Source organism: Oncorhynchus mykiss, chromosome 15, assembly GCF_013265735.2.
Source record: "Oncorhynchus mykiss isolate Arlee chromosome 15, USDA_OmykA_1.1, whole genome shotgun sequence".
In the NCBI taxonomy this organism is placed as follows: domain Eukaryota; kingdom Metazoa; phylum Chordata; class Actinopteri; order Salmoniformes; family Salmonidae; genus Oncorhynchus; species Oncorhynchus mykiss.
Genome location: NC_048579.1, coordinates 62,040,588 through 62,180,856, shown reverse-complemented (window position 1 = coordinate 62,180,856; position 140,269 = coordinate 62,040,588). Strand labels below are relative to the sequence as shown.

General features: G+C 43.3%; 10 protein-coding genes and 4 long non-coding RNA genes across 36 annotated transcripts in view; 5 read left to right on the top strand and 9 right to left on the bottom strand.

The window, feature by feature from the left end:
- LOC110490566 (UHRF1-binding protein 1-like) overlaps window positions 1-9,170 on the bottom strand; it is a 51,280-nt gene extending 42,110 nt beyond the window's left edge. Inside the window, exon 1 of one of the 3 annotated variants that reach the window (XM_036944927.1) lies at window positions 8,730-9,170. In XM_036944927.1, coding sequence (XP_036800822.1) covers window positions 8,730-8,773 — 44 coding nt within the window. In that variant the 5' untranslated portion in view covers window positions 8,774-9,170. The remainder of the gene's footprint in view (window positions 1-8,729) is intronic. The other 2 variants (XM_036944928.1, XM_036944929.1) reach the window with 2 other exon arrangements.
- Window positions 9,171-11,521: 2,351 nt separating this feature from the next.
- On the top strand, window positions 11,522-15,137 carry LOC110490564 (cytoskeleton-associated protein 4). The gene is made up of 2 exons (XM_021563988.2): window positions 11,522-11,989; window positions 13,615-15,137. The coding sequence occupies exons 1-2, from the start codon at window positions 11,681-11,683 to the stop codon at window positions 14,827-14,829; spliced, it is 1,524 nt and encodes a 507-aa protein (XP_021419663.2). The 5' UTR covers window positions 11,522-11,680; the 3' UTR covers window positions 14,830-15,137.
- A 1,232-nt stretch (window positions 15,138-16,369) lies between these two features.
- LOC110490565 (inhibitor of nuclear factor kappa-B kinase-interacting protein) lies at window positions 16,370-22,559 on the bottom strand. Of its 3 annotated transcripts, none has more exons than XM_021563989.2 (4): window positions 21,958-22,559; window positions 21,671-21,788; window positions 19,383-19,604; window positions 16,370-18,876 (listed from the first exon to the last, which is right to left on the bottom strand). In XM_021563989.2, the coding sequence occupies exons 1-4, from the start codon at window positions 22,176-22,178 to the stop codon at window positions 18,256-18,258; spliced, it is 1,182 nt and encodes a 393-aa protein (XP_021419664.2). In that variant the 5' UTR covers window positions 22,179-22,559; the 3' UTR covers window positions 16,370-18,255. The 3 variants fall into 3 exon arrangements, 2 of the variants coding, with proteins under 2 accessions (XP_021419664.2, XP_021419666.1); XR_002468723.2 differs by lacking the exon at window positions 16,370-18,876 and adding an exon at window positions 20,024-21,274 and having other exon boundaries at window positions 19,468-19,604; XM_021563991.2 differs by lacking the exons at window positions 16,370-18,876; window positions 19,383-19,604 and adding an exon at window positions 19,917-21,274.
- A 2,872-nt stretch (window positions 22,560-25,431) lies between these two features.
- Window positions 25,432-40,943, bottom strand: LOC110490562 (ADP-ribosylation factor GTPase-activating protein 3). Of its 2 annotated transcripts, none has more exons than XM_021563986.2 (16): window positions 40,751-40,943; window positions 39,735-39,853; window positions 39,476-39,548; window positions 39,049-39,180; window positions 38,791-38,871; window positions 38,564-38,681; window positions 38,411-38,467; window positions 38,212-38,258; window positions 37,850-38,001; window positions 37,585-37,716; window positions 36,679-36,816; window positions 32,043-32,207; window positions 31,732-31,855; window positions 29,724-29,811; window positions 28,145-28,269; window positions 25,432-27,756 (listed from the first exon to the last, which is right to left on the bottom strand). In XM_021563986.2, the coding sequence occupies exons 1-16, from the start codon at window positions 40,817-40,819 to the stop codon at window positions 27,739-27,741; spliced, it is 1,638 nt and encodes a 545-aa protein (XP_021419661.1). In that variant the 5' UTR covers window positions 40,820-40,943; the 3' UTR covers window positions 25,432-27,738. The 2 variants fall into 2 exon arrangements, with proteins under 2 accessions (XP_021419661.1, XP_036800806.1); XM_036944911.1 differs by lacking the exon at window positions 40,751-40,943 and adding an exon at window positions 40,456-40,676.
- Window positions 40,944-41,090: 147 nt separating this feature from the next.
- pacsin2 (protein kinase C and casein kinase substrate in neurons 2) lies at window positions 41,091-86,770 on the bottom strand. 6 transcript variants are annotated; one of them, XM_036944912.1, is made up of 12 exons: window positions 86,635-86,770; window positions 66,755-66,845; window positions 66,418-66,574; window positions 66,005-66,240; window positions 62,721-62,876; window positions 62,305-62,480; window positions 61,881-62,001; window positions 58,850-58,894; window positions 54,313-54,437; window positions 45,455-45,613; window positions 43,837-44,027; window positions 41,091-43,528 (listed from the first exon to the last, which is right to left on the bottom strand). In XM_036944912.1, the coding sequence occupies exons 2-12, from the start codon at window positions 66,809-66,811 to the stop codon at window positions 43,416-43,418; spliced, it is 1,536 nt and encodes a 511-aa protein (XP_036800807.1). In that variant the 5' UTR covers window positions 66,812-66,845; window positions 86,635-86,770; the 3' UTR covers window positions 41,091-43,415. The 6 variants fall into 6 exon arrangements, with proteins under 6 accessions (XP_036800807.1, XP_036800809.1, XP_036800808.1 ...); XM_036944914.1 differs by having other exon boundaries at window positions 45,455-45,595; XM_036944913.1 differs by having other exon boundaries at window positions 86,727-86,748.
- LOC118938820 lies at window positions 50,392-54,319 on the top strand. Of its 3 annotated transcripts, none has more exons than XR_005036164.1 (3): window positions 50,392-50,635; window positions 52,236-52,360; window positions 52,930-54,319. It is a non-coding gene; the product is annotated as an uncharacterized LOC118938820 (long non-coding RNA). The 3 variants fall into 3 exon arrangements; XR_005036162.1 differs by having other exon boundaries at window positions 52,236-52,497; XR_005036163.1 differs by lacking the exon at window positions 50,392-50,635 and adding an exon at window positions 51,114-51,152 and having other exon boundaries at window positions 52,236-52,497.
- Window positions 51,192-51,381, top strand: LOC118938821. The gene is made up of 2 exons (XR_005036166.1): window positions 51,192-51,222; window positions 51,279-51,381. It is a non-coding gene; the product is annotated as an uncharacterized LOC118938821 (long non-coding RNA).
- Window positions 86,771-87,030: 260 nt separating the features above from the next.
- On the bottom strand, window positions 87,031-96,994 carry ttll1 (tubulin tyrosine ligase-like family, member 1). Of its 9 annotated transcripts, none has more exons than XM_036944925.1 (11): window positions 96,872-96,994; window positions 96,680-96,763; window positions 96,243-96,363; window positions 95,585-95,793; window positions 95,143-95,323; window positions 93,113-93,250; window positions 92,220-92,328; window positions 91,943-92,086; window positions 91,695-91,781; window positions 90,336-90,499; window positions 87,031-88,810 (listed from the first exon to the last, which is right to left on the bottom strand). In XM_036944925.1, exons 3-11 carry the CDS (start codon window positions 96,353-96,355, stop codon window positions 88,678-88,680), a joined length of 1,278 nt encoding a protein of 425 aa, XP_036800820.1. In that variant the 5' UTR covers window positions 96,356-96,363; window positions 96,680-96,763; window positions 96,872-96,994; the 3' UTR covers window positions 87,031-88,677. The 9 variants fall into 9 exon arrangements, with proteins under 9 accessions (XP_036800820.1, XP_036800814.1, XP_036800819.1 ...); XM_036944919.1 differs by having other exon boundaries at window positions 96,243-96,380; window positions 96,872-96,993; XM_036944924.1 differs by having other exon boundaries at window positions 96,243-96,376; window positions 96,872-96,993.
- Window positions 96,995-97,044: 50 nt separating this feature from the next.
- LOC110490561 lies at window positions 97,045-99,886 on the top strand. Its single transcript, XR_002468722.2, has 7 exons — window positions 97,045-97,218; window positions 97,312-97,340; window positions 97,998-98,032; window positions 98,480-98,582; window positions 98,921-99,079; window positions 99,212-99,302; window positions 99,428-99,886. It is a non-coding gene; the product is annotated as an uncharacterized LOC110490561 (long non-coding RNA).
- A 17-nt stretch (window positions 99,887-99,903) lies between these two features.
- On the bottom strand, window positions 99,904-102,881 carry LOC110490560 (malonyl-CoA-acyl carrier protein transacylase, mitochondrial-like). Its single transcript, XM_036944926.1, has 5 exons — window positions 101,685-102,881; window positions 101,377-101,464; window positions 101,066-101,281; window positions 100,718-100,857; window positions 99,904-100,420 (listed from the first exon to the last, which is right to left on the bottom strand). Exons 1-5 carry the CDS (start codon window positions 102,171-102,173, stop codon window positions 100,148-100,150), a joined length of 1,206 nt encoding a protein of 401 aa, XP_036800821.1. The 5' UTR covers window positions 102,174-102,881; the 3' UTR covers window positions 99,904-100,147.
- Window positions 102,882-103,531: 650 nt separating this feature from the next.
- Window positions 103,532-119,258, bottom strand: LOC110490557 (differentially expressed in FDCP 6). The gene is made up of 12 exons (XM_021563979.2): window positions 119,069-119,258; window positions 117,382-117,522; window positions 115,819-116,007; window positions 114,899-115,129; window positions 114,597-114,743; window positions 106,844-106,952; window positions 106,342-106,553; window positions 106,120-106,227; window positions 105,744-105,910; window positions 105,267-105,468; window positions 104,878-104,968; window positions 103,532-104,716 (listed from the first exon to the last, which is right to left on the bottom strand). The coding sequence occupies exons 1-12, from the start codon at window positions 119,162-119,164 to the stop codon at window positions 104,496-104,498; spliced, it is 1,914 nt and encodes a 637-aa protein (XP_021419654.2). The 5' UTR covers window positions 119,165-119,258; the 3' UTR covers window positions 103,532-104,495.
- LOC110490558 lies at window positions 118,334-122,247 on the top strand. The gene is made up of 3 exons (XR_002468721.2): window positions 118,334-118,546; window positions 119,622-119,701; window positions 120,519-122,247. It is a non-coding gene; the product is annotated as an uncharacterized LOC110490558 (long non-coding RNA).
- Window positions 122,248-124,864: 2,617 nt separating this feature from the next.
- LOC110490554 (angiopoietin-4) lies at window positions 124,865-127,637 on the bottom strand. Of its 2 annotated transcripts, none has more exons than XM_021563976.2 (7): window positions 127,578-127,637; window positions 127,088-127,167; window positions 126,966-126,993; window positions 126,751-126,842; window positions 126,440-126,557; window positions 126,037-126,225; window positions 124,865-125,816 (listed from the first exon to the last, which is right to left on the bottom strand). In XM_021563976.2, exons 2-7 carry the CDS (start codon window positions 127,151-127,153, stop codon window positions 125,491-125,493), a joined length of 819 nt encoding a protein of 272 aa, XP_021419651.2. In that variant the 5' UTR covers window positions 127,154-127,167; window positions 127,578-127,637; the 3' UTR covers window positions 124,865-125,490. The 2 variants fall into 2 exon arrangements, with proteins under 2 accessions (XP_021419651.2, XP_036800805.1); XM_036944910.1 differs by having other exon boundaries at window positions 127,088-127,169; window positions 127,587-127,605.
- A 9,641-nt stretch (window positions 127,638-137,278) lies between these two features.
- Window positions 137,279-140,191, bottom strand: LOC110490555 (angiopoietin-4). Of its 2 annotated transcripts, none has more exons than XM_021563978.2 (7): window positions 140,008-140,191; window positions 139,297-139,496; window positions 139,175-139,202; window positions 138,994-139,085; window positions 138,699-138,816; window positions 138,311-138,499; window positions 137,279-138,091 (listed from the first exon to the last, which is right to left on the bottom strand). In XM_021563978.2, exons 2-7 carry the CDS (start codon window positions 139,360-139,362, stop codon window positions 137,790-137,792), a joined length of 795 nt encoding a protein of 264 aa, XP_021419653.1. In that variant the 5' UTR covers window positions 139,363-139,496; window positions 140,008-140,191; the 3' UTR covers window positions 137,279-137,789. The 2 variants fall into 2 exon arrangements, with proteins under 2 accessions (XP_021419653.1, XP_021419652.1); XM_021563977.2 differs by having other exon boundaries at window positions 139,297-139,375.
- Between the last annotated feature and the right edge of the window lie 78 nt (window positions 140,192-140,269).

The window sequence follows — 140,269 nt, the reverse complement described above, 5'->3', positions numbered from 1 at the left end:
TGCTTAGGCAAGAGGCCCGCGGGCATACATATACCCGTAGTATATTCACTGTCTAGGCACACTAGGAAAGACCTGGGCGGACCATCCCCCGTATTTTGGTTAGCGCACCAGGTGGTGTTAAGTAAGTAGTGGGTAGGTAGGTAAGGTAGGAGGGGACTTTGATATTTACTTTTGTTCAGTCCAGCCCCTTTTCCCCAAAATTACTGTGACAGAATAAATTCCTTGTAAATGGTACAATTCTCTGCCTTTTGTCATCCTTACTACTTACACCTACAGTCCATACCGCTTTCACTTCACGGAGAGTGAGCAGGGTGTTGCGTTCCCTCTTCATAGAGGCGTGCGTAACGTGTGGCAAAGGACATGGTTAAATTGCAGTTGATTCAGACCAAAGTAGCACGTATCGCACTTAGATGTACACGGAGGGTGAATGTCAGTAGCATGCATGTCAATCTCTCCTGCCTCAGAGTTGAGGATAGATTGACTGCACCACTATTGGTCCTTGTGCGAGGTATTGATGTGTTGAAGGTACCGAACTGTCCATGCAGTTGGCACACAGTTCGGACACTCATCGGTACAAGACATGCAATCAGAGGTCTCTTCACAGTCCCCAGGTCCAGAACAGAGGCTGGGAAACAGTGTTAAATCGTCATGACTACATGGAACTCTGCCACCCCAGGTAACTCAAGCTAGGATTAAAACCAGATAAAATAATGCCTTACTGCACAAAGAAAACTGTGGAGAGAGACAACCATTTTATATACATCCCTTCTATTGTAAGTATTAGACGTAGATATTCTGTATGTACTGATATGTATGATGTTTTTAAATGTATTTCAGTCCTTGACTAATAATGTTCTGTACTAGGTAATGTTTCATGTGGACCCCAGGAAGAGTAGCTGATGCTTTTGCAGCGGCTAATGAGGATCCTAATAAATACCAGTACCGAGGAGAGACCAGATAGTGAAACAGAGGTAGGCCTATAGGCCTGTTATGGAACATTATAGAGTTCTGCTGAAAGTCATATTACAGACTTGGAAAAGAGGGAGACAGTGACATGTCTGCTGCCTCTTAAAACCGTACTCAAGGGTGTGTGTGAACTTTAGTGTCACACTGTCTCAACTGTAAGGGTTTCCCAACTCGTATCTTTCATCAGGAGGTAGCACAGCCAATGGGTTTGTGTGTCCTGGGTGCGCATGGGTGGGTTCCATCGCTAGGCCCCGCTCAAAGCTCCAACACACACTGTGCCCATGACCTTGTGCCATAGTCCCTAGACTCCCAAACAGTTTGTGGTTAGTAGTTAGCCAAACACCCACATACCAGGCAAAAGGTCATTGTCCTAATTACTGTTTACAGATAAAGAATTCCCAGTAACTCACAGCCGGATTTAATCAATCCACATTCTACACAACAACCTGTGTGTGTTTGTACACCACAAGTGTGTGTGTCCATATACAGCCTGTTAGACTACGTTAACTCATTTTATCGATCTACATTACACCACAACCTAAGCACGACAACACACGGTCAACACACACAAATGTTAATGAAGCAGACTGCCACGGTTTGACTGCTGTAATCTTATTATGCAGTGCAGTGAACTCTGATACTTCGGTCAGTTGTGTTGCCGACTGTGGCCATAAGGAAGTAGCAAGATCCGATCAGCTTCTCTGGCCTATCACACTCACACAGAATGACTGGAAACAGCTCATTAAACTTCCCCTGTACCTACCTCATTCCTGATCAAGCTTTTGTTTAGGTAGTTCCCTTATATGGGCTAACCTTTCTAGGATATATCTTTTTGAGCTTTTTAAAATGTGGGCTACCTTTCTGCCAACTGGGTTTTAGTAGAGTGGCATGACTAAATTGTGTGCTGATCTTTGTTGGCTGTTTTGCTCAGTCTCAAATGGGGAAAAAAATGATTAGAAGAGAGTAAAAATTAGAGGTCGACAGATTGTGATTTTTCAACGCCTATACCGATGCCAATTATTGGAGGACAAAAAAAAGCCGATACCGATTAAAATCGGCCGATTTTTTTTAAAAATGTATTTGTAATCATGACAATTACAACAATACTGAATGAACACTTATTTTAACTTAATATAATATATCAATAAAATAAATGTATCCTCAAATAATGAAGCATGTTCAATTTGGTTAAAATAATGCAAAAACAAAGTGTTGCTCAGAACATGAGAACATATGAAAGCTGGTGGTTCCTTTTAACGTGAGTCTTCAATATTCCAAGGTAAGACACTAGGTTGTAGTTATTATAGGACTATTTCTCTCTATACCATTTGTATTTCATATACCTTTGACTATTGGATGTTCTTATAGGCACTTTAGTATTGCCAGTGTAACAGTATACCTTCTGTCCCTCTCCTTGCTCCTACCTGGGCTCGAACCAGGAACACAACGACAACAGCCACCCTCGAAGCAGCGTTACCCACATGCAGAGCAAGGGGAACAACTACAACAAGTCTCAGAGCGAGTGACATTTGAAACGCTATTAGCTCGCACCCCGCTAACTAGCTAGCCATTTCACATCGGTTACACCAGCCTAATCTCGGGAGTTGATAGGCTTGAAGTCATAAACAGCGCTGTGCTTGCGAAGAGCTGCTGGCAAAACGTATGAAAGTGCTGTTTGAATGAATGCTTATGAGCCTGCTGGTGCCTACCATTGCTCAGTCAGACTGCTCTTTCAAATGATAGACTTAATTCGCGTAACAGGTGGGCTCCTCGTGAGGCAGGTGGTTAGAGCGTTGGACTAGTTAACCGTAAGGTTGCAAGATTGAATCCCTGAGCTGACAAGGTAAAAATCTGTCGTTCTGCCCCTGAACAAGGCAGTTAACCCACTGTTCCTAGGCCGTCATTGAAAACAAGAATGTGTTAACTGACTTGCCTAGTTAAATAAAGATTAGTGTAATTTTTTTCCTTCTTTTTATAAAAGATACAAATCGTCAAAATCGGGCATCCAAAATGACCGATTTCCGATTTATGAAAACTTGAAAACGGCCCTAATTAAAATCGTCCATTCCGATTAATCCATCGACCTCTAGTAAAAATACCCTAAAACATTGTTAGAATCTGCCCTAGAGTAGAGGTATTAAATCAATTATTTTACAACAGAAGTTGAAGGAGACTAACTGGCTTGAGGTGGATGATTAGGTGGCTGAGGTATTAGGCGAGGCCAGGTTAAATTAAGCCAAGGCACCATGATTCACCCCCTCTTCACCGTCATAGATGGTGTTGGTGTGTGTCTGTCTGTATTACACACACAACTTTTGGCCATGGTCTCCACAGGTTTTGTAATTGGGGCCTGTAAGGCTCACCTTCTCCCTGCCTCCATCAGAGCCATAAATATTACAATGCTCCGGGCCCCTGTGTGTGTGCCATTCGGATGGCCACACGATTCGTTGTTGATGTGTTTATTGTAGTCGGGCCCACAGGAGATCCCCCAACCTTGACTGACTCAATCTAAACAAGGGACGACAAGGTCAATTTGTCTGGAGCAACCTTCCTCAGGATACACAGACACACATTTGGGTTATTCTTTGAGGGATAAACTAGTCGCCTGGCAGAACGTATTCAATTCAGTAGTCTCTGCAAAGATAGAAAGTGTGTGTACATGTGCGTCCATTCTTCAGATTAAATTAGAGAATCAACTTGATTAGATGAACCGTTTCTGTTCTCACAACTCACTGGAAACAGGCCAATGAAACCTGCCCTGGTGCTGGAGTAATGGCCTTTATTTTATGAGGTCTAAGTACAACGCTTGTGTCCAATCTGACAACACAGTCTTCATTGAGTTGGCGTGTGTGTGCTCCAAACAGTGTGTTTATTCTATTAAACGTGTCCATTATCACAACACTGCCTTCTGTTTGTGTCCATTTTGAAAACACTGTCTTTAAGTTTTCTAGTTAATGTCCTTATATCATGTGTTCCAATTGGTTTCTTCTTCACTAACAAGTACATTAGCATCCATTTTGGATACACTATTTTCTATGAGTTATTGTGTAGAAAATAGGCCTCATTTCTTTATTGCAAATGATGCCCAAGTATTTAAGCTAGTAAAGTATACCCTTTTCCCTTCGAGAAGCAACTGATTTCATTGTTTACTTCTGTTTCCTGTGTTGCTTTTGACTGAGCCAGCAAATATGGTTAGCACAAGCAGGTTTGAATGAATAAGGAAATAACTGAACTCCAAAACTTTTTCCCAAAGCATGTTCCTCACTGTCATTTTTGGAATGTTCTTAGATTAAAACTATTCTTAGCCAGCCCCTTTCCCCTCTCAGTCTTCTCTCGCTGACCCTGTGGTTATTTTGTATTTAGCGGCTGTGTGTATCGGTAATCCCTCCATCTATCATCCGCCCATCAGTCCAGTCACATTCCTGCGCACATCATCAAGCCGTGCCACAGAGACCACTAGTTGAATCAAATGTGTTAGTGCTGCGCTGGAACAAAAATGTTCACCAACAGTTAGGGTCCCCTAGGAATGAAATGTTGAGGAGTAAACTGACATAGCCTGCTAGACAGAGGAGAAGGTAAGATGTAGAGAGAAAGAGATGGGCAGATGCATAGAGAGAAAGACAGACAGGGGACTGGAGCTGAGCATGTGACTAAAACAATGTTGACACCTGATCACAGTGAGCCTCAGTAGAATGAATATTTAACACAGCACAGGGCTCCCAGACGCACTCAATAATGACTGGACCACACACACAGGCCCAACATCAGTGTGTGTTGTTTATGAGTGCACATTTAAGAGTCTCTGCGTGTGTGTGTGTAACCCCAGACCCTGCGGTGTCTGGCCCTGGTCCAGGGCCATGTCGGTACCTGATTCTCTTGGTTTAATGGGGAGAGGGACATCTTTATCAATTCACCCTTGGGACCACCTGAGAGCAGCAGCACACTGTTGGTGGAAACACCTCGCACCACACTCGCATTTGTGTGTGTGTGTTCCCAAAGGCCAATGTTTTGACATACAACAAGGCCTCGAAGGCAAGAGTCAGACTTTCTCTCCTGCCTTCAGGAGGTCGTTGCAGATAGAAACACTGCTAGTATATCACAGACATGATGTTATCCTACTCTACATGACAGAAGCATGGCTGTCCTACATTATATATTTCTATCTGAACATTGATATGTTGCACCTCATTGAGTGGAACCCTGGTGAATATGCCCCAAGCATTGACATTGCTTGACATCACTATAATGAGCAGTGGGTTTGGCTTCTTCCAAGCAGGTCTGCTTCGAATGCATGACCAATCACGTAACGACCCTAGGAACTGATAATGACATAATTCCCCCGGTCCTGCTGACGCTAACAGTAATGCACACACACACAGTCCAATGTTGTAGGACACTAAAGCTTTGTTCACATTGCCAGTTTGAAGTGATTCAAATCCTATCTTGTTGAATATCCGATCCAAATCTGTTCTGCTAAAAGCACATGAAATTGGTTATTTCAGGCCACATTTCAAACCACCTTCATAGGCGGTTTGAAATCAGATACAAATCTGATTCCTGGCCATGTGACTTGTGTCTGAATGGTCAAATCCAATTTGTTGGCCTTCAAGTGGTTCAGACTTATTAGGCATATCTTGTTCCTAGATGGCTACTATGTTGACAGTAAAAAAAAAAGTGGTAGATAACTAGCTTGTTAATTGTTTACAAACAAATGAATGAACATGCTAGCTAGCTAGCTAGCTGTGGCTAGCTAGCTGACTGCTGTGGCTAGCCAAAAATGACTCATTTTTCAAGTTGGATCATCTCATCCCTTGAGGCTTCTTCCACTATGATTTTAAACATTCAAATCAACTGGGACACATCCATGGCATTAGCTTGATACATAACGTCTAACTGATAGGAAGCATGAGCACCACCACCAGTCAGTCTCCACCACTGCACAGACCCGTCATTACTATGAATACTAGCTTACCCATGTCAGCAAATGTCTTGTCTGAACACACACATCAGATTTGGTCCTTTTTAACTTTCAGTTTGGACAGTCAGTATCCAAAACGGATTTGAAAAACAAAACTGACTTGAGCATTAAGGCCTACAGTGTGAACAAGGCTTAAAGGGAAATGACAGTCATAGGCTGTGTATGTAAAACTTGGCAGTGGCAATTGTTTGTGGGACCATGAAGGGCACAGCAACCACTAGCCATCAAAGCCTCTGCCTTGCCGCATAAATACCAAGGGCTCCACTGGCAATACTGAAAGTCAAGGGCTTTTGTTCACAATGCATTGCTGGCAGGAAGCAATGCATTAAAAAGCCCAATGCACATTCCTCTTTCTAAAGCTACAACACTTGTTTAACTGCATTGTGTGTGACTATAACAGAGCTTACTGTTCTAGGTCAATCCAAAACAGTTTGCAAGTCATCCCTTCTTATCCAGCCGGTAACATGGGAGATTCAACCTACATCTAAAAGTTAAGGTTTTATCTAAGCTTTTAGTTTTATAGGCGTTATGTTGTTTAAATCCAGTTTTCTAGGAGCTACAGGTGTAAGGACGTGAATGCTCTTGGACCATTATCAGTCAGTTGAAGGTAGGTTCAACTGAATGTGATGGGGCAATTTATGTTATTACAGGGAAGTTACCCATTATCTTCTAAATGGAGAAGGATTTCAATGAACTTCCCTCAGGGCACCAACCTGGAACAATAAATAATGCATGTGCCTAGCTGAAAGCTGTTGATAACAATGGGTAGGACAACTGATTACTGTGTTGCAAACATAGGGACTATTTTGTGTAGACTCAGTCTCAGGTGTAGTCTTTTCATTCCATGACCCATGAAAAATATTTTACACTTCACTAGCTGATTAAATGTGTCTATTAATCCTTTATCAAATACTTGTGAGAGGAAAAAGGTTGCACAAAACTTTGCCTACTACAACAACCAAGGCCTCTATCTTCCCTGCTCAGTCTCCATGGTACTGGCAAACAAACAAGGCATGTGTGTATGATGTGTACAGGTGCTTAGTCATCTCTATGCTGTGGAAGGTGCATTATTATCCCAAGCTGCTAATGCAAGCAAGAGTGGACATACATACAGCCCCGGTGCAAGTAAATACAGTAGAGCAGGGGTGTCAAACTCATTCCATGGAGGGCTGAGTGTCTGCTGATTTTTGATAAAGACCTAGACAACCAGATGAGGGGAGTTCCTTACTAATCAGTGATCTTAATTAATCAATCAAGTACAAGAGAGAAGCAAAAACCTGCTGACACTCACCCCGCCCGTTGAATGAGTTTGGCAAATGTGCAATAGAGCAGAGTTCCCCAATCTCGGTCCTGGGGCCTCTCTGGGTGCACATTTAGTTTTTTGCCCTAGCACTACACTGCTGATTAAAATAATCAACTCATCATCAAGCATTGATTAGTACCGAGTTTGGGAAACCCTGCAGTAGAGAGCAAAATTGGTGTATTCCACTCAGAATGGCTCCCGAGTGGCGTCATTACAGACACCCTGGTTCTAATCCAGGCTGTATCACAACTGGCCGTGATTAGGAGTCCCATAGGGCTACGCACAATTGGCCCAGCGTCATCCAGGTTTGGCTGGTGTAGGCTGTCATTGTAAATAAGAATTTGTTCTTAACTGACTTGCCTAGTTAAACAAAGGTTAAATGTAAAAAATTAAATGGCCCAAAATGACTCAACTTTCCCCGATGTGGCAACCTGGTCTCAGAGCAGTTCGTATTATTCTGCACGGAAACCCGAGACACTACATTTAGTATGATATGTAACCATACCAAATGTAACATAAGACAGATGGTTACTTAAGGCAAAAACTAAAAAGTGGGGTGGTTGGTTGGTCCGGGTGGGCATATAGCGACCCAAAAGGTTATGAGTTTGAATATCATCATGAACATCTTTTGCATTTTACCAACTTTAACTACTTACTACTTTTTAGCTACTTAGCGTGTTAGCTAACCCTTCCCCTGACCTTAACCCCTAGCCTAGTTAAGTTAGCGAGCTAGATAATGTTAGCCACCTAGCTAGAATGTGTAACATATACGTTTTGCAAATGTGTAACATATTGTGTTTTGGAAATACGTAACATATAATACGAATTGTAATTGAACATACAACATGGGTGAAGGACATCCAAAAAGTAATACATACCATACGAAACGTAACAACGTTACTAAATGAACAGAATAATTTGAAATGTTCTGGGACCTGGTTGGGTGTAGTACTAGCTGTCAGTACGTGGCGTGTTTGTCTCTGCCAGAAGCATATGCTGCTAGCTAGCTAACCAGTGTAGTTTACCTGGCTAACTAGCTAGCTAGATGGCTAGTGACAATCATTGGTGTAACCTAGCAAATAGAAAACTTGCTATATCTGGCTAAACAATGATTAACGGGACATAGCTAGCCAGCTAATGTTAACGTACTGGTGGAGCCTAGGCTAGGGAGATTAGTTGCGTTAACAATACGCAAGGTTAGCCATAAGCAGTTATCAAACAAGCCAGTTAGCTAGCTAACTAAACTCGACAGACACCGGTCTGTTTTTGGCAACCAACAACAACAAGCAAACTTGCTCGTAACTGGCTAGCTAGCTACGCTAACCAAGTTCAGCTGCGCAAGCATAGTGAGTGCCCCGTCAGTGGCCTCCCGCGCGCTAAGGTACAGCGCTGCTAACGCGCTAGCTTGGTTCCCAAATGAAACCCCTTTGGGAGTTAGTTGTATTTTGTCTCTCCGCCTGGTTCATATCGATTGACACTGACCTGGAGAGGTGTTTGAGGATCTGTTTCTTGATCAGCCCAGCCATGACCACATAAATGATTTATCCCAGCGATGCAGTTCAAATTCTCAATTCCGAGTCAGGGTGCATTTTTTGTGGTCTTTGTGAGGCTAGCCCAGTTCTCGCTCCCTCTCCGCGGAGATTTGACAGGGAAAAACAAACCTCCGAGACACAGCTAGCTAGCTTCAGAAGGCCAATAAGCCATTACAACTAGTACTAAAGTCCATCTTCACTGCAACAGCACCTGGAAACACGGCCTGTGCTGTCACAACGTCTGATGGGCGGGCCAGCGCCGACCAAAGTCAAAGAGCATGGATGACTCAGGCATTACGTCAGCATTGTCCCATGTATTGTTTTATTTTAGAAGTGAAACCGTAATTGCCTCTTTTTACTGTGGCAGAGTGCATCCGCACCGGGAGATATTTGGGGGTGGGGCTGCTGCGATTTTTTTCGCCGACGGGGGTACCATCTACCTGTGAGTTGCAGTTCCAGTCTCCTCTCGAAAGACTGCCAGTCAGTGACCTCTGGTGGACAAAGGCAGGGAGATGGGTCCAGCTGCAGCTGTCATCTATCAGGCCCACCACCTCTCAGGCCCCTCTCCAATGCCAGAACCATCACTTCCGGGTCTGACACATCAAGCAGAATATTTTTTTCTGTTTACCACAGAGAGGATAGCGTCCAAACGACCGACAATTCACTTTAGGTCGAAACTAATACACAATGTCCTTCGCCCCCACTTATATCTGCTATCCAATACATCAACAGATTACACACCAATTTCAAGATAAAACATTGCACAATGATTATACTACAATGATGGCATAGCCTAAATTAAAAACTCTGATAATACTTTTATTTCCCTTTTGACCCACATTTTTATTGTATAGACAGTCAGGGGAAATCCATTATATCAAAGTATCAGTTAAACACAAACATTAAGATCCCTGCAACAAAGTGTACAAGCTGTAATGATATGCTAACATTCATTCTGCCATTTTGGCAGTATAGTCATATCAGTGAGTACGTTTACATGCATGGCAATAATTAGATATTAAACTTACTGTTGCAGTAGGCAGATTCTGAAATAGTAATGTAAACACCTTACTCTGCTTACGGTATCTTAATTAATCAGCGTAAGGTCACAATTGAAGTATGCATATACTGATTGAAACGGTTTTCGGAGCAATCTTTCAAATTGTTAGGACATGTAAACAACTTAATCGACGTTCCAGTAGTGTATTTGATCTGTGCATGTGCTAGCACCAGCCGAGCAAGGCTCTCTCTATGGCGTGAGTGAAGTGAGTTCGGAACAACTGAATGTATGCGTCTTAGAAGTATTTTTCACATACAAACTTTATATGTCCGAACTAAGAATCATATACGCTTCTCAAAAATAACATGTCTCTGTGATTGCTGATTTCTGCATGTATCAGAGCTCCATCAGGTAGCCTGATTTCAGATGTGTCCATATACATAGGATTATTAGGGAAATTGTTACTCTTGCAAAGCATGTCAACGTTTTAATTGAACTATTATATTAATATGACTAGCCACAATAATCGCTTTATTGTGTGCATTTAACCGTACTCACTGAGGGGTCCTGGCGTTGGTGGGGAGCCTGAGATATTATGTCCCACCGGTACTCGTCCCACCAGTAGGTGGTAGTATACAGAGGGGCCTGAGAGTCTGCAGTTAGACTCAATTGGACAACGGCCAATGTGCTTGGAGTGTTCAAACATCAGATAACTAAATAATCCTGCAACTTTTATCAAACCTTTAAAAACACACGTGAAAACAATTATTTTGTGGCAGATTAATACAAAACAGAGCGTTTTGTTATCCATTTTGTGTAAAATATGCATTTTGTTTCTTAATTTGCATTGTGGTGCTTGCTAAATGTTATTGAAACTATTCAAATGTCCAACTCTACAGGTTTGCAGTTTGCAATCGGTGACAGCAATCCTATCATGATTTAGAGGGAACATAGCATAGGCTAGTGATTAGGTTACGCTGATTATGTAACAGTATGCCAATAGCCTAATGACTTCGGCACAATGGAAGAAATTGAAAATATGCCTATTTGTTAAAATGCATTGTTAATGGTAAAACAAATATATATTTATGTATATATATATATATATATATATATACATAAATAAATATATATTTGTTTTACCATTAACAATGCATTTTAACAAATAGGCATATTTTCAATTTATATATATATATATATATATATATATATATATATATATATATATATATATATATATATATATTAAATACATTAATAGTTGTTCGAAACACTTCCTGATCTGGTCTGGTATAGCAACATGCCTTGGATTGAGGGAACTCTAGGAAAGGATGTCGAGGCATACACGATGAGGCTACTCTAGTTGCCACGTATGAAGGGAGGAGCAAATGAGTGGGAAAAAACTATCCAACAACCCCTCCTCTTTACTGTTGGTACAGTATTGAAACAAATTACATCAGTTGATTTCTGAGATCATTATTTTTCTAGACATGTTTAGGCTATCCTATACCAGGATTTTGGCTTATATAAGCAGGGTTTGAAAGACATGAAACATCAATGGGCCTAATTCTATTATTCCAAATAAAGAGGCCTAGTTTTTTTCCTCAACTTTATCAGAACTAGTTACTGTGTTTCTGAATAACACTAGTTACTGTGTTTTCTACATAATTCCATAGCCATTGGAGACATAAGGCAAGTACAGCCACCAATTTTGCAGTCAGAAAGTCAGGTCCCACAATAAGAAAGACGCCCCTTTTTTGCATACCTCGACGCGAACGGAGTTCTAGGAAAGCCACATCGCGCTCACTGATACGCTAAATGTACAGTAAAGACAGTACACAGCATCTGTAGAGACCAGCCTCACACTTCCTCGAACCCTCTGGTAGAAAGCCACATCAGACATGACTGCGAGAAACAGAAACAAGAACAATTTAAGCGAAAAGACTGCTTCATCCACGCAAGATGACGTGGCGAAGAAAAGTCCGAAACCTAGTAGTAATGGTAGCCCCTCAATCCAGGGATCGGGGTCAGGGAGTTGGGTCAAAGTTATAGCTGCTTTATGTTATATCGCATTAGTAGCCGCTGCGGGCTTTGCTGCTATTTATCTACAACAAGTGTTGAAAGAAGTCCATCAAATCAGCAGCAGAAATGAAGAGACCGTACGGAAAAATGCAGAGGTTGCGCACAAAGTAGAGAATGTTCTTCAACAGGTAAGTAATGCAAACGATATAGGACTAGCCATTTAATGACAAGGTCACGAGATAAGGCAGGCCGTTGAAGACCGCACACCAAAAGTAGATAGGATGAACATATAGACTACAGAGAAGAAATGGCTAGAAGAGGGCCATCTCCCCCTCCTCCAAAAGATTGATGAGTTGGCACAAGAAAAGTACAGATGTAATCTATGCTATTCTTTCCTAGAGAGAGAGTACTGACATTGAAACAAAAACAAATCCAGGTTCTATAGAATTGAGGAATGCATTGATATAATGTATTAACATGCCACCCCATAAGTTATCTTTCATTATTATCCAGCTTATTATCCAGCTATCCAGTTCCTGTATGAATTAATTAGGTCAAACAGTTATTCCTTCATTCTTTCAATTCTTTTCAAGCCTTCATGTAACTTCACTTAACTTGTCATGCATAAATTGAGATCTCCCAGACCAGTTTGAACTAAACCAGTTTGAACTGGATGCTTACAGTTGTTTTTTAAAGCTGCATATGTAGATCTACCCCACAGGCTGAGAAATAGCTGAGTTATGTAATAAAGCAACGTAACCTACTCATGAGTTACTGTAACTAGGTAAACGTGGTAAAGAAACCCAGCAGGGAAAAACATTTTCTAAGAATACACATTCAACAAGTACATCCTGAAACATGCATTGCAGTCTCATATATGTAAACGTTCTATGTGAGGCTGTGTCAACTATTGTTGTATAAAGATACAGTATGGGATTAACTGTCTTTCACTGCAAGCTATAAAGTCTATTTCAATAACTACCAAGGCAAAAAGCTATTTTGTCAGGCAAATGACTGGTCAGGGATAGGCTCTTCCACCCTCTTCCAACTTTCTTGGAATGTATTGTACCTGTGTTTCCAGTACATCCAGTACATAGGTGTGACTAAACATGTGTTATACAATTTAATAGTAGTAATAGTGTTAGATAATATGGCTATTATATAATGTATTCATACATACAGTATTTATAGTAGGGATGTGACAGATGGTAAGTATTTGACAGATTAATAATAAAAGACTAATCGAATAATCATTAATCATCATCTGCATTGATGACTACACTGAGTGTACAAAACATTAAGAAAACCTTCCTAATATTCAGTTGCCCCCCCCAGTTGAGCATGAATAACCCAGCAGCGTTGCAGTTCGCCTGGCACCTACTACCACTACTACCCGTTCAAAGTGACACAATCCATGTCTCAGGGATTAAAAATCCTTCTTTAACCTGGCCCCTCCCCTTTATCTACACTGATTGAAGTGGATTTAACAAGTGATAAGGGCTCATTTATTTATTTTATTTTACCTTTATTTAACTAGGCTAGTTAAACTAGTTAAGAACAAATTCTTATTTTCAATGACGGCCTAGGAACAGTGGGTTAACTGCCTGTTCAGGGGCAGAACGACCTTGTCAGCTCGGGGGTTTGAACATGCAACCTTCCGGTTACTAGTCCAACGCTCTAACCACTAGGCTACCCTGCCGCCCCTCATAGCTTTCACCTGGATTCACCTGGTCAGTCTCTATGTCATGGAAAGAGCAGGTGTTCTTAATGTTTTGTACACTCAGTGTATGATTCGCTGTCTGTGGTTGTGTAGGTGGACAACGTGAGGCGTGCTGTAGACGGGTTGGAGTCGGCACTGGGCACCATGCGGGCAGAGCAGGAGGTGGGGAGCCGAGCGGTGAGGAAGGGCGAGGCGGAGACACGGCGGGTGGAGGAGGCTCTTCAGAGGCTCCAGAATGAACTGCTGGTTGACCTGTCAGAAGGCATCAAGGAGGTGAAGGAGGCCAGAGAGCGGGACTTCTCTTCCCTGGAGAAGACGGTGGAGGAGCGCCTGGCTGAGTTGAGTGCTTCCATCGCGGACAGCGTGACTGAGTTCACCGAGACCCAGGGTGAGACTCAAAGCCAGCTGGCTGACCTCAAAGCCCGTCTGGATGACATGGAGGACCCGGAGCTAATCAGGCAGGAACTGTCCGCCATTGTCGACACCGTCGCCGGGCTCAGCACCACTAAGCAGGCCACAGATGAGTCTGCCTATTCGCTGAGGGAGCAGATCGCCGCGGTGGGGTCGGAGCTCCAGACCCGTAACCAGGAAATAGCCTCGATGTCACAGGAAGTGGAGGCGGTGAGGTTGCTGGTGCAGGAGACGGCGGGGAGCCTGCGGCAGCAGGTGTCGGGGGCAGAGGCAGGCATCCAGGCGTTGACAGATCAGGACCAGAGCCTGCAGAGCAGCCTGGAGCTGGCCACCGAAGCTCTACACAGTCTGGAGAAAGAACTGCGGGGGGAATCGGCCAGGGCTGAGCAGAGGTCCGACGGTCTGGAGGTCAGACTAAAAGTGGCGGAGGAGGGCGGAGACTCCCTGGCCGCGTCGCTATCAGACCTGACTTCCAAGGTTGAGTCTCTTCTTGCCAAGTACGATTCCCACGAGAGCATGCTCGCCGCCCAGGGCACAGCAGCCGAGAAGGCCCGGGCCACTCTACAGGGAGAGCTAGAGGAGCTGAAGGGCAGCCTAGGGGAGCTCCAGTCCAACGTGGTCGCACTGAGTGACGCTCAGACCAATCTGGCTTCCAGGGTCTCTAACCTGGGGCTGCAGATAGAGGGGCTGGAGCAGAAGCTGGAAGCCTTGGGGGAAGTCTCCAAGTCAACCAGCCATCCCCCACCAGAGCTGGAGAAGCTGAAGAGCACCGTGGATGGCCTGGTGGGGAAAGCTGCCAAGCTGGAGAGCCATGAGAAGGCCATCGAAGCCCTACAGGGGTCACTACAGAAGACCATTAGCTCATTGGAAGCCTTGACCAAAGCCCCAGCCGAATAGCAAGAAGGTGTAAGGGGAGCATAGGAGAAGGAGGAGGAGGGGGTAGTGTTCAGGAGGGGTAGACTGGGTTAGGTCAATGAGAAATGGGGAACGTGGACTGCTGTGAATTTTAACACAACACTGCACTGTAGTTTTTTGTTTGTTTATTTGTATTTTTTCTCATTTGAGTTTTTCATTTAGTCAGATTCTGTTACGGGTGGTTTCACAAACCCAACTTGCAATATAAGCTCTTGTTCAGGAGCGTGTTATGGTTTACTGATTGTGTTTTGTTACAAAAATTAAATTGGGCCACCACATTTTTGTGTAGACAAGGCTTTGTATTGATTTACATGTATATTATAAAATCTTCATCGTACATTGTATGGGGCTAACTCACTCCAACCGTCTCCGTGGCAGATGCGAGGTAGCCATTTTGTACACCACCACACTTCATCAATCTCACTGGAGGTGAGTACTGAGGTGAAAGGTGAGAGTGGGTCGGTCTGTTTCTAGAAGATCATTGGATAAAGATCATAGAAAATCCTTCATAGGATACAGGCTACAAGGTTAAAGCACTCCCAGTTCATTTAAAGGCTCACTCTAGGTATGTGCTCCAAATGGCTCCCTATCCCCTATATAGTGCACTACTTTTGACCAGGGCCCATATGGCTCTAGTAAAACTAGTGTACTACATTGAGCTCCAAAAGTTTTGGGACAGTGAATTTTTTTGTTGCTTTGGCTTTGTACTCCTGCACTATGGATTTGAAATGATATAATGACTATGCGGTTGAAGTGCAGACTGTCAACTTTCATTTTTTATTTTCATCCATATTGAGTGAATTATTTGGAAATCACAGTACTGTTTGTACATAGTACCCGGTTTTTGTAATAGTGAGAGGTAGGGATTTTTGGGGAGTATGATATTTATGCCTCTAACTTTCTCACTCATTATTCACGATTCATTCAGGACTATCCGTAATCATGGTAGCATCCACAAAATAATCAAACAGAAAATGCATCCAACAAATATGTAGTCACATACTTGATCTAGTCCCCTAAAATGGGGGACTATGAACAAAAAGTGCTGTAATTTCTAAACGGTTCACCCAATATGGATGAAAATACCCTCAAATTAAAGCTGACAGTCTGCACTTTATACCATTTCAAATCCAAAGTGCAGGGGTACAGAGCCAAAACAACAATACCACTGTCCCAATACTAATGGAGCTCACTGTATATAGGGAATGGGATGCCATTTGACATATAACCTGGCACTTCAGACTGACTATATAAGTGGACTTAAGTCTGTGATGCCTATTGGAATATTTAATTAGGAAACACTGCTGGGACAGTCAAGTGAGAATTTATTGAAAGTAATTAATTTTCATCTGAAGAGAGGAGATTGCTTGAGGCTAATTCAATCATTTCCTGATAGGCCACTCATAACCTGATTTGAGCCCTCACACACACACACACAAACCTTCCATTCAACAGGTGCCATTGCATCAACATGTACAAGGAAATTAATAAACATGTATAGGGAATACAGAGTACACACAAACTTCAAATTGACATAATTTATTAAGCACAACCCTCTCACACGAAGAACAATATATCCAAGGCTTTAAAACACGATCTCTGCAGTGTCCTAACACCACTACAATGGGGTTGCGACAGTTTGAAGGAATGGCTACTGTAAATACATGTGGTGTGATCTGTACATGTAATTAGCTTTAGTTAAAACAGTGGTATGGTGTCCACACTCTTTACCCAAAGACCAGCTGCAATCTGCGTCCTAATGTCTGGTTTTCATTTGAGCGATTCCAGGTATGTGTAGGTTCAACTCTATCTTTAGAGATGACATGCCAATGTGCATGTTGTGATTGGCTCTCGGGTTGGAGATTGGCCTTTGGTGATTGGCAGCTCATTGTTCAGCTCCGATACATACTTCCTCCTTCAGACGTATATTTCCTGTAAAACACCTGGAGGCTTACTCAGCAGTTTAGCCCTAGAAATCAATAGATTAGCATGCTTCCCTATCCTACATGATCGTGATGTCTGTTCTACACAATATATTTCCATCAGAACATATGGTAACCCACTGAATAAGCCCATGGGTTGTTTTTTTTTTATCAGAGGAGTGCAACGTCAGCAATGTTGCAGATAAAAATGTTAAACAGAACAGAAACAACTCTCAGACATGAATCACAGCTCTATGCCACACATTTCTATCTGCATTGCTCTGCAGTCAGCCCCATTGAATAAACTCCTGGCAACAGATTGCTTACACCAGCAGCGTTCAGTATTCTATTTTAGGTCCCTATACCTTTAAACCACAGACTCATTTCGATTTGATTGATGGCAGAGAGATGCAAAAACTAGCAGAAATAGCTAGCCATGTGGAACCCCAGGGCATGTATTCAGCACTGTGAACTATTGAGAACATTGCAGGTAGAATGTATAGCGCTGACATCCTCATTCCGTATTGTACAGAATCATATTGTAGCAAAACATTCCTCCTGAACAGGCCCCTTAGCCTGAGAATACATACCCGTGTGCAGGTCACACAGGGGTCAAGCAGTGTTGTTACAACCCCACCACTGGCCAGACTGACAACTGATAAGGGGGAAACTGTTCAAGAGACTGCTCACATTCCAAAACTGTGGACCAGAAAGACCTCTCATTCACCATGATTGATGCCATTTTTCAAACAAAAATAAACAACATTCCAGTCTCCTAGGACACAGGTTGGCATTTACTGGGATGACTCATGTACTGGAGGCAGCTCTGCAGGGTAGTCACTAGCTGGCGCAGCCATAAAATCTGATTTTAAACCTAACCTAAACCACACTACTAACCTTATCCCTAAACCTAACCTAAACCACACTACTAACCTTATCCCTAAACCTAACCTTAAATTATGACCAACAAGCACATTTTTGTTTTCATGAATTTTGACTTTGCCACTGGCCCTTCTAGTGGAAATTGCTCAGCTCTGCCTCCAGGACAAGATTCATCGCAATAAACGGCAACCTACTTATGTGACAGGTTCATTCAAGGATACAATTTGTAAAGCAACATACGTCAGTCAGCATTCTGGACAAAAAGCCCAGTTAGTCTCAACTTAACCCCTAGGACTTACCTCTCGACCCCCTAAAGATTTGTATAGGTATACAGTCAATGGAAAGTATACTGGAATGTACATTATAGGGGGAGCAACCTGTTCTTCTGTGGTTTCCATTATATTGCTTCCATTAATCAAGATCTCTGGGGGGAATCCAGAAGTACCTGTTGTAAGGGCTAGGTGGGGTCGACCATGGCTGTAGAGAGATCAGCAAACTCTGAGATTTTCAAAACACGTGCAAGTTATTGTAAGGGAATGGTTGGTGACAAGCTGAAAGTTTGCCATTTACTCTGTAGATTTATAGCATATAGAAAAGCACTCATTCACAGCTCTCCTTCCAGTGTCTGAGGGAGGGCTTCGCTCACAATGACTTTCTGCAGAAGCATCTCTCCTCCCACTACGGGCATCTCAGGCTCAACTAACTGACTCAACTGCTGTGTCACAACTCCTAGGTCCTCCTCCACAGCGCTGAGGTTAGAGAACGTCTGCCGTAGCTCTGCGATGTCCTCCTCCCTCCTGGTCAGATCCTCGGCCAGACGGCCGATCCTCAGGGTCAGCTCATCCACCTGCGGAGCCAGCGCCCCGAAGTCCCGCTTGATGGCCGCCACCTTGGGCTTGAGGTCGCCGGCAAAAGTCACCGTGCGGACCAATCGGGCACGGCCACTTTCCAGCTCCCTCAGGCGCTCCGAGATCTGCTGGTCGTTGACGAACAGCTCAGGTAGGCGATGTTTGAGCTGCTCCAGGGCTTGGGCGTTGCGCTCCGTGGCGCCCTTGAGGCCCTGGATGCGGTCGATGCTGCCGGCCAGCAGGTCGCCGATACGTTTGACCATGCTGTGTTCGGCCTGGGCGGCCCGCTCCTCCAGCTCCCGTACCTTCTCCAGGAGAGACTCCACCTCCGACTGGAGCCCATCCATCCGACGCACGTCTGTCCGCACCGACGCCACCTAGGAGATGGAGGAAGAGGAGAGGAGGAAGATGATTCATGGGCAAATCTTTACATGAATGGCCTTTCTATTCTAATGCTACGGTTCTGTTCAACAAGTTGCCTCTGGTTTTGAGACTTCAACCTTTACGTACTTGGAATATAAATTTATTGGTATTATTACATGTAACTACATATTACATGCAACGACATATTACATGTAACTACATATGTCGTTACATGTAATATGTCGTTGCATGTAATATGTAGTTACATGTACTAATACCAAGAAATGTATATTCCAAGTACGTAAAGGTTGAAGTCTCAAAACCAGAGGCAACTTGTTGAACAGAACCGTAGCATTAGAATAGAAAGGCAGTGTAACTACTTTAAAACATACTATTTCCAGCTTATTACAATACAGTGATTGTTTCAGGAATCTTATCTGCAGTTCCTGTGTAATTGTTATTACATCCTGGTTACCAAAGTAGTAAGAGCATCTAGATGGCTTAAATCATCTTTTAAAACCTTAGTGTTGACATCCTTAGTGATAGCAGAGGTGCGTCCCTCGATTTGTCCCACAGCCTCGGTCAGTGCTGCCACGCTGTCCTGGAGCAGGCCGCGTTTCTCCGTTAGGCCGGACGCCCAGTCCTTCAGCTGGCTTACATCCCGCTCCAGGGCCTCCAAGTGGGGCAGGAGACCACCAGGCTGCCTCTCTAGATGCTCCAACAGGCTCTGGACACCCTCGCACTGCGCCAGGAAACAGGTGGAAAGACAGAGCAGGGCAGCCATTTTAGAAAAGAGCTTTACATAGGAAAAGACTGAGCAGCTAGATCATGCAGTCATAGACTGGTAGATAGGATGCATTGAAAAACATGCAGGGAGTCTATAAGTTACACAGAAAGCTGATGTTTGGTACAAATAAATAGAGCACATAAATGGGTAACACTAAGATATTTGAGACGGGTTTTAATTTACTAGAGATGCAAGATAGTAGAGAGAAGACATTTTTTTACAATAGATTTAACCAAATTTGAACATTTAAAAGATTCAGAGAAACACTGATAATATGGCACATTTATTAGAAATGCAATACTGCCATTACTGTTAAACTCATTGGAATATAAAATGTGTATAAAAAAATGTATACAAACTCAACATTTGAGTACCTGATGATATTGGAGTACCAGTCACAATTGTTCTCCTTTCAGACACTGACAAGGCAACAATAATATCCTTTACAGATTACAGGAGCAGTGTTTGGGTGCAAAAGCTACATTCAGTTGCTGACTTTCAGCAGCCAGTGCAGATAACATTGATTGGTTCCCATATGAGATAGTAGCATGTTTGTGAGACAAGAACTTAAAACCTATTGATGAAACGTATTGCTAAACTTTAGCAATAGCAAGTTAAAATGCACAAATCACACAATGTAGCAATGGTTTAACTATGTGAGGATTTAACAGCAGTTTTAAAACAAATGGAATGACAGGACCACTCCTTCCCATGGTTTAAAAATGACATCACACACTGAGATCATCATTATGTACCAGCTGGGGTGGCTCATCCTGCTCTGGGTCCTTGACCTTTCACCCCTCCCTCTCCCCTTCCCTATCCAGTGTTCCAGAATTAGCCTGGTTGTCCTGTTGCTCCTCCCCCCTGCTGAGCTGTCCCAGCGTCTCCTTGACAACAGCCAACTCATTCGTCATCTTGAGGATGCTGTTGTGGGCCTGGAGGGCGTCCAGAGCCTGCTTGATGTCCAGGATCTCCGTCAGGGCTTTAAGCATGTTGTCCTCTGTCCCAAACACCTGCAGGGTGAGCTCCTCCAGCCTTCGCTCTGCCGTCCCCAGGTCCCCCCCCAGCCTCAGAATGGATCGCACTGCCTCCTCCACAGCCGGGAGGTGAGCCTCGCACTGCTGGGCCCGGGGGATGTGCTCCTCTAGCTGGGCAACTAACTCGGTATCTACTCGGAGCAGGCTCCGGACTTGGTCCTCCAGTTTGTGGAGCTGCTTGGTGTTCCAGTCCAGCTGGTCCTGGGACCGCTTGGCATCCTCGTCCTCGGTGCGGCCAAGGGCGCGTGTGTTCCGCCGGGTGCTGTCCTCCAGCTCCTCCAGCCTCTCGTCCAGCGCCCGGGCCCTCTGCTCGGCCTCGTTCACCCGGTCTGTGGCGCCGGCGTGCGCCTCACGTGACTCCGTCTTCAGAGAGGCCAGGTCGGAGGTCACCGAGGCCAGGCCCGTCTGCCACGTCTCAGTCACGTTCAGGAAGCGGGCGTTGACTGTCTGGAGATCGCGAGAGGCGGAGTTCTCGTCATCCTGCATCGCCAGGACGACGGCATGGAGCGAGGACAGGTCACGTTCGAGGCGCGTCGCCAGGGAGAAGGTGGAGAGAGCCCCCTGCAGGTCATCCTCGGAGGCGGCGAGCTGCAGCCGCAACACAAAACAGGGAGGGCTGTTTCTGGGGAGGGCTCTGGGATCCTCAGTACTCTCAGTACAAATCCATGCAATTACATGCACACATTCAGTCAAAAGATGCATATAGCGATTCTAAGGAAGACAATGTGATTTGATCGCAGAATTCAATTCAACTGGATAGGCTATACAATCCAAGACGCAAGAATAACTGCAGCAATAAATACATTAATAATGCAGACATGTCTGCAGGGACTAATAATAAGGGGGAGGGGCCTACATTATGTGACAAGCAAGACAATGACAGTGTCAATACACACAATAACATAAACACACATAGCAAAGCATAGAAGTCTCTGCATAATGTTTTTGAGAGATGGATACAGTTCCAATAGAAACAAAACATACCTTCTTGGACACCTTGATGACTTCCTCCTCCATTTCAAGGAGACTTGCTGTCTTCCCAGACAGTAGTTTGTACTTTTCTTCCACGTCGAAGAATCTTGCATTCTGCTGCAATACCACCCTGTAATGTAAGGGGCGAAAATAGCGTCAAAACTCAAACATAAAATTATTAATTTCCTCTTGTTTGGCCGAGATGAAAGTAAATAGGAGTTATCCACAAACACACGGGCCTTTATAAGTAAATATTTGGCTTATGCCCTATGCAAATGAATATGCTTACTTTTACTTACCATGTAAGCACTATGCAAACTATCAGTGACAATAGACAAGTTATCGTTTTCACATCCAGGGAGAACGGCGAGGAGCTTTTAGGTTCAGCCAAGCTATTTCCTTCGGTAGCTTTAGCTTTTTTTGCTTCATCTTCGGAAGTGTACTTTGACGTTTCTACCGGTTCGTCATTTTGTTTCTGAGCCGTGGTCTTCTTCCTTTGCTTCACTTCATTACTTGGCATTTTTGTAGCCTGCAACAACGTTTCGGCTTGCAGCTTCCTTTTGCCTACTAGACCTACTTGAAAAGGAATTGATTCAAAGTAGCGGCTGCGACTGCAAGCGACAATGGCCCACAGCTCTAGAAGTTTCGTAGCAGACTAGCGCAAGAAACTCCATCCAAAATCAAGTTAAATGCATTAGTTAAAATGTGAATATAATTAAGAATATTTAGGTATTTCAGATAATCAAATAAACCTTAGATAAAAGTATTCTACTTGCCAACTCATAGAAACAAGTCTACATATCCCGTAAAGGAATCGACCACTTGATCGCTCATTGGAATTTGGGAAAAATAACAAAATGCGTCAGCCAGCCACGTAGACGGCTGACGCCTGAAAATATTACAACGTGCCGCCCGTTATATGACGAGTAGGCCTAGACCCTCTGATTTCAACGTTCCCCAATAGACCGTTTGAGGAAACATGAAAAACGGTGATATTTCAAGTTTGTAAAGGCTAATTAGTATTAATAAGAATAAATGAGGATGACACAGAAAAATCTCAAATAGAGTAGAACACAGTTATGAGCGCTCTTCCTTCATGCAAAGAAACAAAAAAATCAGTGGAGAAAAAAGTACTAAATTGTCATACTTGAGTAAAAGTAAAAGATACCATAATAGAAAATGACAAGCAAAAGTGAAAGTCACCCATTAAAATACGATTTGAGTAAAAGTCTAAAGGTATTTGGTTTTAAATATACGTAAGTATCGAAAGTAAATGTACTTGCTAAAATGTTAAAAGTAAAAGTATAAATCATTCTTATTCCTTATGTCAAGCCAACAAGACGGCATAATTCTCTTGTTTTTATTAGGGATGACCAGGGAAGTTACCTTGATAAGTGTGTGAATTGGACCATTTTCCTGTGCTGCTAAGCATTGAAAATGTAACGAGCACTTTTGGGTGTCAGGGAAAATGTATGGAGTAAAAAGTACACCGTTTTCTTTAGGAATGTAGTGAAGTAAAAGTGGTAAAAAATATAAATAGTAAAGTACAGATATTCAAAAAAACAACTTAAGTAGTATTTTAATGTATTTTTACTTAAGTACTTTACACCACTGCAAAAAATACACACAAAAAGGGAGGTAGCCTAACATTTAGTTTATTTGGCATTGAGCAAATTACATTTCACCAATTTACATACAGTGAATTCAGAAAGTATTCACACCCTTGACTTTCTGCACATTTTGTTGTGTTACAGCCTAAATTTTAAATTGATTGAACTAATATTTTTGTCACTGGCCTACACACAATACCCCATCATGTCAAAGTGGAATTATGTTTTTCGAAATGTTTAAAATTAATAAAAAGAGGAGTTAACATTTGCTTAACAAGTCACATAATAAGTTGCATTGACTCCCTCTGTGTGCAATAATAGTGTTTAATATTATTTTTGAATGACTGCCTCATCTCTGTACCCCACACATACAGTTAGTTATCTGTATGGTCCCTCAGTTGAGCAGTGAATGTCAAACACAGATTCAACCAAAGACCAGGGAGGTTTTCCAATGGCTCGCAAAGAAGGGCACCTATTGGTGGATGGGTAAATATTTTTTTAAAAGCAGACATTGAATATCCCTTTGATCATGGCCGTCATTGTAAGTAATAATTTGTTCTTCACTGACTTGCCTAGTTAAATAAAGGTTTGAAAAAAAAAAAAAATTATTGCACTTTTACGGTAGAGTATTTTGTTTAGATCGTTGACATTTAAATCAATTTTTACAAATGTGGAAAAAGTCAAGGGGTGCGAATACTTTCTGAAGGCACTGTAGTTTTAAAGTGACCAATATCAATAATTGATTATCAATAGCGTTTCTATATTTTCCGTACAATAATCCTGAATGGTGCAACAAAGAAATAGTCTACCCTTATGCAAGGTCATGTGGGAATTTTACACATAGCTAAGGGCCATGCAGGGGCGTTCTTAATGATGTGGAGGCCCCAGGCAGACACCAGTCTGAGGTCCCCTCCCATGTCTATTTAACACAATCATGCTGAAAGAAGAGCTGTTCGGAGCTGGCTCAATATTGACCAATACCAATATTTTTTTGTAATTGTATGGCCTTTTTAACATTCTAGTCATCATTTTCATGAAACGTTGCAGTTTTAAAGCTTATTTACTGCAATTCTACACATTTTCCAATAGGACGGAGAGAACTATTTGCATTTTTTAAGTTCATTTCATGCAATTTTACAAATTTTGCGATGGGCTGGAGGGAAAATGTTGCCGTTTTAAAACTAATTTCCTGCAATTCTACACATTTTGTTACGGGATGGAGAAACAACGTTGCAGTTTCAAAGCTAATTTCCTGCAATTCTAAACATTTTGCCATGACATGCTCATACGACATCTGGTAAGAGTGACCAACAAAATCAATGGGGGCACCCTGGTGGTCAGGGACCCTGAGCACGTGATCCGTGTGCTCGGTCAGAAATTCGTCCATGATTAGGTTAATTAAGATAGCTGGCTAGAATAACTTACCCAGTGACTCTCAGGCTGCGTTTAGGCAGACACCCCAATTCTGATATTTTTCCCCCCACTAATTGGTCTTTTGACCAATCACATCAGATATTTTTCAGCTGAAGTAGTGTAAAGATCAGAATTGGGCAAAAGATCAGAATTGGGCTGCCTGTGTAAATCCAGACACGACTGACAAAACTGATGATGCACTGCCACATTTTGAAATTGCACCTTGTGCATTCTACTATTCGAACTCATAACAGTAAGCTGAGACCCGACTGAGCAACTAAACTCTATATTTCTTGGGTGGGGGGGCTCCCTAACGGATAAGCGGCCGCTTATGTTGCTTATTGGTAGGGCCGGTCCTATAGTAGAACAGAGAAAAATGCAACCAAGTTCATATGTTCATAAGGCTAAGAAAATGTCAAATTACTTGCATCTAAGGTGAGTGAAATGCATCAGAAAGGTATTGGAAAGTTCGGTAGAACATCAGGGAAGATAATCAGGAAATAATTGTGTAGGATAAAATATCTGCATTGTTTTCAATTGCGGTTTTGTCACCGTACCTTCTAACGTGTCCTGCGCAGCTTGCGAGCGTTGTAGAGCGAAACAGAAGACAGGACACGTTCCTGAGAGCCTTGGCTTATAGCCCCAACTGTTCAAAAGCTGGAGCCAAATTCGCAGGATAAAAACTGAAAACGCTCAGTTTGTCACTACCGCTAAATTGCGCTAATCGGAGGTTTCTCACGAGCAGAAAGGCAAGATAACATAAATGTTTTATTAAACAGAATCATGACAAGTTTACAAGGCCCAGGCAACTGCCTGAGTTGCCTAATGGTAAGTCTGCCACTGAGGACATGCAAGTGCAGTATAATTTTTATTCTGAAGCAAAGTTTCTAATACACAGCAGCTAACAATGATACACACCTTGATTACACAAATTGAATGGCTCTCTAAAGAGCTCATGTCCATAGATGTATTTGTTGGTAAAACAGTCATTTGGAAACTAATGCAATGCTTCAGGTACTGTTCTATAGATGTACATTCAAGTAGCAATTTCTTTTACTTGCAGGTTCTAATACAAATACACAAAAACTCTCTCTTCCCATAATTGAAATTTTTAGGGCATGTGCACATGTATCCTAATTCTTTGGATTACAGTAGAAAGAGAATGAACAAAAGCCCTGGTCACTGAATTACACACTATACAAAACCCAGATTCAAATGGGTAACGTTGCATCTTAAATATATTTCACTTCAGTGTTAAATCTCAACTCAAGAGTTCGAATTAGTAAGGATCAAAATTAGAAAAATATGCATTAAATGAGAGTTCGGTAGGTGATACTAGGTAGCCAGAAATACTTCTGGCAACGTCCAGTTAAAGAGTTCTAGCCAATCCCCTCAAAATAACAAAACCACACTACACATAAACACCCAAAATATAACCCACATATACCCAGTGTGAAAATATACTCTAAACACCCTAAATAGTCTCTGCAAGGTACACAGTTCACAGAGGTAATATACAATGAATCTGCTCAGCAAAGGGTTAGAGGTTACCCTTCACTAAACACATAGTACAACTGTTGTTGAAATGAGTCAGGCTCTAGGGAGGGCAGCCAATGGGTCCTTGATCACAGAGGGCCACGTCCCATTTATTTTGCATGAGTTCCTTTCCTTATCTCTTTTCCTTCATAGCCACAGAACAGAACAATAATTGGATGGGTGTCCTGTGTTCCTCTCACAAACTAATGTGGTCACAGAAAATAGAATTGGTTATTTGCCTGCGTTTAGATAGGCAGCCCAATTCTGATTTTTTTTTTTTACACAGATCTTTTCACACCAGATCTTTTTAAAAAGCTGACTTGATTGGTCAAAAGACCTATTAGTGAGAAGAAAAAGATCAGAATTGTGCTGCCTGTCTAAACTCAGCCTTTGAGAGTACTGGGACAGAACATTAAGATGCTATCAGTTCAGATGAATGAAGGGAGTAGTCAATAGTAATATGGAGAATATGTTTGGCTGCTGAGAGGCAGACCAGATCATGCTACACTGTACAGGACCGTATCCGACTAGTGTGTCTACACACACACACATTACACAAAGAAATCAGGTTGAGTATTTGGTCCTTCAGTCAAGTGACATAAATGAGTGACAGACATAAGTACACTTCCAAGACTAAGGGCACTTTCAAACCAATGCTTCAAAAGCACAGCAAACACATTTCAGAGAGCAGTGTACAGGTGGATAGAAGTGAATGAAATGGCAGACTTACACTGTCCAACAGATGAGATGGGGACATTTAGTTGCACCCCATCCTGACTAGAGGTCTGTCAACCAATGTAAAATAATGTTTCTCCCACCTCGAATGTTCTCCACTTCACCATACCTCCAAACACACATTCAGTGAATCGGCACACGCACAACGCGTCGCAGGCATTTTGGTTTGAAGGCACCCTAAAATTTAAGACATGTATCCTACATGGCAACATCTCCCTGCATTTGACATGTAATTAAAACAATGCCCATCAGATTAATTAACTAAATTATTTACATACCACATGTAGAAAAACACATGTCTTCATTGCAAATAGCTACATAAAAACCAAGGTGACCAAGATGACATGATTCAATAACAATTGCACAGGGGAAAAGGAACCCAAAACCTAAGTCACCCTCAATTAGAACCATAATGGATGATACAATTTTATTTTGAATACCATTGATGTAAATATCAAAACCAAAGGCCTGGACAGATTAAATAAGAAGCTGTGTAAATAAGTGTTCTTCATACATCTACCTCATAGAGGATGTTGTTTCGACATAACTCCAATGTAGATAATTCATCCTTTATTCAAATAGCTGCTATATACACACACACATAGCTACAGCCTAATGTTCTGGCCTACACAATGTCGCTAATTCGCTCTCTCCGTCCATATCTCTCCCTCTCCTGTACGGCTGAACTTGTCCATTGCTCGTAAGGATGTTCATCGCCTCCAATACCCAGGGGACCTAACAGGTTGTGCGTGTGTGTGTGTCATAACACAGGTACACACACTGGACTCACGCACTGTAGTGGTCCTGAAACAAATGAGATACACAACAACGTAAGAACCTACTGCTTACACCGTGTACCAGTTGTCGGAGTGTTGACGCTGTAGAATTAGGTAACCTTAAAGTTGCACTTATACACAATGTGGTTTGGTAACTAGTATGTTGTATCTAGCATGCCTTTGACGAAATAGTCACTGATATTGTTGTTACTGTGCACTTACATAGTAATTAAATCAAGAAAATGGATTTCCAATTGGAATAATGATGATATAAAGAAGCTCAAGTTCTTATTGTGTTGAAATTGCCTTACGGCTTACAGTCCCCATAACACATTCACTTCAGTATGTGGCCCATGGGGGAGTCAATCTGCTGCTAGCACCAAGCTCCAACCAACAGGGCCATCTGAACCACAAACCTGAAGGGACGTGACTACTCCGCTGGCCATGACGGACAGCCTCCCGGCTGCAGAGCGGACCCCCAGCTTCAGCTGGGACATGTCTGGAGCACTGGGCAGCATGTTGGTCAGACGATATGAGCTGGCTGCATGGGGACCGGAGAGAGAGAGATGGTTAGTAACATCAGTGGTGGTGACAGTTGCTTTATAATAATCATTCTGATGTTTAAATTGTGGAGGCGTACACATGCAAGCCTGAAGAACACCATCCCAACCGTGAAGCACAGGGGTGGCAGGATCATGTTGTGGGGGGTGCTTTGCTGCAGGAGGGACTAGTGCACTTCACAAAATAGATGGCATCATGAAGATGGAAAATGGTGGATATATTGAAGCAACATCTCAAGACATCAGTCAGGAATTTACAGCTTGGTCACAAATGAGTCTTCCAAATGGATTATGACCCCTAGCAAACATCTAAAGTTGTGGCAAAATGGCTTAAGGACAACAAAGTCATGGTATTGGAGTGGCCATCACAAAGCCCTGACCTCAATCAAATAGAACATTTGTGGGCAGAACTGAAAAAGCGTGTGTGAGCAAAGAGGCCTACAAACCTGACTCAGTTACAAAATTCACCCAAATTATTGTGGGAAGCTTGTGGAAGTCTACCCAAAACGTTTGACAGCACTCCACCAATCAGGCCTTTATGGTAGTGGCCAGACGGAAGCCACCACTCAGTAAAAAAAAAGGTATATGACAGCCCGCTTGGAGTTCGACAACAGGCATCTACTCTCAGACAATGAGAAACAAGATTCTCTGGTCTGATGAAACCAATATTGAACTCTTTGGCCTGAATGCCAATCGTCACATCTGGAGGAAACCTGGCACCATCCCTACAGTGAAGCATGGTGGTTGCAGCATCGTGATGTTTTTCAGCAGCAGGGCCTGGGAGACTAGTCAGGATGAGGCAAAGATGAATGGCGCAAAGTACAGATGAAAACCTGCAACAGAGTGCTCAGGACTTCAGACTGGGGTAAAGGTTCACCTTCCAACAGGACAACGACCCTAAGCACACAGCCAAGACAACACAGGAGTGGCTTTGGGACAAGTCTCTGAACGTCCTTGAGTGGTCCAGCCAGAGCCCAGACTTGAACCCAATCTAACATCTCTGAAGACACTTGAAAAAGCTGTGCAGTGACGCTCCTCGTCCAACCTGACAGAGCTTGAGAGGATCTGCAAAGAAGAAAATGGGGAAAAACTCCCCAAATACAGGTGTGCCAAGCTTGTAGTGTCATACCCAAGAAGACTTGAGGCTGTAATCACTGCCAAAGGTGCTTCAACAAAGTACTGAATAAAGGGTCTGAATACTTATGTAAATGTGATGTCAATATTTAGATTAATACAATTTACAAACATTTCTAAAAACCTGTTTTTGCTTTGTCATTATAGGGTATTGTGCGTAGATTGACAAGGGGAAAAACTATTGAATCCCTTTTAGAATAAGGCTGTAACGTAACAAAATGTGGGAAAAGACAAGGGGTCTGACTACTTTCCCGAATGCCCTGTATGAAATGGTTAAGTATACACTAGTTGGCTTCCCTACCCATCTGTTTCTTTGGGTCATCAAACAGGTCAGCTGAGCTGATGGAGTTGCTTCCAGAGAACCTCTCCAGGCGAGTCTTCGCCTCATACTGCATTGAAACAACCATATTAATACTTTATACTTCAAATGACATACTTGATACTAAACAATGAGCATACTACACATAGGGGTATTACTGTAATAGGGATTTTCAGGTGGATAAAAAAAAAAAAAAAAGACAGCAGTTATAGATAATAATCAATCAAAAAGCAATGTTGCAACAGGGGGAAACAGCCAGAACAGAAGCATAGAAAATGTCTAACAGTCTTCTCTGAGAAAGACATATGAATTCCACAGCACCAAATTAACTGTATACACTAGCCTGAGAGGCTTGTAGGACATCACAGCCTAGCATAAAACTTTAACCAGAACAGTCAACACTGGCAGACATTTGATACTGGCAGTCAATTAGATCAAAAAGGTAGGAACATCAGTACAACATAATTATAGACCCAAATAATTTGTCATTACGAATCAATTTTTTAATCTATTCACTACTGGTCAATAGTTTTAGAACACCTACTCATTCAAGTTTTTTTTGTTTCTAGTAATTTTCTAGATTGTAGAATAGCAAAAACTAAGAAATAACACATACGGAATCATGTAGTAACCAAAAAAGTGTTAAATCAAAAGATACTTTATATGTTAGATTCTTCAAAGTCGCCACCCTTTGCCTTGATGACTGCTTTACACACTCTTGGCATTCTCTCAACCAGTTTCACCTGGAATGCTTTTCCAACAGTCTTGAAGGAGTTCCCACATATGCTGAGCACTTGTTGGCTGCATTTCCTTCACTCTGCGGTCCAACTCATCCCGAACCATCTCAGTTGGGTTGAGGTTGGGTGATTGTGGAGGCCAAGTAATCTGATGCAGCACTCCATCACTCTCTTTCTTGGTTAAATAGCCCTTACACAGCCTGGAGGTGTGCCGAGTCATTGTCCTTAGAAAAACAAATGACAGTCCCACCAAGCGCAAACCAGATGGGATGGCGTATCGCTGCAGAATGCTGTGGTAGCCATGCTGATTAAGTGTACCTTGAATTCTAAATAAAATCACAGACCGTGTCACCAGCAAAGCACCCCCACTCTTCACGGTGGGAACCACACATGCGGAGATCATCCGTTCACCTACTCACAAAGACACGGCGGTTGGAACAAAAAATCTCAAATTTGGACTCAGACTAAAATGATAGAATGCCACTTGTCTATTGTCCATTGTTTCTTTGCAGCAATTTGACCATGAAGGCCTGAACAGTTGACTTTGAGATGTGTGTTACTTGAACTCTGAAGTATTTATTTGGGCTGCAATCTGAGGCTGTTAACTCTTATAAATCTATCCTCTGCAGCAGAGTTAACTGGATATTCCTTTCCTATGGTGGTCCTCATGAGAGCCAGTTTCATCATAACGCTTGATGGTTTTTGAGACTGCACTTGAAGAAACTTTCAAAGTTCTTGAAATTTTCCACATTGACTGACCTTCATTTCTTAAAGTAATGTACTGTAGTTTCTCTTCACTCATTTGAGCTGTTCTTGTAATAATATGGACTTGGTCTTTTACCAAATAGGGCTATCTTCTGTATACCACCCCTACTTTGTCACAACACAACTGATTGGCTCAAACTCATTAAGGAAAGAAATTCCACAAATTACATTTTAACACGGCACACCTGTTAATTTAAATGCATTCCAGTTAACTACCTCATGAAGCTGGTTGAGAGAATGCCAAGCATGTGCGAAGCTGTCATCAAGGCAAAGGGTGGTTACCTTGAAGAACCTCAAATATAAAAAAGTTTTTTTTTTAACACTTGTGGTTACTACATGATTCCATATGTGTTATTTCATAGTTGAGGTCTTCACTATTATTCTACAATGTAGAACATTTTAAAAAAATAAAGAAAAACCCTGGAATGAGTAGATATGTCCAAACTTTTGACAGGTACTGTACGTGTGTCCCATGACAGTGTGCCTACCTCAGAGTCATCCTGCTTGCCAAAGTACATGTCAGAGGAGATGGCCTTGACGTCCCCAAACTTCTTGCGGGCATCGCCTGAGTCTGAGACAGGGACTGGGTCTGCTTTCCGCCGGGCTGCGGTCCTGTGTGTGAGAGAGGGAGGGTGTATTCAGGGACAACTGCAGTGAGAAACTTAAAATAGAAAAGACATTTAAAAAAATGTAAAAAAGAAAGTGTGGCTCAGGGGACTTATACGGCCAAAATAAAATGTTACTTTTTCACATGCATCTCTGTATTTTCATCCCTGGAAATCAAACAGTCATATAGTACCTGTCCTCCTGTGAGGAACTCTTAGTGCTCAGGTAGAAGTCTGGCTCTGGCTTCCTGCTCTCTTTCCTCCAGCCAGACTCCCCCGTCTCGCTCCAATTGGAGAAGAACTTGTCAGAGGATTCTGTCGGGTCATCAAACTTGGTCATTGAACTGGTCATCGACATCCTGATGGGTTTCATATGGAAAAGAGAGCTCAATTGTTGTTGTTGTTTTTTTACAATATATTAGCATTTCTTTTTACAATTTAACAATCAAAATGTGACACAATTAATCCCCCGTTATTCCTTCCAGCTACACAAAACACCATGCTACATGGGGGCACATTGTGCAAAACCCTTCCCAACACAGAAACACACCCCTCCCTCCCCCGGTATTAGCTTCACTGATTATCAACAAGAAAAAAGAAACAGAATGACCTTCACATTCCATGCTAGAAAATAAATTATCCAACACAAAAGCAATACATTAATGAAGAAAGTAGTAATGAGGCATGATCTCTAGAAACTTCTGAAAGTCCCCCAGACATCAGTAAATTCAAAGGATTTATTACATAAATGTTATTTTTTCTGATGGAATATAGGAAGATGTGGCTGAAAGAACTATCCGCTTGCTTGGTGGAGTGTCACTCTTCCATATAATAGCTGTGCATTTATTGGCTGCAATGACTGCCAATTTAATGAATCTGGTTTTGCTACAAATATTAACTGGTAGAAGAGAATCATCTCCAAAAAAGTATAAGGGAAGGCTCTAGTGGTACCGTCATATTAGTGACCTGTGATAAGACCTGAATGTCTTTCCAATAATTTCTTAGTTCAGGGCAGAACAAAAACATATGCATAAGTGCAACATTTGGAATACTTGGAATTGACCTTCTACAGTCTCACTGGTGTAAAGTAGACCCTACGTAAAATATTGAATTGCATCAACTTGTGCCTTGGGTTAAATGAAAGATGCTGAGCATCTAAAAAGAGCTTTCCCCATTTCTCATCCTCAATGAGACCAAGGTCATCATGCCACTTCATGCAAGCTTTCAGAGGTTCATCGTTCCCCAACAGAGCTTGAAGACCAGAGTACATGTAGTAAATTAAACATTTTACCCCTTTCCTCCCCAGCCACAGTTTATCAGTTATAGATTTACTCATGGGCTGAACCCTACCTCCCTGCTGAGTGGCAATGTAATGTCTAACCTGTAGGTACTTGAAGAAATGAGTTTGAGGTAACTGAAAATTTGATGGCAGTTGTTGAAAGGACAGTAGTTCACCTTCTCTATAGAGATCACCAAATGTTTTCATTCCTTTGTTGAACCAAGAAAATGTAATACCATCTCTCAGGGCTTTGGGTAAGATGGGGTTATTATAGAAAGGTGCTTGTTCATATATAGATCTAAGCCCTTCTGTTTGTTTTCAGACTTCAATCCATATACAGTGCCTTGCAAAAGTATTCGGCCCCCTTGAACTTTGCGACCTTTTTGCCACATTTCAGGCTTCAAACATAAAGATATAAAACTGTATTTTTTTGTGAAGAATCAACAACAAGTGGGACACAATCATGAAGTGGAACGACATTTATTGGATATTTCAAACTTTAACAAATCAAAAACTGAAAAATTGGGCGTGCAAAATTATTCAGCCCCCTTAAGTTAATACTTTGTAGCGCCACCTTTTGCTGCGATTACAGCTGTAAGTCGCTTGGGGTATGTCTCTATCAGTTTTGCACATCGAGAGACTGAAATGTTTTCCCATTCCTCCTTGCAAAACAGCTCGAGCTCAGTGAGGTTGGATGGAGAGCATTTGTGAACAGCAGTTTTCAGTTCTTTCCACAGATTCAGGTCTGGACTTTGACTTGGCCATTCTAAAACCTGGATATGTTTATTTTTGAACCATTCCATTGTAGATTTTGCTTTATGTTTTGGATCATTGTCTTGTTGGAAGACAAATCTCCGTCCCAGTCTCAGGTCTTTTGCAGACTCCATCAGGTTCTTCCAGAATGGTCCTGTATTTGACGCCATCCATCTTCCCATCAATTTTAACCATCTTCCCTGTCCCTGCTGAAGAAAAGCAGGCCCAAACCATGATGCTGCCACCACCATGTTTGACAGTGGGGATGGTGTGTTCAGGGTGATGAGCTGTGTTGCTTTTACGCCAAACATAACGTTTTGCATTGTTGCCAAAAAGTTCAATTTTGGTTTCATCTGAGCAGATCACCTTCCACATGTTTGGTGTGTCTCCCAGGTGGCTTGTAGCAAACTTTAAACAACACTTTTTATGGATATCTTTAAGAAAGGGCTTTCTTCTTGCCACTCTTCCATAAAGGCCAGATTTGTGCAATATACGACTGATTGTTGTCGTCCTATGGACAGAGTCTCCCACCTCAGCTGTAGATCTTTGCAGTTCATCCAGAGTGATCATGGGCCTCTTGGCTGCATCTCTGATCAGTCTTCTCCTTGTATGAGCTGAAAGTTTAGAGGGACGGCCAGGTCTTGGTAGATTTGCAGTGGTCTGATACTCCTTCCATTTCAATATTATCGCTTGCACAGTGCTCCTTGGGATGTTTAAAGCTTGGGAAATATTTTTGTATCCAAATCCGGCTTTAAACTTCTTCACAACAGTATCTCGGACCTGCCTGGTGTGTTCCTTGTTCTTCATGATGCTCTCTGCGCTTTTGACGGACCTCTGAGACTATCACAGTGCAGGTGCATTTATACGGAGACTTGATTACACACAGGTGGATTGTATTTATCATCATTAGTCATTTAGGTCAACATTGGATCATTCAGAGATCCTCACTGAACTTCTGGAGAGAGTTTGCTGCACTGAAAGTAAAGGGGCTGAATAATTTTGCACGCCCAATTTTTCAGTTTTTGATTTGTTAAAAAAGTTTGAAATATCCAATAAATGTCGTTCCACTTCATGATTGTGTCCCACTTGTTGTTGATTCTTCACAAAAAAATACAGTTTTATATCTTTATGTTTGAAGCCTGAAATGTTGCAAAAGGTCGCAAAGTTCAAGGGGGCCGAATACTTTCGCAAGGCACTGTATTAGGTGCCGACATCTTTAAAGAAAAGAAATAGGGAAAAGGAAGGAAACAAAAGTGTGTTAACAAAATACACAACGTGTACAAAATTAAATGAAAGTATAAAGTAGTAAACATCTTGTGAGCTAATACCCTGACCCTACCACAAACCCACCCATCCCCCTCCCCAACTGAGGGAGTTAAAGAAGCTAGATGTACCTGCTATGCATAGCATTGCTCGAATTAGGTTAATTCTAAATAATATGTATATGGAATTAGAAGTACATTGACTGTTCCTTGTAGCATGAAAATATTGTTAGTCAAGTAACAAAATACAATTTGATTACAACTAATGACCAGACTATTTAGCCCCACTTGAGGATGTCAACAAAAATATATAAAAATACAACTCTGGTGCGTTCAGTCACCAACAGAGCCTACCCGCACACCCAAGTGTCAACCAATCGGCACTCGCCAAAGCGCCCTGAAACCTGCGCCGCGCGGCGACAAAAGCGATGACCACAAATGCACCCCAGCAGGTCTGGAAAAAAGACGTATAAATGAAAACCTTTACTAGACGATAACTATCATCTCTCAAATATAAAATAGGGACTAGTAGTTAAACAATCACCATCCTCCTGAGTTCACCCTCACACACCACCCCCACCTTCACTGTATCCAAGTTCAAAAGACATTTCCTCGGGGTGTAGTAGACGTAAACAAGTCAGAAAGTTCTTTCCTCATGTATGTTTCAGCCATCTTCACTGAGTCAAACGTGAGCTCACCATTCTTGGTTTCGATCCAAAGTTGCTGGGTAGCGCAGGCAGCCACCTGGCCAGGTTGCGATGGGCCCTACGGGGAACCATTTCTGTAGATAGAAGATTGCGTCTCTTCAAGGCCTCCGGGAAATCTTGAAGTCTCAAATTCGAGCGCCCTTGGAAATTTTCGTAATTATTCAGATTTCTCCTCGAGTTTAGAGATGGAGTCTTCCAACTTCTTGTATTTTTGGTTCACTTCCTCATGGACATCCAGGATGGGAGCCTGGTGGTCAGCATGGTCTTTTTCTAACTTTTTCCACTCGTCCCTTTGTGACTTTCTGGTCTTCGTGGAGTTTATTGACCAGCACATCAATTTTATTGAGGCGTTCAGTAAGTGTCTCTTGGATTTTTGTTATTCCCTTGTCCATCTCCATTCTGAACCATGCTGGTGCTTCTTACGAGCTAGCATCCGCCGAGGCCGAACAAGGACTGTCAGAGGGGCAATTTTCCATGCCTCGTTTGAGGCTTTGAAATATTGGGCATATTTTGCTTCGGCGATACAATATTTTAACTTCCAACTCACTATTAACAAAAAGGTAAACCGTGTCAAAATGCCTTAAAATTGTTTGAAAGTTCGAGGACACTATGCAGACGCGTATTGTTAAAGCTTTGCCATTGCCGGAAGTCAGAGAGCTCAATTTTAATGGATTTCTTTCCCAGATCTTGATGTCTTTCCAACTCCCATTACAAGACAACAGAAAGAGATCTGAGACCAGCCTAGCCATGTCAGTGATTACTTCCAAGAAGGAATGACCCGTTGCTAAAGTATTGGAACGTTGCAGGAGTGTGTAGGTAGTGTGGTGACCTGGATGTAAAGGAGCCTTCGTCAGTCTCCTCTTCCTCCTTCTCTGTGTACCTCCGGCTCTTAGTGGGCTGCTTGGACCCCACTGGGCTCTCCTGCTGGATAGTGTGCATGTCTGACAGCACAGAGTGAGACACTCCACTAGAGAGAGATAGAGACGGGGGAGAGAATGGAGTCAAATAATCAAAGTATTTGTTACCACAATATCTCCAATGGTTACATGTTTCAGTCCCAACAATAATAGAATTATTTTAGATCAGGGTTTCCCTGATGTGTGCTAGGGTGGGGAAATCGCCCGATTTGAGCATCGGGTCACGAGAGGAGGGTCACGAGAGGTCACGAGAGGAAATTTTAACTTACATCAGTACCGTTTAAGCTACAAAATACTATGACCCCATCACTGAAAGATAACTCTCAGGAACACGTACTGTTTCCCTTTACTAGCCGTTAGAACAGAGTGGACAAGACCAGACACTAAATCAGACTGGGAGAAAAAGAACAATCAATTATGTTATTTTCTACACAGAAGACCATACAACATTATTGCCTGATGATCTTCTGAACTTCCCAATACCTTTGATGCATTTCAATCACTTCAAACCATAGCCGTCAAAATACTGTCTGACAGATTTCTAATAGACTGTCATAACCCAAATTAAATAAGTAAACATTGGCAGTTGATTACATACATTTTTTTTTTACATGGTGGGGTCACCAAAATGTTTTAATATCAAAATGGGATCGCACAGCAAAAAGTTAGCGAATCCCTGTTTTAGAAGATGAGTGACTTATCCCCTGCAATGTAAAGTACCCCTTTAAACTATTCTACATAGAACATCTGTAAAAAGTGTGTTAAGAAATAAACTAATCCTTTTATCACCACCACCACCATCAATTCAATCCCCCCACCTCCTGCTGCCAAAGCCCATGCCCAGTCTCTCAGCCTGCTCCTTCTTCTTCTCCCCCATCCCCTTCATCTTCTCTGTATTACTCCTCTGCTGCGCCTCCAGATCCTTATAGGCCAGTCTCATGGAGGCACCACTAGATAGAGGAAGCGAGAAAGAGGTGGAGAGAGAGAAATGGATAAGCAGAGTGAAGATTAGAGAATAATAGATAATGTGGATGAGAGAGCGAGAGGCCAATTAAAGCCCATTTAAATTGGAGAGAGACTCACATGGATTCCTCTGCTGGTTGGGGGCTGTTCTTGGTGGTGGGTGCTGTATCTCTCTCATTGAGTTTGTCTACCGCCTGTGCTTTCTTCTCCAGGTCACAGAAACTCTGTTTGCTCACCTTCTTACCCCCAAGACCACCTTTCTTAGCGCCCAACTGAGACAAAACACAGGACACAGACGTGAATACGTGTCTACTAATCTACTGACCCACAAGATCCATGAGCAATGTACACAGTCCCTTCACACTAAATCCTCTACCCACACACACAACCATCACTAAATTCACTCGTATTCATAAACACAACACACATAGGTGTGTGGGGAGGAACATTACCTCCTTAATCCACTAACATAGAGTACATACTGTTTTCTTGGCCCCAGCTGGTTTCTTCTTGAGAAGAGAGGAGGACTCTAAGGGAGAAGTGACAGTGGGCATTAGAATACAGTTGATAGAAGCTGCTAAGAGCTACTGTTCCAGGGTCAGATATTTAATGTACTCCTAATGCTTAAGGTTCAAGTTGAGTATCTTTAGTCTCTAGGGCATAATCTCTTGGTCCTCTTACCTAAGGCTTCTTTAGGAGACATACTTAGCACGTCAACACTGGGACCCTCTGTATTACCTGAAGACAGAAAGAGTTGAGGGCATAGACGACATGGACAAACAGATGCAAGTGTATGTGTGTTTCTGAAATGTAAATATTGAAGTAGAGGTGTACCGTTTTTGTCCCTCTCGGTTTCTTTTGTAGAGGGTTCCTCTACTGGGGTGGGGCTTAGATTCATCTGGGCGGAGCTTGTTATATTAGGCTGGGCAGAGCTACGATCATCAGGGAATGCCTACCAAAATATGCAAGGTATGTAAACAACATGACCATGTAAACAACATGCACACATCCATACTCTTCTACAATTTCAAACAAATAAGTACTAACAGTCACACACACACCTGCGCGTGCATACTGAAGAAATCCTCCTCCTTATTGACGGGAGATGTTGGAGAGAGGGGGGCCTGGCTGTCCAGCCACAACTGCAGGGAAACAAAACAGAGGATTCCTTGGCATCTATAAGGACCTAAGTATACACTCCTTTAAATCAGCCATGTTGATGCGACATGATTATGTTGTTAAAGACAGTATAACAAGTAACCAATGTTGACTAAATCCATTTTTGCCCAGTGGAATGTCTGGATGGATGTGTGTGGCACCTCAGTGCCGAAGCGCCTTGTGGCCTGCGTGGCCGAGGTCTTGATCTTCTCGCGGTAGAGCACAGCGGCTCGGCTGTTGTACTTGGTGTTTGCGGCGTTGGACGTACAGCCTTGCTGGGCAAAGAAGGCATTCTGAGAGACACAGGGGGAAAACAATGGTTTGAATTACACAGACTCTGTAATACAAAAAAGTATTGTTAATAGTTTTCAGAATATTGCATTATAATATTGCATACACAATACAGGTATTATACAGGGCCCTATTGTGACATCATGACAACATACAGTACCCTATACATTCTAGAAATAATGCCCACTCATGCAGTCAGAAACATAACTACTAGTACCACCCTCTCAGCGCTTAACACAGCAGGTTGGGACGTGGCTGCCCACCAGGTCAGTGCCCACCATGGATGGCTTTACTCACCGCGCTGGCATTGCCGCCCACCTGCATGCATCGCAGCTGGTACCAGGACCAGTTAGAGTCCAGCTCAGTAGACCTGAAACAAACAATACACAGTTCTGATTCTGAACACTCCATCGGGCCATAATGTGTCAAATTGTGTGTTGTGTGAAGCCAATGGTCCTGTCCAGAAACAACCTCTAGCCCCTACCCACTAGTGTAAATCTGAAAGAACAGGATGGGGTAAGCAAAAAAAATTGTTTTTTCATTCATTGTTCCTTACCTGATGAATGACAGGTGCACTCCTAATGACCTGTGTGTTCCTGAGCAGTCTATACAGAGAAACACTCCATAGGTGATACTGGCCCAACTAGGATTCTTAGCCGAACAGTCAAAGCACGCCTGTAATAGGAAAGAAGTTCAGCAGCTTTGGAAAACATGAGACTTGAATACAGACAAGGTGTTCGCTGTCTCTCTCCTTCATGCAGTGATAAGTCTATGGGGACACTGATAAGCAAGTAAATATGAGCGCATGCGAAATAGATAGCAAAACACTAACAGATAATGAAGCAACCCAGTAGCGTGGAGGTCTGAAGTACAAAATATTGACCTCATACTGTATATTCTATTTATATTTTCCTATTTGTTTCTAGTATAAACTTTATTGCCTCTACTTGTCCACACATTAAGAGAACGCCGAAATTTACCAAAATTAAATCTAAACCAGCTAGTTACAAGTGTTGCAATATAGTGGAAACAATGTTTCCAAAACAGCTTTCCGATGCTTGCGGTTGCAACATTGTCGCGTTCAATGTAGCCAGGCCTAAACAGCAGACGGAAACAGCTGGAATCGACAGTTTATGAGCCAAAAGGTATTGTTTATGTCTGTGTGACGTCTTTCATCTTTGTGGCGTCCATGAGTCAACATTTACCAGACATCTATAATTTACAATAAACACACTGACGCTAACGAAGTGGACTGTCCAACCAGTTTCTTAAAGTACCATCTTTGACCCAACTGTCATCATGCCACATGACAGCTGGCTCGAACGTGACTGTCCAGGATGTCCTATCGTTCCATTTAAACTGCTCATGCTAATTCTTTCTTCAACACTGCAAAAACATTTTGTCAGGAGGATGTGCAATGAGCATACGTGGTTCAAAGCTTTTCCATGTGCGTTTGTTACGACGCATCTACCCCTGCACAGCAAAACAGTGCGACGTGTCATTTTTTCCCCTCCGGAGCTAGCTAACATTAGCTACTTCCTCGTTAAAGACAGAAAGCTTATCAACACTCACCTTATTCGTAGAAAGGGAACGTAGTCGTTTGAAAATGGCAGCAATATCTTGCTTGCTGGGCTCTGACATCTTTCCACCTGTTGTTAATTTCACCTGATAGGTAAAGCGCAGCGTTGAGCAAATTTGTTTCTCTGTGAATCAAAAATACTTCCGTGCTGGTCTTGGGTAAAGGCACCCGTCAGAACGATAACATTTTGTGCCTGTACTCTGATTGGTCAGCAGTAACACATGGGCGTAATCATAACATGGAGGTCTGGGTAATAAAGTTACATTTCTTTCTATTATCCTTGATACTGTATGTTTAATTGAAAAAGAAAAAAAAAAGACAGTGAAACTTATTTTCGTTCAATTCATTTATAAATGTATGCTGTGGGACAACATTGGCAAACTGAGTTGTGCAAGCTGCTGCGGTGTTCTGTTAATGGCATGACCTGAAACCAATGATATACATCTCATGACCTGAAACGCACAGCATAACCTCTCACACTGACAGAAAACTAATATCAAACCGATCTCTCGCTATGCGGTTGTAGGCATAAAATGTAGGGGATATTTCCAGGAGCATCATGCTTAAACAGTGTTTGCTAAAGAATGTACTCACAACAATTTAAGAGCCAAAACGTCAACTTCCAATAGGAGAAACCTATACTAGAGACGGGAATTGGGATAGGTCCTATATAACAGATATAGTTTGCCAATACTGGTAATGCACATGTGGTGGTGTTAAGGGTGTGTGTGTCAATCATTAACTTTTAAAAGAAAATAAGAAATATAATCAGTTATTTGTCAATTACTAATCATAAGTAGGCTCTGGCCCCTCTGGAGATTTTACATTATATTTACAAATGCAACAAGACAGCAAATTCACGAGACATTCGCCATAAAACATACAATTATTGTACAAACGGATTTGTTTCCGAATCACAGCATTTCATCTGACAGAACAAAAGCACTTAAGGCATCTCATACATTAACAGTCTTTGATTTCCAAATAGAAATTTAAATCACAACTCCTGAATCTATAACTGCTTAATTTGTTCATAGGTTCCTCGCTATTTACATGCAAACATACTTTTATTAAATCGGACCCTCTAATTTGTGAAAAATAGTAAAAGCTGTGGTTTTTATTGCTGAACGTGCAACATTGTTTTCGCTGGCACAAAAATGGTATATTCTCCCAAAACTTTGAATTGGACATCCAGTGCAAGCTACAGCTAAAGCTCCTAGCTTCAAGTGACACACCTTATTGCCAAACATTCAGTGTGGAAAGACAAAACAACATCCACGATGTAAGAATCTACCAACAGAATGTGAAGTCAATTGTGTGAATAGAGGCTGTCACAAATGGCACCCTATGCCCTATATAGTGTACTACGTTTGGCCAGAGCCCTATGTGCCCTGGTGAATGTCCCTGATACTAGAATGACCAGCAAACGTGTACAATCAATAGGTGAGCCGATACAATGAAACAATTAAAGAATATACAATCAATTAAAGTTGAGGGGTAAAGGTTACAGGAGAACTTCTGAATGCGTCACTTATTGTTAAAATGTGGGTTGGCGCAACATGGTATCAGAGCATTTACAGAATAATATGAAATGCTCTGAGACCAGGCTGGTTGGTGACGGTGGAAGAACTGGATATAATTAATCATCTCGGTTTCTCTCATTCATCAACTATTCACTGAGCAAAACATAAATCAGATTTAAAATACAAAAAAAAGGCATAACAAGACTTGACAAATCTGAACTACAGGCATCAGATAAGACAGACAATTGTTCTGAACCGGCACTGCCATGAATTCCAAGCCCTTTTCTCAAAACATTTGAAAAGTCAAATAAGAAAACAGGGTTGTAGGTTCTGATATTTCAGACAAATGGCTTTCATGTGGGAAAAAAAATAAAACCTTGATTACTGTCAAAAGGATGGGGTGAAGGACGCTCAAAACAGAGCAAGAAATAACATGCAATTAGGAATTCCCCTTATTTCAAAATAAGACTACCAAATCAGATCCTGGACTACAAATTGGTGCTACAATAGAATCAGATCTATAGAACTAAAAGATTGTATCACCAATTGTCTATGGCAAAAATTAATTAAAAGATTAAACTAAGATTACTTTTAGGTCTCCAATCAGTTTCAAATCGAATGGGCTAGACCTCGTGAATGGGACACATGTATATCCTCTCCCATGTCTGTTCGGATCTTTTAAAATCGGTTAATTCTTTCAACGTCTTCATAACTTCAAGCTACAATTGGAAGGTAACATGTTTCAAATAGCTTTTTATATATTTTCTTCTGTAACAGTAATGGCTTTAAGTAACATTTGCTTTTGCAGCTGGCTTTAGACTCTGTACTGGGTGTCCCATCATAAAGGCTGACAATGAGGGCAGGCTGTAGTTGTAGGAAGATGTGTGCTTAACGACATGGGATCCAGGAAGATACAACAGAGAGAGCTATAACATCATCCTCTTCGATGGGCAAACCCCTTCCTTCTGCCAACCCTTTCACTCACACACACTGCGGCCAGCCTCTACCACGTAGGAGGAAGAGGGTGAGGGGCAAATGCGAGGCCTACCCACCCTCCTACCCCATCTCCTCCACTTTCTTTAGCCTCTTCACCCCATCCTCTCTCTCGTTTTCCTCCTCGTCCCTCGCTCGGTCATTACTGGATGTCTTCTACGTAGTTGGCGGGGTAGAGGCCCACCACGCCGTCTTTCAGGCGCCCTCTGCACCAGCCCTGGTCGTCCTCGTTTCCTATCTTGGTGAACTCCTCACCTTCAGGACAAAAAAGGAAAACAGGGAGGAATGGACAGATGATTATGTGGAAAGATGGTGGTAGATGAGCATGTCTTTCTGTTGAGCAGCTTCAAAAAGGATTTGTGACTCAACTCCGCCTCACTCACTTTTCTCTGTGTTTTAATTGTCATAGATAACTGATCTGACAGGACATGGCAAGTAAAAGAAGACTGGTGGAGACATCCAGTCCTTTCACTTAGCAGTGGTCATACAGGACAGCAGACTAGAGAATAGGGGGACAGGGCAGGGGTCTCTTCACTCACAGTCTTTAGTGTATTCACACACACCTGCTTTGAAGCTGAGTTCATCCTGCTCCTGTCCTTCGTAGTCGTAGAGGGCAAGCACAGCCACAGACACCCCCGAGGACGCCGGCTCCCCCTCAAACGGGTTCCCATCGCCGTTGGCATCCTCAATGGAAAACGGGTTCACCCCAGTCTCCTCATCCGACCACTCTTGCGACTTCTCCACACTGCTGGCGCTGAACAGACAGAGGCAGCAATCAACATAAGGGAAATTTGAAAATGTTACTTGTCAATCATGCCCTGATCACACACCGATTGGACAATCCAGCATGCCAGGCGAGAGAAGCGGGAACAAAAAGAGTTAATAGGGCCCGGGGGAGGGGGGCATAAAAACAACGACACCAATGTAGAGTACAGCACAACATGTAGAAGGCCCAGCAAATGCATCTCCGAATCCGCCCGGATACAAAGACTGAAAGACTATAGGTTCTCTCTCTCAAATCAGCCAATGGGGGGGGAAACATGCCTCTTTAGGAAACCAATGCTGTGAGGTTTTGTTGGTGAATGGATTTGTGAGTTTGCTTTGACACCACTTGGAATGGACACAGACAGAGTGCTGAGGTAAGGCAAGGCAACACAATGACACGAGTACAGTACAAAAGCATGGTTGGAGTTCACCCCATCCACCACTAGAGGGAGGTAGATGTACAGTACCAAGATGAACAAACACCCTTCTTCCCCAGTCAGAAAACCCATGAAACACACACACACACAAACACACACACACACACTCTCTGAAGCCAGGTTACAGTCAGCCTCTTGCAGTTGGTACACTCAGACACCAATGGCATCTCATAGTTCCTGCTTTATGCCAGAGAGACTGACACACACCGTTGACTTTATGAGTGCTAGTTTCTCTGTCCTGCCTTGAGTCAATATCAGCCCTAATGTAAAACAGGACCCAATATAGGTTCTCACCAAGTTGTAGACAGGCTTTTGTTTAATAGTCTAAATTCTATAGAAATTGTATTTTTGAGTTCCAACTTGCAACAGATCTGACTGTAAAGTAAACACAGACAGGAAAAATACACACAAACACACAGAAAGAATGCTCTGCAGGACTTGGCACTGTTAGGAGTGATGACTAATGTAGGTTTGGTGTGATCGCTCACTGAGAGCCCATGCACCATAACACAGCCTGCCGCTAGCCAGGGAGAGGGAAGGAGAAAGGGGAGAGGAGGGGAGCAGTAGAAAGAGAGAGAAAAAAAGTGGGGTGACAGAGGGAGAGAGGGAAAAGGGAGGAAAGGAAGGGGACAAGGATAGATGAGAGGAATAAAAGAGAAGTAATGGAAAAGAGAGGAAGAATAACAGGAAAGAGTGAAGGGAAAAATAAAGATGAGAGGACAGAAAGGGTGTGCCTCAATAGTGTGTTATTGAAGTGTTTCTCAGGGGTGCACATTTTTGTCTTAGCCCAGCACTAGCTCACCTGGTTCCACTACTCAACAAGCCCTGTGTGCTCGTGCTTGGCTGGAACAAATACGTGCAACCCTGAGAAACACGTGTGACACTAAAATACTAAATTCACCCAAAGACTGAGGGAGAGGAGAAAAAAGAAGAGGGAGAGAGAGAAGAAAAGGGGGGAGAGGGTCTCTCTTTCACCAACGTTTTCACTTCCTCCACTTTTTTGACATTGAGCGGACTGCTGTTGTTGTTGTTGACGACGACAGCAGGCTGTTCCTTCACGGTCCCCTGGAGATCCTCGTCGTCGTCTTCCTCGAAGGGGTTTGAACCCACCGGCTCTGTGCTAGTGGGCACAGTCAGGCTGACGACACGGAGACAGGCATTTGTGACACACACACACGTACACCCCAAAACACATACTCGTACACATACACACCTTGAATCCAGACAGCTTCGTGACATACCTAAAGCTGAATCGAAAACCTTCGGATGTGAGGGTTTAAGACATAATGGACACACAAGTGACACTTCCAACCATAACCAATCAAATAGACCATATGAGCAGTGTGAGAAAAAACACATGACCAGTCTGAGGACACTGACGAGGCAACGCTGGGTACGTATGGTTTTTAGACATCCATCATGACACTAGGACACAGTCACAAAATAAACATGTTCAGTTAACAAATAAGAAATGGTCAGTTTTCCATTCACACAACATGTATACACCTTCACCAATTCCTCTTCTACAATCTCACTGATGCTTTTACTAGCATTTTATCAGTGTTTTCCCCAGCGGATACGCTCTGGGGTTGAGAAAACGGTCACACTCTTCACTTCACCAGGAATTCATTCTGAATTCCAATTTGACCCATATAATAGCCAATTTCCCTAGACACTTCAGGTAGATCCGAGAGGGTCAGATTGGTTTAAGCAATAGCTCCATTTTTCCCTCTGATTGGTTAGGTCAAAGCATTACCAAATTAGTGACACCTATCTTTAAAAAATATATATTATCTAGAGAAGTACCTTGGGTTAGAGGCTGGGCTAGATTTGGAATTCCACACTATTCTGTTGTGAGACCGAATTATGATGAAGTCACCCTATTGATCTACGGTCAGTTTTGTATTCCCCCCTAACAGTTACGGTTCGGATTTGGGGAAGGTAAGCTGATCTTAGATCTGTGCATAGAGACAACTTCAACCAGGAACCCACTGTAGTGTTGTATGCACATCGTATGTTTACAGTGCAGTTGGACCATGGCACGTAGTAGCCATCTGTCCAATCACAACGTCACTGCACTGTAGACACCTTTATTGACAGTCACGGCGCCACGCTCTCTGAGATAACCAAATCTCTCTCAGAGGAGTTGAAACACCAAACAAACACTGAACAGTGGCAACAATGTAACTTTGGTTGGCAGAAGTCAGAAAAAAAAGATGTTCACACATTTTTAATGATGTTATATTAGGTCTCAGACCAATATCAGCCTGCTTTTTGGTGATGTCCACAACTGTTCTTTGTAGAGAGAGATATATATATCCATCTCTAGCGTAATACTCAATAGTTAGTTGCCCATAAACAACTTTTAAAGTGAGCAAATTATAAAATGCCCATATAGCAGTAAACTATCAATTTAAACTATCAATTCCCTTGAAGTGGTGGTATCTCTGATTTTGCTATAGCGCAGAAATGTGGACCAACTCTCAATGCGTGAACACGATAAGGAAGGAGTGAAGTTGTACCTCGGTCCAGACAAGAATTTCACTCTTACCCCCTTTTCCTTATATGGCCATTGTTTGTTCAGTCTATTGTTTGTGTTTTCGTGAGCTGTGAAAATGAATTTCCACTGTAAGTACAACTAATCTTGATCGACACACACTCACCTTCACCCCTGTAGACACAGATATAGCCTACAGTACAGTAGAAGTGATGTGACAGAGTATGTGTCTTATGCTGGTAGGGTGAGGCAGACCCATGTTTGGCAATATGCACATCTGATGGATACCAAAGGGTCAAATGCTTTGCGTGCCTCACATTCCTCTCATTAACTCCTCACACTCCCCCAGTACCCACCCTACACACACACACACTCCCCCAGTACCCACCCTACACACACACACACACTCCCCCAGTACCCACCCTACACACACACTCCCCCAGTACCCACCCTACACACACACACACTCCCCCAGTACCCACCCTACACACACACAGACTCCCCCAGTACCCACCCTACACACACACACACACACACACTCCCCCAGTACCCACCCTACACACACACACACTCCACCAGTACCCACCCTACACACACACACACTCCCCCAGTACCCACCCTTTACAGTCAGTGGGACACTTCTGTTTTCTCAGGGCTTGTTACAGGAATGTTTACTGTGACCATGGCAACAACTCAGTGGTGGCAGACATCATTCCAAAGGCTTTTCTCCGGAATGCTTTACCAGCGTTCCCGATCAGCGGCAGAGAGTCTAGTTGTGGAGGAACAGTAGCTATGATGTTTAGATGTGGAACGTGTGCAGAGAGTCTAGTTGTGGGGGAACAGTAACTATGATGTTTAGATGTGGAACGTGTGCAGAGAGTCTTGTTGTGGGGGAACAGTAACTATGATGTTTAGATGTGGAAGTGGTGTGTGGAACGTGTGAAGAGAGGCTTGTGTGGAGGAACAGTAACTATGATGTTTAGATGTGGAACGTGTGCAGAGAGTCTTGTTGTGGGGGAACGTTAACTATGATGTTTAGATGTGGAACGTGTGCAGAGAGTCTAGTTGTGGGGGAACAGTAACTATGATGTTTAGATGTGGAACGTGTGCAGAGAGTCTAGTTGTGGAGGAACAGTAACTATGATGTTTAGATGTGGAACGTGTGCAGAGAGTCTAGTTGTGGGGGAACAGTAACTATGATGTTTAGATGTGGAACGTGTGCAGAGAGTCTTGTTGTGGAGGAACAGTAACTATGATGTTTAGATGTGGAAGTGGTGTGTGGAACGTGTGCAGAGTCTTGTTGTGGGGGAACAGTAACTATGATGTTTAGATGTGGAACGTGTGCAGAGAGTCTAGTTGTGGGGGAACAGTAACTATGATGTTTAGATGTGGAACGTGTGCAGAGAGTCTTGTTGTGGAGGAACAGTAACTATGATGTTTAGATGTGGAAGTGGTGTGTGGAACGTGTGCAGAGTCTAGTTGTGGGGGAACAGTAGCTATGATGTTTAGATGTGGAACGTGTGCAGAGAGTCTTGTTGTGGAGGAACAGTAACTATGATGTTAAGGTGTGGAACGTGTGCAGAGAGTCTAGTTGTGGGGGAACAGTAACTATGATGTTTAGATGTGGAACGTGTGCAGAGAGTCTAGTTGTGGGGGAACAGTAACTATGATGTTTAGATGTGGAACGTGTGCAGAGAGTCTAGTTGTGGGGGAACAGTAACTATGATGTTTAGATGTGGAACGTGTGCAGAGAGTCTTGTTGTGGAGGAACAGTAACTATGATGTTTAGATGTGGAAGTGGTGTGTGGAACGTGTGCAGAGAGTCTTGTTGTGGGGGAACAGTAACTATGATGTTTAGATGTGGAAGTGGTGTGTGGAACGTGTGCAGAGAGTCTAGTTGTGGGGGAACAGTAACTATGATGTTTAGATGTGGAACGTGTGCAGAGTCTTGTTGTGGGGGAACAGTAACTATGATGTTTAGATGTGGAAGTGGTGTGTGGAACGTGTGAAGAGAGGCTTGTGTGGAGGAACAGTAACTATGATGTTTAGATGTGGAACGTGTGCAGAGAGTCTTGTTGTGGGGGAAGAGTAACTATGATGTTTAGATGTGGAAGTGGTGTGTGGAACGTGTGAAGAGAGGCTTGTGTGGAGGAACAGTAACTATGATGTTTAGATGTGGAACGTGTGCAGAGAGTCTTGTTGTGGGGGAACAGTAACTATGATGTTTAGATGTGGAAGTGGTGTGTGGAACGTGTGAAGAGAGGCTTGTGTGGAGGAACAGTAACTATGATGTTTAGATGTGGAAGTGGTGTGAAATGTGTGAAGAGAGCCTTGTTGTGGGGGAACAGTAACTATGATGTTTAGATGTGGAACGTGTGCAGAGAGTCTTGTTGTGGGGGAACAGTAACTATGATGTTTAGATGTGGAACGTGTGCAGAGAGTCTAGTTGTGGGGGAACAGTAACTATGATGTTTAGATGTGGAAGTGGTGTGTGGAACGTGTGAAGAGAGTCTAGTTGTGGAGGAACAGTAACTATGATGTTTAGATGTGGAACGTGTGAAGAGAGCCTTGTGTGTGGAGGAACAGTAACTATGATGTTTAGATGTGGAAGTGGTGTGTGGAACGTGTGAAGAGAGGCTTGTGTGTGGAGGAACAGTAACTATGATGTTTAGATGTGGAAGTGGTGTGTGGAACGTGTGCAGAGAGTCTTGTTGTGGGGGAACAGTAACTATGATGTTTAGGTGTGGAACGTGTGCAGAGAGTCTAGTTGTGGGGGAACAGTAACTATGATGTTTAGATGTGGAACGTGTGCAGAGAGTCTAGTTGTGGGGGAACAGTAACTATGATGTTTAGATGTGGAACGTGTGCAGAGAGTCTAGTTGTGGGGGAACAGTAACTATGATGTTTAGATGTGGAACGTGTGCAGAGAGTCTTGTTGTGGGGGAACGTTAACTATGATGTTTAGGTGTGGAACGTGTGCAGAGAGTCTAGTTGTGGGGGAACAGTAACTATGATGTTTAGATGTGGAATGTGTGAAGAGAGTCTAGTTGTGGGGGAACAGTAACTATGATGTTTAGATGTGGAAGTGGTGTGTGGAACGTGTGCAGAGAGTCTAGTTGTGGGGGAACAGTAACTATGATGTTTAGATGTGGAACGTGTGCAGAGAGTCTTGTTGTGGGGGAACAGTAACTATGATGTTTAGATGTGGAACGTGTGCAGAGAGTCTAGTTGTGGGGGAACAGTAACTATGATGTTTAGATGTGGAACGTGTGCAGAGAGTCTTGTTGTGGGGGAACGTTAACTATGATGTTTAGGTGTGGAACGTGTGCAGAGAGTCTAGTTGTGGGGGAACAGTAACTATGATGTTTAGATGTGGAACGTGTGCAGAGAGTCTTGTTGTGGGGGAACGTTAACTATGATGTTTAGGTGTGGAACGTGTGCAGAGAGTCTAGTTGTGGGGGAACAGTAACTATGATGTTTAGATGTGGAACGTGTGCAGAGAGTCTAGTTGTGGGGGAACAGTAACTATGATGTTTAGATGTGGAACGTGTGCAGAGAGTCTTGTTGTGGGGGAACAGTAACTATGATGTTTAGATGTGGAACGTGTGCAGAGAGTCTTGTTGTGGAGGAACAGTAACTATGATGTTTAGATGTGGAAGTGGTGTGTGGAACGTGTGCAGAGAGTCTAGTTGTGGGGGAACAGTAACTATGATGTTTAGATGTGGAACGTGTGCAGAGAGTCTTGTTGTGGAGGAACAGTAACTATGATGTTTAGATGTGGAACGTGTGCAGAGAGTCTTGTTGTGGGGGAACAGTAACTATGATGTTTAGATGTGGAACGTGTGCAGAGAGTCTAGTTGTGGGGGAACAGTAACTATGATGTTTAGATGTGGAACGTGTGCAGAGAGTCTTGTTGTGGGGGAACAGTAACTATGATGTTTAGATGTGGAACGTGTGCAGAGAGTCTAGTTGTGGGGGAACAGTAACTATGATGTTTAGATGTGGAACGTGTGCAGAGAGTCTTGTTGTGGGGGAACAGTAACTATGATGTTTAGATGTGGAACGTGTGCAGAGAGTCTTGTTGTGGGGGAACAGTAACTATGATGTTTAGATGTGGAACGTGTGCAGAGAGTCTTGTTGTGGGGGAACAGTAACTATGATGTTTAGATGTGGAAGTGGTGTGTGGAACATGTGAAGAGAGGCTTGTGTGTGGAGGAACAGTAACTATGATGTTTAGATGTGGAAGTGGTGTGTGGAACGTGTGCAGAGAGTCTAGTTGTGGGGGAACAGTAACTATGATGTTTAGATGTGGAACGTGTGCAGAGAGTCTTGTTGTGGAGGAACAGTAACTATGATGTTTAGATGTGGAAGTGGTGTGTGGAACGTGTGCAGAGAGTCTAGTTGTGGGGGAACAGTAACTATGATGTTTAGATGTGGAACGTGTGCAGAGAGTCTTGTTGTGGAGGAACAGTAACTATGATGTTTAGATGTGGAACGTGTGCAGAGAGTCTAGTTGTGGGGGAACAGTAACTATGATGTTTAGATGTGGAACGTGTGCAGAGAGTCTAGTTGTGGGGGAACAGTAACTATGATGTTTAGATGTGGAACGTGTGCAGAGAGTCTTGTTGTGGGGGAACAGTAACTATGATGTTTAGATGTGGAAGTGGTGTGGAATGTGTGAAGAGAGCCTTGTTGTGGAGGAACAGTAACTATGATGTTTAGATGTGGAACGTGTGCAGAGAGTCTTGTTGTGGGGGAACAGTAACTATGATGTTTAGATGTGGAACGTGTGCAGAGAGTCTAGTTGTGGGGGAACAGTAACTATGATGTTTAGATGTGGAACGTGTGCAGAGAGTCTTGTTGTGGGGGAACAGTAACTATGATGTTTAGATGTGGAAGTGGTGTGTGGAACGTGTGAAGAGAGGCTTGTGTGGAGGAACAGTAACTATGATGTTTAGATGTGGAAGTGGTGTGTGGAACGTGTGAAGAGAGGCTTGTGTGGGGGAACAGTAACTATGATGTTTAGATGTGGAACGTGTGCAGAGAGTCTTGTTGTGGGGGAACAGTAACTATGATGTTTAGATGTGGAACGTGTGAAGAGAGCCTTGTTGTGGAGGAACAGTAACTATGATGTTTAGATGTGGAAGTGGTGTGTGGAACGTGTGAAGAGAGTCTAGTTGTGGAGGAACAGTAACTATGATGTTTAGATGTGGAACGTGTGCAGAGAGTCTTGTTGTGGGGGAACAGTAACTATGATGTTAAGGTGTGGAACGTGTGCAGAGAGTCTAGTTGTGGAGGAACAGTAACTATGATGTTTAGATGTGGAATGTGTGAAGAGAGCCTTGTTGTGGAGGAACAGTAACTATGATGTTTAGATGTGGAAGTGGTGTGTGGAACGTGTGCAGAGAGTCTAGTTGTGGAGGAACAGTAACTATGATGTTTAGATGTGGAAGTGGTGTGTGGAACGTGTGAAGAGAGGCTTGTGTGGAGGAACAGTAACTATGATGTTTAGATGTGGAAGTGGTGTGTGGAACGTGTGCAGAGAGTCTAGTTGTGGAGGAACAGTAACTATAATGTTTAGATGTAGAAGCAGTGTGTGGAACGTGTGAAGAGAGTCTAGTTGTGGAGGAACAGTAACTATGATGTTTAGATGTGGAAGTGGTGTGTGGAACGTGTGCAGAGAGTCTAGTTGTGGAGGAACAGTAACTATGATGTTTAGATGTGGAACGTGTGAAGAGAGCCTTGTGTGTGGAGGAACAGTAACTATGATGTTTAGATGTGGAAGTGGTGTGTGGAACGTGTGCAGAGAGTCTTGTTGTGGAGGAACAGTAACTATGATGTTTAGATGTGGAACGTGTGCAGAGAGTCTAGTTGTGGGGGAACAGTAACTATGATGTTTAGATGTGGAACGTGTGCAGAGAGTCTTGTTGTGGGGGAACAGTAACTATGATGTTAAGGTGTGGAACGTGTGCAGAGAGTCTAGTTGTGGGGGAACAGTAACTATGATGTTTAGATGTGGAACGTGTGCAGAGAGTCTAGTTGTGGGGGAACAGTAACTATGATGTTTAGATGTGGAACGTGTGCAGAGAGTCTTGTTGTGGGGGAACAGTAACTATGATGTTAAGGTGTGGAACGTGTGCAGAGAGTCTAGTTGTGGGGGAACAGTAACTATGATGTTTAGATGTGGAACGTGTGCAGAGAGTCTAGTTGTGGAGGAACAGTAGCTATGATGTTTAGATGTGGAACGTGTGCAGAGAGTCTAGTTGTGGGGGAACAGTAACTATGATGTTTAGATGTGGAAGTGGTGTGTGGAACGTGTGCAGAGAGTCTAGTTGTGGAGGAACAGTAACTATGATGTTTAGATGTGGAACGTGTGAAGAGAGCCTTGTGTGTGGAGGAACAGTAACTATGATGTTTAGATGTGGAAGTGGTGTGTGGAACGTGTGCAGAGAGTCTTGTTGTGGAGGAACAGTAACTATGATGTTTAGATGTGGAACGTGTGCAGAGAGTCTAGTTGTGGGGGAACAGTAACTATGATGTTTAGATGTGGAACGTGTGCAGAGAGTCTTGTTGTGGGGGAACAGTAACTATGATGTTAAGGTGTGGAACGTGTGCAGAGAGTCTAGTTGTGGGGGAACAGTAACTATGATGTTTAGATGTGGAACGTGTGCAGAGAGTCTAGTTGTGGGGGAACAGTAACTATGATGTTTAGATGTGGAACGTGTGCAGAGAGTCTTGTTGTGGGGGAACAGTAACTATGATGTTAAGGTGTGGAACGTGTGCAGAGAGTCTAGTTGTGGGGGAACAGTAACTATGATGTTTAGATGTGGAACGTGTGCAGAGAGTCTAGTTGTGGAGGAACAGTAGCTATGATGTTTAGATGTGGAACGTGTGCAGAGAGTCTAGTTGTGGGGGAACAGTAACTATGATGTTTAGATGTGGAACGTGTGCAGAGAGTCTAGTTGTGGAGGAACAGTAGCTATGATGTTTAGATGTGGAACGTGTGCAGAGAGTCTAGTTGTGGGGGAACAGTAACTATGATGTTTAGATGTGGAAGTGGTGTGTGGAACGTGTGCAGAGTCTTGTTGTGGGGGAACAGTAACTATGATGTTTAGATGTGGAACGTGTGCAGAGAGTCTTGTTGTGGGGGAACAGTAACTATGATGTTTAGATGTGGAAGTGGTGTGTGGAACGTGTGCAGCAGTGGTAAGAGAGGATTGGAAGCTACATTCTTTCACTGGCCTTCTGACACGTTTATCTACTGCAACTTGAGAAATGTCCTCCCACTTCCTGACAGTGTGTGTGTGTGTGTGTGTGTGTGTGTGTGTGTGTGTGGTTACCTGCTGCTGCTCTTGGCTACCTGCTGCACTTCCATTTGGCTGATGCCCGTCAGGGTGACTCCATCGGAGGGCTTCTTCTTCGTCTCTCGCCGACTCAGTGTACGGTTCAAGTCTATGGACCAGTCCTGAAACACACACACACACACACACACACACTTAGAGTCACGCACCCTTGGACACAGAGGAACATGAGTCACATGCTCAGCTCAACAAATTCAGCATCAATGTTCAAACGTTAGTAACTAAAACTGCTCGTCTTAACAACAATACTACACTAAGGACAAGCATTGATATAATGCACACACTCACAGGAAGTTCCGATGCTCTAACTAGCACAATCACTAGGTAACGTTAGGCAAACGTTTCTCAGGCTGTGACTAAACACTGAAGACCAGGGCTGTGGAGTACTGAAACAGTGTGTGTGTGTGTGTGTGTGTGTGTGTGTAGTTAAGGTAAACACATCCATCACCATAAAGACAGACATAGCACTGAGCCATCACAAACCTCCACCAGAAGCTAAGGAATGGGCTTGAACAAAACATCATCCCAACCAACGCCAACAGAACCTCATCCCAACATTAGGAGAACCTTGTCCCAATGCAGGCCCATAGAGAGACACACACACTTTAACATAGTCCAATACTGCAACGCTATCCACAGAAGGACAGGGGCTGTGTTCAGGAGGGCCCTAGACTTACTACAGCTCTATGGAGGTTACATAGGGGCTGTGTTCAGGAGGGTCCTAGACTTACTACAGCTCTAGAGGTTACATAGGGGCTGTGTTCAGGAGGGCCCTAGACTTACTACAGCTCTAGAGGTTACATAGGGGCTGTGTTCAGGAGGGCCCTAGACTTACTACAGCTCTATGGAGGTTACATAGGGGCTGTGTTCAGGAGGGTCCTAGACTTACTACAGCTCTATGGAGGTTACATAGGGGCTGTGTTCAGGAGAGTCCTAGACTTACTACAGCTCTATGGAGGTTACATAGGGGCTGTGTTCAGGAGGGCCCTAGACTTACTACAGCTCTATGGAGGTTACATAGGGTCTGTGTTCAGGAGGGCCCTAGACTTACTACAGCTCTATGGAGGTTACATAGGGGCTGTGTTCAGGAGGGTCCTAGACTTACTACAGCTCTATGGAGGTTACATAGGGGCTGTGTTCATGAGGGTCCTAGACTTACTACAGCTCTATGGAGGTTACATAGGGGCTGTCTTCAGGAGGGTCCTAGACTTACTACAGCTCTATGGAGGTTACATAGGGGCTGTGTTCAGGAGGGCCCTAGACTTACTACAGCTCTATGGAGAACATAGGGGCTGTGTTCAGGAGGGTCCTAGACTTACTACAGCTCTATGGAGGTTACATAGGGGCTGTGTTCAGGAGGGTCCTAGACTTACTACAGCTCTATGGAGGTTACATAGGGGCTGTGTTCAGGAGGGCCCTAGACTTACTACAGCTCTATGGAGGTTACATAGGGGCTGTGTTCATGAGGGTCCTAGACTTACTACAGCTCTATGGAGGTTACATAGGGGCTGTCTTCAGGAGGGTCCTAGACTTACTACAGCTCTATGGAGGTTACATAGGGGCTGTGTTCAGGAGGGCCCTAGACTTACTACAGCTCTATGGAGAACATAGGGGCTGTGTTCAGGAGGGTCCTAGACTTACTACAGCTCTATGGAGGTTACATAGGGGCTGTGTTCAGGAGGGTCCTAGACTTACTACAGCTCTATGGAGGTTACATAGGGGCTGTGTTCAGGAGGGCCCTAGACTTACTACAGCTCTAGAGGTTACATAGGGGCTGTGTTCAGGAGGGCCCTAGACTTACTACAGCTCTAGAGGTTACATAGGGCTGTGTTCAGGAGGGCCCTAGACTTACTACAGCTCTAGAGGTTACATAGGGGCTGTGTTCAGGAGGGCCCTAGACTTACTACAGCTCTATGGAGGTTACATATGGGCTGTGTTCAGGAGGGCCCTAGACTTACTACAGCTCTAGAGGTTACATAGGGCTGTGTTCAGGAGGGCCCTAGACTTACTACAGCTCTATGGAGGTTACATAGGGCTGTGTTCAGGAGGGCCCTAGACTTACTACAGCTCTATGGAGGTTACATAGGGGCTGTGTTCAGGAGGGCCCTAGACTTACTACAGCTCTAGAGGTTACATAGGGCTGTGTTCAGGAGGGCCCTAGATTTACTACAGCTGTAGAGGTTACATAGGGCTGTGTTCAGGAGGGTCCTAGATTTACTACAGCTCTAGAGGTTACATAGGGCTGTGTTCAGGAGGGCCCTAGACTTACTACAGCTCTAGAGGTTACATAGGGGCTGTGTTCAGGAGGGCCCTAGACTTACTACAGCTCTAGAGGTTACATAGGGGCTGTGTTCAGGAGGGTCCTAGATTTACTACAGCTCTAGAGGTTACATAGGTGCTGTGTTCAGGAGGGCCCTAGACTTACTACAGCTCTATGGAGGTTACATAGGGCTGTGTTCAGGAGGGTCCTAGATTTACTACAGCTCTAGAGGTTACATAGGGCTGTGTTCAGGAGGGTCCTAGACTTACTACAGCTCTATGGAGGTTACATAGGGCTGTGTTCAGGAGGGTCCTAGATTTACTACAGCTCTAGAGGTTACATAGGGCTGTGTTCAGGAGGGTCCTAGATTTACTACAGCTCTAGAGGTTACATAGGGCTGTGTTCAGGAGGGTCCTAGATTTACTACAGCTCTAGAGGTTACATAGGGGCTGTGTTCAGGAGGGCCCTAGACTTACTACAGCTCTATGGAGGTTACATAGGGGCTGTGTTCAGGAGGGCCCTAGATTTACTACAGCTCTGGAGGTTACATAGGGCTGTGTTCAGGAGGGCCCTAGACTTACTACAGCTCTAGAGGTTACATAGTGGCTGTGTTCAGGAGGGTCCTAGATTTACTACAGCTCTAGAGGTTACATAGGGCTGTGTTCAGGAGGGTCCTAGATTTACTACAGCTCTAGAGGTTACATAGGAGCTGTGTTCAGGAGGGTCCTAGATTTACTACAGCTCTAGAGGTTACATAGGGCTGTGTTCAGGAGGGCCCTAGACTTACTACAGCTCTAGAGGTTACATAGGGGCTGTGTTCAGGAGGGCCCTAGACTTACTACAGCTCTATGGAGAACATAGGGGCTGTGTTCAGGAGGGCCCTAGACTTACTACAGCTCTATGGAGAACATAGGGGCTGTGTTCAGGAGGGCCCTAGATTTACTACAGCTCTAGAGGTTACATAGGGCTGTGTTCAGGAGGGCCCTAGATTTACTACAGCTCTAGAGGTTACATAGGGGCTGTGTTCAGGAGGGTCCTAGACTTACTACAGCTCTAGAGGTTACATAGGGGCTGTGTTCAGGAGGGCCCTAGACTTACTACAGCTCTAGAGGTTACATAGGGGCTGTGTTCAGGAGGGCCCTAGACTTACTACAGCTCTATGGAGGTTACATAGGGGCTGTGTTCAGGAGGGCCCTAGACTTACTACAGCTCTAGTGGTTACATAGGGCTGTGTTCAGGAGGGCCCTAGACTTACTACAGCTCTAGAGGTAACATAGGGGCTGTGTTCAGGAGGGCCCTAGACTTACTACAGCTCTAGAGGTTACATAGGGGCTGTGTTCAGGAGGGCCCTAGACTTACTACAGCTCTAGAGGTTACATAGGGCTGTGTTCAGGAGGGTCCTAGATTTACTACAGCTCTAGAGGTTACATAGGGCTGTGTTCAGGAGGGCCCTAGACTTACTACAGCTCTAGAGGTTACATAGGGGCTGTGTTCAGGAGGGCCCTAGACTTACTACAGCTCTATGGAGAACATAGGGGCTGTGTTCAGGAGGGCCCTAGATTTACTACAACTCTAGAGGTTACATAGGGCTGTGTTCAGGAGGGCCCTAGATTTACTACAGCTCTAGAGGTTACATTTCACTTATAGTTCTACGTTTTCCCAAGTCACTCCCTGTTCCCACAGATATAACAAGTGGGTTGTTCTCAAAGTTCAAAGGTCAGTCGGAGGGCCTGACTGGTGAACCCTTAAGGTCAAATTACGTCACACGACCTGGCAGGCATCATGTGATCCCCTGCAGGGTTCACAGGAGCTGACACGAGGTCAGAGGTCACCACAGGGTGAAAGGTTAAAGAGAGGAACTCTGAATGAGAGAAAGATGAGAGAAGGAGTCTTCTGGAATACAGACATCCAGGAAGACAAACACCTATAGGATGAGGCAGGGGGAGGAAGGGAGGGGTAGTCACGCACATCCCCACACGGGTCATACACAACAGACTTGGTGACGAGGCCATTCATCAGACAGACGTGTGTGTGTGTGTGTGTGTTTTTGTGTGTGTGTGTGTGTGTGTGTGTGCGCACTTCCTTGTGTGTTTTCACGTGCTACTCGTAACGCATTAGGAGGGCCAGAATAGGCACATAAACCAAACACACACAGGCACACAGAGAGAAAATGCAAACAGAGGAAGGAGAGCGAGTTAAATGACCATCCCCCCAGGAACCACGGTGATAGAATAGTCCTTCCCAGGCAGAACTCACTACAATGGACCTTCTGGACCTAGAGGAGCGGGACCAGTCCACATTCTGTCAAACGGAGGGGGGGCAGGGAGGGGTGTGGACAAGACAGAAGCATTACTTCCAAGTAAAGAACAGCCATTTAAAGAACAATGCTTTAACATCCAAAAGGAACACATCTAAGCACAGTATCAGTTAGTCTGTGATCATGAAGAGGTGTCTTGTGATAAACGTTGCTCTTCATTTAGTGTTATGTTGATGTGGAGTTTGTGTTATGGTCTTTTTAAATGCTCTTCTTCTAGCACTACGAACATCGATTTCTGAAGAGATTCTACCTCACTCAAAGGCTTGTTTTTAATTACTGAATGAACCTATGTAAAGTAACTCTGGATAAGGGCGTGTGCAAAATCAGTGTTCCTTAATCCATACCAGAAGGCACATATTTGCTCTAGCCCAGCACTAACACACCTGACTCAACACTTCAACTTCCCATTGGCGATAAATTAACAGAGTGTAGCACGGTACAGAGTAATATAGAAAGATATATGGAACGGACACAATTTCTTGCTTTTCTATCTTCTGTTTTGTAACATGGTTTGACACCAACTCCATGCCCTTATGTTGTGACAGCGCCATCAGTTCCTCTTGGATAGAGCTTGGTTACGATCTGCGCATTGAAGACAAGTCAGTATTCGCTATAACCTGACAGACAGGTTTGGTGTCTGTGTGTGTGTCCTATCAAATGACAGAAAAACGCTGGGAAGATTGCACTGTCACAATGGGCTTGTGTGTGGTACGACGCGTCACAGTATGTCCTTACTATAGCTTTAAGTACAACTCGACGAATGGCTTGACGAACTCAATGCACTTTAAAATGACTAAAACCAAATTGAAACAGTGTAGAAAATATAATGGATCTATATTTATAGTTTCTTGACGGGCCAGCTCGCTAATAATCACTAGACATTCAGGGAGCATAATTCTTTTATTTTTTTACGTATAGGGGATAGATGTAGATGTGGCTGTCATGAAATTTAATCAGCCGGTGATTGTCAAGCAAATAACTAATCAGTCTCACAGTAATTTACTGTTAATTAACAAACATGTTTAGCATCTCCTGGCTTCCACACACAGCCTCCAAGCCACTGATGCAGACCTTCAGAACATATACATTTTAAAAAGTCTAATAAACCTATGTAATATAGCCCTACACCATCACAATTAAACCAGTATTTATTTTAGACAGGTCTGAAGAAGCATGATATGAAGAACATTTTTAACAGAATAGCATACTCTGAGTTGTCCGTATGGTAGGTCCTGATCTGGCTATGCCAAATGGCTCTTGGCTATACTAGTTCATTTAGCAGACAAGAATTGCTTAGACATTCCATGGCATTATTTTATAGTATGAAGAATACAATTGAACAAAGCTGAATAAAATAGAAAGGATATTTTCTCCAAGCGATGAGGGAGTGTGCACATGTGGTTATTCTGTGTTGAGCTGTTAACAAAGAAACAGGTATTCCTATATGCTTCATTTAGAGTTATTATTCATGTAACTTTAGTTGTTCTACAAACGTTGGGCTATACGTTTTGATTTATAAATACATTGTAAGGTTGAGTGACGCGACTCATGAGGATTTGAAAATAACTCGCTCGAAAGGCATGAGTGCTGCTTCGTTTTTTGTGCAGGCTGTACACACTACATCAGCCACTCATTCACAATTTGACAAGCACTTGATAATGCATAGAATTTCATGGTGGCATCCCCTTTGTGTGGCCGTAATGCACTCCCCAAAAAATCCATGCCTTTTGCGTTGTGCCTTTCTCCCGGAGGGCTGCGCACTCCGTAATGTGATCAGTTCTTTCTCAGAGGCTACAAGTGAAGAAAGACACAAGGGGGACGCAAACAGTGTCATCCTTATTCAGTTCCGAGGTGCATATCGAAGATATTGGAACTGTCCACATTTACTTTTCGGCAGCCAACAAGATGAGTAGGCCTAACGAACAGCAAGAGCACTAGCCTATGTCAATCTACTATCCCCCATAGTACAAAAGTTGACCTATTCTATTCTGTGCGAGAAATAAATATTCCAAACATAGTCTGGGACAGTTGTGGGATGCGATAGTTCCCAAAATAATACAAACACTGGCATGAAAAAAAATGTTTTGGCGCAATGTGGCTGACAACAGATCAGAACGTTTAGCTTAAAATGTTGATTAACTATTAGCCATTTCTTCACATTATAAGTGCAAAAGATTTGCACATGGTAGTAAGCTATAAGCGCAAATGTTCCATTAGCAATGTGCTTAATGTTAGGAAAGTTTAAAAATAAATATAGTAAGCCTAGCCTATAGAAAGGTAAGTCTCCTCTTTTTAGTAGTGGCCATCACTGTTTTCTCACAATTGCAAAGCCTATTGAAATGTGGCGTAACATGAGCTCATGGGCTCTCAAGTGTTTGATTCGATTTGTTATTACATTTGCATTGATGTCAGAGTGATTAGAGGGAAAATAGAGCTGAATACCAGGCAGTTAGCAGGTTTGGTACGCTACAAATGCCATCCGCAGCATCAGAGCTTGGAGATCCTTATTACCGTGACTAAACGATCACGTGGAATTTGACTGCCTTCATGACTAATCGAGTCACCGCAACAGATCTAAATTGGGGACTATTTAAAAAAAAAAACTTTCTGACGACATGGAAATAGCATTTTCAGCGCGACCCTTCGGACCTCGAAGACAGAATGCAGCCCCCGAGGCAAAATGACTTAGACACCCCTGACCTGGAGGGAGAAATGGCAGAGTGGGAAGAGTAGTTCCAATGGAATCTTTCCACAGAGCCATAAATCTTGTTGAGTTATTAATTCCAATGTAATAACTTCTCTGCCTCACCATGTGCCTCAAACTCAGAACCGTTCACTGACACTGAGCCACTCTCTCTCTCCCATCTCTCATTTCCTCAATACATGTACCTCAAACTAGGGCCAGTTCATTGGAGCTAAACCCCTCTCTCTCTCCCATTCCTCTCCCATCCTTCTCACTCATCCCCGTACCTCAAACTGGGGCCAGTTCATGGGCATGCCAGGACCATGGTTGGAGCGGAACCACTTGAGGTCCTCCACAGCGTCAGCAGCAGAGATAGTGTCCTCCAGCGTGTGGTAGACTGTCTGGAATCTAGAGAGGGAGAGAAGAGGAAGACAGGAGAGCGAGAGAAAGGGAGCGAGAGGGTACATCAGCATTTCCCTAATGATGGATGGTGAACCATGTCCAATCATCAGCCTCAAATCCAAATGGACCCTTATCACCTACACCCTAACCACTTCTGTAGATATAAGAGGATTGAATAGCAGCCAATCAGAAGGAAAATAAAGCTATGAAGCTTAGGATGCAGAGGCTAGGGGTCCATTTGGAATTGATATGCAGAGGTGGAGGGGTCTTACTCATCATTGGTGGAGAGGTGGAGGTGTCATAGCCTACTTGTGATTGGTGGAGAGGTCGAGGTGATGCTTGACTTCCAGCAGAAGTGCTTTGAAGAAGGTGATACGTTTGTCCTCAAACTGCTGCCATTGTTCAAACACCTGCTCCATGTTCTCTATGTACTGGGGAGTCACCTTGTCCAGCTCCTCCAGAGACTTCTCATAGCGCTCCTTAGTCTGGGACCCAGAGGATCATACAGGGAAGCACACACACACGTAAGGAGACATACACACAGGGAAGCACACACAGGTAAGCACACACACACGGACAGACATACGGAGCTGAAACATTTGCTCCATATTGTCAGGATACTCAAATGGTCAGTCACATTCCAGCCATGACAAACAACATAGACATAAAACACATGTCCACGCAGAGATGATTTTACACCACTGTAACCCCACCCCCATCCCCACCTTCTCCATCTCCTGCTGGCACTTCTCCACCTTGTCCTGCAGTTTCTTCTGGGCCTCAGGGTTGCTGTTGTTCTCCAGCTTGCTGTTGTTCTCCCGGCTTGTGGCCAGCTTCTCTTCCTTACAGGCCCCGTGGTACGCCTTCTTCATCGTCTCCATCTGCCATGTGGCACAGAGAAGGTAAGGTACAGCGGTTAACATCATGCTTATGTAGCTAATGGATAACCAAGTTAGCATGGCGCAGTAGCTAAGTGACTATTCAATATGATTCCACCCTTACAGTGGCAGACACAAGCTTTGGAACAAGACCAGCTCTAGCCTTTTGGGGGCCATAAGCAAGATTTGCCTGGGGACCCCCCCACGTCGCAGGCAAAACATTTAGTGGCCCACCTCTTGGCGGAGGAGAGAAATGTGCAGTTTTTTTTGCCACTGAACACGCCGATTGGCTCGTGTTTTTCTGTTGCTCATTACAAAAACAAGATTTCAGTCTTGGAGGCATATTTCCTGACCGATTCTGTAATTGGTTAATGATGTTTGTCCCCCATGAGACACTTTAGACAAGGAAGCCTATTTCACGTCCTTAAAATCCCCAGAATGAATCTAAGACAACTCAAGAAATCTATAATTAATTTGGACGATTTTGCAGAGGATGTTTAAGTTGCGCAATAGTACATTAACGTGTTTGGGTAAGTATTTGTCAAGTAAAAGAGATATGCGACGTGTTGTCTCATGTAAACACAATCGGAGCCGCTGGGCAGGTGTGTCTCACTGTATGCTGTCACCGCAGCTGTTCACCCCATGTTAGTGTCCAAACGGACATGGTCAAATCAAAACCCAACTTTCATTTACTCGTTGTGACGTACGGATCTTCCAAACTTGGTTTTAGATTAGACTATTATCATATTTACACTTTGTAGTATTTACACTTTTTGACACTAGAATAGCTGTTTGACTCATATCGATGCCAAATTGAGACAGTTTTCAAATGGATGTGTTGACATTCTACACAGTTTGCCATGGGGCGGGAATAAAACCCCCAAAAAGCATCTGCTTATGTGGCTTATTGGCTGGGCTGACACTGCTAAGGAACAATGCTTTTTCAAAAGAATAAAGGTGAGAGGAATGGTGGTGGGGGTCTTTAAAAGGCAAGAGAATACCTTGATTAAGTCAAGGTAACAAAATCATACCATAATGATAGTCTTAAAGACTAAGCACCCAATTCAGACTCTGGTAAACAAAGAGGTGGAAACTAAAATAGACTTAGGAAAAACTCTGGCGATTGGCAAAACCTGTCCACCTGGGATTTGATTCAATCTACATCAAATGGAAAGCGGAAGCCTCTTCCTCCATTTAAAAAAAAAGTGGACAAGGCCATTAGTTCCTGTTGTTTGGGACAGGGCCAGAGTGGCAGCAATGTTCTTCTCCCACTTATAATGGGATCTCTGAAAAAGGCAACTTAGCCAAAGAACAGAGGGAACAGCCTGTCTGCCATTGGCTCTGATTATAGCCAGCCAGCCAGCCTGTCTGCCATTGGCTCTGATTATAGCCAGCCAGCCAGCCTGTCTGCCATTGGCTCTGATTATAGCCAGCCAGCCAGCCTGTCTGCCATTGGCTCTGATTATAGCCAGCCAGCCAGCCTGTCTGCCATTGGCTCTGATTATAGCCAGCCAGCCAGCCTGTCTGCCATTGGCTCTGATTATAGCCAGCCAGCCAGCCAGCCAGCCAGCCAGCCAGCCAGCCAGCCAGCCAGCCAGCCAGCCAGCCAGCCAGTTTCCTCCCAACCCCAGGCCTCTGGAGAGCAGCGCGCCCACACAGGCTTGGCTCACTGGGCCTGCTACTGTAAAGCTGCTCTCATCCCTCACCTCTAGGACCTGCCTCTTCCACGCAGATGCTTAGTGATACCCCCTGTGTGTGTGTGTGTGTGTGTGTGTGTGTGTGTGTGTGTGTGTGTGTGTGTGTGTGTGTGTGTGTGTGTGTGTACACAAGGCCATTCCACCCTCTCCTTTTAAGACAGTTAGCCCATTTCCATCTCCTCTCTCTCTCTCTCTCTCTCTCGATTGGCTCACTGTCTGGCCCTCAAATACATTAATTACCTCCTTGACACAACTCACACATACTGCACTAATCTGTCACCGATAATGACAACAGGAAGAGGCTTATTGTGACATAGCTCACACACATACACCAGCCAGGAAGACTCAGATTGTGAAACTGGTACACTACAAACTCTGCGACCAAAAAGGTTGCCTACAGCCCGGTAAACAGCTTACTACAATGACGACAGAAAAAAAACCAGGACTGTTCCAGAACTCCCAGGTCAGAGATGTCACGTCAGACATCATTTGAGTGTGTGTGTGTGTGTGTGTGTGTATGTATGTATATGTGTTGGTTTGTGCATGTAGGAGTATGTGTGTGTCTGTATTAGCAGCACATTAGCTGCAGTTAATCTGCACTACTACTAGCCAAAAGCACAGCAGAGCAGCCCAGTGTATTTCCCACACCATAACAAATCAAGGCGCCACAGAGAAACAGAGCCGGTTCGACACACAATGGCCTTCCCTTTCTTAGCAGCTGCCTGTGTGGCCAGTGTAAAGTTACACGCCACTGCTTCCTATGAATGGCCAACACTAATGAAATAGCCAGTTTATATAGAAAATAAAATGTTAATCTCAAAGAAAATGTGAGATAATGTCTAGATACTTTTTAAAGTGGAGATCTAGTTGATAAACTGCCTGGCTGGGCTGATGAGACAGTGGATTGCGCAGTCAGATGGAAAATAGTAAACAGGCATTCTAACATCATAGATTAGCCCGTGGTAACTTGTGGATTATAAACTGGGTGGTTCGAGCCCTGAATGCTGATTGGCTGAAAGCCATGGTGTATATCAGACCGTATACCATATGTATGACAAAACATGTGTTTTTACTGCTCTAATTACGTTGGTAATCAGTTTATAATAGCAATAAGGCTCCTCGGGGGTTTGTGATATATGGCCAATATGCCACGGCTAAGGGTCCATGCACTCCGTGTTGCTTTGTGTCAAAGAACAGCCCTTAGCCGTGGTATATTGGCCATATACCACACCTCTTCGGGCCTTATTGCTTAAATAGACACCGGCTGGAATGTGGTTTAAACGAATCAGCATTCAGGATTACACCCACCATTGTATAAATAGCACTAATGGCCTGTTTGTTGTACAACATAGCAGCTAGTACAGTACGTATTGCCTGCGCGTGCGCGTGTGCGTATTGTCTGCGCGTGCGCGTGTGTCTGTACGACTCCCCAACCTCTTTCAGTTTCTTGGCCCAGGGTTTCTGGGCCTTGCGGAAGCCGTCGTCAGCCTCCTTGGTCTCCTTGAAGCCTCCGATCATCTGTTTGTGGTAGTAGTCCCTCTGCCACACCTTGAGCTTCTCACAGTCCTCCCCCATCAGCACCGCCTTCACCTCCATGTGGAGCTCGCTCACCTTCTCCGCCTCCGTGCACAGGGCACCCCACGCCCGCTCCAGGGTCCCGTACTGAGGGCCTGGGGGTGCACATGATTAGATAATAACACACATGCATGCTTACGGTGATGGAGAGTGCGGAACTGAGAGTCCAGAGGGGTGACGGGAACGGAGGGGTGAAGGAGTGGAACACACACACCTGTCTTCAGTGCTTGGACCACTGAAGTGTGTGTGTGTGTGTGTGTGTGTGTGCCTACCCTTCTCTATAAGCTGTCTCCAGCGTTTGGACCACTCTGTGAGCTGCTGTGCGTAGGACTTCTCGATGCGCGCCCGCTCATGGAGACAGTTCATCAGGTCGTTACACAGGCGACTGCCATCGTCCACCCGCCTCACTGCCCGCTTGTAGTTCCCCACCTGGGAGAGAGAGAGGAAGGGAGAGAGAGAGGAAGGGAGAGAGAGAGAGGGAGGGAGAGAGAGAGAGACGGAGAGATACTTGGAGTTAGGGGGGGGCAGGTGAGAGGGTGTGTGCGTATCATATAATGACATATGTTTGTTAATTGTATGTGTTATACTGTATGTTGTCTACTGTCTCACCTCCCAGAAGCTGTCACTGGAGACGTCGACCATGGAGTCATCGTAGGAGCCGGACATGGCTGCTGCCCTCGGTACCCACAGTCCTCAGGGGCTGAAACACACAGTCAACAACACCATAACACACAGCAGACTGGCATTTATACAGACTGGCTGCAGGGGACAGGACAGCACTCAGTCTTCAAAAAAGTGCTATTTTTATTGCATTAAAAAAAAAAAGGTTTTACTTTCTACCCTAGCTGGGTCTTTCCTTAGGTCCTGTCTGTCTGTCCATTCTTTCCAAGGGCACTGGAATGTGCTGACACATACCACGTGTAGAGAGCCCTGTGTGGGGCAGACTTAATACTCTGACCCCCTGGCTTCAGCACGGCCTAATGGGGCTATTAGCCTACGTACCATATGAACGAACACACACAAGACACAACTAGGCGACTCCTTTCACTCCATGAGTAGAAAGATGAATCGTATGACAATGAGAGACAAAAACCGAAGACAGAAAGAGATTTCACAGGCTGACTTTAAATCAGTCCGTCAAACACACACACTTTAGTTTCACTACAATCATATGACACGAATTGGCAGCGGGGAGCAGAGCATCATTCTGTTGTTGTGTGTTCTCAGTCAACTAGTAAAAGCCCGTTATCATAAAAGGCCACAAACAACACCCAGGCAACGTAATTATCACGCCGTCACTGTGACACTCCTGAGAAATGCTGAGCTGGGACCACAGCCAAAGACGTGATCCGAGAGAGAAAGAATTAACAAGAGGGGCAACGGAGCGAGACAGATAGGAGTGTGTGCAATCTGTAATCTGGTGTGAATCTAAACAGCAGGTGAGTGTCGTCACCCATTTCAAAAACCTTACAGCCTGAAAAACAACAACACACAGCTCTGTGCAGTGGCACAGAGGGCCTAGTGTGTGTGACTTATCTGTCGTTTTAGCACACACTGTGGGGAGCTTCCGTTTGCTGAGTGACAAGGGAGCGGAACTCCACTGACAGAAAGACCTCTGTTCCTCTCCTCCTTCATCCTCCTCCCCCCGTTTGCTTTCTCTCTCCATCCTCCTCTCCTCCCCTCTGTCTGCTTTCTCTCTAGATCGCTGCTCTATCTTCAGCTTCCAAGTAGGCCCCTGATCCTCTCGCCATCTCTTCATGATTGTGTGTAAGATAGTGCGTTTCCTGGCAGTCAGTGGCCCATGTCCTCCAAACCACAGCTAGGGCTGGGGGACAGAGAGAGGGTTGTTGTGGCTGGAGGGAAGAACCACAGACAAGAGTGGCTTTCACAACACTTGACCAACACATGCGCTCTGTTGTGCTTTTCTAGCACACACACACACACACACACACACACACACACACACACACACACAGTCAGGGTAATGATTGTGTGAGGTGAAGAGTTTCATCGACAGAGAGGTTGATGATCAACCGTTTTTATTGTAGATTTGACCAACATGACTTTGCAATGGAAAGGAAGGAGATGATCTGACCTATCTAACATGTCCCACACTAACAAATGCTGAACTGCAAATCAGATGTGGAATCTGTATCTAGTGGAGCAGCAGTCTAAGGCACTGCATCTCAGTGCAAGAGGCGTCACCGTAGTCCCTGGTTCGAATCCAGGTTGCATCACATCCGGACGTGATTGGGAGTGCCATAGGGCCATAGGGCGCACGATTGGCCCAGCGTCATCCGGGTTCGGCCGGATGGAATTTGATCTTAATTGACTTGCCTAGTTAAATAAAGGTTAAAAAAAAGGACCAATGAAAAGAAATCCCCTGGGCCAGACAACATTAGTGGTCTCCTACTAAAGGGTTACCATAGTCCCTGGGCCAGACAACATTAGTGGTCTCCTACTATAGGGTTACCATAAGTCCCTGGGCCAGACAACATTAGTGGTCTCCTACTATAGGGTTACCATAAGTCCCTTGGCCAGACAATAGTGGTCTCCTACTAAAGGGTTACCATAAGTCCCTGGGCCAGACAACATTAGTGGTCTCCTACTATAGGGTTACCATAAGTCCCTTGGCCAGACAATAGTGGTCTCCTACTAAAGGGTTACCATAAGTCCCTGGGCCAGACAACATTAGTGGTCTCCTACTAAAGGGTTACCATAAGTCCCTGGGCCAGACAACATTAGTGGTCTCCTACTAAAGGGTTACCATAAGCCCCTGGGCCAGACAACATTAGTGGTCTCCTACTAAAGGGTTACCATAAGCCCCTGGGCCAGACAACATTAGTGGTCTCCTACTATAGGGTTACCATAAGCCCCTGGGCCAGACAACATTAGTGGTCTCCTACTATAGGGTTACCATAAGTCCCTTGGCCAGACAACATTAGTGGTCTCCTACTAAAGGGTTACCATAAGTCCCTGGGCCAGACAACATTAGTGGTCTCCTACTAAAGGGTTACCATAAGCCCTTGGGCCAGACAACATTAGTGGTCTCCTACTAAAGGGTTACCATAAGCCCCTGGGCCAGACAACATTAGTGGTCTCCTACTAAAGGGTTACCATAAGCCCCTGGGCCAGACAACATTAGTGGTCTCCTACTAAAGGGTTACCATATCAACTGTCAGGTATTTTCTGTGAGCTTTTCCTCACTCTCTAGCAGAACACTCCATCCCAGCAATATGGAAATCATCCACCATATGCCCAGTAACTAAAAAGAGCAACCTCTCCTGCAACAATGACTACAGCCCTGTAGCTTCAACATCTAGTGATGAAGAGCTTTGAAAGGCTGATTCTACAAAAGGAGGTATGCTGTTATACAGACCCTCTCCAGTTTGCTTACAAGCGGTACAGGGGTGTTGATGATGCAGTTCTGTCCCTACTGCACCGTGCCCAGAACCACCTGGAGAAGCCCAAGACATACATCAGAATGGTATTTGTGCATTTCTCTAGTGCCTTTGATACAGTCCAGCCTCACTTAATGATTCAAAAGTTCCAGAACATGAATGTCATTCCACATTTGATTTTCTGGGTCCTCTCCTTCCTGACAAATAGAGAACGGCAGGGTCAGATTCAATGGTCACTGCAGCTCTTCCAGAACCATCTGTACAGAATCACCGCAAGGCTGTGTCATCTGGCCTGTTTTATTCACCCTGTACACAGAGGGCTGTAGGAGCTCAGACCCAGAGATGATGTTCATTAAGTACTCAGATGACAGTAATTATGGGACACAGCAGGCAACTCATATAGAGCTCTCCCATTCAAATCCATCAAACTCCTTAAATCTGAAGTTTTGATGTGCACACACACACACTGCTGCTTATCCTTTATACTGTACCCTACACATTTGTGTTATGTATTTTGTATGTGCCATTCATTACCACATATGAAAACACACTCCCAGGAAATAAAAGTTGTTTGAATTGAACACACACAAACACACCAGAAAAAGGGCCACCAGAGGAATCATAGATCTTCCTGTGCTCTCTCTCCCTCCTGCCCTCGCTCAGCTGTTGCTGTCCATCACTCACCAAATCGCTGCCATGACAACTATGGAACACAGCAGTGCATGGAATGGACCACAACATTCTACAGCTGAGCTAATCCCGTTTGTAACTTTATAAAAAATAAACAGGGCACCGTTTGTGGACCTGGTGGATCCATTCACACAATGTCTGATCAGTGCCTGTTCAGTGGCTTCTATAAAGCATATTATTGTATCGATTCGACACCTTTCATGGAGCATACAAATGTACCAAACCATTTCATTGAGCAAACAGCATACATTTCTATACTGCTACTATACCGCTAACTAACCTAATAGAAACTAAGAGTTGGCTAGTGGCTACAACAACAAACTTCCTAACGGAAGAGAACTCTGTATAGGGTGCTAGGTAGCCTAGTGGTTAAGAGTGCTGGGCCAGTAACTGAAAGGTCGCTGGTCCAAATCCCAGAGTGGTCCTTGAGCAAGGCACTTCACCCTAATTGCTTCTGTAAGTTGCTCTGGATAAGAGTGTCTGCTAAATGACGTAACGTAAAGGTATAGAGAAGATTGCAAGACGAACCCACAGCCAACTAGTACAAACCAAATAGAATGGACCCCTAAGGAAACTAGTTGGTGACCGCAGTGAACACAGTTCAGAACCACTAAACATCTCTAGACTGAGGAGGTTTAGACACAGAGGCCTAATTCAGTATTTTCCCCCATTCTCTCCAAAGTCTGCACTTGGTTGCTGTTTGTTACCCATTTGCTATATGTTTAACCAAACTCTAAAATGAGTGTGTTCACAGCCATGGAAGAACACTAAAGTAATTCCACTGCCTAAAAATAGTAAAGCACCCTTTGCTGGCTGTAACTACCACCCAATCAGTTAACAACCTGTTCTTAGTAAACTGATGGCGATAATTGTGTTTGAACAAGTTAACTACTTATTCAGCATGCATATAGAGAAGGGCACTGAACTTGTACTGCACTGACTCAGATGACTGATGTTATTGATCATAATTTGTAAAAAGTAACTTATGGCTTTACATCACCTGCGTTCACATGGTTGGAAAGTTACTTATTTAATTGAACTTAGAAGCTTCTCTAACATCAGTGTGGTGTCCCGCAGGGAAGTTGACTTGGGCCATTGCAAATTATTTGTAAAAACATAAAGAGTAACTTGTCTTACAAGAAGCTAGCATTACTATGTATGCTGATGATTCCACACTCACACTCCCAAAGCCAGTGAGCTCACAGACTCTTATTACAAGGAGTTTGTCTATCAGAATGGGTGATTAATAAACTGGTCTTAAGTACATCTAAAAAGATTGTATTTGGTTCATAACATTCTCCAAGACCTAAACCTCAACTGGAGTTGTGTATAAAGGGTGTGACAATTGAGCAAGTTGAGGAAGCTGAACTCTAGGAGTAATATTGGATGTGTTCATGGCATCCACATCACTAAGTTCTTAACATGGTCCACACAGCCCAGTCTTGAAGAGGTCACGACAGCACCTCTTCCACCTCAGGAGGCTGAAAAGATTTGACATGGGCCCTCGGATGTTCTACAGCTGCACCATAGAGAGCATCTTGACTGGCTGCATCACCCTCGACCGCAAAGCGCTAGAGTGGTGTGGACTAGAGGTTGACCGATTAATCAGAATGGCCGATTAATTTGGGCCGATTTCAATCAGATTTTTTAAAATATCTTTATTTAACTAGGCAAGTCAGTTAAGAACACATTCTTATTTTCAATGACTGCCTAGGAACGGTGGGTTAACTGTCTTGTTCAGGGGAAGAACGACAGATTTTCACCTTGTTCGCTCGGGGGATCCAATCTTGCAAACTTACAGTTAACTAGTCCAACGCAATAACGACCTGCCTCTCTCATTGCACTCCACAAGGAGACAGCCTGTTACGCGAATGCAGTAAGCCAAGGTAAGTTGCTAGCTAGCATTAAACTTATAAAAATCAATCAATCATAACCACTAGTTATCAACCATGTGTAGTTATTACTAGATATTATCTAGCGTGTCCTGCTTTGCATATAATCTGACTGAGCATACAAGCATACAAGTATCTAAGTATCTGACTGAGCAGTGGTAGGCAGAAGCAGGCACATAAACATTCATTCAAACAGCACTTTCGTGCGTTTTGCCAGCAGCTCTTCGTTGTGTGTCATGCATTGCACTAATTATGACTTCAAGCCTATCAATTGAAGCGCTAATAGCGTTTCAAACGTCACTCGCTCTGAGCCTTCTAGTAGTTGCTCCCCTTGCTCTGCATGGTTAACGCTGCTTCGATGGTGGCTGTTGTCGTTGTGTTGCTGGTTCGAGCGAGGAGAGGGAGGGAAGCTATACTGTTACACTTGCAATACTAAAGTGCCTATAAGAACATCCAATAGTCAAAGGTTAATGAAATACAAATGGTATAGAGGGAAATAGTCCTATAATAACTACAACCTAAAACTTCTTCTTACCTGGGAATATTGAAGACTCATGAAAGCTGGTGGTTCCTTTTAACATATTTTCTCATGTTCTGAGCAAGGAACTGAAATGTTAGCTTTCTGACATAGCACATATTGCACTTTTACTTTCTTCTCCAACACTTTGTTTTTGCATTATTTAAACCAAATTGAACATGTTTCATTATTTGAGGCTACATTTATTGATGTATTATATTAAGTTAAAATAAGTGTTCATTCAGTATTGTTGTAATTGTCATTATTTACAACAAAAACAAAAAAAATTGTCAGATTAAGTTAACTACTGATATCGGCTTTTTTGGTCCTCCAATAATCGGTATTGGCGCTGAAAAATCATAATCGGTCTACCTCACAGTAAATCACTGAGGCGGAGCTCTCTGCCAGGCAGTGTCAGAGGATGGCACGAAAAATGGACAAAGATATCAGCAAACAGTACCAGAGAAATGGTTCTCGGACGGACAAACAAGCTCCGAGACAAACCATAAGACGGCTAAATAATCAATGGTTACCCTGACTATCTGCACTGACTCTATACACACTCACATAGCCATTTCCACTCACAGCCATTCATCCCTTATTATGGGTTTAAAATTGGCAGATGTTTTCATTAAGCACCTACATTGGAACCCAGTGACTGTTACAGTAACATTTATTTTTTTATTTTACCTTTATTTAACCAGGTAGGCAAGTTGAGAACAAGTTCTCATTTACAATTGCGACCTGGCCAAGATAAAGCAAAGCAGTTCGACAGATACAACAACACAGAGTTACACATGGAGTAAAACAAACATACAGTCAATAATAAAGTATAAACAAGTCTATATACAATGTGAGCAAATGAGGTGAGAAGGGAGGTAAAGGCAAAAAAGGCCTTGGTGGCAAGGTAAATACAATATAGCAAGTAAAACACTGGAATGGTAGTTTTGCAATGGAAGAATGTGCAAAGTAGAAATAAAATAATGGGGAGCAAAATAAATTAATTAATTAAATACAGTTGGGAAAGAGGTAGTTGATAGGGCTAAATTATAGGTGGGCTATGTACAGGTGCAGTAATCTGTGAGCTGCTCTGACAGTTGGTGCTTAAAGCTAGTGAGGGAGATAAGTGTTTCCAGTTTCAGAGATTTTTGTAGTTCGTTCCAGTCATTGGCAGCAGAGAACTGGAAAGAGAGGCGGCCAAAGAAAGAATTGGTTTTGGGGGTGACTAGAGAGATATACCTGCTGGAGCGTGTGCTACAGGTGGGAGATGCTATGGTGACCAGCGAGCTGAGATAAGGGGGGACTTTACCTAGCAGGGTCTTGTAGATGACATGGAGCCAGTGGGTTTGGCGACGAGTATGAAGCGAGGGCCAGCCAACGAGAGCGTACAGGTCGCAATGGTGGGTAGTATATGGGACTTTGGTGACAAAACGGATTGCACTGTGATAGACTGCATCCAATTTGTTGAGTAGGGTATTGGAGGCTATTTTGTAAATTACATCGCCAAAGTCGAGGATTGGTAGGATGGTCAGTTTTACAAGGGTATGTTTGGCAGCATGAGTGAAGGATGCTTTGTTGCGAAATAGGAAGCCAATTCTAGATTTAACTTTGGATTGGAGATGTTTGATATGGGTCTGGAAGGAGAGTTTACAGTCTAACCAGACACCTAAGTATTTGTAGTTGTCCACGTATTCTAAGTCAGAGCCGTCCAGAGTAGTGATGTTGGACAGGCGGGTAGGTGCAGGTAGCGATCGGTTGATGTCAGAGCTCAGGTTCACAGCGTTGGATGGGTGTTTGACTGATAGCCGCTACAAACTTGAGCACTGCTCGTGACAAGAATATGCCCCCATCCCTCCCGCTAATTGGGCTACATTTGCACATTTGTTATTGTCTGAGTGAGGGAAATGCTGTAAAACGAGAGAAGTCGACGTGTTCTGAAAGATGAGACGTTGAGGATTATAATAAAAACCAGTCCAAATGTGCACAAGCTCATGGAATTTACAGTGTCAACGTTTATGATCGCTATGTTTGATCCACAGTTACGGGATGACATGCGTTATACCCTGGGTTGTCCTGAACACAACAAGCCTGTGTTTGATCCACAGTTACAGGGTGACATGCGTTATACCCTGGGTTGTCCTGAACACAACGAGCCTGTATTTGATCCACAGTTACGGGATGACATGCGTTATACCCTGGGTTGTCCTGAACACAACAAGCCTGTGTTTGATCCACAGTTACAGGGTGACATGCGTTATACCCTGGGTTGTCCTGAACACAACGAGCCCGTTTGTCGTATTGTGGAAGAAAATTAGGTGTGGAGCACGCACATGAATGCACTCATGACTCCAAAATTACAATCTGTTTGTCTTTAGTGCCTTTTGAAAGCCGAACACTAGAAGATCATATTTTATAAAACTTAACGAACCATGTTGGCAACAGAATAAGCTTTCAAATGATGCCAACCTGACCCAGATTGCGATTTTTAATGGACTGTTTTTGGATTGTGTAAATATTAATTGTGTGACGGTGGGGACGCATGGCTGTGTTCCAAACAAACAACTGCAAGAGATCTTGCTTCAGTTCCTCAATCTCAAAGCTGGGAGAGCTAAAAAAAAAAAGCACCTTATAGTTGAAGGCTCTTTCAGTTAAAGTGCATTGAAATTACATAGGAACTGTGCATAGCTTGGAGAGATGCGTGGCAATTTAGCGTGACCAGTTAAACCTCTAACTCAATCCTTAAATTGGTTTTTATTATCTTGCACCTACTCCAAAATGTCAATGAATATTCTTATGTTACTGAATGTATCCAGAGAATTTTCAGATTTTGTTAACAACAAATACTGTGAGAATTTAAATGCGCTTTGGAGAGATGTATTATTTTTACATTTATTTTTGCCTGAGCAACCTCCTGGTGGCAGAGCATTCCGTGATGATATTGCGCTATAACTGATCGAAGCATTAAATCCGTTTTCTTTGGTTTGAGTCCCGTGAAGAAACCCATAGACATATCCCCCCGACCCTAACCCATAGACATATCCCACTATCTGAAGTGTATGCAAATAGATCATACAAGCGGTTAGGATTTTTCTAAACAAATATTTATTTTTAAAAAAGACTAGGAGAGAAGTAGTCAATCTCTCTTCAACCCTCAACCAGAAAAAAATCATCATGCATGTTGTTGATATTTGTTCTGTTTTTAGTCAAGGCCAAGGCATGCTGCTCTGTTTTGAGCCAACTGCAGCTTTGCTAGGTCTGTTCTTTGCTGCAACCTGACCATATCACCGGACAGTAATCAAGACAGACAAGACCAGAGCTTGAACAAAAATATAAAACGCAACATGTAAAGTGTTGATCCCATGTTTCACGAGCTGAAATAAAAGATCCTAGAAATGTTGCATATGCACAAAAAGCTTATTTCTCAAAAATGTTGATACCGTGACGATATCCAGAGGCCCATTGTCGTGCCATTCATCCGCCGCCATCACCTCATGTTTCAGCATGATAATGCATGGGCCCATGTCGCAAGGATCTGTACACAATCCTGGAAGCTGAAAATGTCCCAGTTCTTCCATGGCCTGCATACTCAAACATACTCACCCATTGAGCATGGTTGAGATGTTGGGTCGTCACACCAGATACTAAATCTTTGAAAATTGTTGCGCTTATGGGGAACATCGCTGCACAGGTATTTTCAGGTCTCTCCAGAGATGTTCGATCGGGTTCAAGTCCAGGCTTTGGCTGGGCCACTCATAGACATTGAGACTTGTCCCAAAGCCACTCCTGCATTTTCTTGGCTATGTGCTTAGGGTCGTTGTCCTGTTGGAAGGTGAACCTATGGCCTAGTCTGGAGCAGGTTGTCAAGGATCTCTCTGTACTTTGCTTCATTCATCTTTCCCTCGATCCTGACTAGCCTCCCAGTCCCTGCCGCTGAAAAACATTCTCACAGCATGATGCCGCCACCACCATGCCTCACCGTAGGGACTGTATTGGCCAGGTGATGAGCAGTGTCTGGTTGTTCCAGATGGGACTCTTGGCATTCAGGCCAAAGAGTTCCATCTTGGTTTCTTCAGACCAGAGAATCTTGTTTGTCATGGTCTGAGAGTCCTTTAGGACTAAAGGCCTGATTGGTTGCGTGCTGCAGAGATGGTTGTCCTTCTGGAAGGTTCTCCCATCTCCACAGAGGAACTCCGAAGCTCTGTCTGAGTGGCCATCGGGTTCTTGGTCACCTCCCTGACCAAGGCTCTTCTCCCCCGATTGCTCAGTTTGTCCGGGCAACCAGATCTAGGTAGAGTCTTGGTGGTTCCAAACTTCTTCAATTTATGGAGGCCACTATGTTCTTGGGGACCTTCAATGCTGCAGACATAATTTAGTACCCTCGACACAATCCTGTCTCGGAGCTCTACGGACAATTCCTTCGACCCCATGGCTTGGTTTTTGCTCTGACATGCACTGTCAACTGTGGGACCTTATATAGACAGGTGTGTGCCAATCAATAGAATTTATCCCAGGTGGACTTCAATCAAGTTGTAGAAACATAAAGTATGATCAAAGGAAACAGGATGCACCTGAGCTCAATACTTATGTAAATAAGGTATGTTTTTTTACTTTGAATAAATTAGCACAAAAAAAATCTAAACTGTTTTCACTGTCATTTTGGTGTATTGTGCATAAAAATAATTTAATTAAAAATGTTTTTAAAGTCTATCGTAACAAAATGAGGAAAAGGGGAAGGGGTCTGAATACTTTCATGAAGTGAGTAAATAGTATTATTTTTGTTGTCTCCTTCTGCCTTGACAATATTACTTATGTTGTTCTTGTCTATAACTGTTCGTTCTGTACTCTGTCATGCATATTTTATGTGGACCCCAGAAATAGTAGCTGCTGCATGTGCAACAGCTAATCGGGATCCTAATAATGTACAAGTTTTCACTCCCTGTTACTTTTACACACCGAAGGATTGAAAAACAATGAATTGGTTCAAGTGTGGGCTAGAGGACATCTTCGCTTTTAAACTTTATTAAGAGCTCTCATTTTATTGTGAGGAACTGCAGTGTTATCAAAAAAATGTTTATGTTCTGTCCTCTGTTATGAATGACCCCTTACACTCATGGAAATTAACCTACATGGAAGCAATTCATTCCTTTGAATCCTTCAGGGGGAGAGAACATACTTCAGGGAGGAGCAAAAATGGAATTAGGCCCCTAGTGTTGTTCCTGGCAGACTGCGTCTGAAGTCTGAAGTCCACTCAGCTTCTCTAGGCAACTTGTCATGCATACACCGGCCACAAAACAGAGGGAGCGAAAACGAGAAAGAGGAACAGAAAGAAGAAGCCATCTAGTACACCTTTCAAATCAAGACGTTTTCCCGACAACTTTTTTTTATATATGAAAGGAATTGCCGGCAAGCCTCTACTTTTATTTCTGCCAACCGACCTAGTCATGATTAAGGTAAAGGTCTGCCTACGGCTTAGTATGAAATGTAGCCGTAATGCTGAGGCAGCACTGGCACGCACTACGCTCCTAAGCTCTTGATGGTTGCTAGGCAGCGCCCGTTACTGCTATCCTCCTGCCAGTTCTAAACTTTGAGGCATGTCACTCCACCCATCTCGTCGCATAGCCAACCGCATGCACTGTTTTCTTAACCACAACCGGATGGATCCATAAAGAATTACTGTGGGAATAAATATCACTGAATGACAAAAATATTGGAATAAAATAGGCTAGTGCAATTGAAGGCATCAAATTGTCGCTTACTGATACTCCCAAAGTCATCCAATTGTTACAATACATTTGAAGCAATAGCCTACCCGTGTGTTCAACCATTTCAGTACCGTTTTACCCTCCTTTGAGACAAGCGTGAGGACTTGTATTGATAACATCCATCAATGTCTGATTTTCTTTTCACTGAATCTCTCTTTGGATATTGGTTAGGCTACAATTAGGCTGGTGAAATGCTAAATTGAGGTGAGTGCTACTGATGATCATCTTGTCTAGTTGCCTCATTTATTACCGCTGATCAGAACATTTTGCCAGCATGTTATGTAGCTTAACAAGCAGATTGTTTTGCTCTTCCTTTTCAGTTGCTTAGTAACCTAGGCCAACTCCAGACCTAAAGCCTGTGACTTGTCTTAATCAATGTGATTTTGTATCATTGAATCTCCCCTTGTATGCTATATATGGTTTATTCTCTGTCTGGGAAAATAATTGGAGGTGGTATAGCTCACCTATTTGTTTACTCATCTATCATTGATCCGAAACATTTACCACGCAATAATGTAGCCTAAATCCAGTGTAGGCTTTGTAATGGTGTATATTCAATAGATTTATTCAAATAGACGACCACCCACATCAGCCCATGTCTACTGCCACTCCTAAACTTGCCGGCATGTGCACAGGAGATACAGTGCCTTGCGAAAGTATTCGGCCCCCTTGAACTTTGCGACCTTTTGCCACATTTCAGGCTTCAAACAAAGATATAAAACTGTATTTTTTTGTGAAGAATCAACAACAAGTGGGACACAATCATGAAGTAGAACGACATTTATTGGATATTTCAAACTTTTTTAACAAATCAAAAACTGAAAAATTGGGCGTGCAAAATTATTCAGCCCCATTAAGTTAATACTTTGTAGCGCCACCTTTTGCTGCGATTACAGCTGTAAGTCGCTTGGGGTATGTCTCTATCAGTTCTGCACACCGAGAGACTGAAATTTTTTCCCATTCCTCCTTGCAAAACAGCTCGAGCTCAGTGATGTTGGATGGAGAGCATTTGTGAACAGCAGTTTTCAGTTCTTTCCACAGATTCTCGATTGGATTCAGGTCTGGACTTTGACTTGGCCATTCGAACACCTGGATATGTTTATTTTTGAACCATTGCATTGTAGATTTTGCTTTATGTTTTGGATCATTGTCTTGTTGGAAGACAAATCTCTTTTGCAGACTCCATCAGGTTTTTTTCCAGAATGGTCCTGTATTTGGCTCCATCCATCTTCCCATCAATTTTAACCATCTTCCCTGACCCTGCTGAAGAAAAGCAGGCCCAAACCATGATGCTGCCACCACCATGTTTGACAGTGGGGATGGTGTGTTCATGGTGACTTTTACGCCAAACATAACATTTTGCATTGTTGCCAAAAAGTTCAATTTTGGTTTCATCTGACCAGAGCACCTTCTTCCACATGTTTGGTGTGTCTCCCAGGTGGCTTGTGGCAAACTTTAAACGACACTTTTTATGGATATCTTTAAGAAATGGCTTTCTTCTTGCCACTCTTCCATAAAGGCCAGATTTGTGCAATATACGACTGATTGTTGTCCTATGGACAGAGTCTCCCACCTCAGCTGTAGATCTCTGCAGTTCATCCAGAGTGATCATGGGCCTCTTGGCTGCATCTCTGATCAGTCTTCTCCTTGTATGAGCTGAAAGTTTAGAGGGACGGCCAGGTCTTGGTAGATTTGCAGTGGTCTGATACTCCTTCCATTTCAATATTATCGCTTGCACAGTGCTCCTTGAGATGTTTAAAGCTTGGGAAATCTTTTTGTATCCAAATCCGGCTTTAAACTTCTTCACAACAGTATCTCGAACCTGCCTGGTGTGTTCCTTTTCTTCATGATGCTCTCTGCGCTTTTAACGGACCTCAGAGACTATCACAGTGCAGGTGCATTTATACGGAGACTTGATTACACACAGGTGGATTGTATTTATCATCATTAGTCATTTAGGTCAACATTGGATCATTCAGAGATCCTCACTGAACTTCTGGAGAGAGTTTGCTGCACTGAAAGTAAAGGGGCTGAATAATTTTGCACGCCCAATTTTTCAGTTTTTGATTTGTTAAAAAAAGTTTGAAATATCCAATAAATGTCGTTCCACTTCATGATTGTGTCCCACTTGTTGTTGATTCTTCACAAAAAAATACAGTTTTATATCTTTATGTTTGAAGCCTGAAATGTGGCAAAAGGTCGCAAAGTTCAAGGGGGCCGAATACTTTCGCAAGGCACTGTATAAAAGGTTTGTCCCGGCAATAATGTATTATCCTCTAAAAAAACAGTTATATATATATATATATATATATATTTTTTTTTTTATAGGCAACATACCGTAAAGTCTGTCTGTAAAGGGTATAGGATTTGCATGTGTCTCTCTCTGTGTGTGTATCCTCCTAAGAATAGAATTAGGAGTGGTGGTCTTCAAACACCTGCAAAACGAGGCCACAGATAAGACGTCGCTCCAAATGGACAACTGCTCAAGTTTCAATTCTTGATGAAGGAAATAGGGAACTAGGCTTATGTGTGATGTGATCAAACAGTCATTTCATGTTCAGATATTACTACAATTATAGACCAGGTGTACCAAGCATGGTGCAATTCTGCAAATTCCAGCAGCAGAGACTTCAAGTTCCAACATTGTCCAATAGCCTCTGATACACTGAACAAATCTAGGTCTGCGTACAGCATAGGAATACACTGCATACTGTCTACAGTGGGCAATGCATTGGGCTACGTGGGGTATAGGCAGCAATGCATTAGTCTATGTGGGGTATAGGCAGCAATACATTAGTCTATGTGGGGTATAGGCAGCAATGCATTAGGCTACGTGGGGTATAGGCAGCAATGCATTAGGCTACGTGGTGTATAGGCAGCAATGCATTAGGCTACGTGGTGTATAGGCAGCAATGCATTAGGCTACGTGGTGTATAGGCAGCAATGCATTAGGCTACGTGGTGTATAGGCAGCAATACATTAGGCTACGTGGGGTATAGGCAGCAATACATTAGGCTACGTGGGGTATAGGCAGCAATGCATTAGGCTACGTGGTGTATAGGCAGCAATGCATTAGGCTACATGGGGTATAGGCAGCAATGCATTAGGCTACGTGGGGTATAGGCAGCAATGCATTAGGCTACGTGGGGTATAGGCAGCAATACATTAGGCTACGTGGGGTATAGGCAGCAATGCATTAGGCTACGTGGTGTATAGGCAGGCAGCAATGCATTAGGCTACGTGGGGTATAGGCAGCAATACATTAGGCTACGTGGGGTATAGGCAGCAATGCATTATTCTACGTGGGGTATAGGCAGCAATGCATTAGGCTACGTGGGGTATAGGCAGCAATGCATTAGTCTACGTGGGGTATAGGCATAGTATGCTGTGTGTGTGTCTCCTGGCATGTTGAGAAAACACAGACACCCACTAGCTCCAGAACTAGACCCGCTGGGGTTACATGAACCAACATCAAGGGATACAGGGCCCCCTCGGATTGGACAGCTGTCAGCTGCACATAGAAATACAGGTTCCCAAAGTCAGTGAGACAGAGAGACAGAGATGGGTCATCCAGGGAGTAATTGAATGCACATGACCAGTGAACGGCAGCACTGAGGAGCCTGAGACTGGAGGGGCCTGAGTCATGACACACTACAGCCCTGCTGCACCCAGAACAGACATGAGACTCCACTGACCTTTACCACAGAGGCAGTGCGATAGAGAGGCAGTGCGATAGAGAGGCAGTGCGATAGAGAGGCAGTGCGATAGAGAGGCAGTGCGATAGAGAGGCAGTGCGATAGAGAGGCAGTGCGATAGAGAGGCAGTGCGATAGAGAGGCAGTGCGATAGAGAGGCAGTGCGATAGAGAGGCAGTGCGATAGAGAGGCAGTGCGATAGAGAGGCAGTGCGATAGAGAGGCAGTGCGATAGAGAGGCAGTGCGATAGAGAGGCAGTGCGATAGAGAGGCAGTGCGATAGAGAGGCAGTGCGATAGAGAGGCAGTGCGATAGAGAGGCAGTGCGATAGAGAGGCAGTGAGAGGGGGGGGTGATTGAGAGAGAGAATGTGGGAAATAGAGTGAAACTGAATGAGAATAAAAACGTGGAAAAAATAACAAAAGAGAACAAGAGAATAAGATGAGCGAAAGCGAGCGAGAGAGTCCGTAACATGGTGATGTGGGAGATGACTGGTAGGCTAAGTCTAAATAGAGAGGATCCTCAGTGTTGGCTAAATGACATGGGTGGACGGCTAAACATAGCCTACCGTCTATGAGTGGGCATCAATTCTTTTCTATTCTATTTCTGAAGTTGACTACTCTCCACAGATAGCAGTTTGCGGTAGACGGACAGTGCTGGAATGCTCTTAGGCAACTCTGGGCTCAGGGCATTGTACTACTGGTTACAGGTCTGAACTCAGCCACACAATCCTGGCAAACAGACCCTGTCCATCCCAATATTCATAGCTTCAGGTCTGTACTCTTTAGCAGCCCCAGAGAGACAGACAGTGCTCTAATAGAAATCTATAAAAGAGACAGGAGACAGGGACAGTGGGGTACACATGTTAGGATGTTGCTCTGTTCATAACACCACTGCAGGGCAATAAAGCGAAGCTCACAAGCATGTCATGCCCAAGCATGTCTGCTGACAGGCACAAACATGTCTGTCCTCAAGCAAGTTGTTTGTGTGTGTGTGTGTGTGTGAGTTCTCAAACACAGCCCCAGATAGATCTCACAATCATGCCCTTATAAATAAGCACCTCTCACACAAAGACAGTGGTGTGTATTTAGAGAAGGGAGTGTGTGTTCACCACTCTGTTCTCTGCTCCTGTCCTTGAAACTGTGTTCACACACATCAGACAGCAACAACATGTCGCAGGGCATTGCTTATGATAAGATTTTGACATAATCACAAATCTCCATGCCCATTCTGCCATTAAACTCTGATTTCTGATCAGCCACCCTAGTTTTGCACTAACCTAATACATTATAAGATGAAAAACAAACACTGATCAAGGGCCAGGACGATACCAGTATGGAGATATTCGTTACTATTGTGGCAAGGAATCAAAACAAAGCAGATTTGACTTCTTTAGGGAAACATCCCTAATGTTGGAAACAAACATCATTATGTCGTCATCCAGAGTCCCATTTATTTACTTTCCAAGTTATAGAACACAATATGTTACACCAAGTTAACAGACCAAAGAGTTTGGTCTGCTTCTTGGTTTCCATGGAAACAATGTCACGATATCGTCACAGCCCTACACTGATCCAGAGTAGTCTACCTCAACACACAATGGCAACAAGTTACCTTGGAGGGGTGTCGTGTCTGATTAGTCTCCCTGTTACAAAAGGAGACACTTCCTTGTTGTCTGCCAGTGACTCACTGACTATGTGAGCAGGGGAGGCCCCAATCACAGATGTTACACAGTTTGACCTGACCAGGAAAATAACACTTCCTCTCTTTTGGGTGTAAAGTTAAAAGAGAAGAAAGAAGAACACAGACGCCAGAGTGAGGTCCGAGTACGAGTGCTGCTGATCTAGGATCAGGTTCCCCCTGTCCATGTATGATTTATTATTAAGAATTAAACTGATCCTTAAATCAGCGCTCCCCAACCAACTCAGTGGCCTTGTGGTAAGAGTGTCCACCCTGAGATTGGAAGGTTGGAAGTTGGATCGAGTTCTACCAAAAATACTAAAATTGGACCCAATGCATCTATGCTTGGCACTCAGTATTAAGGATAGATTGCAGGTAAGGCCCTGCGATAGACTAGCATCCTGTCCAGGGGTGTACCACCAAACATCAAGCTGCCTCACGCTACAGAAACAGGAGATATCTGCCAAGGCTCGCGCAAGGCTACCTATGCAAATCAGCACTCCTACTCTGAGAGCCTTGTTACATATAGCCTCAGGGCTATAGTAGTAGGAGATATCACACATGTGGAATGGAGCCAAAACCAGCCATACATTGTACAAGTAGGCCTACATGTATACACTAAACATCAAATGAACCCTGTTTAGAAGCCCCTGTCTGAGTCCCAATTCTCCACCCTTCTCCCAAAGTGAGCACTTGAACAATATTCATGGATTAAACAGTGGAACCTACCTCTAGCCAATGTTTTGACCCTTCCAATGCTTTTAAATCCATGACGGGAAGTGTGCTAGTAAGTGCACACTTTTGGAAAAGTGTGGAGAATTGGGACGCAACACTGAATGTCCTGTTGCTGCCTCTGACCATTGCATGATCGGTTCTTGAGGAGTATTCAGATGTAGGGGTTTAGTGGATCATTGTGACAATTCTGGATTATCTTATGCTTTCTTCCAGGGGGTGATAACATGGCTGCCATGGAATGATCTGTCATTTTGCTGAAATGGAAATGGCCAAACTTGTAATCTCTATGGTTCTACTCTCTGGCCTTAGTATAGACACAGGCCTGCATAGGGTGAATGATAGCACTGTTTCTTCAGAGTCTTATCATGGCAATGGAATGTAAAGACTAGGGTACAATTTTGCTACTAGGTCATCAACCTATTAGCAAATGTCCTTCTACTGTAGTCCTGAGGTAGTTTTTTTCATTAGAAAAATATATCCGTTTCCATTTCCTTCTTTTGTTTCCTAAAATAATAATGTGTTGAGATGTATTTTGCAATGATTGCTGCCATCCCTACCATCTTATGTTAGTTCACAGTAGGACACCATATTTATAAATCCCTATGGGGGTGTTTTAAAAGATTGTGTGCAAGTCAGAAGTTTACCCAATCGACTTTAGAGGAGTGAAGAGTTTACATAGCAACCATAGTTTGTAAACTTGGATTGTTTTTTCGCTGTGTCAGTCAGTCAGTCAACCTTGTCCTCCTTGGTGATGAAGCTGTGCATTGCTGCTGTTGATCTCACAATGACAGAATGGGGCCTATAGTGGGCCCTCTCTGTATGGCAAACACCGTCCCCAGTGGGTTAGAGTCAAGAACTCAATGTTGAGAGATTCTCTCTACTTGGATAACAAAGTCACTGACACCACCAGCAGTCAACCCTACCCAAAAACCTTGGACCAAGGGTCAGGCTTAAACAATAGTATTTGTTCCACTCTTACAGGCATTTTCCATGTTAAAGTGCCAACCGAGGGAGACACATAATGGGGGGAAATACTGGATTAAGTGACATCACAGATGCGAGCAGTCTTCTAGTCACTTTCCTGTGGAAGCCCATGTGCTGTGCTGGCATGATGTTAAGGGCCCGGTCACCATAGAAACAAAATGAGTACAATGCCACTCCAACTTCCAGGTGACGAATGATAACAATGATGATGGATGGTACTTTAAATCCTATAGTTTGACAACACTGTTTTTTAAGCTTTCAAATGAGATCAAAATGGGTCCAGTCAACTTTGAGAATCTCCATCTCCGGAATGTTTTGGCATTCAGGTCCAAAAAGTCACTCCCATTCCACTTCTCTCAAGGGAAGGTTTTGGGTCATTGTGAACCAATGATTTATATTAGGTGCGAACCAAGGTTTTGTTAAAGTAAAAAAAAAGTGATTGAATTCATAAGTCAGTTTTAAAGTGAAAACTTGCTTTTTAAATAGAAACTTTTACCCTGTGACAGAAGATCGCTAGACACAGAACATTTGTGGTGATTAGTTGACTCTGAATTTAGACTGCATGAGATGACAGCGGGGTTATCGTTACTTCTGAAACCTGCCCCGCCCTTCTTTCATCAGTCACCGATGCAAGGGCTGTAGTCAGACAGACAGATCTTGAGCCAACTAAAAATATACCCTAACAAAATACTCCCGATCCAATTTTAGTTCCCTAGTTAGGGAGCTAGCTAGTAAGTAAGCTATTGGCTATTATGCCAGTAATAGTTCACTAGGACTAGGTAGCGGGCTATCTTAAACATTGTTAGTTAACTAAATCATTAGCTGACGTTAACGTTAGTTAGCTACCAAACTAACTAGGTAGCCTTCTACCAGGACCCATAACAAGTATCGTTAACTAGCTACCGACTGTACTGCTATGTCAACCATAGTTCGTTAGCTAGCTAACGTTAATAACTTAGCCGTTTCATACCCCACCTTCCAGCTGGTTGGATAGTAGTGGCTAACGTTAGCTAAATAGCTTGCTTCTGGTAATGTTACATATAAAAACTTTCGTACAGTTGCTGTAAAGTTAAAAAACCAAAGTTCCAAATGAACAAAATAGGTATTAGATATAGCTAGACATGCTATCACTTTACCTCGAAGAGTTCCGCTCCTCTTGAGAGACGCGAATCAATGAATAAATTAGCTGTATTTAGCTGGCTAACCTTTTACCAGTTTTTTTTCTTACCAGCAATAGGAGCCGCAGCATCAACGCACCCACCATCTCTTCCGGTATGCAAAATAGAAAACCTTCAAAATAGTAGTTCTCATTTCAAGAAATGTCAAGAACTACAAACACAATGAATATAAGGCCACTGATATTGTTTAACAAAACGGCAGCCCTGCCACTTGTTTTGGTATACAGCTGAGGGATGGAGAAATGTGACCCCTCTCAAATTCAGAGAGTGCTCTGACACAGTCCGTGTTAGGTGTGGGAATCTGTCTAATGCACACAGGTGACCCCTAAAAAATAGAGATTTTCACAAATCCCCCATTGTTTAATTGGATTTATTACATGCAGATATTTGAGGCACCAGGAATTATTAATACATTTAAAAACCAAAAACATTGCATGTTATAATTCCTATATTCAGTACATGTATATAAAAAAATATAATTGCAGCTACCTGTATTTAACAAAGAATGAGGGTAAAAGGATGACATGAAATGCATAACCAAATAGTGTCAAAAGTACATAAAAATACGTTATTTTAATGTAACAGTATATTTAATTGTGTACTAAAACCATCTGTAAGACAAAGGCAGCAGCACCATATTAGTATATATAAAACATGGTACAGTCTTCTATACAAAAAAGGCAAAATCATTAAAGGCAAAACCTAATGGTGACTGTTAAAGTGATAATTCACCCAAATTACAAAATTACATTTGGTTTCCTTTGGGTGAACTATCCCTTTAACAACTCTGGGGACCACAGTGAGGTGGGGTGGGATGTATGGTACTGTATATAAGAAATGAATAAAGATACTCTATGGGTTATTACATCATGTTCACTTTCACACAATCAGAATGGTTCATACTGTTGTAGCTCAGTAGCCACTTCTCTTGTATGCCAACCGCTCGAGGTGACCACACACTGTGACCAGAATGGGATTATCTTAAACACACAGGCAGACCAAGGGTGTGCTGGTCAGTGTCTCAAATGGCACCATATTCCCTATATAGTGCACTACTTTTAACCAGGGCCCATAGGTAATAGGGTGCCCTTTGGGACGCAACCCTGGTTTCGAGGTCACCCTTCCAAGGTCACACCACAGAAAAATATTTGTTGGCATGGCAATGTCATCCACAACACAAAATTAAAGGTATTTCAACGTTTGAAGAGCTGACCTCATCACTTTATATCCAGATATTTAACTGTAAAAGCATTTCTTTATCCCAAAGGTGAACTTATGAGTAACAACTAAAAAGTAAAGTTGTATAACCAAACATTGAACAAGTCTCTCAGTTTTGTAAAAGTAATTATGCATACTGTAGCCTTATACACTTTATAGCCGACTCCAGTGGCTTGAAAAGCAAACGCTTCAAAGCTCACTTTCCAGTCTTACTTTTGTTTGTTGTTAGCATTGTCCATTACACTATGTTTAATACAGTCAACAAAATGCTTTTCTGGTCATACATTTAAAAATAAAGAGGTGAATCCTGTCAGTTTTCAGAAATTAACAGAATAATTACACACGCCGATGTGTCTTAACCTAGCAAATATTCTGCTTGAAAACATAAAAAACATTCAAGTAAAACAATTCCACAACAATATATGAAAACATTATTCAAACATGTGCATTGATTGAAATCCTCTAACAGTCATCTGAGAACGTCCCCTTCCCATTGTTATATAAAAGGTTGATAAATGCTATAATTTGGTGTATTATACAGAGCTTCTGCTAAACGTGAGTGTGTGTGATCCTTTCTTTTCTGACACACACATGTCCTTACTTGTGATGCATGGTAGGGTCCTCAGAGCTTACTGGGTCCTCTCCCTCCCTGTCATCCTTCCATCCCTCTGACTGGGTCGTCCCTTGCCCCCGACCCCCTTTCTCCCATGAATGACACAGGAAGAGCGACGAGAGGTCAGTGAAGGGACAGTGAGGCACAGTGAGGCGTTGGACATTACCACCTCACTTCCAGGTGGCGGCAGCTGGGCGAGGCCCTGTGCCCCCCTTCGCCATTCCCTTAGACCCCAGCGACTGGCCTGAGCGACTCCGTAGGTCACGTTCTACATTCTCGCTCAGCGCCTGCTCCTCGTCGTACCTGAGGAAGGGAAAGATAGAGGGAGGGAGGTAGGGAGAGAGAGACAGGCAGGGACGGAGGGGAAGACAGAGAGAGGCAGGGAGGGAGAGAGTGGTGAGTGAGAGAGAGACGGAGGCAGGAAGGGAGGGGAAGAGACAGAGGATAGAGAGAGAGAGTACACTCTTAGAAAAGGCTTCTTCGGCTGCCCCCATAGGATAACACTTTTTGATTCCAGGTAGAACCTTTTTTGGTTCCAGGTAGAACTATTTTGTGTTCCAAGGGTTCTTCAAAGGGTTATCTTATGTGGACATCCGAAGAACAGTTTTAGGTCCTAGATATCACCTTTTTTTTCTAAGAGTGTATGTGTAAGAGCTAAGGTGGGGTACGAAATTATTGACACCCTTGATAAAGATGAGCAAAAATAGAGATCTTTGGCCACGCACACTAGTGGTGGGTTTGGCGTCTAAATGAGAATGCATGAGCAGAAAAGAACCCAGTACCTACTGTAAAGTTTGGTGGTGTATCTTATGGGGCTATTTTGCTTCCACTGGTCGTGGGGTCCTTGTTAAAATCAACGGCATCATGAACTTTACCCAGTATCAGGATATGGTTGCCTCTGCCAGGAGGCTGAAACTTGGCCGCAAGTGAATCTTCCAGCAAGACAATAACCCCAAGCACACATCAAAAATAAATGGTTAATTGGCCCCAAAATCAAAAGTAGAAACCTGTTGAAAAGCTGTGGTTTGAATTGAAGAGGGCAGTCTATAAGCGCAGACGAAGTATATCAAGGATCTGGAAGGATTCTGTCAGTGGAGGCTGCTGAGGGGAGGACGGCTCATAATAACACCTGGAACAGAATAAATAGAAACCATGCGTTTGATGGTTTTGATACCATTTCACTCATTCTGCTCCAGCCATTACCAAGAGCCTGTTCTCCCCAATTATAGTGCCACCAACCTCCTGTGGATTCTATATGTAGGAATGGTCTAAGATCCCTCCCAAAGTGTTCTCCAACTCATAAAATAAGTAAAGATGCCAGATATAGGAAGTATAAAGACAATATAGTAATAACATCACAACAAAAATGTAACTCTGAGGTAAAAGGCTGTGTGTTATCATTCTGATCGGTCAGATAGCTAGCAACAATGACTAGAAGCTGCTATGCGGTGAATCGTAGATGGCTTGTTTCAGTTCATCTGATCCTAAATCAGTTCATGGTTAGAGATATTTTCTCTAACTGTTAATCCTGGCTTGACGGACCAATAGCTCCAAAACGTCCAACCCTGCCCATCTGGCACTCCACTATTTGATTTTTTTTAAACAAATAGTGTGTTTTTTACCCTGGGCCACGTTCCGTAGTCAAATGTTGTCAAATGCTGCAGATAGAAATGCCATGATTAGATCCGACTTGATTCCTAATTCTACATGTCAGAGAAGCATAGCATATTTCTATCTAAATATTCCGAAACGCTGCGTCCTGCTGAACACGCCCCAGGCCTGTTTTCTCCCTCGAGTGCTGTGATAGGAGGAGGGGGCTGTCACTCACAGGACTTGGTAGTTGCCCAGGGCCTCTCGGGGTGGGCTGCGGTTCCAGCGGCAGTCGGGAATGTCCCCGTTGGGTGTGACGATGTTGAGAGTGTCATTGATCAGATTGTACTTCAGGATCCGGTCGTTGGCTGTGCTGGAAGTGAGCGACGGAGAAGCGTTAACCTAGAGGACAGACGCGGAATAGCAGAGAGCACAGGTCAGGATAAGCATTAGTCATTATGTACACACGGGCCAGCATGGAAAGTTCTGTCCTGAGTATGAGTAGAGTACAAAGTACTGGAGACTAGTAACAGGCAGGAATGACCTCACTATTTCACTGTTTTCATTTCCTATCGGTCCCCATAGGAACTGGGAGCTGCTTATCAGGCAGGAAATGTACCACACGGACAATGTATTAGCAGCAACGGTGGGTGTGGGTTGTAAATATACTGGCACACAGACACTCACATGGACAGCTAAGAGAGAAAAAGAGAGATCAATCCCAGAAAGACATGAGCACACACACACACACACACACACACAAAGCTTGGTTGGAATCACTCCCTTGTTTCCCAGCCCTTGCAGACTGAGAGACTGCTGCAGGTCGGTTCCTCAGCTGTTATTCTACAATACACATTAATGAGGGCTTGGCATTGGCATGCCGGCTATTCTGCCCCGGGTGGCTGTACCAGAGGTTCTCACAGCGGATCAACACTCCTACACACGGGGACGCTTAGTGAATACGGGACCAGGGAAACTTAAACGATCTACCAAAATAGACCTGTTTTTATTCCTGTTCAAGTCAAAAGTTGAATTCCTCTAGGACCCTCCGAGAATGTTCGACTTCATGTACTCAGCCAGACATTCACAGTGAGAAACCAATAGAAAGTAAACGACTCAGTATGCAAACAATGGCAGATAGAGAAGATTGAAGGAGTTAACAAAGTCATAACAACAGACAATTGTTTCATTGTGACATTCCTAAATCCTAAAAACATACATAACTGCTGGTGAACCAGAGTACTGTTTGTTTCCTGTACATTGCCGTGAGCAGATTTTAGTCAAACACCTCAGACACAAGCACACACCTCAGACACAAACACACACACATATACAAACACTCACACACAGAGAGAGAGAAAAGTCAACCCTAAGGACATTAAACTTGCTAGACAGAGAAAGGAACGCAGCACTGGTTTCACTTCACAAGCAATGCAGAACAAAGAAAACATTTTGACACGAGGTCATCTTAGTAGGAACTAGTCTTAGTGAGTAAATCTATAGCATGTTCACAATAAGAGAGACTTTTTTACTTCACGTTATTTTTGCCTATGTCATGTAATTACAGTGTGTGTGTGTGTGTGGGTGGGCGCCTCACCTCAATGAGCCATGGCTTCAGCTTGTCATCGATAATGATGTCATATCCATAACACTCAAAGCAATGTTTATCATTGTTCATGACGGGCTGTGAAGTGAGAGAGAGGGAGAGGGAGTGTTTGGAGGGGAAAGGGAAGTTAGTGCGTTGAGTGTGTGGGACAGGAGTGAAAAAGGGAAGAGCAGCTGCAACACAGCAGGGATAAAATGGGGAACACGTTTTTGTTTCAGTATGTGTGTGTGACCACTCACAGCGACAGCCTTTAGGGACTGCACCATGATCCAGTGGATCTGGTCAAACAGTCGGCTGGTCACCTCCTTCCCCCTGGTGCTCTCCAGGTACAGACGCAGGTTACTGACCGTCCACTTCCCACCGTGGACATGGTTATAGTCATCCTGCAACGTGTATAGATGTATTGTACACACGTAGAAATATATACACACAGAAACTCATATATTTCTGCCTGTTTTAGGCCCATTTAGTGTGTTGTGTATATGTTATCTGTCTTGACAACACACACACACTTACCCCATGTCTCTGAATGGCCACATTGGTCAGGTGCACAAACATGTTGTCCAGTTCACTAGTGCTGGGGGTGTACTTCACTGTGCAAAACCGGCAGAAACCCAGTTTATACCTGGAAGCAACACAAAGGTCCAAATGGACCAAATTGTCAAATATTGATCTGATCAAATGCTGAAGTTATCATTTATCCTAGTGGCAATATCCTTTATTAATGTTTTACAGAATTTGGAAGACTCATTTGCGACCAAGCTTTAACTGAAGTCTTGAGATGTTGCTTCAATATATCCACATACTTTTCCTTCCGCATGATGCCAACTATTTTGTGAAGTGCACCAGTCCCTCCTGCAGCAAAGCACCACCACAACATGATGCTGCCACCCCCGTGCTTCACGGTTGGGATGGTGTTCTTCTGCTTGCAATCCTCACCTTTTTCTTCCAAACATAACGATGGTCATTATGGCCAAACAGTTCTATTTTTGTTTCATCAGACCAGAGGACATTTCTCCATGTGCAGTTGCAAACTACTTTTTTTATGGTGGTTTTGGAGCACTAGCTTCTTCCTTGCTGAGCGGCCTTTCAGGAAAATGTTTTTTTCTTGGCTGGTTTCTTTTGATTTTGCCAGGATGTCAAGCAAAGAGGCACTGAGTTTGAAGGTAGGCCTTGAAATACATCCACAGGTAAACCTTTTTCATAATTACAGAATTATGAAAAAGTATATGCATACTGCACTGTTTATAATGATGTATTTGCATTTCATGTAACAGACGGTCTATGTTTCTATTAGTATAGGGACAATTAAGTTATTATCTATCTATTACCTATCCAGTCATTTCAGAGCGGTAGGACTTGAGGGAAATGAAACCGGGCTGTAGGCTTTAGGTTAATCATAAACCTACATGTAACACTTGAGAGGTCGATAGGTGGTAACCAACACATAGAGACGCAGGTCAAACTTCTTGCCTCCGATCAGCAGTGGGTTGTCGATGTACAGAGAGATGACATAGGCTTCCTTGCCACTTGAGGCCGCTACAAACCTATCAAAAACAAAGGAAACAGAGCATCAGTCATTTATCTATGGACATCTAATCTATGGACAACGGTGTTGAGAACAGCAGATTCCAGAGTAGTGGGGTAATACTACCTGGATGACATAAGACTGACTGTGAACAATGCAAATGCAAGCACCTTTGGCAGCCACACACAGGACATGTTTATCAGTAGTTAGTAGAGGTGTGTGTGTGTGTGTGTGTATATACACAGTTCAGGTCGGAAGTTTACATACACTTAGGTTGGAGTCATTAAAACTCGTTTTTCAACCACTCCACAATTTTCTTGTAAACAAACTATAGTTTTGGCAAGTCGGTTAGGACATCTACTTTGTGAATGACAAGTAATTTTTCCAACAATTGTTTACAGACAGATTATTTAACTTATAATTCACTGTATCACAATTTCAGTGGGTCAGAAGTTTACATACACTAAGTTGACTGTGCCTTTAAACAGCTTGGAAAATTCCAGAAAATTGTGTCATGGTTTAGAAGCTTCTGATAGGCTAATTGACATCATTTGAGTCAATTGGAGGTGTACCTGTGGATGTATTTCAAGGCCTACCTTCAAACTCAGTGCTTCTTTGCTTGACATCATGGGAAAATAAAAAGAAACCAGCCAAGACCTCAGGAAAGAAATTGTAGACCTCCACAAGTCTGGTTCATCCTTGGGAGCAATTTAAAAATGCCTGAAGGTACCATAAACATCTGTACAAACAATAGTATGCAAGTATAAACACCATGAGACCACACAGCCATCATACCGCTCAGGAAGGAGAAGCGTTCTGTCTCCTAGAGATGAACGAACTTAGGTGCGAAAAGTGCAAATCAATCCCAGAACAACAGCAAAGGGCCTTGCGAAGATGCTGGAGGAAACAGGTACAAAAGTATCTATATCCACAGTAAAACAAGTCCTATATCGACATAACCTGAAAGGCCGCTCAGCAAGGAAGAAGCTACTGCTCCAAAACCACCATAAAAAAGCCAGACTACGGTTTGCAACTGCACATGGGGAAATGTCCTCTGGTCTGATGAAACAAAAATAGAACTGTTTGGCCATAATGACCATCGTTATGTTTGGAGGGAAAAGGGTAGGCTTACAAGCCGAAGAATACCATCCCAACCGTGAAGCACGGGGTGGCAGCATCATGTTGTGGGGGTGCTTTGCTGCATGAGGGACTGGTGCACTTCACAAAATAGATGGCTTCATGAGGTAGGAAAATTATGTGGATATATTGAAGCAACATCTCAAGACATCAGTTAAATCAGTTAAGTTAAAGCTTGGTCGCAAATGAGTCTTCCAAATGGAGAATGACCCCAAGCATACTTCCAAAGTTGTGGCAAAATGGCTTAAGGACAACAAAGTCAAGATATTGGAGTGGCCATCACAAAGCCCTGACCTCAATCCCATAGAAAATTTGTGGGCAGAACTGAAAAAGCATGTGCGAGCAGGGAGGCCTACAAACCTGACTCAGTTACACCAGCTCTGTCAGGAGGAATGGGTCAAAATTCACCCAACTTATTGAGGGAAGCTTGTGGAAGGCTACCCGAAACATTTGACCCAAGTTAAACAATTTAAAGGCAATGCTACCAAATACTAATTGAGTGTAAGTAAACTTCTGACCCACTGGGAATGTGATGAAAGAAATAAAAGCTGGAAAAAATAATTCTCTCTACTATTATTCTGACATTTCACATTCTTAAAATAAAGTGGTGATCTTAACTGACCTTAGGCAGGGCATTTTTACAAGGATTAAATTATAGAAGTTTTGAAAAGCTGAGTTTAAATGTATTTGGCTAAGGTGTATGTAAACTTCCGACTTCAACTGTATGTATCTGTGGGTGTGGTTGTGGGTGTGGGTGTGTGTGTCAGCACTCACGTGGAGGTACGGCTGTCTCGGGACCACTTCTTGATCTGGGAAAGTTTGTTGATGAGAAAAATGCCTTTTCCCTGAGCCTTCCCACACGGCTTCATTATCCACGTGCTGGAAGGACTCTTACGGAACTCCTCCACAAACAGATTATAATCTGCCGGAAGCATGAACGTCACCGGCACAAAGTCTGGGTCACAACCAGACAGGGAGAGAGGGAGTATAAAAATGCAGAGAAATATGAAAGGACAGTATTGATGACATTTGTTTAACAGCACAAAATAATGAGTGAGTTTAGCTGTTATAGCCCAAGACCCCAAAAAAGGGACACTTCTAGTCAGAGCCCCTTGTAGCAGGTGCAACTGAAATTGAAATGTATCTTACATCCATATTTATTTACATATACTGTAAGTAAGCAGTGTGCGTGTACGGGAAAGCTCATAACTGCCACCTAAATAAAGGTATTTCCCGGTTTCGTCTTTCTCGGCCAGCGGGCTTCCCTCCTTCTCCATATCTTTGCGGTAGCGTTTGATGTTCTTGATCATCAGGTCCTTCCTGGTCAGCTCGTAGTGGTTGGGGAAGTGGTTGACCATCTGCTCGTCCGAGAGACGGTAACCCGTGTCCACACTGAACACGTTCCGGATGGTCTGGACGCTCATCCTATAGGGAGGCATAGACGGATCATAAACAGGGTTTCTCCAAGACTGATGGAGATTCGCGGGGGGTAGTCAGTCAGGGATGGGATTTTTGTGATTAATCAGGAATTTCTGTTTTTCTGAATGCCATTATCTGTTATTTACAGCTACACATCATTGCAGTTTGTCTAATTTACCCCTGAAGCAATATCTTTATGTATTAAACAAAAATAATGTTTTATGTTGTCCTGGGTTGTGTTCAGTAGGCACAAATAAAAGAAAACGTTTAAAAAAGAAGGTGAGTGTTTTTATTGGACAAGACCAAGTAGTAACGCCTGTTTCAAAGCATTCTTCTCTACTGTTTTGTGCACACTGAACACGACCCTGATCTCTGTATGTGCTACACTGGCATTCATAAGCACCCACTGTGTATTGTAACTCAGAGAAAGCTCCATAGCTCCAATGACAGCCTACCAGTAGAAGTTCCAGTCCTCGCTCTCTGTGACCTGAGTCCATCCTCTCTTCTCAAAGTTGTTGATGAGTACGGACTTCTCAATGTCGGTCACCCATTTCACCTTATTAGCCATTGTTCCTCCTAGAGTCTCTCTCTCTCACACACACACACACACACACACACACACGGAAACACACACCAATGCAAGCACAAACACACATGAGCTTAGCACGTGTAATAAACATAGGTATAACTAACGTTAATAGTCTATTGTTTTGACCATGATGAGCCACTGCTGTTAGCTATCTCGCAAAAACACTGAATTCATGTGCTATATTCATAACTATCTTTTGGTAGCATTTTGGTGTACTGTAAAGCATTGAACACAATCGCGTTATGTCAGCTAGCTAAGTATATATGTATCCTTCCACACTAAATAACAGTTTTAGCTAGCTACCTGGAAATCGATCTTCTAATCTTCTTGTCAGACAACCAACCGGTCATCAGTCCCAGATAGCTGGATCCACCCTGCCTGAGACACCTGCAAAGGACAATTATTTTTCATCCAATCGTGATGTCTGGTTCAATCGCCTTCAAGGGGAATTTAATGCAAATTATAAAGGAGAAATCCTCAATTGATTGACTTCACCCATGTAATCTGCTAAAAGGGTGGATGCTAGTTATCTCTTATCTTGATATATCGATCCATCCCAGTCAGCTGGCAGATGAATACCGTGCTCTTCCGGGTGAATAACCTAGCAACCGACGACGCGTCGAACTGTCAAATATTCCCCGCTCGTTCCACCACAGGGTTGCGCTAAATGCACATGGTCCAATTTTTAGCATGCAGGGACATTTTGCCCCTTATGATGCCCTCTAGTGGTTGTTGAGAGAAACACTCCTCAAGGATCTTCCTGGTGTAACTGCCATAGGCGTGGCTGTTGAAATGATGATTGTGGCAGTTACCTGAAAACAACAAGATTAAAGGACGCTGCTGTAAGTAGGAACATTTTAAACAACTGTGAAATGTTCCAAACATTTTTATATTCAGGATATTGTTCTATAATGCCCATATTATTTGCGTTACAGGGCGGCGTCTACTTTAATCTACAAAATAGGTAAATTTGACATTTTTGTTATTCTACAATGCACCTGTTCCTTTGTCGTCAGACAAGGAACATTGTGTCGACAGATATTGACTGCAGTACTGCTCCTCCATAGATGTGAAACTCGATGACAAAATATGAATAATGATGGGATCATTATCATTGTTTAAATATTTTACATTGAAATGGGGCAAATTATACTGTCTTTGCTTGTGTGATCTTCAAATCGACCTTAGGTTTGTTTGGTGAAGAGGATGACATCACCTTGTCTTGACAAACCCCTATCAAACATTACTATCCACAAATAATATTTTCCCCCAATTGTTATGATTTGATCATGCTGTAGAGCTAAGGAATATATGATGTTATTAGCAATAATACTATTATTAATTTAATAGTTAAATAATTCATAGTGTCTTTACTACATATATTTTACATTATTGTATTTATTTTTATTTGCTAATTATTTTAAAGCAAGACTAATGACATCCATCCTTTCATTGGATTGGTTTGAGACATTACATTTGTAAAGACATTATGTAATATTACAAAATCAAATGTATATTTTAAGATGACTAAACAAGGAAGCAATTGTTTTGCAATGGTATCCGTTTGGTTGATTTGAGTAATGGAAATTCACCATTTGCATTGCGACTACCTCTCCAACAGGACGTGAGCAGAGGGACAGAACAGCTTAGGGACAGGTGAGCAGAGCCAGGGGTGTGTTCAACACTAAACTCTCTTGTGTTTCACAACGAGATTCCTAGTAAAAACTGACATGCACTAATGTAGGTCACATACAGACACACTCGTGTGTTTATTTATGTATCGCATGCGCGTACACACTCTGTCTTGAAACCTCATTGAGCCCATCCTGTGCAGTGAATCCTGAAGATGACATCTTTTCAGCATGAGGAAAGTTTGTGTGCACTGACCTGACTAATCTCCCCGACAACACACTTCTGGTCACATGACTCAATATTTACACAGGTAGATAATTATGGGCGTTAAAGTTATTATGACCATGGTCACACACACACGCCTAGGTGCAATAACTCACCTGTTAACACACACACAAAAAAAAACATAATTTAGGAGTGCAACACACTGAAACTCATGACATGTGTGTGGCAAACTCTTTTCTTTATCAGAAAACAAAATGGTGGAACACAGAAGAGAGCGACGCCGTGCCATTTCCCTCAGGGCTGGACCTAGTGAGGTGGACAATGTCACCCTGTCTGATGTGAATCTCAGGTAGAGGCTACGTCACCCCAGTCCTGACCGCTTGATCAGTTTACACAGACAATACGAGATAAGAAATTGTTACATTTTACTCAAACTCTGTCATAAATCAAATCCAATTGTACTGGTCACATACACATATTTGGCTGATGTTATCTTTTATAATGATGTAACAGACATTCAAAGGTGGTATTTGAACCCTAATTTCTTCCTCCATTGAAGTAGTCACTAATCTGACATTATGGGTGAAAGCAAAATGGTTGGAAGTGAACACTTTGTTGCTACCCAATCACTGATTACCTCAAGGAATAAAGAACGCATTTCTTCATTTCTGTCCGTCCCTCCTTTAGGATCCATGCCTGGGCTGCCCGGACAACAGGTCGTCAGCTGGCAGAGATGGGTGACAGACTGGACCGTGAATGGGCAGAGAGACACCCTAATCAGTGGCCTGTGCCACAAACTCTCCATGTGACAAGTCCTGCCCATGCCCTGACTAGAAGCATCTACAGGTGAGAGGGCTCAAAGACCAGGATGTATTGTGCCAAACAACTAGTAAATCAGTGCTTATTTTGCACATAAGAAATATTTAACACGCGATATGAAAATATGGTTAACAAAGATTTCATGTAACTCATTATCAGGGGGATACAAGGACAGCTTTGGGGAGTGAAGAGTTTGCCCGGCGTGGCCTCCGCTGTCCACAGGCAGGCTACACAGAGAGCAGAGGCTTGGGTAAGAGCCAACAACATATTACATATACCTACAGTATCTACTTCCCTCACATCTCATGTGCATTGGGGGTAGGGGATACGTCTCGTACTACTACTACTCATGTGTTGTCCCTTGCCCCTACACAGGTTTCCAGTATTCAACCTGCTAACTGCCCTGGTTGGGCCAAAGCAATGCTTGCCACTGTGGCACTGGTGGCCACGGCAACCATTTGCACTGCATTGTGGAAGGAGTAGAAAGGCTAACCATTGCACTGAGGGGGGCCTTGGCTGGACTTCTAGCTACAATGTTCTGTGTTGGACAATTTCCTAATTGAGTGATATTTTTAAACATTTTTTACTATAGACTTTAAGAAAAAAGAAATACCGTGTGTGTTATTGAATTGATTGTGCTGGATCACAGTTTTTATAGTCTTATCAACTAATGTATGTTTTAAATACTGTTGCTGGTCTGCAGTTTTTTCTATGAAGATTAAGCCTGTTACTGGTTAGACATTTAATTGCCACAACTATCTTACACCATTAAATGGACACTGGGAAATGATTTTTTAATGACTTGAGAAAAAATTTAACTTGAGAAAAACCAAACTGACTTGACTCATAAATACCAGGTATTTATTTATTGGTGCAAAGTCACTTGAATGAGTTCATATGGACAGAGTCATTTCTGTCACATTGAAGGAAGTATACTGTAGGTAATGTATGTGTGTCAATGTCTTTAATACTGTTTTACTCATTTTGGGTGATTGTCAATGGATGTATACTGTATAGTATGTAGACTGTACTGTATTGATACGAGTCTCTCCACAAATCCATGAGTCCCGTCTTACTCCTCAGACCATAATGCTCTCAGTCATCATGGGTGGTGACGTCCACGTGTGTGTAGCTCTTGTAGGCCTTCATGTTGCACTTCTGCAGCGTGGCCCCCAGCTGCTTCCCGGGGCCCACCTCGTAGGTGTGGGGGAAGCTCTGACCCTGGGTCCTCTCAAACACCTCGTGGAGGGTCTGCTCCCACTTCACTGGCGACACCAGCTGCTTGGCCAGCTGCCTGCGCATGTGGCCCTCATGCATGTAGCGCTTGGCGTCCACGTTGGAGTACACGTTGATCTCGGGCCGACGTACCTAAGTTGGGATGGGCAGAGAGACGGGTTTGGTAAAGGATTTTTCCACTCCTTTAAATGTATTTTGGCATTTATGGAGGGAAACTGTAAATGTTTTTAACCAGACTTATACAATTGACAATCTGTCTGTGGCCCATGTTAGGAATCAAATCTTGTAAACTCCACCATACTTCAACCAACACGACTGGAGATATTCTATACTTGACGTATGCTGTATATTGTAACGTCCTGGCTGCACAGTACATTGACCAACTGAAAATTGAAAATATATTATTGACTGATTGATGAAGTTCGGTACCTCCACCTGTCTGAGGACATCTCTCAGGGGCTCGGTGGCAGACTCCATCAGTGCTGTGTGGAAGGCCCCACTCACCGGGAGCGGCCGCGCACGCAGGAAGTTAAGTTTCCTCGAGTTCTGTTGTAGGAAGTCCAGTGCCTGAGGGAGGGAGGACAGGAGGAAGTGTCTGACTCATTCCCAATTCCACCCCTAGTCCATTCCCCTAACCCATTTAGATATCTGAGAAGTAGGCCTGTAGCCTGCTTGACTCTGATCTCAAATAAATGTGAGGTACGTAAAGACAGGATGTTGTGGCCCAAGAGAGTGACCCAACTCCAAAGAATAATGGACTCCCCATCCATCCACTACCTCTGTGGCCAGCGATGACTCTCTCGTCGGGGAAAAGGTAGTTGGCCACGCTGCAGACGGGCTCCTTGATGCCCAGGCTAAGGCAGTGCTCCCTGGCCTGCAAACAGGCATGTTTGTACTTAGCCTGGGGCCGTCCCATTACCGACAGCATGCCGCTAGGGATCAGCTCTGACGCTTTCTGCATGGCCTCTGCTCGCACCTTCACCGCATACAGGGCTAGGATGAAAGAGAAAACTATGGCGACTTAGAATTGTTTACCGTCCGTTCATAATTAAGTATAGCACAACATTGGATAGACTATTGAGGTTAACCTTCTGCGAAATCCATGGCACCAGAAAACACCAGGGCTGCAAACTCTCCCACACTAAATCCTGCAGCAGCCACACAATTCTCAATGGCCTTGAGATGGATGAGGTCGCATATGACGACAAGATGTTTGTAGAGAAATACAATAATATTATTGGTATAAAACATCAGGGTGTCTTAGGGCTGTATAGTTAAACATATATTTAATGTATACTTTGCCATTAAATGCACACTTGTAACTTTAAATAACATGCAACTCACACAGCATCGGCGCATATGCGGCTACAGACATTGCAACTACTATGTGGCTTACCGCTGGATTTTCGTGGTTCAGCCTCTCCACAGCTGCCAGTGATGTGACAAACACTGCGGGCTGACAGTGGACTGTCTTCATCAATTCCTCCTCTGGTCCATCTAGGCACAGAGACAGCAAGTCGTAGCCCAATATCTTCTGCGCGACGCCAAACATGTCCTTGACGTTTCTGTATTTCAGAAGCCCGCGACCCATACCCACGAACTGACTCCCCTGCCCGGGGAAGAGCAGCACAGAACACTCGCTCGGTTTCTTTTTGGGTCTCCGTTGCTCTTCCTCCGTGGGCTCATTCTCCAGGAGTTTGGTCTCGGGTGATGTTTGTGTCCCGTTCTGGGAGCCATGCTGATGGGGGTTGTTTGACACTTTCCTGCACAAGAAGGGAAATGACCTAAGCTCCGTTATTGAGGGTATCCTCATCATGTTGTGTAGGGTAGCGCCACTCATGTTGACTGATAAACCTTTTCGCAGGACCACGACATTAATGTGCATAGTATTGCCACATGCAATCTCTACATTTGGTGTCCACCAAAGTGGTTCGCAGGTTTATATAAGTTCAAGGAACTCATATTATATACCCCGTGAGACCATCAATTGGCGCCGGGCGCAGCCATATTGCTTGGGAGGGAAAGTCGCGTTCAATTGACTTAGAACGAAGGTCAGTGTTTGGGTGTGTTGCAGATTCACAAGAAATCACACAAAAACATCACAAGACGTCAAAAATACTCATATTGAAATAGCAATCTTTAGTTAGAAATATTGCAAGTGATTGTTTGAATATTTTCTCCATTGCTTGGTAGACCTATTTACCTACACAAACAAATATTTTCAACTTCTGTTGGCTATCGAAAAAATCGAGGTAAAGACAGTTACAGGTTGGATATTCGCCTGTTGGACCGTCAACATAGTGACAAATCAAGTTTTTCAAATTTCAATAGCTATTTAACCATTACTCCTAAAATTTTAACCCGATGGCATAGACACACATTGCACACATTTATTTTTTTGTCAATTTATATCTCGCAATATTTTTTATTATTTATTTACATTTTTGAATTTCAATAGCTCATTGGTCATATTACCTACTAGACTCAAACAAGGTTCATAATGTCCACTGACTAACTACCCTTCTATATTGCACACCCTTTAGTTTGTCCATTTTCATCTCACAAGATTTTACATGAATTTTTCCAAATGTAAAATTTCAATAGCTCCTTGGTCATGTGACCTAGTGACTTCAAACAAGGTTCAGAATGTCCAGTCAGTGGGCCTACACCTTGCACACCCTTTAGTTTGTCCATTGTCATCTCACATGATTTTACATTAATTTTTCAAAATGTAAAATTTCAATGGCTCCTTGGTCATGTGACCTAGTGACTTCAAACATGGTGCAGAATGTACCCTTCTATATTGCACGCTCTTGTTTGTGTACTGTAAAATCACGCGGTGTAAAATTGACTAACTAAAGGGTGTGCAATGTGTAGGCTCACTGAGTGGACATTCTGAACCTTGTTTGAGTCAGGTAGATCACAATACCAATGAGCTATTGAAATGTATATGTAAAAACCTTTGTACTTTGTTTACGCTCTAACTAATTCAACTAGGAATACAAAATGCTGCTCACATTTCCACATGTTTCGTGAAAATAAGACCTGTGCAATGGTGTATGCAATTTTTTCAACATAATGACACTTATTTGTGGTTTGAAAGCTATTGAGGTTTGAAAGCGCGAATATCCATCGAATATCCAACTTGAGACTGTCTTTACCTCGGTATCGAAAAAACATCAACCACTCGATATTCTGTATGATGTGTGATACTCATGTACATATGTCACATATAGTAAGACATGTATTTAGATATATTTATTTTAAATATTAGTACATATGTTACATATATTAGGCATCGGTATGGGTATATGTAAGCCACAGACGTATTTTTCAAAAGGATTTAAGACATTATTTCAAAGAGATTGAATTTCAAAAATAAAAGTTGTGCTGAATATTAGGCCTAATTCAAAAGGGGACTGTACATATTTGCGTGTCCCGATTTTTCATGACATGACACTTTTCCTTTCCTGACAAAAAATGGCATACATGGGTTTATTAGACAGCCTTGTATCAAATGGAGAAGAGCAATCACGTTGTTCACACACTACATACTAGTACGCACATTTCTTTTGTACAGAAATTCAAACCTGTCGTTTATGCTTGGTATTCTATCATTTACAATGACTGTTGTCCCTTAGCAAGATGGAAATCTGAACAGTCAGTTGGTTGATGAGGTGTTTCTCAGTTCTTGAAGTAGTGTATAGGCTACTGGGTCCACCTGCCAAGAATCATAGTCCTCATCATTGGTCATGTTCATACGGAACGGAAGATTTTTTGTGAAGGAAGATACTAAAATTAGCATTCTTATTGCACAGGTAGCATCTCCTCGATCAATTTATTTCTTACAGATCCTACTAATCTCCTAGTCAGCACTACCATTGGTAGAGGTCAGGTTCCTCCCCGACTACGTTCCAGATCTTACAAAGCCTGGATTGGTATTTAACAGATCAGCTCAGCACCTCATATGATGTAGAAATCTGATGCCCGACTGCACAGTCGATGATGTAGCACGCAACCATTGATTGATGCAATGCAACACCTGCACATCTAGTCGGGCAGGAACTCGGCCAGACTGTTGACATGTAAAACAACTGGGAATGTTCGACATTGCAGCCAACAGTACAGACTACTGAATGACTGATCTGCAAAGATCCTTGCATCATAAATAACTACAATATTATTTGTAGATCAGTCAGTGAGTCAGTCACAATTTACCCATGACACATCGTGATCCCCCAGGCTCTGACAGGGTGATAGCTTCCACCTGTTCCTTTAGCCCTTTCTCTTCTGTAGCCGATTGGCTCTCAAGTATTTGCTGAGTTTCTTGATTGGCTCTTGGTTGGAGTTTAGCGATAAACTCACTGCTGGCTAACGCACCCTCCTGTTTGGGGCAGGTGATTTTCGCTGACAACGATGATAACTTGTCTAGCAAAAGATATGGCATACCATATTTAGTATATTTTATTGACTGTCCATCAAATATTATTTCTTATTGTAGTATTTTTTTTTATTGCAACACACACAGACAGAGAGACAGAGAGAGAGAGAGAGAGAGAGAGAGAGAGAGAGACATGGCAGAGCATTACCCCCAGGTGCGATGGGTTTCATTAGGCGGTTGAGCTGAACGTTCCAGTGTCGGACATGGTTGCTGGCTTTACGAAGCTTCTCCTGAACTTCCTACAGACCCAGAGAGAAGGAAACAAGGACATGAGAACATACTGCTAGTTACAAAGTTGATGTCAGTTGCACTTTGTTTTACCATCTATCATTTACTGTCTGTTATTGACTTACAGGTGCCCTATGCAACGATTCCACCTGCAAATAATCCTATAAAGCGTTTTCAATGTGGAAATTATGGCTGCCTTAAGTCCACTGTAGTTCCCAAATAAAAAGATCCTGAACATGGATCTTTATCCTGCTCTCCCCTCACCTCCTGCCACCTCTTCTCCTCCACCTCTCATCTCCTTGCTCTCACCTCCAGGTGCTGGTGACTCCTCTCTCGGGTCTCTCGGAGGCTCTGGAGCTCCTGGGAGGCATAGTGGAGGGCAGAGGGGGCCGGCCGCTTTTCCTTAGCTCCGTTTGGGGCCTCCTCCGTGGGGCTGAAGTGGCGGGATGCCTCCTGCTGCTCCTGGAGGAGCAGACACTGCCTGCTCTTCTCCTCCTCTGCCTGCAGTACCCTGGGAGACGAGAGGAAGGAGGACAATGGTAGAGACAGTAGAAAGGGAGACAATGATAGATAGGAGAGAGGTTGAGGGATATAAGGACACAGAAGACCATTCTAATGCAATAGACAGGGACGTTTGGTGATCTGATCCGTGACTTTAGTCTTGCAGCCGTGCCTGTGTGTGTGTGTGTGTGTGTGTGTGTGTGCGCGCATGTGTGTGCCTGACTATATCCTCCTCCATGTGGGCCAGTATCTCCGTGTTGAAATAAGTTTGTGTAGGTGTGTTACCCTTCTAGCTCCAGCCTGACTCTCTCCTCCTCCATGTGGGCCTGTATCTCTGTGTTGAGAGCAGCCTCCAGTTTCTGCTGGGTCAGCTCCAGCTCCTGGATCCGCTTCCTCTGCTGCTCGGCCTCCTTCTCCTTCTCTGCCATCTCAGCCTGCATGCTCTCCCGCAACTGGGGAACACACGCAGACAGGCAATCAGGCACAAATACATGTACACCGAATGCATTCACACACACACACACACACACACACACACACACACACACACACACACACACACACACACACACACACACACACACACACACACACACACACACACACACACACACACACACACACACACACACACACCTCATTCTTCAGTACATGATCTCACCTTCTCTGCCTCCTCTAGCTGTCTCTCCAACTCTCTCTGGACTTCCTTCTGTTGCTCCCTCTCTTTCTCCTCCTCCTCCCTACGCCGTGCCTCCACCTCTCGCTGGTGCTGTGGGACACAAATACATCCTACATGTCATGTTAGGTACTGTATACTATGTATGCATTACCCCCTCTTTCCCCCCACTCATCATTTCTCTCACTCTCTCTCCCTCCTGCTCACCTGAATAATACTCTCTATCTCCTGTCCTTGCCGTTCCTTTTCCCTCTCCAGATCTTGAATGGTAAGCTCTTCTGATTGGCTGCCGCGGCTGCTGCTGGCACTCAGGCTACGCTCCTGTTGACTGTGCTTGCGCTGGACCCGCCTCTTCAGCTTTAGTTCCTGGTGCAGGGAGGACTTGCGCTCACCCTGGAGACGGACGGCAGTCTGCAAGGCTGGGGAGAAAGAGGACACGGACACACACACACACACACACACACACACACACACACACACACACACACACACACACACACACACACACACACACACACACACACACACACACACACACACAGGAGAATCAGAAAAAAATGTTCTTTCCCTAATGCTTTTCAACCGAGGGGTCTCCCGCGTGCCAACCAAATGTTTTAACCATTAGGTTAACAGGATATCCTCTTGGTCCGGGGACGACAATTAGGCTTGTGTCTCAGGCAGGGCGTTACACTTGTTCACATCCCCTCACCTTGGGTCCATTCCACTCTCTGTCTCTGGTCGGCAGCACTCATCTCATAGGTCTTGCTGGTGGTCTTCACACAAAAGAGACAACGCTTCCCATCCCTGTCTGGAATAGCCTAAGACAAAGAGAGGACAACTGGTGGTTGACTACCAGGGTGACATTGACTTATCAAGACCCCAAGTTCCGCTCAGCTAATCCCAACCATAAATGATCAGCATTAGCATCAGGCTCGCAACAGGTAACCCTCATTGACTCTTGTTGTAATCCACATCCTAGTTCAAAATATAGGCCCAATGGTACAGATCTAGACAAGCTTGTATCTATACCAATTCAAGCTAACTCTATGGTATTTTCAAATAAGGGGTTACCAACTGAGCATAGTGTGCTGATATTAGACTGATATGAAATCCTGCAGCTGTGGTGTTGGACTGATTCATGTAAATGCCAGAAGTTTGATCTTGAACTCTGACCTCTCAAACCAATTTGGACACTCTGGTAATATCTGAAACCACAAAAATGGAAGAGGGAAACAGTAAGGAACTTGTCTGTCGGCCCTGCATTAAAGACCAAAAGTGATTAAATAAAATTCTGATAAATAAAAAAGTATACCAGTTTCATTTAAGGACCAAAAATGGACAGCTGTAACATATAGATTGCAAAATAGTTGGAAAGTGATTTTCGATATACCAATTCCATGGCACATGGTTTATGAACTGATACACAAAACGACGCCGGATTCAAAACTTAAAATTGTTCCATTTACATTATTATACAAAATTCTTGCAACCAATTACATTTTATATATACACTGCTCAAAAAAATAAAGAGAACACTAAAATAACACATCCTAGATCTGAATGAATGAAATATTCTTATTAACTACTTTTTTCTTTACATAGTTGAATGTGCTGACAACACAATCACACAAAAATTATCAATGGAAATCAAATGTATCAACCCATGGAGGTCTGGATTTGGAGTCACACACAAAATTAGTGGAAAAATCACACTACAGGCTGATCCAACTTTGATGTAATGTCCTTAAAACAAGTCAAAATGAGGCTCAGTAGTGTGTGTGGCCACATGCCCGTATGACCTCCCTACAACGCCTGGGCATGCTCCTGATGAGGTGGCGGATGGTCTCCTGAGGGATCTCCTCCCAGACCTGGACTAAAGCATCCGCCAACTCCTGGACAGTCTGTGGTGCAACGTGGCGTTGGTGGATGGAGCGAGACATGATGTCCCAGATGTGCTCAATTGGATTCAGGTCTGGGGAACGGGCGGGCCAGTCCATAGGATCAATGCCTTCCTCTTGCAGGAACTGCTGACACACTCCAGCCACATGAGGTCTAGCATTGTCTTGCATTAGGAGGAACCCAGGGCCAACCGCACCAGCATAACGTTCTCCAGTGCGTCTCCAGACTCTGTCACGTCTGTCACGTGCTCAGTGTGAACCTGCTTTCATCTGTGAAGAGCACAAGGCGCCAGTGGCAAATTTGCCAATCTTGGTGTTCTCTGTCAAATGCCAAACGTCCTGCACGGTGTTGGGCTGTAAGGACAACCCCCACCTGTGGACGTCTGGCCCTCATACCACCCTCATGGAGTCTGTTTCTGACCGTTTGAGCAGACACATGCACATTTGTGGCCTGCTGGAGGTCATTTTGCAGGGCTCTGGCAGTGCTCGTCCTGCTCCTCCTTGCACAAAGGTGGAGGTAGCGGTCCTGCTGCTGGGTTGTTGCCTTCCTACGGCCTCCTCCACGTCTCCTGATGTACTGGCCTGTCTTCTGGTAGTGCCTCCATGCTCTGGACACTACGCTGACAGACACAGCAAACCTTCTTGCCACAGCTCACATTGATGTGCCATCCTGCACTACCTGAGCCACTTGTGTAGGTTGTAGACTCCGTCTCATGCTACCACTAGAGTGAAAGCACCGCCAGCATTCAAAAGTGACCAAAACATCAGCCAGGAAGCATAGGAACTGAGAAGTGGTATGTGGTCACCACCTGTAGAACCACTCCTTTATTGGGGGTGTCTTGCTAATTGCCTATAATTTCCACCTGTTGTCTATTCCATTTGCACAACAGCATGTGAAATTTATTGTCAATCAGTGTTGCTTCCTAAGTGGACAGTTTGATTTCACAGAAGTGTGATTGACTTGGAGTTACATTGTGTTGTTTAACTGTTCCCTTTATTTTTTTGAGCAGTGTATATATGGGGGATAAAACCATCCCAGCTCTGCAGACTTTGCTGCAAAAAGACAGAATCATTAGATCATTTGTTTTGGTACTATCCATATGTAGCTTGTTTTTGGTCACAGGTCCAGGAAAGGTTAAAGAATTGCAACATTTACCTGGAGCTAACTCTGCAGATAGCACTGCTGAGTGACTTGAAAAGTCATAGACAATCAATAATATAATAATACTTTTAGCAAAAAAATATATATTTAATTTACAATCTGTAGAAACTTTGAAAATAGAAAGGTTCAGAACTTTTGTGAAACATCATAGCACAGTTGAAAAATGTATGGCAAAAACAAGATAACTAATGCAAAAATATACCTTGTCCGTAAAATGTATATAGGTTCAGGACTTTAGTGAAACAGCACAGTTAAAAATATATGGCAAATAGAAATCAAAACTGGATGGTATTCAGAGATAGATGGGAGGGGTTGAGGGAAACTTGGCTAAATAAGACTGGATACTGATGTGTCTCTGGCTGGTTATAATGTTTTGGATCTGACAGAGGAGTCGCCATATTTACAAAGGACAACTTAAATGTTTCTGTATCTCTCACTACCTCTGTCCCTATGCAATTTGAATGTCTAGTCCAAAATGTGAACCTTGGTAATAATGGCAGATTTACGCTAGGCCCTGGTGCACAACTGAGCAAGAAGACAAGTACAGTAGAGTATCTAGTTTGAGAAACAGACGCCTCACAAGTCTGCAACTGGCAGCTTCATCAAACAGTACCCGCAAAACACCAGTCTCAACGTCAACAGTGAATAGGCGACTCCGGGATGCTGGCCTTCTAGGCACAGAAGTTGGTTTCAATGCTGAACTACAGTCAGGTCATGACCCTGGTAAGGATAACAGGCATGCAGATGAGCATCCCAGAGACAGTTTCTGATAGTTTGTGCAGAAATTCTTCAGTTGTGCAATCCCACAGTTTCATCAAGTGTCTGGGTGGCTGGTCTCAGACGATCCCGCAGGTCAAGGTCCCCGGATGTGGAGGTCCTGGGCTGGCGTGGTTACATGTGGTCTGCGGTTGTGAGGCCGATTGGACGTATTGCCAATTTCTCTAAAACGTTGGAGGCGGCTTATGGTAGATACATAAACATTACATTATCTGGCAACAGCTCTAGTGGACATTCCTGCTGTCAGCATGCCAATTGCATGCTCCCTTAACTTGAGATATCTGTGGCATTGTGCGGTGTGACAAAACTGCACATTTCAGAGTGGCCTTTTATTGTCCTCAGCACAAGGTACACCTGTGTAATAATCATGCTGTTTAATCAGCTTCTTGATATGCCACACCAGTCAGGTGGATATTTTTGTTAAATATAGTATACCTTTTTTCAAGATGAGTGATGACAAGAGAATCATCCAGCCCTTTGGGTATCTCACTACATCCCCATATGCCATATCTTGAAATATGCAGACAGATTAACAGACATAGTGCTGTACCAGCAGCTACACTTGTCTAGATGATGTGCTATATTGTTTACACCATAAAAAAATCATTGTGATGCCTTATTTATTGACCTGTCAATAGTATTTGATACTGCTGACAATTTCTTACTTGTACAAAGGTTGTGTGAAATATGCTAGGTCAGGCATCTTGCAGTTGGTTCAATACTATCTAATGGACAGGACACAACTTGTACTGACGGTATCAAATCTAGCTTCTTCAATATTGTGAAAGGTTTACCGCAGGGGTCGATTTTTGGCCCTGTTCTCTTCAATATTTCTATAAATAATATTGGTCTCTCTGTTAAAACCTGTAACATTCATCTCTATGCGGATGATACAGTTATTTACTCCTGTTCCCCCTCTTAACAGCAGGCCATTCATAACCTTCAGCATGGTTTTGACTCCATTCAAAAATTGCTTACTGATCTTAAACTAGTGCTAAATGCTAATAAAACCAAGTTTATGTTGTTCTCCAGGTCTCGTAATATTAACTTTGAGGACCTACATATTTGCACATTGAAGGGAGCCCAAACTGAACAAGTCCTCCATTATAAATACTTGGGTGTTTGGATTGATGATAAGCAGCCTGTTAAAACACACATTGTGTCAACAAGAAAGTTGAAAATTAAGATGATTTCTATAAAAGAAACCAATCCTGCCTGACTTTGGAAAGTAGAAGGAAGATTGTTCAAGCAATGCTTCTCCCAGTACTTGATTATGGTGATGTAATCTACAGTCGTGGCCAAAAGTTTTGAGAATGACACAAATATTAATTTTCAAAGTTTGCTGCCTCAGTTTGTATAACGGCAATTTGCATATACTCCAGAATGTTATGAAGAGTGATCAGATTAATTGCAAAGTCCCCCTTTGCCATGCAAATGAACTGAATCCCCCCCAAAACATTTCCACTGCATTTCAGCCCTGCCACAAAAGGACCAGCTGACATCATGTCAGTGATTCTCTCGTTAACACAGGTGTGAGTGTTGACGAGGACAAGGCTGGAGATCACTCTGTCATGCTGATTGAGTTCAAATAACAGACTGGAAGCTTCAAAAGGAGGGTGGTGCTTGGAATCATTGTTCTTCCTCTGTCAGCCATGGTTAGCTGCAAGGAAACACTTGCCGTCATCATTGCTTTGCACAAAAAGGGCTTCACAGGCAAGGATATTGCTGCCAGTAAGATTGCACCTAAATCAACCATTTATCGGATCATCAAGAACTTCAAGGAGAGCGGTTCAATTGTTGTAAAGAAGGCTTCAGGGTGCCCAAGAAAGTCCATTAAGCGCCAGGACCGTCTCCTAAAGTTGATTCAGCTGCGGGATCGGGGCACCACCAGTACAGAGCTTGCTCAGAAATGGCAGAAGGCAGGTGTGAGTGCATCTGCATGCACAGTGAGGCGAAGACTTTTGGAGGATGGCCTGGTGTCAAGAAGGAGCAGCACAGAAGCCACTTCTCTCCAGGAAAAACATCAGGGACAGACTGATATTCTGCAAAAGATACAGGGATTGGACTGCTGAGGACTGGGGTAAAGTCATTTTCTCTGATCAATCCCCTTTCCGATTGTTTGGGGCATCTGGAAAAAAGCTTGTCCGGAGAAGACAAGGTGAGCGCTACCATCAGTCCTGTGTCATGCCAACAGTAAAGCATCCTGAGACCATTCATGTGTGGGGTTGCTTCTCAGCTAAGGGAGTGGGCTCGCTCACAATTCTGCCTAAGAACACAGCCATGAATAAAGAACGGCACCAACACATCCTCCGAGAGCAACTTCTCCCAACCATCCAGGAACAGTTTGGTGACAAACAATGCCTTTTCCAGCATGATGGAGCACCTTGTCATAAGGCAAAAGTGATACAGGAACTCCCCAGACCTTAATCCCACAAACAAAAACCCACAAATTCAGACAAACTCCAAGCATTGATTATGCAAGAATGGGCTGCCATCAGTCAGGATGTGGCCCAGAAGTTAATTGACAGCATGCCAGGACGGATTGCAGAGGTCTTGAAAAAGAAGGGTCAACACTGAAAATAATGACTCTTTGCATCAACTTCATGTAATTGTCAATAAAAGCCTTTGACACTTATGAAATGCTTGTAATTATACTTCAGTATTCCATAGTAACATCTGACAAAAATATCTAAACACACTGAAGCAGCAAAATTTGTGGAAATTAATATTTGTGTCATTCTCAAAACTCTTGGCCAAGGCTGTACTTGCATGTGGCAGCCTCTGCTTTAAAACCTTTAGATTCAAACTAGCATTCAGCACTCATTTTTATCACTGGGGACAATGTTCCGTACACATCACTGCATTTTGTATAGTTCCGTTGGCTGGGAGTCTCTAACTACCAGAAGGGTCCAGCACTGGCTACTTTTTGTACATAAAGCGGTTCTTCAGGGACTCCCCCCAACTACATCAGCTCACGTATTAACTGAAGATCCAGCCATTTTCAGACCCGCTCTCTGGACCGACTGCTTCTGGAGGTCCAGCTCATGGAATGGCCTTCAGGTCACCTTGAAATTACACTCACTGCTCTCCACTGGACAGCTTAGATGGAGTTTAAGGGAGGTGATGTGAGAGTTGTGTTTGTTTTGATTAATCCTGCTTTATTTATTGTATTGATATTATTTATTGTATGTTCACAGGGATCTAGAAGAAAAAGAAACGCACACCTATTTAGGCCAGGTGCTATGTTCACAGGGATCCCTTGTAAATTAGACCCTGGTCTCAATGGTGACCCACCCTGTAGAAATAAAAGTTGAATTAAAAAAAAAACTAAACATGACCAAAAGTATGTGGACACCTGCTCGTCGAACATCTCATTGCAAAACCACAGGCATTACTATGGATTTGGTCGCCCCTTTGCTGCTATAACAGCCTCCACTCTTCTAAGGAAGGCTTTCCACTAGATGTTGGAACATTGCTGCAGGGACTTGCTTCCATTCAGCCAGAAGAGCATTAGTGAGGTCGGGCACTGATGTTGGGCAAATAGGCCTGGCTCGCAGTTGGCGTTCCAATTCATCACAAAGGTGCGATGGGCTTGAGGTCAGGGCTTTGTGCAGGCAAGTCAAGTTATTCCACATCGATTTTGACAAACCATTTCTGTATGGACCTGGCTTTGTGCACAGCGTCATCATCATGCTGAAACATGAAAAGGGCCTTCCCCAAACTCTTGCCACAAAGTTCAAAGCACAGAATCGTCTAGAATGTCATTGAATGCTGCAGCGTTAAGATTTCCATTCACTGGAACAAAGAGGCCTAGCCCGAACCGTGAAAAATGACCCCAGACCATTATTCCCCCTCCACCTAACTTTACAGTTGGCACTATGCATTTGGGTATGTAGCGTTCTCCCAGATGTCTGTCAGACTACCAGATGGTGAAGTATAATTAATCACTCCAGAGACCGCGTTTCCACTGCTCCAGAGTCCAGTGACGGCGAGCTTTACACCACTCCAGCTGACCCCTGACATTGCGCGTGGCGATCTTAGGCTTGTGTGTGGCTGCCCGGCCATGGAAACCCATTTCATGAAGCTCCAGACGAACACTTATTTTGCTGACGTTGCTTCCAGAGGCAGTTTAGAACTCGGTAGTGAGTGTTGCAACTGAGGACAGACGATTTTTTGCACCTAACGGTCCCGTTCTGTGAACTTGTGTGGCCTACCACTTTGCAGCTGAGCTGTTGTTGCTCCTAGACGTTTCCACTTCACAATAACAGCACTTACAGTTAACCGGGGCAGCTCTAGCAGGGCAGAAATTTGACAAACTGACTTGTGCCAAGTTGAATGTCACTGAGCACTTCAGTAAGACCATTCCACTGCCAATGTTTGTGTATGGAGGTTGCATGGCTGTGTGCTGGATTTTATACACTGGTCAGCAACGGGTGTGACTGAACTAGCCAAATCCACTCATTTGAAGGGGTGTCCACATACTTTTGTATATATAGTGTACTTCTCAGTCTCAGGTACACAGTAGCGATTCACTCAGCCATTAGCAAAAAAAATTAAATTATCCTAGCCAAGATTTTTTCTACCGGTTTTGTGGATTGAAAGATGAACCAGAATAACAAGATTACCTCCACAACACAATACTGGTCCAATAGAATCTCTCCCTTCTTGTCTTTCAGGTCCTCGCTGGTGTAGTAGGCCATGAAGGATGGCCTGAGTACAAACCAACGCTCCATCCAGTTCCTGCGCACATGTCCCTTTTTCCACATGTAACCCTGCGAGAGAGAGAGAGACAGACAGAGAGAGAGGGAGAGAGATGGATCGATCATTGTCCCTGTAATGTGAATTTCATTCAACGCAAACACACATAAAAACAGCCCACACACACAGCCCCACCCGGAGCCACATCCATATAGTCCCACCAACTCACCCTCTTGAGGACATTGTGGTACATCTCCAAGAAGACCTGGTCCAGAGCCAGACTGAAGGCACCCGCATTGCTGACCCTCAGCAGCCTCCCGGCGCCCATGTGATTCAGGAACACCCACACCGACATGCCCTCCTCCTGGACAGAGGCATCCTGGGATAGCAGGTCCTCCAGGGGCTTGCCGTCCCACTCCTGGTTCATCGCAGTGGAGATTTTCTTCATCAGGTACTCCACCTGCGTGTGTGTGTGTGTGTGTGTGTGTGTGTGTTACAAGTCAGAAAATATCTTTATCCTTCTATGGGTGAATTTGCTGGGACCCATATTCAGAAAGTGATCTAGTAAAGGGATAATGCTGTGGTCAGCAAGTTGCAACACATCTTCATAAAGCCTGCAGATGTTATCAACAGGAAACCAAACCTCCCTCATATTGGTTTATTCTACTCTGACTTCCTGCTTAGTGGGAGGAAAACAGGAAGTAAGGACCTAGAGTAGAGATATTTTAGCAAATGCACAGGAGGATGGTGGTACCATAATTAGGGAGGACGGGCTCGTTTCAACCATTATTATGAGCCGTCCTCCCCTCAGCAGCCTCCACTGAGCAAGGGGCTAATCGATAAACATACAGTTTGTATACTGCAAGCATCAAAGCACACTATGTCGTCAAAATGGCCACTGGACTGCATAACTACGACTATTCTCTTACTGTTTATATACAGTACTGTATGTGTCTATTAACCCTCTATTCTCCCTCCATCTTCAGCTCTCCTCCTTTCCCACTGCTCTCTCCCTCTTTTTCAGATGAACTATTTCCTCCCTACCTGTACATCTCTTTTCTCTCTGAAAGATACTATCTGGCTTTATATTTAAATGTGTCAATGGAGGTCAGTCTCTCCCTGGTCCCCTCATCCCGCCAACCCCCTCACCTCTTGGGGAATCATGATGAGTGGGTAGTGGTCCTCCGACAGCAGGTTGAAGAGACAGAAAAGTTTGAAGCAGTCTCTCAGGGAGCACAGCAGCCCCCCCTGGCCGCTGCTAGGTCTGTAGTTTTTCTTCATGGTCATCATCCAGCACAGGTCGTCAAACGTCTCCTTGTCGTATGCACCCTCTTTGACCTGGGTGCAGCACACCAGGGGTTAATTTGTTCATTAGTACTGGTAAAGAGTTTTAGATGTTAAACGAATAGTTCACCCAAATGACTAAATTACATATTGGTTTCAAAACCCTGTAAGCAGTCTATGGACAAGGTAAGACAGCAATGCATGCTTCGGTTTTGCTCACAGGTTAAGGAAACCAATATGTAATTTTGGGTGAACTAAGATCAAGTGCAATGCAATTCATCTCCTGAATGGACTGGAATTCACTAATCTCAATGTGAAAATCCTCAATTGGGTATGATGGGTTGGTTACCTTGGCCAGTATGTATTTGTTGAGGTAGTTTACCTTGGCCAGTATGTATTTGTTGAGGTAGTTTACCTTGGCCAGTATGTATTTGTTGAGATAGTTTACCTTGGCCAGTATGTATTTGTTGAGGTAGTTTACCTTGGCCAGAATGTATTTGTTGAGGTAGTTTACCTTGGCCAGTATGTATTTGTTGAGGTAGTTTACCTTGGCCAGTATGTATTTGTTGAGGTAGTTTACCTTGGCCAGTATGTATTTGTTGAGGTAGTTTACCTTGGCCAGTATGTATTTGTTGAGGTAATTTACCTTGGCCAGTATGTATTTGTTGAGGTAGTTTACCTTGGCCAGTATGTATTTGTTGAGGTAGCCAGTATGTATTTGTTGAGGTAGTTTACCTTGGCCAGTATGTATTTGTTGAGACAGTTTACCTTGGCCAGTATGTATTTGTTGAGACAGTTTACCTTGGCCAGTATGTATTTGTTGAGGTAGTTTACCTTGGCCAGTATGTATTTGTTGAGGTAGTTTACTTTGGCCAGTATGTATTTGTTGAGGTAATTTACCTTGGCCAGTATGTATTTGTTGAGGTAGTTTACCTTGGCCAGTATGTATTTGTTGAGGTAGTTTACCTTGGCCAGTATGTATTTGTTGAGGTAGTTTACCTTGGCCAGTATGTATTTGTTGAGGTAGTTTACCTTGGCCAGTATGTATTTGTTGAGGTAGTTTACCTTGGCCAGTATGTATTTGTTGAGGTAGTTTACTTTGGCCAGTATGTATTTGTTGAGGTAGTTTACCTTGGCCAGTATGTATTTGTTGAGGTAGTTTACCTTGGCCAGTATGTATTTGTTGAGGTAATTTACCTTGGCCAGTATGTATTTGTTGAGGTAGTTTACCTTGGCCAGTATGTATTTGTTGAGGTAGTTTACCTTGGCCAGTATGTATTTGTTGAGGTAGTTTACCTTGGCCAGTATGTATTTGTTGAGGTAGTTTACCTTGGCCAGTATGTATTTGTTGAGGTAGTTTACTTTGGCCAGTATGTATTTGTTGAGGTAGTTTACCTTGGCCAGTATGTATTTGTTGAGGTAGTTTACCTTGGCCAGTATGTATTTGTTGAGGTAGGGCATGTAGCCATGTTTTGACACCGGTCCATCGTCATCGTCTTGGAAGTGTTCCTCCAGTGCTACGGGGTCGTGAGGGATGTTCAACACCGTGTACAGGTTGTGGGAGAGAACCTGCGACATGCGCACACACACACACACACACACACACACACACAGAGAAAAATGAAGAAAATGCCTGTCAAAGGGAGATTCTCAATTGGTTCGCTCAACTGCTCTGTCCTCAGTTTTCCTCACCTAGGGCTCCTTTTGAAAAAGCTCAACGGTAACCGAGGAGAAGAAATGTGGAAACAATACGTTTGAATTAAATTAGACTCTCCTTCTTCACTCGCTCGTCATCATGTAAATGACATTTCCAGGGATAGAATCCCAAATTAAATGTGTAAAGTATTCAAAAAACACACGTAGCTAGTTGTGCTAGATAATTTATAGATAATATGTAGCATATAGTTTTTAAATGTGCATACTTATCTCCAAGTAAACAACAGCTGATTTAAAAGGGGGTGTGGCGGATTTCAAAACTCTTCTGCGAAGGATACTGCTTCTTCGGTGGGAGGACGTTATCGAGGGTGCGAGGACACTCCTCCATTTGAAACTAATTGACACTATCCTCGACCACTCTACAACTTAGCAGTTTCCGGGTCACCAAGGAGAGAGGACGGAGGATTCGAGGAGAGGATAATCTCCCAAAAATGACCCTTTAAATGTATTATGTTACTGTCAATATTACATCTGCCATTCCTATATTTATATACACTATGTAAGTGGTTACTGAAATAGTTCACAACATCACAAATCATATGAATCATACAGAGGTCAATGATAAAAACCAAAGCAAGCAGTGTAAACAACATGGCAGGCCTCTGTTGACTTACTTACACACACACACACACACACACACAGCCCCCTCGGTGTGAGCATGTCTGGACACCTGCCTGCTATTTCCTGGGATTCTCACCAAAGGGAGAACACAACTTGTTTGAACTCGACAGGCCAGAGACTGAGTGAAGGGGAAGATGACTGAACACACAGCACCGTCTGTTTCTGTTGTACAGTAAACTCTGATATGTTGTCATGTGTACAAGTTGACTGCAGTAAAGGGAGAGGGCCAGTCCTGGACTTTGAAAAGAGGGCATAGGTGACTATCGACCGACTTTAATGCTCCCATTTCTGTGTGTAGGCTGCCGCTGTTGTGACTACTCACTGAAAGAGGGTTTCATGAATACACACTCATGGAGGGTGTATCCATGTATTAAAGTCACCAATGTATCCAAACTGTGTGCCAGTGAGAATGTTTTCATCTGCATGTTTCTCATAATGAGCAGTATTCCTGCATGATCCATGCAAATTATTATTTTTACTGGTGGACTGTTTACTTTCTAAATGGTATACATCCCTAGATTAACGCTGAATAATGTATTATAGCCAATATATAACAACTTGTAAGAGGCTAACAATGTATTTTAAGGCTATCTTGATCAGCTCTTCAAACCTCAAAACGTTTGTTTATAAGGTTATCTAAAAAAACGATTATGTGGATATTATTATGTGAATTGTAGACTATGAGTAACATGCTGGCGCCAGAGGCACAGAAGCAATTCAACACCCATTTCCTGATTATAAAGTTCAGCACTTGGAAATATTACACTTCAAATCTAACCTTCAGCTGGGATTTCGACACTTTGCCACATTTCTCCATGTCCAGCGATGTGAACGCGTACCAGATGGACTTGAGTAGTTCGGATTGCAGTTCCATTGTGGAGACAGACGTCTTTGCGTCTACATTCCGAATTCCGGAGTGGCGCACAGCAGTGATCAGTATTGCAAACTGAAGTGGAAGCACTTAACGAGAAGGCGAACAGGACACGTTAAGAAAAGGGGTGGAGAAGAAAGGAACAATTATGTAACAAAAGTAAAATACTATATGCATATAATATTATATTTATAATCAAAATAAATACTTAATAAAAATGTATAAACCACAATATAATATCAATATTTCACTTTTCATATTTGGATTCATATAGGGTACTAATAGCCTACCTTATAAACCTATAATTATGTTTTAGGTCACTCAAAGTTAAAATTTGAATGACTTTGAAAAACTGGCATCCTTGTAAATTACTGACCTCTCTCTTTCAAATGGGTGGTGGTAAATTAACCCCAGATCTTGGTTGATGTCACTGATATACATACGTCTTTCTTTTTCCCAGCGCAGTTAAGACAAAACCACGTCCGTTATTCAGAGAGGCGTTCTACTACGCTCCCAGCGCAGAGACAGTGACCTTCCAAGGTAAGGATGGAAAGTGTAATTTAACAATTGCCTGCCTACCGTAATGCAGGCCTATTATTATCATATTTGGTAACATTTGCCCATGTATTTATTTTCAGAGTTTCAATGAGTTGTAAACATGTTTCAGAGAACTCTGCTGAATTCCCTCAATTGAAGGTCAGCTAAGTTAACCTAGGCTACTTAACGTTACTAGTTCGGTCTATTATCAGGTCAAACCATATGTTTATTATTCATAATTTCTCAAATATGTATTAGCAAATCATTCAGTCTTAGAGCGTCAAGGGACGTTAATGGCTAGTTTGGTCCACCACATTATGCTATTATATTTTTCAATCTTGAAATACAAGGGCAAATGTTATTAATCAGTGACTGAAATTTCACGCTTCGTGATATTAATTTCCGGACTTGGAGAGCGCTCAAGTCTTTGTAGAATGCCCCGTTATTCAGAAAAACGGTGCGTGGTTTTGGCTTAACTGCGTTGGGGAAAAGAAAGATGCAGTTGGCGTTATCACCCACCACGCTTACATCCCCCAGCAGCCACTCAGGGTTTGAGTCACACTCTCACACATCCACAAACTCACAAGTCGTTTCCTTAAAAGTAAGCGAGTGACTCTGTAGACAGGTCCGGATTTATGAGCGGGCCTTAGGAGAGTAGACGGTCTGTCCCAACCACTTTTCTCTCTCCTATTTGAGTAACATTAACAGATTGATAATAACAATTGTTCGTTTTGAGTTCAAGTACGAAAATCTAACTGAGTTAGTGGATTTCAAATTGCTGACCTAAGATCTACTCTCCTTGACTTTGTTGTATTTCTAGAACCTTATAAAGAGGTCTTCCACCGACCGCCAAAACATCTATTCTAAGAACAATGGAAACCTGACGTATCCATTACAACCGACGTTATCAGGAGCCGCAGATAGAGCTAGAGCTACAACCATGAAAGACATTGTGACTTCTGGGGAAGTAACCAGAGATTCTCTGATGAACTGACTCTCCAGCAGACGGACCGACAATTCCAACAGAGAAGACAACAACGATGTCACGACTCCTACCGAAGGTGGCTTCCCTTCGTGTTCGGGTGGCGCGGCGGTCGTCGTCACCGGCCTACTAGCTGCCTCTAACCTTTTCCCCCCTTGTCTGTTTATTAGTTACACCTGTGTTTAGTTAGATTGATTGGTTGGACTTTATTATCCAGCCGGCCCACCTGCTGGGTGTGCAGGATTGTTTGCAGTGTACTGTTGTGCACGACTGTATGTCACGGTTGTCCGTGTATGTGTTTTGCTCTACTGTTTAGTTCCCCGTGTTTTGGCGCATTTGTTTGGGTTGGCGTCGTTTTCACCGGTGTGGTGTAAAGTATGGCTACCCTGAACTTTCTGTTTCCTGCGCCTGACTCTTTCCTCCACTACACCCCGGGCATTACAAACGACATATGGGCGTAAATATGTTGATTGCAATTATTCCCGAATGAGTGAAAGTTCATGTGCAAAGGATTAGCATTTCAATGAATATAATTATCCACTGTGTGTAGTGATCAATTTAGCCTTTGCCGCTCCTTTATCAGTCCACACCCCCTTTTCTTTGTATACCAAGCAGTCATATCGGTTTAGTCCACTTGGTGATCTTCCCTATCATTGTTAGTAACCAATATCTACTGTTTGTTTGGTATGCATTTCTTTGATTATTTAGTTAGTTAGTAAATACATGATTAAGCCAATTGGTGTATGGATGATTCATAGTTTAGGCTGGGTTTGGTCAGATAATTAAGAATTTACGACATTTGGAAAGAATAATTCATTAATAGAAGACTAATTTAGTTATATTTGGAAAATTATAACTTTGTAATCTGAAGATTTTCCGTGATGCCCCAACTTCCTAGTTAATTCAATTGACATGATTAGTTTAATCACGTAATAATTAGAGAATTGATTTGATAAAATAACAGTCTGCACATTTAATGATAGCCAGAGACACGACACCAGTAGGCCAAGTAAATGTACCGTTAATCCTGTGTCATTTACATTCATTTCTGTTAATGCATGTATTAACCATAGTCAATTACCGTTCTCATTATGTTGTTTACGGTGTTGAGTTCACAACTATTGAATTTTTTGGGGTTAATTTCATAACAATTACAAGTTTTGTAAAATATTTGTTCATTGCCTTTTGTTTGGAGTGCAATGAGCATGTTCTCTGTCCTGATACAGTCGAGGGAGCGTGCGCCTGAGCACGCACAGAAGTCAACAGTTTACAGTGGCTTCCTCTCTCCTCGTTTTCTAGCCCTCATCTGCTCTTAGAAAAGATAACAGGATTGTATTGTAGGGGTGCCATGTGGCTCAGTTGGCAGAGCATGGTGCTTGCAACACAAGGGTTGTGGGTTTGATACCCATGTGGGACCAGTACAAAAAAAGTAAGAAGAATGCCATAAAATGGACCAAACATTTTAATGTAAAAAAATAATGTATTCACTAAGTGTATTCATTCAATTTGTCCAATGAGAAACACTGTTTTACAGTTTTTATAACTGTTACTGGTACCCACAGATATCCTATCAAATTACAATATATCTACAAATTCATTGTTTTATACAATATTTTACCATATTTGATCTGTTTCTAGAATTACAACTTTTCTTTACCAATATGGATGATTCTGTTAGAATCTCATTGGCTTTCTAATAATTCTGTATGTAATTTTATGCTGCTACCAGAACCACTGATCATAGTAGTTCGTAAACCATGAAAAGGAATCTCCAGCTGCACATAGCTTCATAACCTCCACAGCGAATTTACCACTTGACTGAGTTAGCAATTACACAAACTTTCATATCAACAGATAACAACATATTCAAAAGATAAAGTCTAACTAAATGTTGGTCTTCTCACAAAGTCGACAGGAGTGCTATCTGAAGGGCTGAGCTGGTGTCAGGGCAATGAATGTGATACACTTAGAAGACAGAGTTTCAGGCTACACCCTTAAAGACTGGGAGGAAAAAGGTAAGCACCCCCACCTGTTTTTATCTGAAGATCGTTATAAAGACACATTCCGCAGCTTTTCCTTCTCTTTTGGACTACAATCATGGGTCGTATTCACTAGAACAAGAAGGAAGCAAACGGGCCAAAACAGAGCTGTCTGAATTTGTCCAACATGCTATACAAGTGATGCGTTGTTTTCGATGAAGTAGCCTTGTCGTTTGTTTTGAATGGTCTTCAGGGCTAAAACTTTATAACAGACATCTGGCCATCCACCAACACAAATATAATTATATATACAGTACCACTCAAACATTTGGACCACCTACTCATTCAGGGGTTTTTCTTTATTTGCACTATTTTCTACATTGTAAAATAATAATGAAGACATGAAAACTATAAAATAAACACGTGGAATCATGTAGTAACCAAAAAAGTGTTGGGTTAAATAAATCTAAATGTATTTTATATGTTAGATTCTTCAAAGTAGCCACCCTTTGCCTTGATGACAGCTTTGCACAATCTTGGCATTCTGTCAACCAGCTTGACCTGGAATGCTTTTCAAACAGTCTTGAAGGAGTTCCCACGTAGGCTGAGCACATGTTGGCTGCTTTTCCCATACTCTGCAGTCCAAATAATCCAAAACCATCTCAATTGGGTTGAGGTTGGGTGATTGTGGAGACCAGGTCATCTTATGCAGCACTCCATTACTCTCCTTCTTGGTCAAATAGCCCTTACACAGCCTGGAGGTGTGTTGGGTCATTGTCCCGTTGAAAAACAAAATATAATCCCACTAAGCGCAAACCAGATGGGATGGCGTATCACTGCAGAATGCTGTTATAGCCATTCTGGATAAATGGGTATTGAATTCTAAATAAATCACAGACATTGTCACCAGCAAAGCACCCCCACACCCTCACACCTCCCCCTCCATGCTTCACGTTGGGAACCACACATGCAGAGACAATATTTTACCATATTCTGCGTCTCACAAAGATACGGCGGTTGGAAACAAAAATTTCAAATTTGGACTCATCACACCAAAGGACAGATTTGTAACTGTCTATTGTCTATTGCTTGTGTTTCTTGTCCCAAGCATGTCTCTTGGTTTCTTTGCAGCAAAAAAGAACAAATTCTTATTTACAATGATGGCCTACCAAAAGGTAAAAGGCCTGGGATTAAAAATATATATTTAAAATCTAAATGTAGGACAAAACACATCACGACAAGAGAGACAACAAAACGCTACATAAATAGAGACCTAAGACAACAACATAGCAAGGCAGCAACACATGACAACGCAGCATGGTAGCAACACAACATGACAACAACATGGTAGCAACACAACGTGGTAGCAGCACAAAACATGGTACAAACAATATTGGGCACAGACAACAGCACAAACGGGAAGAAGATAGAGACAACTTTTGCGACTGCATTTGAAGAAACTTTAAAAGTTCTTGACATTTTCCGGATTAACTGATCTTCATGTCTTAAAGTAATGATGGACTGTCGTTTCTCTTTGCTTATTTGAGCTGTTCTTGCCATAAAATGGACTTGGTCTTTTACCAAAATAGGGCTATCTTCTGTATACCACCCCTACCTTGTCACAACACAACATTTTCTGTGGATCACATCTTTATACAGCATTTGTCGTCCATGTTGTTTTTAGATACAGGCAGAGATCACCAAGACAGATGGAGGTGCATCTGTGCGATGGAAGGAGCAGCCAGATGGCAAAGTCTTCCAGAAGAGAGAGAAAGAGGAGAGAAAGAAGGAAGGTAAGTCAAAAGACATGACCACTTGAGAATGTTCGATGTCCGTTACTCCATTTAGTCCTCATTCTGGGTTATTCTGGGTTAATACCTCAATATAATACGTCACAATAAAAATAGTTGTTACATGTTACAATACCTCTTTGTGTATGCGTGTGTGTGCGCGTGCATAATTATCTCTTCAGGACACTGTGTAAAGAAATCACATGTATGCTGAGTGAGACTCCTACAGGTGACAAAGTGGGTTGCATTTATTTGAAACAGAAATTAAATTGTTGATGAAGACTTTCTTCTAATTGTTCTGCTTTATCTGAAATGTCACGTCATGTTCAAAGAGTTGTGGTAGGCACAACAGGGTATGCTGATTTGTTCATCATAATCTGTTCATCAAAGTTGAAGTCTTCATTCTTTTTATGCTTTATTTAACCATGATCAGTCACATTGAGATCTCTTTTTCAAGTGAGCCCCGGGATTAATGTAGCAATGTGTAACAAAGCTAAATATCCCGATTCAATCAAAGCTAGAAACCAGGCTTCTAGGGTAGGAGAACAACAACCTATTTATTCTATGATGAGAAACCATGAATGATTTAATATGCAATGAGTACAACTTTTTATTTCACTTTAAACACAGAGCTTTGAATGTGTGAGTTCAATCATGTTTACAGGGCAAAATAATGGTGTCTGAATTTGGGCAAAGTATGTATGGGCTAAGTGTGTGCTAAACAAATATTCTAAAGATAATTATATTTGAAAACGCATACAATATCAACATTCTAGACTACAAGTTATGTCAAACTATTTAAACTGTTCACATTAGATATGCAGATTTGTGGCAGTGCAACAAATAAAACTTATCTTCACTGAAAACATGGTGACTGTGACCATGTTGTGCTTATAGACCTTTTAACTGGTCAACTGTTTTTATTTTATTTTAGTAAGTTAAAGATAATAGTTTCAGTATAGTTTTGTTTGTCAAACCTTGCCTTGTTAATAGTTTTATTTCAGTTTATTAAATTGTTTTTTTTAATGATTCGTTTTCGTGTTAGTTTGCTGTAATAATCTTCTTCCACGCAGACTTGATCATCATGCGGCTGGCTCGGGCCGAGTATGGAGCAGGTCCTTTCCAGGTCTCCCAGTGGAGGCCGGAGGCCCAGCCGATGTGTTCGCCGGCGGGGTGCCAGTCTCCGTTCAGGCTGGCAGAGCCACAGCGGCTGTACCACCACCCTCCTCCTCCCTCCGAGAAGCTGCACTTGTCCACGGCGATGTCGCCAAAGATGCAGGGTGAACAGCCGTCATTGTCCTTGTCGGTTGTGCTGAAGCCAAAGCCGTTCTGGTCAATGCCTGTGTATTTCCCACGGATGGCATCACCTACGGAGAGACAGGGAGGGATGAAGAGAGAATACTGCAGTTCTACTTCACTCTTGATTGTATTGACTTCCAAAGCATACACCATTTAAGAATATCAACCCAGCATACATATCATATGACATATGTGTGATGTGTAGCTGCCACCAAATGTGAAATAACTAGAACACTGAAGTAAATAATATGACCCCTGTCACCTTAGGCTGTTGAAATTAACTGTTACCTGCGTTGCCCTTGTAGGCTCCAACGTTCAGCTGGTAGCTCTCCTTCTCCGTGCCCAGACGGAAGTCACTGTACTCAGCGAAGGCAGTGCCCCCTTCAAAGTCCCACAGGTTGACACGCATAGTCGAACTCCGCCCCCTGCCCCCCTTGGTTAGAGCAAACAGCTTACTCAGACCCAGCCAGTGGTCCTCTAGGAAACAACAGGAAAGAGAACTGAATTGAGAAGTGAAAAACATACTTAAAGTAAATGCACTGCATTATGGGGATAATTTGACTTAGAAGTAAACATGAGCATTATCGAGAAAAATGTATTTCAATTAGTCTAACAATGGCTCAGCAAACTACACAGTTCTCAGTATCCGTTGCTGGTGGAATATGTGGTGTTTAGAGGGACCCTTCCTTACTCTGTAAACTCCCAAAGCCTTGTTCGTATTCAGCCCACGTCTTGTTGAAAAGAACCTCTGCCCCAGTGCGCATTTGAAAGACTGTCCAGCCTCCGTCCGCCAGCATCTCACAATACACCTGTATACAATGTAAATATACTTTTGAATCAACAAATTGTTTTGTTGGAACCCTGTGGAATTCCAGTAACTCTGGCAAGCCTGGCGACACCTTCAACATTCCATAGCTAAGCTTTACTTCCCCTGTGTGGCTGTGTAACCAAATGACAACTGTAGATATAGTACCTGGCCTATAAATTTAGATGTTTCCATACCATAAAGGGGGATGTGACTCCTGCAGGCTGAATGACATACACTCCACTGGTGGCTCGAGGGGAGAGAGTTTTGATCTGTGTGCAATCAGTCCCTGAAATTAGCAAAAACACATGCACATACACAATAACACATTGAAAAGGACAGGGGTCAGAGGTTAAGAATGGTTGTCTCTTGTGTTTACAATGTAAGTTAAACAAAGAAAACAAACACTTACCTCGAACAACTAAAGGTGTTTTCTGTTCCTGTACAAAATCAGCAGATAAGTAATGGTTACTCCCATGTTTAAAGGAATAACACGTCTCTCTGTTTTTCAGTGCTGACTGACTGTATATTTACCTGAGTCTGGTCAGTGAGGCAGATGAGACAGACCACCAGTCCACAAAAGAATATCCTATTCCACATTTTGTCACAATTTTCTGAGAGAGAGATAAAGCGATCAACATTGTCAGCTTTTTTCTTTTTATGGGTGGCATTGATATTACATATTGCAATTCTTTAACATTTTAATCCCACCAAAATTATTTTTTTAAACTGAAAAGGAAATGTCTAATTCATCTCAAATCTGAGCAAACTAGTGGAAAATATCACAACATTATCACAGAGAACATGAAACCTCACCATTCCCTCTCCACTCACAACACAGTGGTCACCATACATGTAAAGTTGAAATTCAGTTTGACCAAATAAGGGAAATGGAACAGTTATAGTATATGCTTTTTGTTATGCTGCCATCATTAGACATTTCACACAGGATACATATTATGTAAGTTATTAAAGTCACAATTTTGAAACATGCATGTGTGTGATTTGTGAAGAGAAAACCTACCTTGTCCCGTGTATTCCTTTACGGTCTATGGTCTACTCCCAGTCAGTTTAAAGGTTATTCAGAGAGGGTTTCCTGTAAGCCTATTTATTTAGGCCAAGAGGGTGGATCTGTAGGTAACCATCCGTACCGCCCTCGTTCCGCCCCTCTTGATCTCCTGGAAAGATCTGTATCATGTATTGCGCACATGTTTCTTTACCTTTACTTTACACACAAATTGTTGTGGTCACCCTCCCTTCACATTTCTCACTGTCATTCGTGAATTATATTTCTTCAAGTTTAACCAGTGAAATGTCCATGCAGCATCTGCATGCCAACCATTTGATCTCAATCAGATTCATGGGAATACGCATTTAGATCTTTTTAGTTATGTACAGCGTGCAAATGTAGAGAAGATGGTGTTAAGAAACTGTAGAATACTAGTGTTTTGTTTCAATCAAAGCACACATTTTTCCTAGTGGCAGGTGTTGTTGAGTTGTTGCTGTATGAGACACAAATTGGACCATTCATACAATCATCCTAAAATGTAAATGTTTTTTGTCTTACAGTAACGTTATACTATGCCTTATTTGGTTATGTTATGAAATATACTATCATTATGTGATCTTGCAGACACTGATTCAGTATGATAGATAGATAGTTAATGTTGTTGCAAAAAACACTCCACCACCATGTGCTTGTGCTAATGTTATTGTGGGCTCTGTGAGCCCTGTTGCTATGCTACTCACAGCCCCCCCCGCCCCCACAGAAAACACTCTTAACAATCCAATATTGGAGTTTAGAGGAAATTACAAACCGCCAGGAATACATCCAGCACAGTCCAATGAACAAGGAATAAAATAAAGTTTGTGTTTATCTCTCAAATGTCTTTAGATGTATCCTTTTCACCCCAAATACAATTAGAGCGTTTCAAATGGTATTATTTATGCATCAGGGTTGGGTGGATTTCTTGAAAAATTGAATCAGTTACTGATTACAGATTACAAGAAAAATAATTAGTAGCATAATCCATTGGATTACGCAAAATGAGTAACGTTGTTTTGATATATCTGATTACTTTTGGACACTCCTCAGTTTATGCTCTAGACCGATCAGTTCCTTCTCTAACACTGTTCTGTGGATGCTCTTCCCTCAGATTTATCCTCAGTGTCCAACACCAATGTTCTAGAGTGGGATGGATCCTCTGTGACTCTGCTCTGCAAAAACTCTGACATGAGTAATGCTTGCTGGAGCAGAAAGATGTCATTGGTTTTGATGCATTGAACCCATAGTGGAGGTATCAGGACTCAACAAATGTTTTGTCCTGACACACCCTGCCAAACACAGGCTCAGAGGTGACCAGATGGGTAACCCTACGAAGCAGGTTTCAGGTGTTAGCGAGGTAAATCAGCAACTCGGAATAACTGGTCTTACAAAAGTGGCTCACCTTTTAGCCAGGTCAATTTCTATTGCAACAAATCCTTCAGAAGTAGCCTGCTCTGGGGCAGGCTAACTCACGGCTAACTCCTCTTAAATATATCACATTACACATTTAGTAATGAAAGAATGCAATTTAAACTTTACGCACAGTAACACCTTTGTATGACTTAATACAATTATTTTATAGCTAGGAGAAAGGTGCTTGTGGTTGTGCAGTGATAAGCTCACCAAAATCGACCATTAACAATGAGTAATACAATAAAGACAGCACTTCTAAAATACTATTTCATACCATAGCTTGCAGAATTTGCAAGATAACTATTTCTTTAATTTTGATTTCAGTACAAATTAAAATGTGGCACTGACTTGCCCATGGATTTATGTTTTAACATTGTCTCAATGAAGAGTTTGGTGTGTGACTAGCCGTGTGCGACATGCAAGCGGAGTTACAAGCCTGCTAGAGGTCGTAGTACAGATTAAGCCTGACCTGGAACATGAAGCTAACTGAAGCTGGTTAGCTTCAGAAAACCCTGAGTAGATGTACAGTATCTTGCTTCATAGAATACCATTCTGAGCACTGGAGAGGTAGACCTCACCTACTGCTGCATGACCAGACTTTCTCCAGACCAGCTGACTTACCATCTACCAACGTCCTTCAATTGTGGTCCAGGGAAAGTACTCCCTTTCTAAGTATGTGTTTGCCTCCATTGTTGCTTGTGTCACTGACAGTTGTCACAAAAAGTATTTAATATCAACTCACTGCGATACTAGACGTTTCTCCAACAGTCGCAAATGTCGGATTTTGGAATGTTGAATTATGACAAGAATTCACTTGCTTTGTCAAATCAATGACATTAGCTTATCAAAATGATGATTCAATTTCACAATAACCCAGTTTAGCCAACGCTTCAACTTGGTTAAAGTGCGATTGGCACATGTATTTTTCTGTTGCTCGTTAGAAAAACTACATTTCAGTCTTGGAGGTTTCCTGACTGATTCTGCATTTGGTTAATGATTTTTGTCCAACTTGACACACTGTAGCCTATTTCACTTCCTCAATATCCCCAGAATGAATCTAAGATAACTCAAGAAATCTGTAATTATTTTTTGCATTATAACTAAGGTGTTTGGGACAGTTTTTCTCAAGTAAAAAAATGTGCAATGTGTTGTCTTATGTAAACAGAGTCGTAGATGCTGGGCAGTTCTGTCTCACTGTCTATGCTATTGAGTAGAGAGCAATCACCACAACTGTTCACCCCATGTTAGTGGGCAAATGGACATTTTTAAATTGAAACCCAACGTTAATTTACCTGTTATGACGCCATAATGTTCCAAACTCCGACTTGACCAAAATTAGAAGTCAATTTTGACACTAGAACAACTGTTTCTGACTCATATTGATGCCACATAGGCCACTTTTAAAGGGATTTGTTGCTTTTTAAACGGAGTCACTCTTTAAGGTTAGGGCTATGGTTAAGGGAGAAGTGCATGCGTGTAGCCAGCTAACGTCGTCATGATATCGCCTTCATGTGTAATCAGTGAATTTATATTCGCTGTGAAAGTGACAGCTATTTATGCTTTACTTCAGTATCCTTTCCCATGCTGTTTTGAATGGGCTTCAAGGTTATATAATCAAATGCATTAAAAACACTGTCATTTAAGATATTGTACCGAACAGCAGGGCAGGGACGTGAACAGGGATTGACATTAAGAGTTGCCCTATTGTCTGCGGGAAGTGTACTTAGCAGTCGTACTAGTTGAGCCTACTCTGCGGTTGCCCCATTGGGCAGGTGATTTTAAAACAACAACCAAACTGCAAATAATTCCAGCCTAAAGCTGAACTTTCTCGTTCCTCCCCATTTTTTAGTCAAGCAAGTTAAGCCTGCTCTGCGAAACATTTTTTACTGACAACTAAAATACAAAGAATTCCACAACTGATCTTTCTGGTTCATCCCCTATGTGTAGGTGAAAGGCTTGCAATACTGTATATAACATTTCTGCATGTAAATAGCTAATTTATATTTTCGGGCAAGTGATCATAATCTTTGAGCAACCAAAAAAGATTCCTGACTTGTCCGACGGCCAACGTCCTTTCAAATCTTCACATCAATCTCTGCAAACACCTTACACATCACGCCAATAGGGTTAACCCACATGGTGGGAATTATAACATGGCTCATATAGCGAGGATTGCTACAATATGCACTGAGCATCAAAACATTAGGAACACATGCTTTTTCCTTGACCAAGACCGACCACGTGAATCCAGTTGAAAGCTATGATGCCTTTTTGATGGCACCTGTTAAATCCACTATAATCAGTGTAGATGAAGGGGAGGAGACAGGTTTTGAAGGGGAGGAGACAGGTTAAATAAGGATCTTTAAGCCTTGAGGCATGGATTGTGCACAGTGTGTGTGCCATTCAGAGGGTGAATGTGCAAGACAAAATATTTAAGGGCCTTTGAACGTGGTATGGTAGTACGTGCGAGGCGCACCAGTTTCAGTGTGTCAGGATCTGTAACGCTGCTGGGTTTTTCACACTCAACAGTTTCCCGTGAGTATCAACAATGGTCCCCCACTCAAAGGACATCCAGCCAACTTGACACATCTGTGGGAAGCATTGGAGTCAACATGGGCCAGAATCCCTGTGGAACGCTTTCCACACTTTGTAGAGTCCATGCCCTGACGAATGGAGGCTGTTCTGAGGGCAAAAGGGGGTGCAACTCAATATTAGGAAGGTGTTCTCAATATTTTGTACACTCAGTATATATAGGTTTTTATCAATCAATTTGGCACGTTTTTCAAATATAAGTGGTATATTTACAAAACTTGAATTTCACTTTTAATGCCAGTGTTTTATGTTCAGAATCTTTGAAGAGCTCTCTCTGGTGTTGAACACATCTTCCACCACATAGTCATTAACACAAAATAATTGTTTTTGTTTATGTGAAATACCATAGTTTAGTCACAAGATGCAGACCTCCTTATTGTTCTTAGAATTTCCAAGCAAACAGCTGGAGTCAGGGCTTTCTCCTATAGAGCTCCTCTTTTATGGAATGGTCTGCCGATCTATGTGAGACGCAGACTCTGTCTCAAACTTTAAGGCTTTACTGAAAACTTAAAGGTTACTGAATAAGTCCTATTGTTGAGCATAGTCTGGCCGAGAGGTGCAAAGGTGAACGGCAATAAGGCACTGGAATGATGAACCAGCCTTGCTGTCTCTGCCTGGCTGGCTCTCCACTGGGATTCTCTGCCCCTGACCATTTTACGGGCGATAACTCACTGGCTCCTCTGCTCATATGGTGGGGGAGATATTTTGTGAGCTAGACTTGGCCATGTCTGAGGGTAGTACGTTAGTGGTCTGTTGATATCCCTTGTTGGGTCTGTGCTTTGGTAAATGGGTGGAATTATATCCAGCCTGATTGGCCCTGTCCAAGGGTAACTTTGGACGGGCCACAGTGTCCCCTAACCCACTCTGTTTCAGTCTCCAGCATCTATGCTACCCTATGTGGTGGTGGGCTCAGGTCAGTCTGTCCTATCTGCTGTACAGTGTGGTGTTAGGCATACTCCCTCTAATTCTCCTCTCTCTCTTTATGTCCCCCCTCCCGCATCCTGGAGAACCTGAGCCTCATGACCATGCCTCAGGACTACCTGGCCTGATGACTCCTGTCTGTCCATTTACTCCTGTGGTGTTGAACTGTTTTACCTTCTAACCAATCCACTTTGCGTCACGCCTAAGAACAGCACTTAGCACGTCTACTCCTGCTCCTCCCCTCCGGTGTGTGACATCACCGGAAGACTAACCACCGGTCCTGGGAATCATCATTAAGTAAACCTGGCACTGATCATTATGCGCAACTGGTAGTCAGCAGTCACACCTGGAATTCATTGTAGGTCCCTTCCCTTTGTTCACTCCTCAAGTTGGTATTATTCCTGTTTTCATGCATCTCACCACTGTTACGCTGTCTTGTTTCATGTTTGTTGTTTATTAAATGTTTCACCTGCACCTTGACTCATAGTGTCATTGTTACAGAATACCAACTCAAACCATGGAAGCAGCAGGAAATTCAAACTCTCTCAGACGGTCAATGAACAGGGTTCTCTTTAATATCAACACCCTGACCAGCTGGCATAACTGGGATTGGCTTTGGAGGAGGTTCTTCACAGTGTGCAACGTCTCAAATACACCCGGGAGGCATTGCCTTCATCCAGCGGAGGATACTCTACAACCAGGCGACCCAGTGAGCCAGTACATCAGCCCATTCATCAACACGCTCAAGTCAGCGATCCCTCCTGGATAAATATGACGTTACACCATCCAAATGCTGTGGCTTCCTACTTCAGTGCTCACTCTAGTTTTTGCATCAGAGGGGAGCTCCCACCACCGAGAGGTACACGTAATTTCTCTGCTGACTGGGCGGGCGTTGGAATGGTTTACAAATGTCTGGGAGAGAGGAGAGGAGGAGCTGGATTCATGATTGGTTAGTGGCTCTGGAAAGTGAACTGCTACCGAATTTACGGAAGGGGAACCAGACAGCTGCTGAGTTCGCGCTCATCTTTCAGACTATAGCAGCATCCAGTGGGTGGAATGAGCCAGCATTTTGCACGCTATTTAGAAGAGGTTTGTGTGAAGAGGTCCAGACGGAATTGGCCTGTCCAGACGGAATTGGCCTGTCGAGACAACAAACTCACCTTGGACGCACTCATTGCGATGGCCATCCGTCTGGATAACCTACTTCGGGAGCGCCAGTAATCTCATCATTTCTCTCTCTCCCTAAGTGAATACTCTGCATCAGAGCCAAAACCCGTGGAGGTAGGGTTCACTCGTCTCCCTGCGGCAGAGCGCCGCAGACGGATACAGACGGATACCCAGGCCATAAATGATTACATCCAAGAGGCGCTCCAACAAGGTTGCATCCTCACGTCCACTTCCCCTGTGTCTGCTGGTTTCTTCTTTGTGGACAAGAAGGATGGAGGGTTACACACATGCCTTGACTACAGAGGACCCGAGTCGTAGGTCCAGTGGCCTGGGACACAGAGAGGGAGCCCACAACCCTGAACTGTCCTCCTGAGTGCATCTACGTTCCCACAGGGATAAAGGATCGACTGCTGACCTATGCGGTTTCAGCACCATTCTGGTGGTAGTGGATAGATTTTCTAAGTCATGTTGTTTAATCCCTCTTCCTGGTCTCCCTACTGCTCTCCAGGTCGCTGAGGCACTCTTCCAGCAGGTCTTCCATCATTATGGCCTTCCGGAGGACATCGTCTCTGACTGTGGCCCCCAATTCACATCACGAGTATGGAGGGCCTTCATGGAGAAGCTCAGGGTCACGGTCAGCCTCACTTCCCGGGTAACGGCAAGTGGAGAGGATGAACCAGTAGCTGGGGAGGTTCCTGAGGAGTCACTGTCAGGACCGACAGGGTGAGTGGGCACGATTTCTTCGATGGGCAGAGTTTGCCCAGAACTTGCTGCGTCACTCCTCAACTGGGTTGACCCCCCTTCCAGTGTGTTTTGGGTTTTCAGCCGTCCCTGGCCCCATGGACCCCTGGCCAGACCGAAGCACCTGCATTTGATGAGTGGTTCCGGCGCACAGAAGTGTGGAGAGACACTCAAGTGAGACTCCAGCGCGCCTTCCATTGTCAAAAAGAACAGGCAGACCGCTACCGCAGTGATACCCCTGTGTTCCGCCCTAGGGATCGCGTCTGGCTCTCTACCAGGTACCTCCCACTCTGCCTGCCCTGCAAGAAACTGAGCCCCTGGTTTGTCGGGCCATTCAACGTTCTCTGGAGGTTCAACGAGGTGACATATAGGTTACAACAGCCCAGTCACTACCGTATCTCACCCTCGTTTCATGCCTCCCTTCTCAGGCCGGTGGTCCCTGGTCCCCTAGCTGATGCTGTCCCTCACGACAGCCCAACACCCACCCCCCCGGACATCAAGGGCAGTCCGGCATATGCTGTCAGATCTCTGCTGGACTCCCGGCACAGTGGGGGTCAGCTTCAGTATCTGGTGGACTGGGTGGGGTATGGCCCGGAGGAGCGGTGTTGGGTTCCGATGGAGGACACTTTGGATCCCAACATCATCCGTGATTTCCAACTTCACCGCCCGGATTGACCCGCTCCTCGACCCCGGGGTCGTTCTCTTGGTCGGCGTCGTCCTGCAGCAGGGGCCGGACGTCAGGGGGGGCGGGGATGGGGGGGGGGTACTGTCACGTCTACTCCTGCTCCTCCCCTGCGACGTTGCCGGAATACTAACCACCGGTCTTGGCACTAATCATTACGCACACCTGGACCTCATTACCTCCCTTTTGTATGTCCCATCCCTTTGTTCATTCCTCAGTTGGTATTGTTCCTGTTTTCATGTATCTCGCCACTGTTACGCTGTCTTGTTTCATGTCTGTTATTTTATTAAACGTTTCACCTGCACCTGCTTCTCGACTCACAGCGTCATCGTTACACAGACCTTATTGCCTAAAATATATATATATATACAAATTCATTGTTTGATACAATGCTTTACCGTATTTGATTTGTTTCTTAGGCATGTTGCAAGAATCTCATTGTCTATTCTAGGGATTCTATATGTTATTTCTATATGTACATTTTCATCTTCTCAAAAAGTTGACAGGAGTGCTATCTAAAGGGCTATCTGAAGGACTCAACTAATTGCAGAGCAGAGAATTTGATACAGTTTCAGAGCAAATTATGGCCCAGGTGAGAGAAGAGTTTTTCAGGAGTGTCCCAATCCTCAAAAATAGATGTACTGTCCTCGTTTCCATTCCTTCATGAAGGTACAGGTACATGGAAGGTAACAAAAGTCTGATGGCAACATATCCAGCCATTTAACCTTTAGTATCAGTAATGAAGTAACAGAGGCTAAAATGGAGGATCTTCACAAACATAAGGAACAGCCAATGCAGACATTAAAGACACAAATCAACCTTATAAAGCCATAATTAAAATCCAATACCTTTGAATATCAACAGGAATATTAGTTTTAGGGAGGAACTTTGGATCGTTGCTATAGATTTGCTATGGCTCTTTGACAAGTGATGTACTGTAGCCTAATCAATAAAGTGAAAGAATACCTCTCAGACTTGTGACAACACTTATACAAATGAGTAAATGGCCATCAGATCATTTCCTGTGACCACATCTTTGTACAGCATTTGCCATCCATGTTGTTTTTATTTTTATTTTAATTTTTAAATTTTATTATTATACATTTTTTATTATTATTTTGTACCCCGTTTTCTCCCCAATTCCGTGGTATCCAATTGTTTAGTAGCTACTATCTTGTCTCGCCGCTTCAACTCCCGTACGGGCTCGGGAGAGACGAGGGTGAAAGTCATGCGACCTCCGATACACAACCCAACCAAGCCGCACTGCTTCTTAACACAGCGCCATCCAAGCCGGAAGGCAGCCGCACCAATGTGTCGGAGGAATCACCGTGCACCTGGCAACCTTGGCTAGCGCGCACTGCGCCCGGCCCGCCACAGGAGTCGCTGGTGCGCGATGAGACAAAGATTTCCTTACCGGCCAAACCCTCCCTAACCCGGACGACGCTAGGCCAATTGTGCTTCGCCCCACGGACCTCCCGGTTGCGGCCGGTTACGACAGAGCCTGGGCACGAACCCAGAGTTTCTGGTGGATCCATGTTGTTTTTAGATACAGGCAGAGATCACCAAGAGTTGGTACAGCATTGGTGCCTTCAACGCCAGGGTTGTGTGTTCGATTCCCACGGAGAACCAGTATGGAGAAATAATACGTAACAACTTGTATACACTCACTAAACCTGTCTCTCCTTTCTGGGGAGGTTTCCATTGCTTGGAAGACAGCCAGAGTTTGTCCTTTATTTAAAGGGGGAGATCAAGCTGATCCTAACTGTTATAGGCCTATTTCTATTTTGCCCTGTTTATCAAAAGTGTTGGAAAACCTTGTCAATAATCAACTGACTGGCTTTCTTGATGTCTATAGTATTCTCTCTGGTATGCAATCTGCTTTCTGCTCAGGTTATGGATGTGTCACTGCAACCTTAAAGGTCCTAAATGATGTCACCATTATTTTTTTGTTAAAGATCCATAATCAATCAAAGCCAGAAAGCAGGCTTCTAGGCTAGGAGAACAACAAACCTATTTACTGTCTGATGAGAAACCATGAATGATTTAATATGCAATAAGTACAACTTCTATTTCTCTATAAACACAGAGCTTTGAATGTGTGAATAGAAGCCAAATGAATGGTTTCTGAGCATTATTGAATATGTTTGTGCTAAACAAATGTTCAAAAATGTATTTTATTTAAAAATGCATGCAATATCAACATTCTAGAATTTAAATTATGTCAAACTATGTGATGAAACTGCTCAGAAGTTAAATGTAGAATTGTTGCAGTGTAACAAATATAACTTCCACAAGGTATTTTCTCTTCCCTGAAAACATAACTCATGGTAGACTTGAGTTTAAAAAAGTGTAGAAAATGTATATTTTCTATATCTGTCACTTACATGTTGGCTCTGATTTATGCATCATGATATAAAACAACAAAGTGAATGGGATAAACAAAAAAACAAACAAATACAGTGTGTTGATTGCACATCAGACCCAAATAAACAGACCATTCAAGCTAAGCACTATGCCACGATATGCAGGCATCACTCCATGGAACACATAGCTGTGTGTGTTCCAGTTATTTCAATGGTTTCCTCTAATGCCCACTAATGTGGCTCAGACCAGTGGTCATAAAGCAAAGGAGACATAGGCCTAGAAAACCATTTGAGATGTATTGAGACGTGGCCTCACACGGACTTGATCATCATGCGGCTCGCTCGGGCCGAGTACGGGACACGTCCTTTCCAGGTCTCCCAGTGGAGGCCGGAGGCCCAGCCGATGTGTTCGCCGGCGGGGTGCCAGTCACCGTTCAGGCTGGCAGAGCCACAGCGGCTGTACCACCACCCTCCTCCTCCCTCCGAGAAGCTGCACTCGTCCTCGGCGATGTCGCCAAAGATGCAGGGTGAGCAGCCATCATTGTCCTTGTCGGTTGTGCTGAATCCAAAGCCGTTCTGGTCAATGCCTGTGTATTTCCCACGGATGGCATCACCTACGGAGAGACAGGGAGGGAGGAAGAGAGAATACTTCAGTTCTACTTCACTCTTGATTGTATTGACTTCCAAAGCACACACCATTTAAGAATATCAACCCAGCATACATATCATATGACATATGTGTGATGTGTAGCTGCCACCAAATGTGAAATAACTAGAACACTGAAGTAAATAATATGACCACTGTCCCCCTGTGCTGTTGAAATCACAGTTACCTGCGCTGCCCCTGTAGGCTCCAATGTTCAGCTTGTAGCTCTCCTTCTCCGTGCCCAGACGGAAGTCACTGTACTCAGCGAAGGCAGTGCCCCCTTCAAAGTCCCACAGGTTGACCCGCATAGTCGAACTCCGCCCCCTGCCCCCATTAGTTAGAGCAAACACCTTACTCAGACCCAGCCAGTGGTCCTCTAGGAAACAACAGGGAAGAGAACTGAATTGAGAAGTGAAAAACAGACAGTTTAGGGAACCCTCTATAAGTTGCCTTAGAGGTAATATATTATAGACAAAAATTCATTTAAATTTGGCCAACATTGGCTCAGCAAATTACAGAGTTTACAGTATTAATTGCTGGTGAAATGTGAGGTGCTCAGAGGGACCCTTCATTACTCCGTAGATTCCCAAAGCCTTGTTTGTACACTGCCCACTTCCTGTTGAAAAGAACCTCTGCCCCGGTGCGCCTTTGAAAGACTGTCCAGCCTCCATCTGCCAGCATCTCACAATACACCTGTATACAATGTAAATATACTTTTGAATCAACAAATTGTTTTTTTTTTGTGAACAAAAACTGTCCAAGAATGGAACTGTGTAGAACTTCAGTAACCCTGGCAAGCCTGTGTGGCTGTGCAACCAAATGACAACTGTAGATATAGTACCTGGCCTATATATTTAGATGTTTCCATACCATAAAGGGGGATGTGACTCCTGCAGGCTGAATGACATACACTCCACTGGTGGCTCGAGGGGAGAGAGTTTTGATCTGTGTGCAATCTGTCCCTGAAACAAGCAAACACCCATGCACATACAGTACATGAACTCTTGTCTTTCCAATGTAAGTGATTTAAAAAAAAATAGCTAACACTTACCTTGAACAACTAAAGGTGTTTTCTGTTCCTGTACAAAACCAGCAGATAAGTCATGGTTGCGCCCATGTTTAAAGGAATAACACGTTTCTCTGTTTTTCAGTGCTGACTGACTGTATATTTACCTGAGTCTGGTCAGTGAGGCAGATGAGACAGACCACCAGTCCACAAAAAAATATCCTATTCCACATTTTATCAAATTTTCTGAGAGGGAGAGATGAAAATGTAATTTTAGTTACTTTTTCTTCTGTTGTTTCCTTATTATCCCTGTGTGACCCAACGTTGTAAAAATGCAATGTTTCCTAAATTGCATCCTGTACAGGTCCTAAACAGAAAAGTAGTGTCAAACATAGTGAATATCCTTAGACCCAGATCTATCTCTTAGTAGTATTCGGTGTGTGTTAGTATGATTATTGTGGCATCAGTAACCTGTCCACATCTGAAACCACACTGGTCCCCTACACAAGCAAACATTTGTTGTAGGCCATTCATGCAAGCAAATGTCTTTTTCTGTCTCCTCTAAATGTGATTATGTACAAAACCAAAAATTGAGAAACAGACACTCTGAGTCAGAGCTACTGTACTTTTGTTACAAAACTCAAACATTTGGAGAGAACTTGAAACATCACCATATCCACTCCATTAACAAAACAGTAAACACCATACATGTACCCAAATAAGGGAAAGGACAAATTATAGATCATTTTTTGTTATGCTGCCATCATTAGACATTTCACACAGGATAAATATTATGCATAATATATCACATAATATAATATTATAATCGCAAATTTGAAATTGTCATGGTGTGATTCACATATGTAGAGAAAACCTACCTCCTCCCGTGTATTCCTTTATGGTGTATTGTCTACGACCAGTCAGTTTAAAGTTCATTCAGAGAGGATTTCTTGTAAGCCTATTTATTTATTGACTCAAGCACCGCCTTCTGCACACACCCTGACTCCACGTTTCCAGTTTCGTGTTGTCAGATGCCTCAAAGTATCACAGACAGTGCTCACAGACAGGGAGATTTCACTTAAGGACCAATGGAAGGTTCTAAAATGTGAAAACTCCTCCCACCGGGCCATGCAAAATGAA

Excerpts from the sequence above, each read along its gene's own strand:
- LOC110490564 (XM_021563988.2), top strand. The coding sequence starts at position 11,681 with ATGACTGCGAGAAACAGAAACAAGAACAATTTAAGCGAAAAGACTGCT. Across the intron at positions 11,990-13,614 it reads TAGAGAATGTTCTTCAACAG|GTGGACAACGTGAGGCGTGC; the intron begins GTAAGTAATGCA and ends GTGGTTGTGTAG.
- LOC110490565 (XM_021563989.2), bottom strand. The coding sequence starts at position 22,178 with ATGCCAAGTAATGAAGTGAAGCAAAGGAAGAAGACCACGGCTCAGAAA. Across the intron at positions 21,789-21,957 it reads GTTTGCATAGTGCTTACATG|GGTGGTATTGCAGCAGAATG; the intron begins GTAAGTAAAAGT and ends CTTACATTACAG. Across the intron at positions 18,877-19,382 it reads CTAAGGATGTCAACACTAAG|GTGGCGTCGGTGCGGACAGA; the intron begins GTTTTAAAAGAT and ends TCCATCTCCTAG.
- LOC110490562 (XM_036944911.1), bottom strand. The coding sequence starts at position 40,545 with ATGAGCAGTTTAAATGGAACGATAGGACATCCTGGACAGTCACGTTCG. Across the intron at positions 39,854-40,455 it reads TGACAGTTGGGTCAAAGATG|GCGTGCTTTGACTGTTCGGC; the intron begins GTACTTTAAGAA and ends TTCCTATTACAG. Across the intron at positions 37,717-37,849 it reads CAACCAGCAGAGGAATCCAT|TGGTGCCTCCATGAGACTGG; the intron begins GTGAGTCTCTCT and ends TCCTCTATCTAG.
- pacsin2 (XM_036944912.1), bottom strand. The coding sequence starts at position 66,811 with ATGTCCGGCTCCTACGATGACTCCATGGTCGACGTCTCCAGTGACAGC. Across the intron at positions 66,575-66,754 it reads CCAGTGACAGCTTCTGGGAG|GTGGGGAACTACAAGCGGGC; the intron begins GTGAGACAGTAG and ends TCTCTCTCCCAG. Across the intron at positions 62,002-62,304 it reads GACCTCTCCACCAATCACAA|ATTCCAGACAGTCTACCACA; the intron begins GTAGGCTATGAC and ends CTCCCTCTCTAG.
- ttll1 (XM_036944919.1), bottom strand. The coding sequence starts at position 96,726 with ATGACCGGTTGGTTGTCTGACAAGAAGATTAGAAGATCGATTTCCAG. Across the intron at positions 92,329-93,112 it reads CGACCTCTCAAGTGTTACAT|GTATAAACTGGGTTTCTGCC; the intron begins GTAGGTTTATGA and ends TGTTGCTTCCAG. Across the intron at positions 91,782-91,942 it reads AGTCCCTAAAGGCTGTCGCT|CCCGTCATGAACAATGATAA; the intron begins GTGAGTGGTCAC and ends CTCACTTCACAG.
- LOC110490560 (XM_036944926.1), bottom strand. The coding sequence starts at position 102,173 with ATGCACATTAATGTCGTGGTCCTGCGAAAAGGTTTATCAGTCAACATG. Across the intron at positions 101,465-101,684 it reads TGAACCACGAAAATCCAGCG|GCCATTGAGAATTGTGTGGC; the intron begins GTAAGCCACATA and ends ATCCATCTCAAG. Across the intron at positions 100,858-101,065 it reads AGTCATCGCTGGCCACAGAG|AGGCACTGGACTTCCTACAA; the intron begins GTAGTGGATGGA and ends CCTCCCTCCCTC.
- LOC110490557 (XM_021563979.2), bottom strand. The coding sequence starts at position 119,164 with ATGGAACTGCAATCCGAACTACTCAAGTCCATCTGGTACGCGTTCACA. Across the intron at positions 117,523-119,068 it reads TGTCGAAATCCCAGCTGAAG|GTTCTCTCCCACAACCTGTA; the intron begins GTTAGATTTGAA and ends CGCATGTCGCAG. Across the intron at positions 104,717-104,877 it reads GAAACCCATCGCACCTGGGG|ACAAGTTATCATCGTTGTCA; the intron begins GTAATGCTCTGC and ends ATCTTTTGCTAG.
- LOC110490554 (XM_021563976.2), bottom strand. The coding sequence starts at position 127,153 with ATGTGGAATAGGATATTCTTTTGTGGACTGGTGGTCTGTCTCATCTGC. Across the intron at positions 126,558-126,750 it reads GAGTCACATCCCCCTTTATG|GTGTATTGTGAGATGCTGGC; the intron begins GTATGGAAACAT and ends CATTGTATACAG. Across the intron at positions 125,817-126,036 it reads AGCCTACAAGGGCAACGCAG|GTGATGCCATCCGTGGGAAA; the intron begins GTAACAGTTAAT and ends GTCTCTCCGTAG.
- LOC110490555 (XM_021563978.2), bottom strand. The coding sequence starts at position 139,362 with ATGTGGAATAGGATATTTTTTTGTGGACTGGTGGTCTGTCTCATCTGC. Across the intron at positions 139,086-139,174 it reads AACACCTTTAGTTGTTCAAG|GGACAGATTGCACACAGATC; the intron begins GTAAGTGTTAGC and ends TGCTTGTTTCAG. Across the intron at positions 138,500-138,698 it reads AGGCTTTGGGAATCTACGGA|AGGACCACTGGCTGGGTCTG; the intron begins GTAATGAAGGGT and ends GTTGTTTCCTAG.